Source organism: Callospermophilus lateralis, chromosome 7 (assembly GCF_048772815.1).
Source record: "Callospermophilus lateralis isolate mCalLat2 chromosome 7, mCalLat2.hap1, whole genome shotgun sequence".
Lineage (NCBI taxonomy): Eukaryota > Metazoa > Chordata > Mammalia > Rodentia > Sciuridae > Callospermophilus > Callospermophilus lateralis.
This window is the reverse complement of record NC_135311.1, coordinates 2,588,836-2,697,985: the sequence shown is the minus strand read 5'-3', so window position 1 is coordinate 2,697,985 and position 109,150 is coordinate 2,588,836. Positions and strand designations below refer to the sequence as shown.

General features: G+C 36.1%; 3 protein-coding genes and 1 non-coding gene across 9 annotated transcripts; 3 read left to right on the top strand and 1 right to left on the bottom strand.

Moving 5' to 3' along the window:
• The first annotated feature begins 5,772 nt into the window (after window positions 1-5,772).
• Ctss (cathepsin S) lies at window positions 5,773-33,828 on the top strand. 2 transcript variants are annotated; one of them, XM_076861215.1, is made up of 10 exons: window positions 5,773-5,871; window positions 7,781-7,907; window positions 8,683-8,722; window positions 10,368-10,468; window positions 16,642-16,764; window positions 18,323-18,472; window positions 20,529-20,756; window positions 22,247-22,412; window positions 26,519-26,621; window positions 33,387-33,828. In XM_076861215.1, exons 1-10 carry the CDS (start codon window positions 5,846-5,848, stop codon window positions 33,484-33,486), a joined length of 1,164 nt encoding a protein of 387 aa, XP_076717330.1. In that variant the 5' UTR covers window positions 5,773-5,845; the 3' UTR covers window positions 33,487-33,828. The 2 variants fall into 2 exon arrangements, with proteins under 2 accessions (XP_076717330.1, XP_076717331.1); XM_076861216.1 differs by lacking the exons at window positions 8,683-8,722; window positions 10,368-10,468.
• A 679-nt stretch (window positions 33,829-34,507) lies between these two features.
• Window positions 34,508-34,580, bottom strand: Trnai-uau (transfer RNA isoleucine (anticodon UAU)). The gene has a single exon. It is a non-coding gene; the product is annotated as a tRNA-Ile (tRNA).
• A 4,915-nt stretch (window positions 34,581-39,495) lies between these two features.
• Hormad1 (HORMA domain containing 1) lies at window positions 39,496-61,951 on the top strand. Of its 3 annotated transcripts, XM_076861742.1 has the most exons (15): window positions 39,496-39,574; window positions 40,775-40,835; window positions 41,987-42,131; window positions 43,857-43,920; window positions 45,233-45,269; window positions 47,762-47,782; window positions 48,057-48,083; window positions 50,709-50,776; window positions 51,225-51,376; window positions 53,532-53,791; window positions 55,700-55,766; window positions 55,841-55,917; window positions 56,798-56,881; window positions 59,191-59,262; window positions 61,720-61,951. In XM_076861742.1, the coding sequence occupies exons 2-15, from the start codon at window positions 40,803-40,805 to the stop codon at window positions 61,798-61,800; spliced, it is 1,188 nt and encodes a 395-aa protein (XP_076717857.1). In that variant the 5' UTR covers window positions 39,496-39,574; window positions 40,775-40,802; the 3' UTR covers window positions 61,801-61,951. The 3 variants fall into 3 exon arrangements, with proteins under 3 accessions (XP_076717857.1, XP_076717859.1, XP_076717858.1); XM_076861744.1 differs by lacking the exon at window positions 48,057-48,083; XM_076861743.1 differs by lacking the exon at window positions 39,496-39,574 and having other exon boundaries at window positions 40,756-40,835.
• Window positions 61,952-63,259: 1,308 nt separating this feature from the next.
• Golph3l (golgi phosphoprotein 3 like) lies at window positions 63,260-106,194 on the top strand. Of its 3 annotated transcripts, XM_076862052.1 has the most exons (6): window positions 63,260-63,423; window positions 63,863-63,999; window positions 65,268-65,462; window positions 89,892-90,023; window positions 92,275-92,389; window positions 103,871-106,194. In XM_076862052.1, exons 3-6 carry the CDS (start codon window positions 65,280-65,282, stop codon window positions 104,296-104,298), a joined length of 858 nt encoding a protein of 285 aa, XP_076718167.1. In that variant the 5' UTR covers window positions 63,260-63,423; window positions 63,863-63,999; window positions 65,268-65,279; the 3' UTR covers window positions 104,299-106,194. The 3 variants fall into 3 exon arrangements, with proteins under 3 accessions (XP_076718167.1, XP_076718166.1, XP_076718168.1); XM_076862051.1 differs by lacking the exon at window positions 63,863-63,999; XM_076862053.1 differs by lacking the exons at window positions 63,863-63,999; window positions 89,892-90,023.
• Window positions 106,195-109,150: the final 2,956 nt, after the last annotated feature.

Sequence of the window (109,150 nt, the reverse complement as noted above, 5' to 3'; positions counted from 1 at the left end):
AAATCTCCATACTGCTTTCCAAATTGGCCGCACCAATTTGCAGTCCCACCAGCAATGTACAAGAGTACCCTTTTCCCCACATCCTCGCCAGCACTTGTTGTTGTTTGACTTCCTAATGGCTGCCAATCTTACTGGAGTGAGATGGTATCTTAGGGTGGTTTTGATTTGCATTTCTCTGACTGCTAGAGATGGTGAGCATTTTTTCATATACTTGTTGATTGATTGTATGTCCTCCTCTGAGAAATTTCTGTTCAGGTCCTTGGCCCATTTGTTGATTGGGTTATTTGTTATCTCATTGTCTAATTTTTTTAGTTCTTTGTATATCCTGGATATTAGGGCTCTGTCTGAATTGTGAGGAGTAAAGATTTGTTCCCAGGACGTAGGCTCCCTATTTACCTCTCTTATTGTTTCTTTTGCTGAGAAAAAACTTTTTAGTTTGAATAAGTCCCATTTGTTGATTCTAGTTATTAACTGTTGTGCTATGGGTGTCCTATTGAGGAATTTGGAGCCCGACCCCACAGTATGTAGATCATAGCCAACTTTTTCTTCTATCAGACGCCATGTCTCTGATTTGATATCAAGTTCCTTGATCCACTTTGAGTTAACTTTTGTGCATGGCGAGAGAAAGGGATTCAGTTTCATTTTGTTGCATATGGATTTCCAGTTTTCCCAACACCATTTGTTGAAGATGCTATCCTTCTTCCATTGCATGCTTTTAGCCCCTTTATCGAATATAAGATAGTTGTAGTTTTGTGGATTGGTTTCTGTGTCCTCTATTCTGTACCATTGGTCCACCCGCCTGTTTTGGTACCAGTACCATGCTGTTTTTGTTACTATTGCTCTGTAGTATAGTTTGAAGTCTGGTATAGCTATACCGCCTGATTCACACTTCCTGCTTAGCATTGTTTTTGCTATTCTGGGTCTTTTATTTTTCCATATGAATTTCATGATTGCTTTCTCTATTTCTACAAGAAATGCCGTTGGGATTTTGATTGGCATTGCATTAAACCTATAGAGAACTTTTGGTAATATCGCCATTTTGATGATGTTAGTTCTACCTATCCATGAACATCTATTCCATCTTCTAGGATCTTCTTCTATTTCTCTCTTTAGGGTTCTGTAGTTTTCATTGTATAAGTCTTTCACCTCTTTTGTTAGGTTGATTCCCAAGTATTTTATTTTTTTTGAGGATATTGTGAATGGGGTGGTTGTCCTCATTTCCATTTCAGAGGATTTGTCGCTGATATACAGGAATGCCTTTGATTTATGCGTGTTGATTTTATATCCTGCCACTTTGCTGAATTCATTTATTAGCTCTAATAGTTTCTTTGTAGACCCTTTTGGGTCTGCTAGGTATAGAATCATGTCATCTGCAAATAGTGATAATTTGAGTTCTTCTTTTCCTATTTTTATGCCTTTAATTTCTTTCGTCTGTCTAATTGCTCTGGCCAGTGATTCGAGAACTATGTTGAACAGAAGTGGTGAGAGAGGGCATCCCTGTCTTGTTCCAGATTTTAGAGGGAATGCCTTCAGTTTTTCTCCATTCAGAATGATGCTAGCCTGAGGCTTAGCATAGATTGCTTTTACAATATTGAGGTATGTTCCTGTTATCCCTAGTTTTTCTAGAGTTTTGAACATAAAGGGATGCTGTACTTTGTCGAATGCTTTTTCCGCATCTATCGAGATGATCATATGGTTCTTATTTTTAAGCCTATTGATGTGGTGAATAACATTTATTGATTTCCGTATATTGAACCAACCTTGCATGCCAGGGATAAATCCGACCTGATCATGGTGCACAATTTTTTTGATATGGTTTTGTATCCGGTTCGCCAGAAGTTTATTGAGGATTTTTGCATCTAGGTTCATTAGAGATATTGGTCTGTAGTTTTCTTTCTTTGAAGTGTCTTTGTCTGGTTTAGGAATCAGGGTGATGTTGGCCTCATAGAATGAATTTGGAAGTTCTCCCTCTTTTTCTATTTCCTGAAATAGCTTGAAAAGTATTGGTATTAGTTCCTCTTTAAAGGTTTTGTAAAACTCTACTGTATACCCATCCGGTCCTGGGCTTTTCTTAGTTGGTAGTCTTTTGATGGTTTCTTCTATTTCCTCAATTGATATTGGTCTGTTTAGGTTGTCAATATCCTCCTGACTCAATCTGGGCAAATCATATGACTTAAGAAATTTATTGATGCCTTCACTATCTTCTATTTTATTGGAGTATAAGGATTCAAAATAATTTCTGATAATCTTCTGTATTTCTGAAGTGTCTGTTGTGATATTGCCTTTTTCATCCCGTATGCTAGTAATTTGAGTTCTCTCTCTTCTTCTCTTCGTTAGCATGGCTAAGGGTCTGTCGATTTTATTTATTTTTTCAAAGAACCAACTTTTAGTTTTGTCAATTATTTCAATTGTTTCTTTTGTTTCGATTTCATTAATTTCAGCTCTGATTTTAATTATTTCTTGTCTTCTACTTCTTTTGCTGTTGTTTTGCTCTTCTTTTTCTAGGATTTTGAGTTGAAGTATTAGATCATTTATTTGTTGGTTTTTTCTTTTTTTAAGGAATGAACTCCAAGCAATGAATTTTCCTCTTAGAACTGCTTTCAATGTGTCCCATAGATTCCGATATGTTGTGTCTGTGTTTTCATTTATCTCTAAGAATTTTTTAATTTCCTCCTTGATGTCTTCTATAACCCATTGATCATTCAGTAATCTATTGTTCATTCTCCAAGTGATGCATGATTTTTCCTTACTTCTTTTATCATTGATTTTCAATTTCATTCCATTATGATCAGATAAGATGCATGGTATTATCTCTACTCCTTTGGTTTCTTTTAAACACTATACATGAATTGGGTTTAATTCACAGGTATATAAATGACATTAATTCACATGAATATCAAAATGAAATAAATGTCCCTTCTTCTTCTTCTTCTTCTCCTCCTCCTCCTCCTCCTCCTCCTTCTTGAAACAGGTCTCTCTCTATGTCGCTCAGGTTGGCCTCCAGCTGTTAGACTCAAGTGATCCTCCCACCTCTTCCTCTTAAGAGGCTGGGATCATAGGTCTGTGTGATCACACCCATATTTTTCTATTGTAAGGGTCCGGCGAAAGACGGAGGAAGAGACCACCAAGAGACCATCTCATGCAATAGCAAAAGGGATTTTTGAAGTTCCAGCTAGCTGGGGCTCCGTGCTCACTCAACAAGGGAGAGCGGCCAAGAGCCCTGAGCAGGGGTTGAGCAGTGCTTAAGTACACTTTTTGGGGAGGGCGGAGGCTTTGCATACATCAGAGCAAATCATCATGAGGCGTGGGAAAGTCAAACAACAACTCTCAAACATGATTAGCACATTCGTTGGTGGGAACAGGTCGGGTCGGGGTGATAGGTCAGTCATAAAGCGGGGTGCACATTCAAACTGATTGGTTTAGGCCCTGAGATGCCTACGTGCTAAGCTGCACAGGGTCCCAGGTTGTTAAACAACTAGGTGGTCAGGGGAGATTATCTAATGGGCAGTCCCGGGAATTGTCCTAACAGCTACAGGAATTTTAGGCTTTGGGTGTAGCATAGGAACTTAACAATACCTGGTCCTTTATTAAAAATAAAATAATAAAATAAAGTTACAAACATGTAAAAGAATCCCTAAAAATCAGAAATAAAAAGGAAACAAATAAATCTGTGTATAGAGGTGTGGCATAAATGTACAATAAACTATTCTGAGTGACTTTAAAGCATAATTATTGACTTACATCCTTAATAGGATATGGCCTAAGTGAGGTTAAATATGTCTCCATTAGAATCTGAAAATTGTTCTCAGTAATAATGTTATTGGTGGCAGGTTTGTTGTTATTCTGAAATATAGGATAAATTGGGTGTTTTGTTGGTATTTTAGAGAACTGAAATTTTTACCACGTTTCAAAAGAGAGATAGCTGGGTGTGGTGGCTCACATCTGTAAGCCAATCAATTTGAGAGGTGGAGGCAGGAAGATCATAAATTCCAAATCAGTTTCAGCAATTTAGCAAGGCCCTGTGTAACTTAGTAAGAACCTATCTCAAAATAAAAAATAAAATGGGCTGGGAATGTAGCTCAGTAGCTAGCTGCCCTGGGTTCAATCCCCAGTTCTGAAACAAAGAAAGAGGGGGGAGGGGGGAGAGAGGGGGGAGAGAGAGAGAGAGAGAGGAAGAAAAGAATTTGTTGTCATCTATTTTAGATCTAATAACACTATTGTGATTAAATTTAATGGTCTTGGGCTGGGGATGTGGCTCAAGCGTTAGCGTGCTCGCCTGGCATGCCTGGCATGCATGCATGCATGCGAACCGGTTTGATCCTCAGCACCACATACAAAGATCTTGTGTCCGCTGGAAAATAAATAAATAAATAAATACTAAAAATTCTCTCTCTCTCTCTCTCTAAAAAAAAACTGATAGTCTTGGGGCTGGGGATGTGGCTCAAGCAGTAGCGCGCTCGCCTGGCATGCATGCGGCCCGGGTTCCATCCTCAGCACCACATACAAACAAAGATATTGCGTCTGCCGATAACTATAAAATAAATATTAAAATTCTCATTCTCTCTCTCTCTCTCTTTAAAAAAAAATTGATAGTCTTTATCTTTTAGAGGCTCTGGGATAAAGCTCAGTTATAGAGCACATACCTATCATGTTTGAGGTTCTTATAAAAGAAAGTCAACCTTTAGAGATGCATTCAAGAACATTCACATATGAAATGATATGGTGTCTAGGATTTATTTCAAAATAATTTGAATAAATAAATGAGAGTATAAATAAATAAAAATATAAAAAGTGAGAATATAAATAAAGATTGGTCATTTATTTATAATTATTGAAATAAAATAATGGTTTCATTGAGGTTCATTATGCTATTATCTCTACTTTTACATATGCTTACATTTTTCCATAATAAAATGTCTTTAAAAGAAAAATCTAGATGGCCACAAACATGAAAATGTCTACTACAAATGAGAAGATCCAACATTGTGTTGTTAGTTGAGGAGCAGACTGAACGAATGGTAGCAGCAGGGTAGCCTGGACACTCGACCCTCACCCATCTGGTTCCTTATGGATTGTTTGCCTCAAGGCTGAACCCTCAGCCCCACTCAAGGGTGCAATGGAAACCCACATCTGGCCCCACCCGGTCTGCATGAAGGCAGAAGGTGACACCCTTAGCAACTGAACGCCAACAAGGCAGCCTGCAGACCCAGAGACCTCCTTAGATTTTGACTATAAAAACTGTCCTGCCTGGCCCCCCTGTCTTACTCGGGCTCTCTCTTGCTTTGCCCTCCCTCCCTCTCTCTCACCCTCTGTCTCTCCCTCTCTCTCACTTTCTCTCTCTCTCTCTCTCTCTCTCTCTCTCTCTCTCTCTCTCTCGTTCTTTGTCTTTTCTCTTTCTCACTGCTGCAGTAAAGATCTCTGTCGCTCTGAGTGTTGTGGTCACTTTGAGTGATTATGTTCAGACTCCCCAAACATGTAACTTGACAGAATTTGCCAGGGAAATTGATAACTGACTCAAAATTTCATGAGGAAGAGTTGACATAAACAAAATTAAAGGGTGAATTTGTACTGCTTTTCTTACTTTACTGAGTTTGTTTTATTGATCTCTTCTATTTGGGAGCTCTTCTGGATGGCTTTCTGTCCCACTCTGTCCCTAAGACAATAGGGAGCAGGCTAGAGGTAGTTGATCTTACAATATTTTAAATGAAACTGAAATCAAAGTTTACTTCCTCATTGTGGATACCTCATGTGACAAGTTCCAATTTCTTTTTAAAGTCAGTTAACTAAAGTCTCCTTGCTACTCTGAAATCTCGGAAGCGATCACATCAATTCAGGAATTCTTTCTATGGGAACACCTGCTGGTTCTATCACGTATGTAGTCTGTTCTTTCCCCACATTTGGTCTTTGAACACTCCCATTTATGATTTTAGCTTGCTCTACCTGCCAGATTTTAAATCTTTGGTTTCAGGAAGTAGACCAAAAACATGTTTCTCAGTCTCTGGTGTTTCTGATTTAAAAGAATCTATTTTTGAAAAGTTAATATTTGCTTGAACATCTAAGCTTGAGGCTAAACCCTAGCTTTCTCTGGGATATATTTGAAGGTTCGTGTGTTTAAAACTCCAACTGTTTTGAATTAAAAAAGAAATGAGAAAGAAAGTAGAATCCAGATTGAGGCAATTAGTCACTGAACTTCTGTTGAAGTTCTTTGAATTAAATATAGTAATGGTGTTTTAAAGAGTACATAATTACTTTCTTTGAAATATAAATTTGATTGTTGAAAAAGTTAAAAAAGGAAAATGCCCTGAGGATTTGAAACCAATAGATGGCAGTTACCTTTTAACTATCTCCAAAGGTTTGGGGCATTTTGTTTATTTACTTATTTAGCTACTGGGGATTGAACCTAGGGGTGCTCAATCACTGAGCCACATTCTCAGTCTTTTTGGGGGGAAGGGATTGAACTCAGGTGCACTTAGCCACTGAGCCACATTCTCAGCCCTATTTTGTATTTTATTTAGAGACAGGGTCTCACTGAGTTGCTTAGCGCCTCGCTATTGGTGAGGCTGGCTTTGAACTCTCGATCCTCCTGCCTCAGTCTCACAAACTGCTGGGATTACAGGGGTGCACCACCGCACCCAGCCACGCCCAGCCTTTTTAATATTTTCTTGAGAGACAGGGTCTCATTAAGTTGCTGAGGTTGGCTTTGAACTCACAATCCTCCTGCCTGACCACTGCACCTGACTTATTTTTTAATTAAATGCATTTTTAACTGTTACATAAAAACATACAATTTTGGGCTGGGATTGTGGCTCAGCAGTAGAGAGATCGCCTAGCATGGGCAGAACCCCGGTTCGATCCTCAGCACCACATAAAAATAAAGGCATTGTGTTGTGTCCATCTACTCCTAAAAAATAAATATTAAAAAATTATTAAAAAACCAAACCATACAATTTGTACATATTAATGGGATATCATCTGATGTTTTGATACATATACACATTGGATTGTGGATATTTAAAGAGAAGTTAAGATGAGCTCAGGTATTCAAAAATTCAGAAGATGAATTGATTTTTTGGAAGGATTTCCCCCACCCTGCTTTCTGGTGCTGGGAATCAAACCAGGGCCTTACACATGCTAGGCAGCTAGGCAGGCACTCCACCACTGAGCTACACACAGAACCCTCAGCCTCTTCTTTTTGTTTTATTTAGGTTTGATTTGGTTCTTTTGTTTTGGGTTCAGGGAATTGAACCCAGGGGTGCTTAAAAGAGCCACATCTTCAGCCCTTTATATTTTATTTAGACAGGGTCTTGCTGAATTGCTTAGGGCCTCACGGGTTGCTGAGTCTGGCTTTGAACTTGTGATCCGCCTACTCAGCCTCCCAAGCTGCTGGGATTACAGGTGTGTGCCATCGCACCCAGCCCTTATCCTCCTCGTTAGCATGATTTTCTGTTTTGGAAAGTAAGAGGAAATTTTCCCTTAGAAAATTAGATTAGATTATTGGCAAATCCTAAAAAGTCCCTTCTTTTTAACCCCTAAGTGGTTTGGTTTACCAGATACTGAGGAATTTCTGAAAATCATTTCTTAAAGTGCTACTAAGTATTGGAAATAATATTTTAGACATAATTCTACACATATTCCTCCTGATTGTGTACTTCAGGAAGTTGCCTGTAGAATTCTGATTTGTAGGAGTGTGTTCCTTTGGTAGACTCTGCATTGCTACTTTCTGTTTTGAAAATACATCATCACAACATATGTAGCTAACAGTGAGGCTTCCCTTAAACAGAATGAAGTGGCTGCTTTATGTGTCCTTGGTGTGCTTCTCTGCAATGGCACAGCTGCATAAAGACCCTGCCCTGGATCACCACTGGCAGCTCTGGAAAAAAACCTACGGCAAACAATACAGACAAAAGGTAGACGGGGTTCTTACTGGAGCAAAATGCTTCCTTTTGAAATTATGTTCTTTACAAACTGTGTTTTCCACAAATATTATGCAATTACTTCTTGCCAGATGCCAGCAGGAGACAAAATGAACTTCCAGTTATTATGGAGTTTATGTTATAGTGGGAGAGATGAGAAATAAGTAAATAAATAAGCAAATGTATGGTATGCTAGATGGTGAGACGTGCAATAGAGAAAAATAAAGCAAGGCATGAGGGATTGGAAGGGCCCTGGGTGGTGGCTGCACTGAGGGGTCTGTGTGTGTTAGGATGGTGAGGGAAGTCCTCATCAATAATGTGATATTTGAGCAGAGAATTGATAGAAGTCAGGAAGCAAGCAAAATAGATAATGTAGTAAAGCTTTCAAGTCAATGGAAAATGAATGCAAAGCTCTAAGGAAGAAGCACATTTGGTACGTTTGAGGAACAAAAAGTCGTAAAAACTGCAATTACCCCATTCCTGGAACTTAGAATTACTAATAACTGTTGTTTCCTAACTCTCACTTCCCACTTTGTACTTTTTGTTTATATTTCAAAGTATACTTGTTGATTGTTTTTAAAATTTTAGCTGCGTTGTTTAGAATAACTAATAACATTTCTAAGTTAGGATAATGTTTATTTGATGTATAGGTTTGTATAATAATCATATTCTTAGTAAGTCATGCATTCTAAGTTCTCTCTTTTTTAAAAAAAAAATTTTGTTTTTTAGTTGTGGTTGGACACAATACCTTTATTTTATTTATTTTTAGGTGGTGCTGAGGAATGAACCCAAGGCCTCACACGTGCTAGGCAAGTGCTCTACCTCTGAGCCACAGCCCAAGCCCTCTAAGTTCTCTATTTATTCATTTATGAAAAGGAACTTCTGTGCGGGGAGATCTGTGAAGGAGACACACAAAGGACAGACACAGACACACAGGGAAGCTGCAGACAGACAGAAGGATGGTAAACAAAAGGGTGTCTATTCCTCTCTGCTGTCGTTTTTTAATAACCCCAAAAATGACTACACTGTAACCGGTATTCCTTTAACCCTGAGTGCTAGCTGGTTGAGAAGGTCCAGGTTAACGCAAACACAGAGCCTCTCTCCTTCGAAGGATGTCACTATGGAAATCAGGTAGTGCACCAGCGGAGTTGTCTTACTAGCTCAGAGGGAGGAGCGGGACACCCCAGGTCTGGGAAGCGGGGTAAACCTGTGCTGTGGCAGCCAGGCGTCCTGTGCCTTTGCAAGGAGCTTCCCAGTCACCAGGTTTTACCTAGCAGCCAGGCACCTGTGACTCTGCACAGAAACTTCCTAGTCACCAAGCATGTAACAGGGACGAAGTTTGTAGATCCCAATCCCAAATACAGAATTCCTACAGCTCCCCTCTTTTGTTTTTTAAAGCCTTTTGGACGAATAATGTCAGTTTCCTTCTTAATGCTGGTGGGGGCAAAAAAATAGCAAAGGTATTGATAACAGCAAGTGCAGCATAACAATTCCAATAGCAATAGACATCCACCTATGAATATTTATTTGACCCAGGTGAAATTGGGCAGCCATGCAGTTAGCCAATCCTACAAGTCTAAACCTCCATCATTTTGTCGGACCTTATTAACAATGTCCCTAAGGGGGTCTAGCTCCTTTGAAATGGAATTAACTGTTATCACTCAAATTAAAGCAACATATATTATTAGACTCCTGACATCCTTTATGATATAACAACAACAGATAATCAATAGCAGCCTGATTGTCAAGAATGGCTTGACAGTGCTGTTTTTGTTCTCATTAAGCATATTAATGGCCAGATAAGTAGGATTAATACTTTTTACCACAGCACAGGCCAGCTTCATAGTGGCTTTATAAGTTCCGACAGTTAGTCCAGGGATACCCACTAAGGAAAATGCCAAAGCATCAAATTCTGCCTTAGAGAGAAGATGTACGGAATCATCACAGTTCTCATTAAGGGGAACAGAACTCTTATGAATATGTTGTGCAGGATGGTGGCCCATTAAATCCTGCAAGGATGGTGAGAACACAGTTAATTTGTTGAGACAACAATGAGTACCATGCGACATTCTTGCAGGTATATAACAATTTTAGCCAAGCAAACCCAGATATTATAATAGGTTCTAGAAGTCCAGAAGTCTGACTATACTAAATTTCCCACAGCTGGGGTACAACAGCAGAAAAACATTATAATAAGGATCAAAACATTTACAGAGTTTTGTGTGAGTTTAGCAAACAAAGCAGTAATTAAGTTTTCCAGAGTACATTTTAACCCCCTTTGAGCCAACAGCTGTTGAGCTGAGGCTGTTAATGATTTTATATCCCCCCAAGTCAGTGAAAGTCTAGCAGCTTGGGATTCTCTTTTGTGTTCCGAATCTGTCCTCCTTTAATGTTTCTTCTCTATCGAGGAGAGTAATCATTGCCCTCTTGTTTGGTGGGACTCTCCTCATCCAGGATCAAACGAAACTTGGGAATCGGGTTGTGAAGTTCCTGCTGTCCATTCACAATCAATAGATCTCATACATGGAGCTGGAGTCCAAGCAGGACCTGTTGGTGTAAGCACAGCAGTCTATCCTTTTCCTGTGTGATCAGAGGCATAGGTCTTGTCATCCTGGGTCTGGAACCCTATATTTTACATAAATTTTTAGTAATGGCTGTTTGGGAATAAAATGTCTATCCAAAGCAGACAACTAATTGTGAGTGTTAACTTTGCATTGCATATTGAGCATATTAACTGTAAATAAAAGAATATTTAAAGCATTATTAATATGAGAGATGCTAGATTGCCCCTTTTTTGTTTTAGTTTTAAAAGGCAAGTTTTAAGAGTACAATGTGCTCATTTAACCAAAGTTTGTCCAGTAGGATTATGAGGAATTTTATGATTTAAAATTATATTACATTGATTACAAAATTGTGCAAAAGCAAAAGATGTGTATGCAGGGGCATTATCCATCTTTAAATGAATAGGCTTGCCCATGGTGGCAAAACAAAGCAATAAATGAGAAATACAAGCAGATACCTAGCTCAAATAAACCCAGAATGGGGATTAATAAAAAGATGAAGAAAGGAGTAAGGATGAAAAGGAGGAAAATGAGTAACATCCATTTGCCAAAGTGCATTAGAATGGAGGCTCTGTGGATTCATAATTTTTTACATAGGGGCCCATAAGAGTACACAGTCAGAACAATTGTTCACTATAGCATGAGCCTGTTGAGAAGAGATGGAAAACATTTTTATTAGTGATCGAACATTTTGATGAAAAAAAATCCATGGGATCTCACAGCACCTGAAAACAAAGGATAAAGGGATTTTATAGCTTCATCTGTGTGAGCGTCACTCTCCATCAAAGGTCTAGAAATCTTGGTGTGGCTGTGTACATAAGTAAGGAAGATGGGAGACATCCGATGCTGTAAAAGAGTTTAAAGGGTTTTAGAGACAGTAAATTGGAATCCAAATGAGGGCATAACACAGCCATGGAAATATGAGGCACAAGCTTAGCTATACATTGAGAATTTGTAATAACATTTAACATAGTAGAAAACAGTTTTAACATCAGGATAATGGTAGCTAACTCAGCTCACTGTGGAGAAATTTGAGGTTGGGTGTAATAGTCAGCCCATTCTCCATTAATAAAAACAGATCTTACTCCTCTATGTTTACTTCCATCTGTATACACCATTATTTCATCTACAAGTGGAACAGCAGAAATTAAGGAAAAGGGATATAATGAAGGAACCTGATATAACAGAGAGAACTGTCCATTATGAAGCATGTGAAAATCAATAGGTGCTAAAAAATCTGTTAATATAACTTGATAATAGTATGAACTGTAAATATTAGAGATATATAAAGTTTTTTTTCATAAGCAAGGTATAAAACATGAATGTCCATGCCTGTTAAGGATAAAATTTTAGTATAATCATCAGCAATTAATTGAGCATACATATCAGTAAAAGACAAAATATTGGGGCTGGGGTTGTGGCTCAGTGGTAGAACTCTCATCTAGCACACATGAGGCACTGGGTTCAATACTCGGCACCACATAAAAATAAAATAAAGGTTATTATGTCCACCTACAACTAAAATATAAAAACATTAACAACAAAAAAAGACAAGGACTGTGGTTTTGGCTCAGTGGTAGCATGCTTGCCTAGCATGCATGAGGCACTGGGTTCAATCCTCAGCGCCACATAAATGTAAAATAAAGATATTGTGTCCACCTACAACTAAAAAAAAAAAAAGATAAAGTATTACAGATAAAATATTTTCAGACAAAATATCTGAAAAATTAGAAAAAATGTAACCATTTTATTATATATAATTTCTTATTAAGAATAGCAAATACTCCTGCAAAAGCATAAGGCTTTCCAACAAGAACTATCAATGATAATGGCACATTAGATACCGGAAGTCAATCCACCATCACTGTCGATAACTTTTCATTAATTCTCTGAAAAGCCTGTTATAAAGAAGGAGTCAAATAAAGGAAGGAGGCAGCATCCTGTTTCTTTAACAACTGGAAACAAAAGGAGAGATCAGCTTGGCACCAACTATAATTTTTAATTTATTTATTTAAGAAACCATACATATGAAGACTAATTCCATTTATGTTAAATTTAATTTACTCATTTTAATTATAATGTAAAAACACAAGAAAAACATGATTAATCGTATTAATCATCCTTTTTCTGTTGAAGAAAAGTTTTTGAAGTAATGGATATTACATTATATCTCAGATATTTTTTGAAATTAAGACTTTATTATTTGGCCACCTAGAAAAACCCATGAGCCATAACCTTAAAGACATCTATATATTTATTTAATTATTTGATTTGAATTATGTTATCTGGATCCATTTAATTCTTTAAATTTAATAGATGAGTACTCATTTGTCTAAGTGTCAATTCAATACCAAGTATATAATATATAGAAATAAGACAGGCCTGTGTAATTGGAAATGTCAGGTATAAAATCCAATAACCATGATGGACATTGAAATCAATGGTTTCATATAGCTAGAATTTTTGTCCCTGATGGTTATCAGACTCATTCCCAACATAACCATGTTTATATCTTCCTAAGATTTAAAGAAATTAAAAAGAAAAGAAATCCTTTGAATGAATTTAAGAGTTAACACCAGAGAAATTGGCCTTTGCATAAAGACAGAATGTTAAAACTTTTATAGTTAGATAAAATAAGACTAATCAGAAAAATCCCATCAGCTTACATAGAATATTTTAAAACTTACATTGTAGTAATATCAACTTTTTAAAATCAGGTCAGAGCATAACTTTAACTCAGACAAGAATCAGTTGGAAGCCTGTGAAATTCTTAAAAAAAAAACAAAAAAAAAAAAACAACTTTTTTTTTGAAAAAAGAAAACTTGCACATTTGAAATTTTTCTGCCTTTTAAAAAATTTTTATTATTGGTTGTTCAAAACATTACATAGTTCTTGACATATCATATTTCATACATTTGATTCAAGTGGGTTATGAACTCTCATTTTTACCCCATATACAGATTGCAGTTTTTCTGCTTTTTTTAATTTTTTTTTTTATTTCTATATGTGCTGCAGCATTAGGGAGGGGGAGGAGCTGGCTAAGAACGCTGGCTAAAAACAGATAAGATAGCCAGCCAAACAGTGTGGATTTAAAAAAAAACACTTTTTTTTTTCTTCTTTTGTATAAAACAGTTTTTTACAATCCTATTAAATCATACAGGGGCTGTAATTCACATTTAAATACAAGGCTAGGAAAGTTAGAAATCCAGCAGAAGTTAAAAAGTAAGGAAAACTGTTGTAACCATTCTTTCTTTTATAAGATTATTTCCTTAGAGCATGATGTTGCAGTTTATAATTTTTCTCGAGAGTTGTTCTTTTCTTTTTTCTTTTAGTTTTAAACCTTGCAAATCTTGTAGTAGTTTCCAAAGATGGTTGAACATAAGCAATGATTTGTTGTGGATTGGAAGGAGCAGAGCATGGTAGCCACAGGGAGATTTTGGATACTTGTTTATTGTTGTTTTCTTTTCCCCAAACTTTCGAGGCCCCATGAGGCCATGAATGAATGGACATTTGTTTATTTTTATTTTCTTTTCCCCAAACCAGGGTGGCCTCTTTTTAAAATTCCAACACGAATACGTACAAATATTCCCCCCTTATCATCATTCTCAGAATAACACAGTAAAACAATTATTTATGTAGCATTTACATTTTTTTAATATTTGTTTTTTTAGTTGTAGTTGGACACAATACCTTTATTTTATGTTTTTATTTTTATGTGGTACTGAGGGTTGAACCCAGGGCCTCGCACATACTAGGCAAGTGCTCTACCTCTGAGACACAACCCCAGCTCCTTTATGAGGCATTATAAGTAATCTAAAGGTGATTTAAGCTGGGTGTGGTTGTGGACACCTGTAATCCCAGCAGCTCAGGAGGCTGAGGCAGGAGGACTGCAAGTTTGAGGCCAACCTCAGCAATTTAGTGAGGCTCTGAGCAATTTAGCGAGACACTGTCTAAAAATCAAAAATCAAAGGACTGGGGATGTAGCCCAGTGGTAAAGTGCCTGGGCTCAATCCTAGACACCAAAAAGAAAGGAAGAAAGAAGGAAGGAAGAAAAGATGAAAGGAAGGGAAAGAGGAAGGAAACAACAAAAAACATGTTCCCAATGAGAGGGGGTTGCATAGACTTGCTGCCTAAAATCAGGTTTTGCCCTGGGGCTTACCCTACTCAATGAAATGAGGCAGAACAGGTGTTGTTGACAGATTACTAGACCTAAGGCTTATTCTGGTTTTGGTTGTCAGTTATTCTAGGAAGTACATTGTATATTATATTTAATTCTATGTAAATGAATCTCCTGGAGGGCAAGTAAACCAACAGTCAGCTTAATCAATTCACTCTGGATGAAATTAAAATAATAGAAGAGTGGTAGGGTACTAGCCTAACATGCACGAAGGTGTTCAATCCCTAGCACTACCAACAAAAACAAAAACAGAAAATTTAAATAATAGAACCAAAACTCTATGACTATATGTAAAAGAAAAAAAACAACCACACTATGGAACATTAAATCATGAACTAAAAGAGAAGTCTTAGAAATGGAAAATAAAAGTTATTTCAATGAAAATTCAATCAAAAGAATAAACTCCAGAATGGAAACAGTTGGATAGAGTCAATAATCTGAAAGACAGGAGCTGGGGCTGGGGCTCAAGTGGTAGAGCACTTGCCTAGCAGGCGTGAGACACTGGGTTTGATTCTCAGCACCACATTAAAAAAATAAAATAAGGATATTGTGTCCACCTAAAACCAAAAAATAAATATTTTAAAAAATAATAATCTGAAAGACAATACTGAGGCATTCACCCAGAAACAGCTCACAGAAATAAAAAGAAAATTCTATGAAAATGCAAGGAAGAGAGATGAAAGAGATTTTGAGGCTCCAAAATACATTTGAGAGGTTATTTTGAAGACAAGAACTGAATGGAATGTTGGAGAAAAAAAATATATGAAAAGATATTGGTTGAGGATTTCCAGATATGGTAAAACGTCCCAAGATATCCAATCAAGAATACCCAACAGAAGGTAAATAAAGAAGCCCACAACCAGACCCAGGAGAAAGAAAAATCACAAAAACTACCAGAGTTAACAACAGAGGTTATAAAAATATATTAAAGAGAAATGAAAATAAATAGAAATGTAAACAACAACAACAAAAAAATAGACGTTGGGGCTGGACTGTACCTCAGTGGTATAGTGCTTGCCTAGCACATGTGAGGCACTAGGTTCGATCCTCAGCACCACATAAAAATAATTAAATAAAATAAATACATTGTGTCCATCTACAAAAAAAAAAAAAAAAAACACAAAACAAAATCAGAGGTATGATTATTACAATGAGCTTTTATTTGCAACAATAGGTACCAGAAGACATTGAAGACATATCTTCAAATAGCTGGAGATAAGTAGCTGGAAATTTATAATCAGCTAAATTTATTTTCAAGAATGAGAGTAAACAAATATTTTATAAAGATATATAAAGATTAAGGGGTGGGCTGGGTTTGTGACTCAGTGGTAGAGTGCGTGCCTAGCATGTGTGAGGCATTGGTTCAATTCTCAGCACTGCATATAAATAAATAAAATAAAGGTCCATCAACATCAACAACTAAATCATATATATATATATATATATATATATATATGACTAAGTGAATTTACCACTGAAGGATGTTTCCAGTTAAGGATATTTGCCACTTAGGATAAAAACATCTTATAAAAGATACTTTTCAGGCTGAGGTTGTGGCTCAGTGGTAGAGTACTTGCCTAGCATGTACGAGGCCCTGGGTTCGGCGATTCTCAGCACCACATTAAAAAAAAAGTAAGTAAAACAAAGATATTGTGTCCATCTACAACTAAAAATAAATAAATAAATAAATAAATAAAAAATAAAAGAAACTTTTCAATAAACAACAGTTTCCAGAAAGAAACTTTTTAGCATGTTAAGGAGAAATTCATAATTTATACCACAAGATAATATTAATAATCATCAAAGCACTTAAAAGCAAAAATTATGATTAATAAGTAATTTTAGCAGTTATATTGAATATATTCATTCATTTTTGTGCTTCTAGACAGATCCATATTTCGTATAATGACTTGTAAAATGCTATTTTCATTATTGAACAGTTATTTGTCCAGGATGCAGTATAATTGTGTTCTCTTTCCTTGTATTTTAGAATGAAGAGGCAGCACGGCGACTCATCTGGGAAAAGAATCTCAAGTTTGTTACGCTTCACAATCTGGAGCATTCAATGGGAATGCATTCATATGATCTAGGCATGAACCACTTGGGAGATATGGTAAGTAAATTACAAATAACCCTACTTTCATGTCCAGGTAAGCAGAATTTCTATCTCTCCAAAAGCAATTTGAAGGTAAACAGCCACAAAGGTGAGTGTAGCCAGTGCTGCAGGTGCAGTTCGGTGGGAGAGCTCTTGCCCAGCATTCATGAGTCCTTGCTTCCATCTCTAACCCTGCAAGTAAAAAAAAAAAAAAAAAAAGGCAAGAGAATATAGCTACATCCATTCCAAGTGTGAAAACAGTAGAATTTACTGTAACCACATCCTTGTTTAGAGGAATTTTAAACTTACAGTCTTCAATGGATTTTTTTTTTCTAAGAATTTAACCTTTATTTTTTATTTATTTGTATTTCATGTGATGCTGAGGATGGAACCCAGTGCCTCACACATGCTAGGCAAGCGCTCTATCCTAGCCCCACTATTTTTTTTTTTTTTAATGGATTCTAGAAAGCATTTTCTAAAGATTATTCAGTCTTTTATAGTAACTTAACATATTTATGAAAGTCTAAATTGGCTAATATGATCCCTTGCTTTCTTTTTAAAAAAATTTTTTTTTTATAATATTTGTTTTTTAGTTTTTGGCGGACACAACATTTTTATTTGTATGTGGTGCTGAGGATCGAACCTGGGCCGCACGCATTCGAACCTGGGCAAGCGCTCTACCGCTTGAGCCACATCCCCAGCCCCCTGATCCCTTGCTTTCTTAGTGGGAGCATGTGAGAACTTAGTGTCATAAATAATCTCTTGTTAGGCTTTTATTTTTTAGATTTTGTAGGGCTGTGGACTAAACCCAGGGTCCTGTGCATACTAAGCAGGCACTCGACTACTGAGCCACCTCCATAGCCCTCCCTTAGTTTATTTTTTCTTTTCTTTCTTTCTTTTTTTTTTTTTTTGTACCAGGGATTGAATTCAGGGGAATTTAACCACTGAGGCACATCCACAGCCCTCTTTTGTATTTTTTATTTAGAGACAGGGTCTCACTGAGTTGCTTAGTGCCTTGCTGTGCTGAGGCTGGCTGTGAACTTGCAATCCTCCTGTCTCAGCCTGCCCAGCGGCTAGGATGACAGGCGCGTGCTTTTGCACCCAGCTCTCCACTAGTTTTTATCTCCTTTTTTACCCTAGGAAACTACCATTTGGGTCAGAATTAAGAATCGCAATACTTTTTGGAAGGAATCCCCCTTGTAGACCAAATTCCTACTTAACTGCAGGAATTTCCTTTGTAATTTTCCTTTCTCACAAGGAAAACCAAATTTGGCCTGCTTTTTAAACAGCATTTTTATAAAATTATGTCTTAGTTTGAACCAAACATCTGACTCCGTGTAACTTCTAGTTTTTACCATTTTCTTTCTCTTCTTCCCAATGCAAGTGCTTAGCTAACTGGGATGCTAATGTAAAGAGCAAGACCAAAAACCCAGATAATTCACTCTACTAGCCAACAGTACCTAAGTTGGTCACTACCATTATGATCTTTCCTCAGTTTGAGAATATATTCACATTTACAGTTTATAGGGTATTAAAAAGAAGAATTAAGTAAAGGGGACATATGTTTGCTTTGTAGACCAGTGAAGAAGTGATGTCTTTAATGAGTTCCCTGAAGATTCCCAGTAATTGGCACAGAAATGGCACTTACAAGTCAAACCCTAATCAGAAATTGCCAGAGTCTTTCGACTGGAGAGAGAAGGGGTGTGTTACTGAAGTCAAATCCCAGGTGAGTTTTACTATCCCAGCCTCTGCCCCTCAAGAGAGCTCTCTCTTTCTGTCTAGCTGCACAATCTGGCAGTGACTCTCCAAAGTCTCTTATGTGTCTTTCCAATTGTTTCTGTACTTGTTTCCCCAACTAAATTTTAAGCCCCCGAAGGCAAGGGTCACTTACTGTACTCTATTTGTTGTCCCCACAGCTCTTCGAACACAGTGGTAATATAGCTACCTTAGACAAAAACTATGAACTATGTCATTAGATTTATCAAACAAACTTTTAGTGCTCATGACATTCATTGATTGCACTAGACCCACCATCAAGCCATTTGCTTGAGAGTCACCAGGAGTGTGAGAAAACCCTGACCAAGAAGTTTCACTCTCCACCTAACTTCTGAGTTTCAGGGTTGAAGGTGAGGAAAGAACTAGAGTTAGACTGACCTACAGATTGTACAGTCAAGTTAATTCAAAGCTAGGTTTGCATTGTTAAAATAAGACATCTGTGTTTTATTAAATTGATGTTCCTATGTTGTATTTTCCATGAGTTTTTTTTTTTTTTTTTAAACCTACAAAAATCCTAAGTTAGTCATAGGTAACTACGGGTAGAACACGTGTTCACCTTAGAAGTTAGGGTAAAGGAGAAGAAACAGCATTCTAAGCAGCTGCCTGAGCTTGTAACAAATAAAGAAAGTAAAAGGTACTACTCGTATTCTTTCCCACTCATATATTTTTCTTTCAACTAGTTTTGGGTTTCTTACTCAAATTTCTCTAAAAACAGAAGTTTGGGAAAACCCATGACCTACATTTTTAGGTATTAACTCTGACTATGAGCTGCTTTCCCTGGGTGCTTGCATTTTAATGACCAAATTTTCTTTAACCCAAAGCAATTTCAATCTGTTCTATTGCATAGACATCAAGGAGGGAGGGGAGAAGAAAAGAGAGAGGGAAAGAGGAGAGGGAGAGAGAGAGAGAGAAACACAAGCAATTGTGATGGAACTCTGTATCCTCTATACCTTCTGTTAACTAAAGCAGATTTGTGGTTTTCTGTTCATACCTCCCTAAAAAATAGCTCCTGAAAACATTTCTAAGGATAATAATGTAAAATGTTTACCTAGTATTAAACGTCTTGCTTTCAGGAATTATTTGGCAGGAGGGAGGGTACCCTAAGGCAAAAAAATCATTAAGTCTCTCAAAATCACTTAACTGGGCTGGGCTTATAGCTCAGTGGTGTAGAGCCCTTTCCTGGGATGGGTGAGGCTGTGGTTCGATCCTCAGCACCACATAAAAACAACAAACAAATAAATAAAATAATGGTTAAATTCTTTTTAAAAAATCACTTTATTATGGACCTCTAACCCCCTTCTTCATAGGTAAAGACAGGTGAGATCTGGCACATGCTCAGTGAATATTAATTCTTAATAATTTGATTATGCCCATTATGTTCTTAGCTCAGCCATTTGTAAGTCTCCATCAAGGTTGGATCTTATCTAGAGGACAATCAAATATTTTGCTTTCATTTCCATTGTCTAAGAGAGAAGGAAAGTAAAGTAGGGGATTCCTTCTTGGGAACTATTGACAGAGCTAACCTAACTTGGAGTTGCCCAATTTTTGTTATGGAGGCCATCTATCAGGAGCCGCTCTGGAAATACTCGCCCTTAAGTCCTGAGCGAGAGATACTGAACAGTGCCCTGCAATAACTTGGGCTTTCCCTCCACTGGGATAATGAGGCGTGGCTCCAGAGTAGGTGTCACCCAGTGGGGATGAGTCACACTCACCTGCTCCTTTGTAATCCTACCCCTTTGCCCTTTTGGGGATAGGGCACCTCCCCTTGTGCGTCCCTATATAAGAATAAAGAATTCCAGTAGCTCTTTTTCCATGGACCCCTAAGGTCGGAGAGCTGTCCCAGATTTTGAAAAGGCACTTCTGTGTGTTTGCGTGCTTTCTTCACCATTTTCTTAAATAATTGGAATAGTCAGATCTGTGAACCCAGCACAGGTTGCCGGCTAGGATAGATGGCAATAGCCATCCTTACTGTCTATTAATGCGGTGTGTCATTGTCTCTGTTTTAGGGTTCCTGTGGTGCTTGCTGGGCTTTCAGTGCTGTGGGAGCCCTAGAAGCACAAGTGAAGATGAAAACAGGAAATCTGGTCTCTCTCAGTGCCCAGAATCTGGTGGATTGTTCAACTGAAAAATACGAGAATAAAGGCTGCAATGGTGGCTTCATGACGAGGGCTTTCCAATACATCATTGATAACAACGGCATTGAATCAGAAGCTTCCTATCCCTACAAGGCCATGGTGTGTCACAGGCAAACTCTGATTGCTGCCCCATGGCCTCATATTATTTGTGTACTGGCTACACCACCAAGCCAACTGATGGAGAAGCAGTGTGGGTGTAAAAGAAAGAGAACTCCAATCGGGAACCCTCCAGTTCTCAAGACTTCTCTTTCTTATGCAATAACCTTTTTTTTGTTGTTTGTTTTTTTAAAGAGGCACTGGGAATCAAACCCAGGACCTTGTACTATATCCCCATCCTTTATGCAGCAGTCTTTTAAATTTATTAGTTGCATAATGTTTATTAAACAAACAAGTAGCATTCATACTTAAACACAGACTTTAAGCATACCATCCTTAAAATTCTTTGTGTATCTGCCTAATATTTAAACTTTCTTGTTCTGCAGCCTACCATATTCAACCTTATTCTCTCAAACCATAACCAGATCATTCTTCTACCTACTAAGAAACTCAATAATGTTCTGTTTTCTTGCAAGTTTGTTACATATATTGTTAAATAAGTCATGTGCTTATTGCAGAACATTTAAAAAAGAGAAATATCACTCAAAAACCTCCCTATCTTAACTACTATTATTTTGGTTTATTTCTCTCAAGCTCTTTTCCTGTGAAGCACCTAAAATATAGTTGCATGTACCACAACCATGAATTCATAATCTCCATTTTCCTACTTAAAATATACTGTTTTCCATATTATATGATCTTCTAAACCATCATTTTAACTGCAAATCATTTTGCACATATTATATCATCAAAAAGACTTTAAGGTTTCAATCTAAAGTTTATGATATGGTATTACCCTACAATACACCTCAGAGTATGAGGAGACATTGCCTGGCAAGTTTTGCATGTATGAAGATGTTCACAATTTAAAACCATAGAATAATTCTATATTACCTCTGTCACAGGTGAAATCTGGAACCATTAGGACTCAGACAATTTATATTTTCTTTCTTTAAAAATTAGAGGGTGTCTTAGACACTTGAAAAGGTTAAAGTGAGGGGCTGGGGATGTGGCTCAAGTGGTAGCATGCTTGCCTAGCATGCGTGAGGCACTGGGTTCGATTCTCTGCATCACATAAAAATAAAATAAAGATATTGTGTCCACCAAAAAAGTAAAAAAATAAATATTTTTTTAAAAAAGGTTAAATTGAGCAAAGAAAACATATTTCACAGGACATAGGTGGATTACTGTAATTCTAGCAACTTGGGAGGCTGAGGCAGGAAGATCTCAAGTTCAAAGCCAGCCTCAGCAATTTAGCAAGGTCTTAAGCAACTTAGCCAGATCCTGTCTCAAAATTAAAAAACAAAAAGGGCTAGGAACATAACTCTGCAGTATAGTTCCATGGGTTCAGTGCTACAGATTGCGGGGAGGGGGGGAGAAAGAAAGGCAAAGAAAATATTTGAAAACCAGACTTAGAATATTAGTGATTTATAAAGAAAGTCAAAATATACTATTTATTTGAATTATCCTTTTTTTTTTTTTTTTTTTTGCAGGATGGAAAGTGCCAATATGACTCAAAAAATCGTGCGGCCACGTGTTCAAGGTACACGGAACTTCCCTTTGGTGATGAAGATGTCCTGAAAGAAGCTGTGGCCAGTAAAGGACCTGTGTCTGTTGCTATAGATGCAAGTCATCCTTCTTTCTTCCTCTACAAAAGTGGTAAAAACAGATATTTTATCCTCTTGTTTTATGCTGCCCTGTACTATAAGATTATTCTTCCCCATCTCTCCCCCTCTGAGTATTTAGATAGCTTAAACAAAATCTTCATTTCATATAACCTTCTTGTATCTACTTCTAATATACTTATTAAAGCTTATTAACACTATAAGACAGGTACTATACTAAATCATTTAGATATATTATTTTATTTAAATCTTCAAAATAACTCAAACTTACAGATGAAAAAAAATCACTCTAGAGGGGTTAATTTGCTTAAAGTCACATAACTTGAAAGTGATTGAACTAGGACTAAAAATTATGCAACAAATTCAGCAAAGTTGCAGGAAACAAAGTCAACATACAAAAATCAGTTGCTCTTTTATATATCAAATAGCCAATTATCTGAACTAGAAATCAAGAAAGCAATCCCATTTACAATAATTACCAAAAAAAACCCTATGAATAAGTTTAGCTTAAGAAGGGAAAGATCTCTATAATGAAAATAAAACTGATGAAATAAATGGAAGAGAACACACACACACACACACACACAGGAAGGCTATCCCGTGTTCCCAGGTTCACTGGAGAAATCAATATAGCTAAAATGTCCATACTACCCAAAATGAGCTATAATTTAATGCAATTTCTATCAAAATACCAAAGCCATTTTTCTTTTCTTTTTTTTAAAGAGAGAGTGAGAGAGGCGAGAGAGAGAGAGAGAGAATTTTTAATATTTATTTTTTAGTTATGGGCGGATACAATATCTTTGTTTGTACGTGGTGCTGAGGATCAAACCTGGGCCACACGCATGCCAGGCGAGTGCACTACCGCTTGAGCCACATCCCCAGCCCCCAAAAAGCCATTTTTCAATAACTAGAAAAAAAAATCCTAAAATTTGTATGGAACCATGAAATACTCAGAATAGCCAAAGCCGTCTTAAGCAAAAAGAACAAAGCAGGAGGCATTATACAACCTGGCTTCAAAATAAACTACAAAACTATAATAAACAAAACAGCATGGTATTGGCTTAAAAACAGACACATTGACCACTGGAACAGAATAGAGATCCTACAGTAAACCCACACATCCACAGTCAACTGATTCTTGACAAAGGTGCTAAGAACAAACAGAGAAAAGACAGTCTTCTCAATAATGGTGTTGGGAAACTGGATATATATGCAGAGGATATCCTATGAAATGAGACCCCTACCTCTAATGGGTTACAAAAGTCAACTTAAAATGAACTAAAGACTTAAGCAGCTTGAGACCTGAAACTACTAGAAGAAAGCATAGGAAGAATGCCTGTGGACACTGGAATTGGCCAATAGTTTTTGGACAAGACTTCACAAGCACAAGGGTAAAAAAAAAAGCTAAAGTAGACAAGTAGGGTTTCATCAAACTAAAAAGTTTCTGCTCAGCAAAGCTGAGTGAAATCAACAGAGTGGGAAGATGACCTACAAAATGGGAAAAAAAATATATGAAAACTTTAAACTGATAAGGGGTTAATATTCAGAATATGTAAGGACCTTAAACAACTCAATAGTATATAAACAACCTGATTTCAAAATGGGCAATCCAAGCTGGGCCCAGGGGTGCATTCTCATCACCCCAGCTATTTGGGAGGCTGAAGATTGCTTGAACCTACAAGTTTAAGACCAAGATAGACAAAGGAATATCTCAAAGGAATGGGGGGTTGAGGGTTGGAACCACAGACCTAAATAGACAAATAGCCAACCAGTATGTGAAAAAAAAAAAAAAAGTTCAACATCACTAATCATCAAGGAAATGCAAATCAAAACTGCATGAAATACCTCCTTGCTCCTGTAAGAAAGGTTATTACCAAAAAGACAAAATATAACAAGTGCTGATGAAGATATGGAGAAATGGAAATCCTGTATACTCTTTGGTGGGAATATAAATTAATACAGTTGCTAGGTATGGTGGCACAAGCCTGTAATCCCAGTGGCTCAGGAGGCTGAGGGCAGGAGAATCCAGCCAACCTCAGCAATTCAGGGAGGCCCTAAGTAACTCAGTAAGACACTGTCTCTAAATAAAATATTTAAAAAGGACTGGGATATGGCTCAGTGGTTAAGTGCCCCTGGGTTCAATACTTGGTACTGGAAAAAAAATTAATACAGTCATTATTGAAAACAGTATGGTAGTTCCTTAAAATCAAAACTACCATATAACATATGATCCAGCAATACCATTACTGGATATATATTCAAAGGAAATGAGATCAGTATGTTGAAGAGATATCGGCACTCCCATGTTTATTGCAGCACTATTCACAATAGACAAGAAATGGAAACAACCTAGGTGTCCATCAACTGATGAATGGATTAAGAAAATGTGGTACATATATATAACATGGAATGCTATTCAGCCATAAAAAAAGAATGAAATCTGGACATTTACAACAACATGAATGGAACTGAATATCATTATGCTAAGTGAAATAAATCACACACAGAAAGACAGGTACCACTTGACCCCACTCATGTGGAATATAAAAAAGTTGATCTCATATCAGTTGAGAATAGAATGGTGGTTATCAGGGACTAGAAAGAGCTGGAAGTGAGAGGGATGGTGATAAGTTGATCCAAGGGTACTAAGTTATAGTTAAAAGGAGTGTGCTATTGCACATAAGTAACACGTTAAGATAATGATAATGTTTATTTGATTATTATTACAAAAGCACGTGTTTCTCATTCTGGGATTTTTCATAAGTACAATATTTAAATAAACAAGTGATTTTTCTCAAAAAAAAGATAATGATGTTTAAAAAAAGGTAATGATAATGTAGTGTATATTTCAAAAACATAGAAGAAAAGAATTGGAATGTTTTCACCATAAAGAAATGATAAATGGGGCTGGGGTTGTGGCTCAGTGGTAGAGAGATAGCCTAGCACATGTGAGGCCCTGGGTTTGATCCTCAGCACCACATAAAAATAAATAAACAAATAAAATGAAAGTATTGTGTCCAACTACAACTAAAAAATAAATATTTTTTAAAAACTTCTTTAAAAAAGAAATGATAAATGTTTGAGGAGACAGATATGTTAACTATCACATGGTTGCCCATAAATATGTACTATTTTGTTTTATGTATCAGTTAAAAACAAATCTAAATTTTAAAAAATAAAGGATTTCAGGGCTGAGGTTGTGGCTCAGTGGTAAAGTGCTCGCCTAGCATGGGTGAAGCCCTGGGTTCCATCCTTAGCACCACATAAAAATGAATAAATAAAATAAAGGTATTGTGTCCAACTACAACTAAAAAATAAATAAATATTTTTTTAAAAATAAAGGATTTCAACAACAACAACAAGTACTCAACTTCATTCCTAAGCCTGTGCATTTAACCCCTGTAGAGACTTTGCAATGTAGGTATAGCACAGCAGTGTATAAGGAGGGCACCTAACACTATTTTTTAAGTTAATACTTAAAAAAATACACAATTATACAAAACTGAATAACATATTTTCTGAGTATCCACTAAAGGTAGAACATTGTATAATGTTCATTATATATAACATTGTATAATGTTCTGAAATCCATCCAAATATATAAATATATATTTTTTAAAAAATATATAATTATATAAATAAAATATATGATATTGAGATATATATATAATTTTGTGTGTGTGTGGTGCTGGGGATTGAACCCAGGGCCTTATGCATGTGAGGCAAGCACTCTACCAACTGAGTAAATATATTTTAAATCTCACTTTGAAGAACATAAAAAATCAGAACATCACATTTAATAAAGAATGAAAATGTATGAAGCAATTTAGGCATATACATACAAAGAAATACAATAACCATATATAAGTTTTAAATAATTAGACAAAGGTGCTGGCTTATCAGAGGTTTCTGAGGGAAATATGGATTGGTGCCAAACTTGGCAAGAACTCTGACAAATACAGCACTGATGGCAAAGAGTGGTGAGCTCTACGTAGCTGAAGCATGAGAATATATATTCCTGATATCTTAATGAATCCTGCCATATATCCAGAGGAGTCTAATAAAAATAATAGAATTTTCAAATGCACTTTATTATCATATATCATTCACTATCTTTCCCTACCCATACTTTATTTGCAGGTGTCTACTATGACTCATCCTGTACTCAGAATGTGAATCATGGTGTACTAGTGGTTGGCTATGGTAACCTTAATGGGAAAGACTATTGGCTTGTGAAAAACAGGTAATGTATTTCACATTAATATATTTAATTAAATCAGGAATTCAAGGGAGCCTCAATAAATGTGCTCTTACGATTATGATGATAATCATGATACTTATAATGATGAATATTTATAGCTTCTTACAAAGTGACATTCTGAATTACTCAGTGCCCCTATTTCTCCACTTACTGTCTTGCCTTCATCTCTGTTTTCATCATTTACCTTCTACAATGCTAGAGCTCCACCATCTGCCCATTACTCTTCTTATTCTACATTTTTCTACGTCATTGCGACCTTAAACATAATCTATAAGCTGATGGCTTCTCTGTCTCTAGCTCTAGCTCTGACATCCACCCAGAACTTCAGACTTATCTAGTTATATACACTTTTCCTATATTTTAGTCTCTCCAAACTCAACCTGCCTAAGAACTCAGTACCTTCTCCACCATACTATTCTCTCCAGAATTTCCCATATCAGTAAATGGCAACATCACACAATACAGTCACTTAATAAGATGCTATGGAACCATCCTAGAGCCTTCCAGTTCCAATCAAGCAACAAGTCAAACTGATTTTACCTGGCACCTATCCTTGGTTCTGTCTCCTCTCTTCTTCTATTACTCCTCTAGTTCAGACATCTCCTACCTGGACTACTGCTGCAGCCTTCTAACTCACCTCCTTTACTTGTAAACCTGTCTTTCTTACTGCTGCCAAACTGATTTTAGGTAGGAGTCTGCACTTATAGTGCTTCTACTTAGTACTATTCAATGTAAAATTAATGTTTCCTGCATAATGAAAAGTCTTCCATGTTGTAATCCTTACCTGTCTCGCCAGTCTCAAATCCTGGCATTTATTGTCCCATACTTTCCACTCCAGTTACATTGAACGATTTACAGTTATAATCTCCATTCTACCATTTTATCCTTCACATCTTCATGTCTTCTTCTTTATTCTTTCTTTGCCTTCAAAAGCAGCTCAGGCATTATCTGTTCCAGAAAATCTTTGAATCTTTGTGCCGAGTAAAATGTCTTTCTTCTATGCTGACCAAATGTCCTATGACTAGTGAGTCACAGCATGCGGTACATTATGTGTACACTTCCTGTCATTCCGGTATTCTGTATATGCCTTTGGGGTAGAGATTATGTCTTGTCTTTTATCCTCCGTACAGTATGAGCAGCACCTAATGGCCCCTCAATACACATATTAAAATTACATCTATATAATTCATAAACAAAAGGAATATGACTTTTAGAAGGGTAAAATGGGAGGAATATGAAGAGTTAAGACTCACACATACTCAAAGCATCTTCTTAAATTATATTCCTACGGTTGCCATAACAAAGTACCACAAATTGAGTGACTTTTTAAAAATTTTTTTTAAGTTGTTGTTGGGACACATGCCTTTATTTTATTTATTTTTATGTGGTGCTGAGGATCGAACTCAGTGCCTCGCATATGCTAGGCGGGTGCTCTATCTCTGAGCCACAACCCCAGCCCCAAATTGAGTGTCTTAAAAAACAAAAGTTTAGGCCAGTCACAGTGGCATACACCTGTAATACCACCATCTTGGGAGGCTGAGGCAGGAAGATTGCAAGTTCAAAGCCAGCCTCAGCAATTTAGTGAGACCCTAAGCAACTCAGTGAGACCCTGTCTCTAAATAAAATACAAAAAAGGGCTAAGAATGGTCTCAGTGGTTTAGTGTCCCTGGATTCAATCCCTGGTACCCAAAACAAAACAAAATAAAAAACAAACCCACAAGAATTTATGTCTTCCAGTTCTAAAGGACAGATGTCAGAGATAAAGATATCATCAGGGTTAGGTTTATGATCATAAGGTTTATGAGGAAGAAAATGTTCACAGGCACAAAAAGAATACTATATAATTGTAGTTATATGTGAGATCTAAAAAAGTCAAACTCATAGAAATAGAGGGCAGGACAGTGGTTGCCAGGAGATAGGGATGGGGAATATGAGGAGATGTTGACCAAAAGGTACAGACTTTCAGTTATAACATGAAAAAGTTCTGGGGATCTAATGTACAGCATAGGTGGAAATAGATGTGTTGCTTAATTTGATTATGATAATCATTGCACAAGGTATACATACATCAAATCATCACATTGTACATCCTGAATATATAATATTTGTTAATTAAATATATTTTTGCGGGGGATGGGGGATTGAACTCAGGGGCACTCGACCCCTGAGCCACACACATCCCCAGACCTTTTTTGTATTTTATTTAGAGACAGGTCTCTGAGTTGCTTAGCACCTCGCCATTGGTGAGGCTGGCTTTGAACTTGCTATCCTCCTGTCTCAGCCTCCTGAGCTGCTGGGATTACAGGTGTGCACCACTGTGCCTCATTATATATTTTAATTTTTAAAAGAATGCTTGGGGCTGGGGTTGTGGCTCAGCGGCAGAGTGCTCACCTAGCACTTGTGAGACCCTGGGTTCGATCCTCAGCACCACATATAAATAAATAAATTAAATAAAGGTAGTGTGTCCAACTACAACTAAAAAATAAATATTTTTTAAAAATGCTCCACACCTTTCCTCTAGCTTCTGAAGGTTTGCTGGTTTTGGTTTTCCTTGGCCTACAGAAGCATCAGTCTGATTTCTGCCTCCAATTTCACATGACATTCCCCCTGTTTGCTATGTCTAATATTCCCTTTTTATTTTATTTATTTTCCATTTTTATTACTATTGTTATTATTATTATGGCCTCAAACTTGAAATCCTACTGCATCAGCCTCCTGAGCTGCTGAATCCAGCAGGAACCACTGAATCCAGCTCAATTTTCCCTTTTCAGAAGACATCAGTTGGACAGGGATAACCTAATAACCTCCTCTTAATTTAACTAATGGCATCTATAAAGAAGGCCACATTTTGAGGTACTAACATGAATTTTCAGGGAACACGATTCTATCCATCACACTTCTCTACTCTTTCCTGGAAGTACATAGTCTACAACTTCCAAACAAACAAACAACAAGATGTTTTCTTACCTTTTTCATGCTGTGGCACACCCAGAAGCCCTGATCGCTGCTCAGCTTGAGTGTACACCAGTAAGACCTTTCCCCCCCAAGTAGTAGGGGTGCTTTACCACTGAGCTGCATCCCTAGTCCTTTAAATTTTTTTTCAAATGTTTTTTTTAGTTGTTGATAGGCCTTTATTTTATTTATTTATATGTGGTGCTGAGAATCGAATCTAGTGCCTCACACATAGTAGGGAGCACACTATCACTGAGCTATAACCCCAGCCCCTGAATTTTTTTTTTTTTTTTAAATTTTGAGACAGGGTCTCCCTAACTTGAAGAGGCTGCCTCAAACTCTCAATCCTCCTACCTCACTCCACCCTACCTCACAGTAGCTGGGATACAGGCATGAGCCACCAGTCCTGGCCATATTGATAACTTTGTTAAATGAAACAATATTTTCTCACATTCTTGTGGACTCCCTAAGTAAATGTTATAAATTCCCTTCTCTCTTGAAGCTGTTCTTCTTGAAGTTTATCTATATCTTTTAGTATTGAAATTTGTAACCTGTTCCCTGCCCTCATCCATTCAACAAGTGTTTATTAAGCATCTATGCGGGGCACATGCCTGTAATCACAAGGGCGCGGGAGGCTGAGGCAAGAGGATCATGAGTTCAAAGCCAGCCTCAGTAAAACGAGGTACTAAGCAACCATAATCTATTAAGAGTCAAAAAATAGGTGCATGTATAAACCACTGCAATAGAATGTAGCAAATGTTAAAACAGGGGTGTGCATAGGTTGCTAAGGAAGCATAAAAGAAGAGTAGTTAGACTAGCCTAGATAATCAGGCAAGGCCTTGTACCTAGGTTATTTGAGTACATATTGAGGGACAGAAGGAGTTGAACAAGTGCAAAATGGCAATCAGAGCAGAGAAAGCTAAATGTGCAAGAGAAGAGCAGAGAGGAAAAAGTACATGAGTGAGGGCAGCTGCATGTACTATTCTAAAGGCTGTAATATTAGGTGCCTGTTAGAGAGATGCAATATACACAGGGACCAAAAAATGAAAAGTCCACAGCTCTTGCTCGCAATATGTCCCAGAAAAGATTGAATGTACACAAGAATTCTAGGCTCCCTAAAGGATGTGCTTGAACTAATCCTCTTAGATCATCAAAATTGTTCTTATTCATCTCTTAAAAGATTGAATTTTGTTCATTCCCAATTAATAAAATAACTGGTAAGGACTGAAATGAACATTTGGAGCACACCTTGTATAGTCTTAAAGGTAAGAATCTGTCCTCAGGCTTGACACAGTGGCACATACCTATCATTCCAGCCATCGTAGAGGATGAGGCAGGAGGATTGCCCAATTCAAAGCTAGCCTCAGCTACTTAGTGAGACCCTACACAACTTAGTGAGACCCTGTCTCAAAGAGTAAAAAGTGCTGTGGATGTGACTCAGTGGTACAGCAGCCCTGGGTTCAATCCCCAGTGCAGCCCCCAAAAGTCTAGTAGACACATAAACCAGTAATATAGTTGTTTGCTATCATCACAATTGTATGTGCTATATAATTTGTGTTTGTGGAGGGGGTGACGGGTTTGCTGGTGATCAATCCCAGGGCTTCATACATGCTAGGTAAATGCTCTACCACTGAGCTAAATTCCCAGTCCTGTGCTATGTTTTCATACAAGTGGCAGTATAGCAGAATTGTTTACACCAGCATCACCACACACACACATAATGCCTAGTGCTATAACATTATGACAGCTACAACATCACTGGTGATGGAATTTTGCAGCTCCATTATAATCTTATTTGACACTTTGTATACGTGATCCATTGCTCACTAAAATGTTTTTATGCAGCATATGACTGAAACAATATCTGTAACTTCAGTTTTCACTACCAGAATTCAGGTTCAAACTCAGCTCAGAAAAAGTGATTTATTTGACCTAGTTTTTAAGGCAGCAAATACTAACAAAAAATATGAATTATAAGAGATCCTGAATGTTCTGGTCTCAATTTCCTTCCCTGTACTACTTCACTTGCAGGGATAACACAGGGATAGGGATGGTACAGTTAGAGTTGCCTTTACAATAAAACAACTCTAGATCTGAACCTCGGCTTCATAATTAACCATCTGTGTTACTTTTGACAAGTGATAATACCTCACAGGATGATGACTGAGTGCTGTAACTAGGGCACAGATAAAAACATAAAATAGAGAAAATACCTATGTATTGGGGAAGCAGCAAGAAATTTAGTTGAAAGGAAAATTGGATATCTTCAGTGAAAGAGTGGAGGGAAAGAAAAGGCCAAAAAGTTGGTTTGGGGCCAAGTTGTGAATAGCAGAGGATAGCAAAATGAGAAACTTCAATTTCGTAGGCAAAGGGAAGCTATTGCAAACTTTTTGCGCAGGGATTCAGAAGAAGATTGTGATTTTTACACGTGGCGGAGAGAAGAAGTGCTGCTTTATTGCTGGAAATCAAGCAGCATAATTTAAAGGGACTGTGCTTTCAGAGGTTTTAAATATTCTTTGTGTCAGTCCTCACTGGACACTTTTCGGGTCTTATTTCTATCTCTGCATCATATGATACAGTAGCCTACTCCACTTCACTTCTCTCTTGGCTTTAAGACATCATTATGTCCTGATTTTTTGGTCTCTTGGTCATTCCTTCTCAACTACTTTCATAGGCTTCTTTTTTCCCTTCTTGTTCTTCCTTTTACTTATTCGTTATGCTCTCCTTAAAAACCTCTAATGATTTTGCACAAAAAACCTTTTACACTAAAATTCAAACCCCATTTTCACTGCTTATAAAGGAATGTATTGTTCAGTATCTATCTGATAAGCAAAAGCAATAACAATAAGCTCTTGCCAAGATATTATTAATATTAATAACCATTTATTGACTGCTTACTCTGTGCCAGACAGGTTAGAATATATTTTTGTTCACACATGACAATTTTTAAATTGGTATCTTTATGTCAAGCTGCAAAAAAAAAAAAAAAGTTTAAATCCTCTACATCCATGTAACCAAAAAGTGAGTGAACCATTGGTTTTCTCTAACCATTAGCTGGCTTATGAATTCTCTCTGTAAATCTTTAACTTAGGCAACAAAATTCTGATTAAACAAGCGTCAGGGAGCTCACCTTCTCACAGGGTAACATATCATTTTTTATAGCTTTACCTATGATAAAGTCTTATCTCACATCCGCTTCCAGATCAAAAAGCTCTTTCAGAACTGCACTGTTTATCATTTACTTTAGAATCCCCTGACCTGACATTTTCACAGTAGTTACTCAAAAGTATTTCTTAAAAAGCTATTCTCCAGGGGCTGAGGCTGAGCTCAGTGGTAAAGTGCCTGCCTCGCGTGTGTGAGGCTCTGGGTTCAACCCTCAGCTCCACATAAAAATAAATAAAGATATTGTGTGTTCATCTACAACTAAATAAATATTTTTTAAAAAGATATTCTCCAGATGAATTTTAATTTGTTAGAAAATCATCATCCATGATCCTACTATGCAAATTTAGAGATTGGTTATAAAGGATAATACCACTTTTTCCCTATAGAAGGTAAACGTCCATTTTTTCCTTAAGTATTAAGTCTATTCAACACTATAGAACTAAAGCCTTCCAAACTGTCATTTGAAAATTGCCTGCATCTCTGGGGAAATTATTATGTTATTTCATTCAAATTGTCTTATAGCTTTTCACATATAATTATTTTAGAATAAAAACAACCCAAAAGATAAAAAGTTGATATATGATTTTGATTTTTTTCATTTGTAATTTTGTGTCGTTTCTTTTTCTAAAGCTGGGGCCTCCACTTTGGTGAACAAGGATATATTCGGATGGCAAGAAATAGTAAAAATCATTGTGGGATTGCCAGTTATTGCTCTTACCCAGAAATTTAGAGGATCTCTTCATTTTATAACAAGTCAAGAAGATGAAATACTTTCTCTTAATTTTACCTGCTGTAGAAATAAAGATGAAATATATCAACATCAATATATATTTACCATTACTAATTAGAAAATATAGTTTTGCTTTCACTTTATAAAGCTTTGCCTATTTCTGAAAAAAGCTTGCAAAGTAAATGAATAATGTACCATAGATGTCACTGTATTAGAATTGGTCCACCAAGGACAATCTGAGAAGTTTGTCCTTGTTTTATTTTGCACTCTTTATTTTTTTCTTTCAATAGCCTTTTGTAACTTGGTGGTCTAAAAGAGCTTAATAAATCTATTTCAAATTTCTATGACTGCATCATTTTATTTATTTATTTTATTTTTTAACACGAGATCTCAATATGTTGCCTAGGCTGTCTTCAAACTCATGGGTTCAAGTGATCTTCCTAAGTAGTTGCTACTATAGGCATGTGCCACTGTGCCTGGCTTCACTATATATCATACTTTTAAAGTGATTCTTAGCTAACTATAATATTCTATCATGGAAATGTTAGTTGTGGTATGCTGGTGATGGGCTATAATAACTTCCATAGAAGAGAATATTAGGTTACAAATATCCTGAGGGCTCAAATTATTATCTCTGTACATAACAGGATTCAATAATTTTTTTAAAATAAAATGATATTAAAGACAAATACTTAAAAGATAGTCTGTTTTTAAGCACTTCAGATGATCAACAATTTAATTTACTAATTCAAATTATTTTTACCTAGTCATCAATAAGCCGACCAAGACCATCTTTTGGCAAATAATTGAGTCAATGTGAAAAAAAATAACTAAATTGCATTTCCTTAAAATTATTCCATCATTTGTATTTTTTTTTAATATTTATTTTTCAGTTATCCGCGGACATAACATCTCTGTTTGTATGTGGTGCTGAGGATCGAACCCGGGCCGCACACATGCCAGGCGAGCGCGCTACCACTTGAGCCACATCCCCAGCCCAAATTTTTTAATTTTATTTTTTTGGTGGTGCTGGGGATTGAACCCAGGGCCTTGTGAATATAAGGCAAGCACTCTACCAACTGAGCTACAACCCCAGCCCCCTCATTTGTATTTTTTAAAAAATAATTTTGGCTATAGATGAACACAGTATCTTTATTTATTTTTTATGTGGTGCTGAGAATCAAACCCAGTGCCTCACACATGCTAGGCAAGCGCTCTACCACTGAGCCACAACCCCAGCCCCTCCATCATTTGTATTTTTATCTAAGTTGATGAATCTTCTTCACAACTGCTCTAGATTAATAGGTGGGTTCTGAACAGGCAGCAGAGTCTGGCTAAGTTTCTTATGGCCCCGAAAAGCTGCAGAGGCTGGCCTTGAACTTGCAATTTTCCTTCCTCGGCCTCCCCAGTCACTGATTTACAGGCATGTACTACGTACTCAGTTCTTCCTTTAAATTTTTGAAACACTTCCACTTTAGGCACATTGAAAGTATCATTCTCTTTGTCCAAAATACTCCTGCCACTATCTCTCTAACTTTCTCCATCTTCCTTAATAACTCCTTCTCATCCTCTAGCTGTAACTCAAGTGGAATTTCCTTAGAGAAGTCTTTCATGACTCACCTTCCCATCTAAAGTTAGTTTTTCTACCTCTGACTTTCTCAATGAATCAGTGCTTTATTTTTTTCCATACACCTATCGGGTTTAACTACTTATGTATTTATGTCTTATTTATATAACATTGATCCCCTTCAATGTAAACCCAATGGGAACAGATTGTAAACCCAATGGGAACAAAAACCATGAGTCTTTTTTTTACCACCTTGTACCTAGAACACAGCATAGTGCCTGCTTTAAAGTATTCACTTGCTGTGGAGGGGATACAGTTCAGTGGTAGAGTGCTTGCCTTTGTTAGAGCCCCAACATCACACACATAAAAAAAGTAGTCAACCACTATTAATTCAAACAATGCAAATCAATGACCAGTATATTATGAGTGTTAGAAGTCAAAATATGTCCTAATAATTCTTCATAATAATGAAAAAATCTAAATATTAGATACCATTTTAAAATTCCTTTTAAAATTTAAAGGAAAGCATTATGCAAAACTTTTTTCTTGGGCTGGGCATGTAGCTCAGTAGTAAAGTGCTCACACCTCAAGTATGCACAGTGCTCTGGGTTTGCTTAGCATAGTGAAAAATAAATAAATGATATAAAATAAAAATTTGTCTCTCCTTGTGCTTCTCTCTTCCCGGTCCCTAGGAAGCCTGTACTTTGATCTGGATTCTTTACCTTTCCTTTCTGCTTCACTAAGATAAAGATAACTAATGAGGTTGCTTAAATAAAATAGTAAGTGAAAATTATATAATAGTCAAGTCACTATCAGTTCTTGAATGTTTTTAAAATTTAACTACTTTTTAGTATAGCTACTATATTCACATGGCTCAAAAATTAAAAGTATATAATAGTTAATTCTCATTATTTGCACTAGTCATGTTCTAGAAAATCACCATGAACACTGAATTAACAAATACTGAATTATTACTTCAAGGAATAACACAGGGCTAGGTTCTTATGAGTCTCTAGTCACCATATTTTCACCAACTGTATCAATATCCAAATTTATTTTGTGTGTTTCTCTTTAAAACAATTATTTAATATATATTGTTGATTCATTAACATTGAATTCACACTCAAATGCTCTGTAACTCATGCCTAAAGGAAACTTATTTAACACATATAATTTCTCTGTAAGGCACATCACAACCTTACAGTTAGGAAAACTACACAGCACAAAATGATCTCTTTTTTTTTTGGTACTGGGGACTGAACTCAGAGGCATTCAACCAGTGAGCCACATCCTCAGCCCTATTTTGTATTTTATTTAGAGACAGGGTCTCACTGAGTTGCTTAGCCCTCGCCATTGCTGAGGCTGGCTTTGAACTCTTGATCCTCCTGCCTCAGCCTTACACAGCAAAATCACACACGTATGAAGCATGAAACACAAAGAAGCAAAAGGTGTGGCACTAACTAGCACTCAGAAAAGATGCTTGTTTACAATGAGAGCTAAAACAAGAAGGGCAGAGTGTAACCAGGCTCAACCTCATGTTTTTGCTATTCTGAACATGTCTGCAAGCTGAAAAAGCCCTATTGAACTTATCACTAATTTGGGGTTTACAAATAAATTTAGTAAGTGGGTAAATTCACAAATATGAGATTTGTGAATAATAAGGATTGTTGTGTGTGTGTTGTGTGTGTGCATGCATGTGTACATAAAAGAAAGTGAAAAATCTCTATCCCACTAATTTCCCTTATAGGCTCAGATGCCTAATCCTTAGAAGTAACCACTGCTATTAGTATTTGTATATATTTCTACAATTTTTTATGTATATACAAGCAAATTTTAAAATGTTAAACACTAATTTCAAATAGCAAATGAGAAGTTGAGTTGACTCATAGTTTACAGATGCATGTGTATCTTGGCAGTACTTGCATAAAACAACTAAGAATTTACTGATTTCTATACAACAAAAATGTTATGTTCAATGTTTCTCCTTTGCCAGCAAAGCAAATCTTTTTGCTTTTTCTCAAAAAAAGAAACGCTATGTTGGATACAGTGCCTAGAAGCCTTTATTAAAAAACTCAAGAAGCACATTGAACATGTACTATGATTAATACTATGTATAATGGACAGTTGTTTACTGCATGATGTAAGCTTATTATAAGTTTTTTGCATGATGTCACAATCTATTAACCAATATTTTAAAAATCAGTAACATTTTTGAATGAACAATAATTGTTTTGTCTGTTTCTTCTGGAATTCATCTTCAGGTTTCCAATATATACACATTGCCATTTTTTGACTCTTGATTTTATATGGTACCTATAGACTTATTCTATAATTGAAGGTTCAGATCTCTTGCACTAATACCACTCAGTTTTCCACTCTCATCTTCAAAAGTACAGTTAATGATATAGAAATCAGTAGATAGTGATTGCATTGTTATGATTCTATGAATGATGGCTGAACTGTTTTTCCTTTTTCTATAGTTATTAATGAAAACTATAAATAAATTTAATATGCAGCACTATATCTTAAATTTTATATGACATCTTTAGATGGTGTAGTGGCCCCCTCTGCTAACACTGAAGTTTGTGGTGATCTTGGGAAAACAAATTTTCCTAAATCTGTTTTATTATTTTTAAAGTAAAAGTTTGATCCCTATCTTGGAGGGTTGTATAGAACAAAAGAGTAAAGGAAGGAAGGAAGAAAGAAAGGGGAGAGGGAGGGAGGAAAAAGGAATGAAGGAAAGAGGAAAATAAGTTAGGGGCAATACTGTTGTAGGGACAAACAAGGCAAAGCACCAAAGACAGCAGGAAACAGTTTTATTTGGCTGCAGCCAGGTTCAGAGGGCACAGCTTTTGCTGTAATCAATCAATCCCCTGAACCCCGAGTTCAGGGAGTTTCAGAATTTAATACCCAGTGTGTAATGGAGGGGCTCAGAAATTCAGTCTGCAGAAGTTCACATAAAAGCAGCCTTCTCTTTCACTGTTCTGGGCAAGTTAACTCTTCAAGGACAACACCTGAGAAGGGGAGAGCTTCATCTCCCCTTTCTTTCTTCCACTGCCAACTGTTACCATGGAGCCCATTTGTAACTTATCTTAAAAATGTAGACATCTTGTGACTGGGGATGTGGCTCAAATAGTAGCGCATTCGCCTGGCATGCGTGCGGCCCAGGTTCAATCCTCAGCACCACATACAAACAAAGATGTTGTGTCTGCCGAAAACTAAAAAATAAATATTAAAAAAAATTCCAAAAAAAAAGAAAAATGTAGACATCTCTGTGAATCCCAGCTGAAGACCAGAGGCCTTGTTTGCACATTTCTACAAACTAACTATACAGGATAGTTTGTGAAAAACTAGTAAGGGGTGTCCAGCACCTGGAGTGCTGGTATCTTCCAGGCCAGTGGCCCAAGTAAACAGGGCGACAGGAAGTTTATCTCCATTGAACTTTTTTGCAGAGACTCTTTTGCTGACCTAAAGTCAGCCATGGTGAAGAGGGCTTTTCTGTGGAGAAGGGGGTGCCACTTCAATACCAGTGTCTTCCTCACAAAGTTGTGGTAACAGGGCAAGCCAAGAATAGGACAGTAAATGAGAAAACCTTTTGTAAACTTTGAACATGAAAAAAATACGGGGCACGGTGGTGCATGCCTGGCTGGGGAGGCTGAGGTAGGTAGGAGGATTCCGAGGCCCTAAGCAACTCAGGGAGACCCTGTCTCAAACTAAAAGTAAAAATGGACCGGGGATGTAGCTCCGTGGTTCAGTACCCCTGGGTTCAATCCCTGTTGCCAAATAAATGTGAGAGAAATGTAAGGCAAAATAATTATTTGATCAAGGTCTTCACTACTTTTAATCCTGGAAACAGGATTCTAGTCTCTTTTGCGTAAATGATCACGTACAAATATATTCATATTGGGGTGATCACTTCCTTCATAACGAAGACATCAAAATCTATGTCGTTTATACCAGCAACACCGCTTATTTGGATATGTAAGAATGTGTAAAGTAAGGATCTTGTGCTCCTGGAAAGACTGCAACTATCTTCCCCGTCTGATTTTGTTTGTAAATGAGACGTAGATGACGCCAGGAGCTGTCCACAATTACAACTCGGTGGAAACTATAAGTAGGGAACTGTTGGGGAACTGCCTTCCTGAAGACACGAGAAGCTGGGAAGTCGAGGCGCCATCGAAAACAACCAGAGACGGAGGGGTGAATTACACGGTGGCTGGCGTCATTTGGGCCATGGCAGCGCCACTAACATGCAGAGAAAGCTCGCCACGTGCCTCTGCTTAACCCCATCCCACTGGCTACCCGCCCAGAGCCGCCGGAGGCCGCGACTACCGCGGCGGACTTCCGGCTCACAGAGTTCCCAGAGCGCCTTGCGCAGCCCTGGCGGGAAAGGCGACGTTCTGGAGTCCAAGCGCCGCTGTAGCGCCACGGCGACCGTTGAAGGAGAGCGCATGCGCCTGTGTCAGAGCGCGTGCCGGGCAGTGAGGTTCTGGTCGCCGGCGTACTACCCTCAGACGTTACGTAATATATATGTGTGTTTGTTCTTGGTTTTGTGTTTTTACCTTTTAATCTTTTTTCTGTCGCCGCCGGCCTACTTTTAAGTTTCTTGAGGTCTTCATGGCGAAACACGGGGGAAGTGTGCCCCTGCTCCTTTCGCGAGAGGCCCCTGAGGGCGTGCGAACGCGGGCGCCTCGGGTCGCGCTCGAGGAGCCTGAAGGCCAGCCCCGCCGTGACCAGACCCCGCGAAGCCCGGCGATTCTGGCCGCTCTGTCTGCAGGAAAGACAGAACTGCTGCCAAACGACATCCACGTCCCCGGCCCTGGGCCGCTGTAACTGAGAAACCGACTGGGTCATGCCGCCTAGGGCCTTCCCGCTGCCCTCCTGGGGCGTCCGCAGGGGCGGCCACACGCCTTTCTAAAGCCATTGAAAGAAACCTGATGCGAATATTTTGAAGCTAGATATACTTTTTTTTTTTTTTGTACCGGGGATTGAACCCAGGGGCACTGACCACTGACCACATCCCAGCCCTGTTTAGAATTTCATTTAGAGGCAGGTCTCACTGAGTTGCTTAGCGCCTCGCTTTTGCTGAGCTGGATCCTCCTGCCTCAGCCTCCTGAGCTGCTGGGATGACAGGCGCGCGACACCACATGTTTTAATTTTAAAAAGGGCTTCCCAGAGATAGTTTTTCATGACTGGTAAACCTGACCAACATCGTTAATGCTTGAATACTATATCGTGAAGAAAAATCAGAATTTTTGTTCCTTCTTAAAATTCTAGTTGGGTCGCGGTGGTGACCACCTGTCATTCCAGGCACCTGAAAGGCTGAAGCAGGAACATCAAAAGCTTGAGGGAAGGTCTCGGCAACTTAGTGCGACTGAGTCTCAAAAATAAAAAGTAAAAAGAGCTAAATTTATTTTTTTCTTCTATTTGCTGGTCATGATGGTGCTTGCCTGTAATCCCAGTTACTTGGGATGCTTGAGGCAGAAGTATCATTTCATCCCAGGAGTTCAGAACCATCCTAGGCAACATAGGGAGATGCACCTAAACACACACACACACCAAAAAAAAAAAAAAAAGAAAGAAAGAAAAAGAAAAAACCTAGTTTCTTGGGGTAGAGTATAACCTGGTAGAGCAAGTGCTTAGCAATCAACAGACTATGGGAATTTTTATGTTTCTTTTTAATAAATTTAATAAATTCTGAAATTAATATTTGTGTCACAGGATTGAATTTAAAGTATTTTGTTAGAAGATGGCCACTGCACAATTGCAGAGGACTTCCATGGTATGAATTCTTTTATTTCTGTGTGTGTGTGTGTGTGTGTGTGTGTGTAGATATGCATATGCATATAAGTACACATATATGGATTTTATTGTTTCTTAAAGCCTTAGGTACTTTATTTTTGAAGGTTTAATAATACCTGTTTTAAGAATAGAAGAAATTTGCTGGTGCGGTGGTGCACACGTGTAATCCCAGCAGTTTGGGAGGCTGAGACAGGAGGATCAAGAGTTAAAAGCTGGGCAGCAGAATAGAATAGACATTATGATTGCTGTATGTACAGATTATGGGTTCAATCTTCAGCACTAAATAAACAAATTACTTTAATAATCCATTTATGTGAGATTTGCTATCAAATGGCTCAAAATGAGAACCTTGCTCAAAATGTGATTCTGCAATCTGTACAATCAGAAAAATGAGAAATTATGCCCCAATTGATTCAAATGTATGAATTGCCAAGATCGTTGTAATGTCATGTGTAGCTAATACAAAAAAAAAAAAAAGAGTTAAAAGCCAGCCTCAGCAATGGCAAGGGACAAAGCAACTCAGTGAGGCTCTAAATAAAATACAAAATAGGGCTAGGGATGTGGCTCAGTGATCAAGTGCCCTTGGGTTCAATCCCTGGTACCAAAAAAAGAAATTTGCTAAAATTTTCAACTAATGTAGAATTCTGTGATATATTTGGTATATTACTTTACATTATAGGCTCAAGTTTAATTTACAGTAGGTATTAATGAATGCTGTTCAATTGTTTTGATGAAATTATTGTTCATACCAGTCTACTACTAGAAAATATTCATGACTCAAAAGAAAAATATAAAATTGTCATTTGGGGGATGATGCATTATAGTTAGCTTATATTAAATTAGTCAACGACTAAAGAGAAAATCTTATCTATCCCTGTATTATGCATTTACAGTTAATTTGCAAGGAGATTATTAAGTACTTTTTGCATGTACCTTTATGCGGTTACTCTAGTACATCCTTACATTTTATATAACCTATTCCAATATTCCCAGGATTTCTAAACACTATGGGGAGGAATTCATAGGGAGAACATCATCAAGTTTATGCAAAATTAGATCTGTTCTTAAGTGCAAGGAAACTTTATTTTCAATAAATGTAAATAAGGTGTTTTAATTTCCTTTGAATTGTAGAGTGCTTTGGTATTTCCCAGTAAGATATCAACTGAGCAGCAGTCTTTGGTATTAGTGAAGAGACTGTTAGCAGTTTCAGTATCCTGCATCACGTATTTGAGAGGAATATTTCCCGAGTGTGCTTATGGAACAAGATATCTAGATGGTAATGTAATATTAAGACTTTCTTTTAAACATGTTGTTGGCTGGGCCTGTAGTCCCAGCATCTTGGGAGGCTGAAGCAAGAGGATTGGAAGTTTGAGGCCCCCATTAGCAATTTAGTGAGACCCTTTCTCAAACAAAGTTAAAAAATAAATAAAAACTGGGGATGTAGTACAGTAGTAAAGCACCCCTGGATACAATCCCCAGTACAAAAAAGAAAAAGATTTTATTTTGGCTTGCCTTTTTTAAAAAAAAAATATTTTAGTTGTCAGTGGACCTTTGTTTATTTATTTATATGCAGTGTTGAGAACCAAACCCAGTACCTCACACATGCTAGACAAACACTCTACCACTGAGTTACAACCCTAGACTCCTTGGTTTGCTCTTAAACTATCTTTTTTTTTCCTTGGTCCTGGGTATTAATCCCAGGACTTCACACATTCTAAGCAAGCATTCAACCACTGAGCTTCATCCCCAGCCCTTACAACTGTAACTTTTGATTTAGAGATTGTGATTTTAGTAGAAATTTTATTAACATAATTCATATATCCAATAATTCACAAATTTAGAGTGTACAATTTATTTAGTATGTTCACCAAATTGTGCAACTGTCACCACAGTCAATGTTAGAATATCTTCATCACCCCCAAAAGAAACTCCATACCCATTAAGTCACTATTGTCTTTCCCCCTGCCTTCCCAGTCATAGGCAACCACCAATCTGCTTTCTGATCTATGCATTTACCTATTCTAGACACTTCACATGAAAGGAATCCTATAATATGTGGTCCTTCATGACTGGTTTCTTTTACTTAGCCTAATGTTTATGATGTCCATATATGCTTTTTAAAAATATATATTTATTTTTTAGCTATAGTTGGACACAATACCTTTATTTCATTTATTTATTTTTATGTGGTGCTGAGGATCAAACCCAGGGCCTCGAATGTACTAGGCTAGCGCTCTACCGCTGAGCCAGCCACAGCCCAGCCCCCCACCATACATGCTTATTTTGGCTTGCCTTTCTTTTTAATATTTTTTTTAGTGTGATTTGTCAGTGGACCTTTGTTTATTTATTTATATGCAGTGCTGAGAACCAAACCCAGTACCCTCACACATGCTAAACTAGCACTCTACCACTGAGTTACAACCCCAGTAGCATATGTTAGTACTTTATTCCTCAAGCATTATTCAGTGACTATATAAGTGGCTGTAACAGTTGAACATGTGGGTTGTTTTCTCTCTTTGGCTGTCATATATGACACCACATTCATGTTCAAGTTTTTTGTTTGGGCAACTAAATGGTTTTTGTTTTGTTTTGTTTTATTTTGTTTTTGAAGTGCAGAGATCAAAGCCAGGACCTCACACATACTAGGCAATTGCACTGCCATTGAGCTACACCCCCAGCCCTCTAAGTGGGTTTTAAAGAAGTATATTCAATACTTTTGAAAAAACTTACTTTTAAAAATTTTTTTCAGTTTCTCTAGTGTAATTTCACCTGACATTACATTTACAATGATGAAGTAAATAGATAAAAAACATTTTGGCCAGGCACAGTGACACAAGTCTGTAATCCCATCAACTTGGAAGGCTGAGGCAGGAGGATCACAAGTTAAAGGTTAGCCTTGAAAACTTTGTGGTAGTGTATGTTCTTGTGCTATTTTAAGGCAATAAAAATAACATGCCAGTTTATACTATAACTCTTGAGTTTATTTGTTTTTTGGATTTAGATCTTTGTGTCAAAATTCTGAGAGAAGATAAAAATTGTCCAGGATCAACACAGTTAGTGAAGTGGTAAGTAAAAAAAAAAAAATTCCTAAAGATAAATAATGATTTTTCAAAATCACATTTTTATGTACATTAAATACCTTTCAGTGTTTAACCAGATTTTTGTGATTAACCCATTAACACTGGGTAACATTTTTAAAAAAATTTTTTATTAATGTATTTTGTAGGTGTAGATGGACAGAATGCCTTTGTTTCTTTTATGTGATGCTAAGGATTGAACCCATTGTCTTACACATGCTAGGCAAGTGCTCTGCTACTGAGCTGTAGCCCCGGCCCCAACACTGGGTATGGTTTTTGCAGATCTTTGGATTTATGCATTTAATTTTTCTTTTATTTCATGCCTGAAATGAGGAGCTTCATTTTCTTATTGTCGCTCCTGTAAATAGCTGTCACATATGTTATAGTTGCCTTCCATCCCCATCATCATTTTATATTTCTGCCATATTGTTTCTTATGTTTTATCTTGGTTTTTGTTTTGTTTTTCTTTTTGGTACCAGTGATTGAATTCAGGGCCCCCTTAACAACTGAGTCACATCCTCAGCCCTTTATATTTTTTATTTATTTTTTTAATCTTATTTATATATATATATATATAAATATATGGACACAATACCTTTATTCATTTATATTTTTTAACGTGGTGCTGAGAATCGAACCCAGGGCCTTGCACGTGCTAGGCCGAGTGCTCTACTACTGAGCCACAACCCCAGCCCTATATTTTTTATTTTGAAACAGGGTCTGCTAAATTGCTGAGGCTAGCTTTGAACTTGTAGACTTCCTGCCTCATCCTCCTGAGTTACTGGGATTACAGATGTGTACCAACCTATTCATCTTCTTGTTTTGTTTTAAGCTCTTTGATAAGAAGATTGCTTTGCTGGGCACAGTGGCACACACCTCTGATCTCAGCAACTCTAGAGGAACTTCAAAGCCTGCCTCAGCAATTTAGTAAGAACCTGTCTAAAATTAAAAAAAAAAAAAAAAGTAAAGGCCTAGAAACAGTTTAATGACAAAGAGCCCCTGGATTCAATCCTCAATATCAAAACAAAAAAAAAAACAAAAACAAAAAACATAGCAGAGTGCTTTAATAAGAAATTTGGAGGCTGGAGCTGGGGCTCTGGTAGTGTGCTTGCCTTGCATCAGTGAAGCACTGGATTCGATCCTCAGCACTATATAAAAATAAAGATATTGTGTATCCACCTACAACTAAAAAAATAAAGAAATTTGGGTATTATTTAGTAATGAGCTAGTATAGAGATTTATGAAAATATCTATTTTCTAGAAATGTATTTAATCTAAAATCAATTTTTGGTTTTTTTAGGATGCTAGGATGCTATGATGCTTTACAGAAAAAATATGTAAGTCTTTCAGTACAAATTTACTTCTTTATTTTATATTCTATAAATTTAATAGGAATTGACATGTAGTAAAACATTAAATTAACTTGGGCATAGGCCGGTTTGAGTTACTGAAAAGTTTGAACATTTGAATATTTTAAAACCTAATCTTCAACTCATTTTAAGCCTAATGTAATTAATACTAAAGAAACTTTGCCAAGCTGGTTTTGGTTAATTAATATTCATTGGTACTAGTAGCACATATTAACTTAAAGAATTAATGAACTTATAGTCCATTTATTAGTTTCACATGCATTTTACAATAATCTTGTTTACACTAATAATTTAATAAGTTATTTCTTAATTAGGGTTCAGAAACAAATTTCCTTGGCCTCAAGATGTAATTCAGTGATAGGGTGCTTATCTCATATGCCCTGGTTTATCTCAAAAATGAAGTAGTTCGTTTTTCTAGTTCAATCCCCAGTACTACAAATAAATAATTTATTTTTTAAAAAAAGATATTTATGAGGCTGGGGTTGTGGCTCAGTGGTAGAGTGCTCACCTACCGTAAACGAGGCACTGGGTTCAATCCTCAGCACCACATAAATGTAAAATAAAGATGTTATGTCCATATAAAACTTAAGAATAAATACTTTTTAAAAGATATTTATTTTTTAGTTGTAGTTGGACACAATACCTATGTTTTATTTATTTATGTGGTGCTAAGGATCGAACCCAGGGCCTCACACATGCTAGGCAAGCGCTCTACCACTGAGCCACAACCCCAGCCCAACAAATTCTGAATTAGTGAAATTTTAATGAAGTTTTTTTAAATAGACTAAGCCTTTTTACATACTTAATGTAATTTTATACTACATCTAAAAAGAGATCCAGTTCTAGCAAAATTGTGAGGGTGAATTTTTATCCATAGTCCCTAACCTTTCTCATGAAGGCATAGTAAATATTTAGTGCCTACTATATGCAAGATACATATTCTAGGTAGGACCAGGGTAAGGTAATAGTGGTCAACAAAACAAAGAGGGTCCCTTTTATAGTAGGAAAATAGTCAATAGATACTTTCCAATAGTGTTAGATGCCATTAATTTTTTTAGGAAAAGTATGTGATAAATGTAGAGAACATACTTTAGATGGGATAATCAGAGGAACTTCTCTGAGGAGATGACTTTTGAACTGAGACCTGAATGAGAAGAAATCAGCCAGACATTGATTTGGAGAGAGAATATTCCTGGATGATCAGCAAAGAATTATAGAGCAATTTGAGTTACAGGAAAAAAATGAGGGTCGTAATGACTGGAGAGCAATTGTGCCATGGGAGAGAATGGCATGAGATGAGCCTTAGAAAATAATTTTGAGTCTGAGCATTCAATGTTATATAGGTAAAGAGTTTGCATTTCAGAGGCAAAGAAAAGTCATTGAAGATTTTAAATAGAAACATAACATCATTTGATTTATGTTCTATCTACTGTTTAGAGAATATGTATAGAAGGAGAATAATGTTGGGAGTAGGAGGAATAGCACTTAGGATATTACTATAGTAATGATGAGAACTAATGATGACTTAGGATGACAGAAGAGGAGATTCAGAATAGATAAGGGAGTAGAACTGATTGGATTGGTTGAAGAATTGGTTGTGAAATATAAGGAAAAAAATAGAATCAATGATGATTCTAGATTTTTTGGTAGATCAGTTAGGTGAATAATTTCTATGATTTTTTGTTGTTCTTTTTTTTAAAAAAAGAGAGAGAGATAGAGGAGAGAAAGAGAGAAATTTTTTTAATATTTATTTTTTAGTTTTCCTCAGACACAACATCTTTTTTGTTTTTGTATATGATGTTGAGGATCGAACCTCGGCCGCACGCATGCCAGGCGAGCACGCTACCACTTGAGCCACATCCCCAGCCCTTTTGTTGTTCTTGTTCCTATGGTCTCCAAAGCCTCTCCCCTTTATTAAATGCAGAGGACCCTGAGCTCTCTACTTTTGCTCTTTTCACAATCAGTACTTAGGGACTGTGGTTATAACTCAATGGTAGAGTGCTTGCCTAGCATTCGTGAGGCCTTGAGTTTGAGCCCCAGAATCCCCTCATGTTGCTAACTTTTAACATGTTGTTTCACAATACATATTTTTCTTCTAACTGGCAGTAATGTCCTGTTTTTCTTAAAACAATTAAATAATATGCTGACATGAATTTCAGCCATCAGTAAATCTAGCAGAAATAGATATTTGGGGGAATAGAGAAGCATAGGTAAAGTGTTGTCTCAGATAATGATATAAAGTGTATCTTTAATAAATAAGACAAAGTTTTTTTGTATTTATTTGTTTTAGATATTTTGATGCTAGAGATTGAACCCAGGGCCACTCACATATTAAGCTTTTGCTCTATAACCAAGCTACTTTTCCAGCTCCTGAATTAGTTCACAGAATTTTTGTGCTCCATCATGAAAAACTATTTTATAGGATACAAATAAGGTTTTTGTTCTTTGTTGTATTTCAGCTAAGGATGGTCGTTCTAGCTGTAAGTATTTTTAAGTTGTATGTTATTTTTTTAAAAACTGGCAATTTAGTCTGGCTTTATTAATGACACTAAAACTATTAATTGTTTATGTCACTTTATTCAAACAACTGATCTATTCAATGGGAAAAAAGTAATAAACTAATATTTTGGGTGGTCATTTTTGGTTTTGTTTTGCTTTGCTGAGTTCACTTAATACTTTTACTTTAAATGTCCAATTTACTTTTTCTTGAATACTTAACCTCAGATAACTCAACTATAAATTATTTTTAAATAGGTATACACCAATCCAGAAGACCCTCAGGTGCGTGTTCTTGAGTTAGTAAAGAAACATAATGCTTCTAATATCAAAAATAACTCAAAACTACAATATATTTATATTTTATGCTTTTAATTGTGCTTTAATCAACATGTTTTGTATGTATTTTCATGTTTAAACCTTGTAAAGGTCTTCTGAAGTGAGTCAGGGCCTGTATCATTCTGTTTAAACAGATAAATACAGTTACTATGTGAAATTATGTAACTTGATCCTAGCCCACAAAGCTTACAAACTGTTAGATATGACCTAAATTGCCTGACTCTTATTTAATTACAATATTCCTTATCTGCAATTATCAAAAGACATGAGTTTTGAAAAAAAATGAACTCATCCTTAAACTTTGACTATTCATCTCAATTGAGGCACATCTACTACAGTTAAAGGAGAGAGGCAGAACAAGAAATGAAAGGGAAAATGAGAAGATAAAAAACAAGAGGGAACGACTGAATGTATATTTTATAATAGTGCCTGTTCTTAGACTTTGTGAGCACTTTCATTTATTCATCATAGCCTTCATATGGTAATTACCATTATCATCTCCACTGTATAGATTAGGAAATCTAGGTACAAGGTTTCTTGTCCATGGTCTCTAAGTGCTTAACCATTACATTACAGGTGTTAAAATATAATGTTTCACACAGTCATGGAAAAGCAGATTTAAACTTATTAAAAAAACAAAGATGGGGGGGCTGGTTTTTTGTGGTCAGTGGTAGAATACTCTCACACATAAGGCACTGGGTTTGATCCTCAGCACCACATAAAAATAAATAAATAAATAAATAAATAAAATTATTTTTTTTAAAAAAGAGAACTGTTTCCTTTCTTTATGTGAGCGCTGACATGTAAAGAAAGAAAAGTATTCCAAGCTTCAGGAGGATTAGGAATATATCTTCTCTGATATTCATGCTGGCTATCAATGCTTAATATACGCCCATAGTGACAAAGCACATGATTTGGGCAAAGGATATAAATTAGTTGATTGTTCAGAAAACTAATTAATTGTTCTGAAAATGTTTATTACCATATGTTTTATAGTTGTGTACTTTTCTATCAGTAAATAAACAACTTTACTGATGTACTAATAATATTATGGAATATTTAATGTATGTCAGGAACTTTATTTTAAGGGCTTTGTATAAATTATCCCATTTGATAAAATTTACCATTACCAATTAGCTAGGTACTGTCTCCAACTGTTTTTTAGATTGGAAAACAAAGTTTAAATGGCTTGCATATGGTTACAGTATGGTAAAGATTTAAACCCTGTGCTTAGTGTATATCTTAGTTCATTTTCTGTTTTTGTAACTAAATAGCAAAAATGGGATACTTGTAAAAGAATAAAGGCCTAGTCAGTTTATAGTTCTGGAGACTTGGATCTAAGATTGAGGGGCCACATCAGATGAGGGCCTTCTTGCTGTTGGGGACTCTATGTTGAATCCTAAGGTGGCACACTCATCAAATAATGAAAAGAGACAGTCTCATGCAAGAGACAGAGTCAAACTCTCTTTTATAACAGACCAGCTCTGGAGATAATCTGTTAACCCATTAATCCATTAACCCATGAATGGACCAATCTATTCATGAGGGCGGAGGCCTCGTAATCGAATCCCTTTTTAAAGGATCTTCCTGGTCCCACCTCTTAATACCTCAGGTTGAGGATTAAATTTCAGTTTGAGTTCTGAGTTCTAATAGTGACTTTCAAACCATAATAATTTTTTTTTCATCTGATACTGGGGATTGGACCTGGGGCCACTCTTAAGTCCACCACCCTTTTTTATTTTTTATTTTAAGACAGGGTCTCACTAAATTGCTGAGGCTGGCCTTGAACATGTGATCATCCTGCCTCAGTGTCCTGAGTTACTGGGATTACAGGCATATGCTACCACACCTGGCTATGGCAGTGTCTTAATGTTTTATGCTGCTATAGCAGAATACTTGAAATTGGAAAATTTATAAGAAAAGAGAGATTAATTTTTTGCAATTCTGGAGACTGCAAGTCCAAGATCTAGGTGCCACTGGCATTTGGTAAAGGCTTTCTTGCTGCATTATCTTATGGTGGAAGATGGAAGGACAAGAAAGCATGGGTCAAAGAGACAAAGAAAGGGAAGAAAAAGCCCAAAGAGACAGAAAGATAGGGGAAAAAAAAAAAGCTCAAACTCTCATCCTTTTATCAGGAACCTACTACCACAATAGATGAAACTTTTTTACTACGATGAAGGTATTATTTGCAATATATCCTGAGATAACAGCATTAATCCATTAATAAAGGCCCTCTGGACCTAAGTCTCTTAAAAATCTCACCTCTCAGCAGGGATTAAGTGTTTAATACAAGAACTTTGGGGAACACATTCTGTTGAAGTATTATCTCTCTCTTACCTGCTTACTAAAGAGTTCTTAACACTTGATACACATAACACATTGCAGTGACTGGGAGAATTAGACTAAAACTCAAAATCCAGATCATAGGAATTGACTATGAAGACTTGAGAGTGTCAATGGACCAATAGGGGTCAACATGTTGGAAAAAACTGTTAACTAAATGTTAAGAGTCATAAAAAAGCAGTATATAACTATTTGGCAGTTACATAATGGCAATGTTTTCTATTTAAGACAATTTCAGAATGTTACCAGTTTAAGTTCAAGTACACAAAAAATGGACCAATCATGGACTTTATAAGGTACTGTTCTGTAGTTTTATTTTTAATTTTACAGATTATTTGTTCATTAATACCATAAAACTAAATTTCAGTATTAATCCTAAAATTTGTCAAACCCCTAATTAGCCACCAAGATTTGACTATACAAATGGAGTAGTGACTTGGAGTAGCTACAAAGAAAATTATATAGCTAATTATATTCTATTTTCAATTGTGAAGAAGAACTTGAGTGATTAGAAATATAATCACCTTACATAAAATGCATATTACATAAAATTAACTGTGGGATTATAATAATGAGATTAATAGTGATTTAAAAATTTTATAATAGTGACATTAAAACACATTTTATAGTAACTTTCTGCTTAACATGGTGCTATAATAAGAGTCTCAATTAGTTAAAATGTGAAGTTATGATATTAGAAGCCACAAGTTTTATGAAAGAAATTAATATCTGATTCTCTTCTAGTAAAAATCAAAGCAGTGAATCTAACATGTCATCTGCCGATACCAAGAAAGCAAGTATTCTCCTCATTCGCAAGATTTATATTCTAATGCAAAATCTGGGACCTTTACCTAATGATGTTTGTTTGACCATGAAACTTTTTTACTACGATGAAGGTATTATTTGCAATATGTCCTGTTTTAGTCAGTACCTGTGTGCTATACCATTATTAAAACAGTTTGAGTGCCATTCCAAATGTTTTTAGCACCTAAATTTTTATATATTTTTTGAAATTATAAATTTTGCATACAACAGCATTATTTGAAAAGGAAAGATTTGAAAAAAATAGTCTTTTGTTTTCATTTTTTTGTTTCGTTGTACTGGGGATTGAACTCAGAGCCCTCTACCACTGAGCCACAACCCTTGCCCCTTTTTATTTTTATTGTGAGAAAGAATCTCACAAAGTTGGCCAGGCTGGCCTTGAACTTGTGATCCTCCTGTCTCAGTCTCCCAAGTTGCCAGAATTACACTTCTTTAAATATATAAAAATATACTTTTCTAGTGATAGGAACATGTTAATGTATAACTTGCCTCATAATTAAGGAAATAAAACAGTGATATGCCAATTTTCACTTATCAAATTGGTAAAATTTGTAAATCCTTTATTGACAAAGGTGTGGGAAAGCAGGTACTTTTATACATTCTTGAGGGAATGCATATAAGTGCAACATTTTCAGAAGACAATTTGGCAGTATCAAAATTTTAAATTAAAAGATCTATAGTTAAAAATTTGAGAATATACTTGTATATGTAACACTATATATTTATAAGAATTTTCATTATAGCTTTGACTAAAAGAGGAACAAACTGGAATCAACTTGAGTGTCCTTTCTTGGGTATGAATAAATAAATAATGATACATCTATAGAATAGAATACTGTACAAGTGGTAACAAAGGATGTTCTGGTAAATTGTCTTAAGATTATTAAATGAAGAAGGTGTGGTGGCACATGCCTATAATCCCAGTGACTTGGGAAACTGAGGCAGGAAGATCAAAGCCAGCCTTAGCAATTTAGTGAGGCCCTAAGCAACTCAATGAGACCCTGTCTTTATTAAATAAAGTATTTAAAAAGGCTGGGGATGTGGCTCAGTGGTTAAGTGCCCCTAGGTTCAATCCCTAGTACCAAACAATAAAAAATAAGAACTAGGTACAGAATGATATGTCTCATTTTGTTTTTTAAAGACATGCAATTCCTAAAACCTGTGTAAATATGAAACATTCTTTTATTACATTCATAATGTTTTGTAGAACATAAGGTAACTATAATAACAACATTTAGAAAATACTAACTCTGCCAGTTCTCTTCTGAACATTTTACAATGCTTTAATTTGTTTTATAAACAGTGAATCTATGAGGGTAGGTAACTTATTTTCCTCATTTGACAGATAAAGAAACCAAATCAGTGATGAAAAATAATTTGCTAAAAGTTACACAGGCATGGTGGCCCATTCCTTTGATCCCAGAGTCTCAAAAGACTGAGACAGGATTGGAGCTGTAGCTCAGTGGAAGAATGCTCAAGCATGTGTGAGGCACTGGGTTCAATCCTCAGCACCATAAAAAAAATAAACAAAAAAAACCCCATTCTGTCCATTTACAACTACAACTGCAAAAAAAAAAAAAAAAAAAAAAAAAGACTGAAGCCGAAGGATCACAAGTTTAAGGTCAGCCTCAGCAACTTTAGTGAGAACCTGTCTCAAAATAAAAATAAAAAGAACAAGGGCTAAGATTGTGGCTCAGTGGTAGAATGTGTGTCTGGCATGCATAAGGCTCTGGGTTTGATTCCCAGCACAACAAACAAACAAATAAATAAATAAATAAATAAATAGAACCAAGGATGTAGCTCACTGGTAGAGTGTCCCTACCTTCAGTCCTAGGAAGGAAGGAAAGGAAGGAAAAGTTACCTTTAGGAAATGAAATGTGCACAGGCTTGTGCAGTGGTGCATACCTGTAATCCCAGAAGCTTGGGAGGCTGAGGTAGGAAGATTGCAAGTTCAAAGCCGGCCTCAGCAAAAGTGAGGCAGTAAGCAACTCAGTGAGATCCTGTCTCTAAATAAAATATAAAATAGGACTGGGGTTGTGGCTCAGTGGCCAGGTGCCCCTGAGTTCAATCCCTGGTACCAAAAAATGTGAATAGTAGGAGGATGACTTTGTATTTTTCAGTTTATGTCCTTATGTCCTTTTTGCTCTTTGACGTTTAATCTGTATGTGTATTTTAATAATAAAATTTTTTCAATCTTAACAGGACAGTTTATACTTAACTTTTTTTCAGTTACACCCCCAGACTACCAGCCTCCTGGTTTTAAGGATGGTGATTGTGAAGGAGTAATATTTGAAGGGGAGCCTATGTACTTAAATGTGGGAGAAGTCCCAACACCTTTTCACACCTTCAAAGTAAAAGTGACCACTGAGAAAGAACGAATGGAAAATATTGATTCAGCTATACTGTCACCAAAACAATTGAAAACACCACTTCAAAAAATCCTAATGGACAAAGATGATTTAGAAGATGACCAAGAACATTATATAAGTGTGAGTGTTTAAAAAGTTACAAAGTACAATAGTAACAGATGTTTGACTTAATTCTGAGAAAGGAATTTAATAGCTTTCATTAATATTTGTATGAGTACTGTATTATCATCATAAACTCAAGGTTTGAAGGGACCTTAAAGTCTAGGTCTGTAGTTTTAAAATTTTTTACCTTGGTCCAAACATTATTCTTAGAATTTAAAAACACTATTCTGATTAAAGTCCTGGAAGCCCAGCCACTCATCACCTCACCTGCTCTGGAAATGAACTCTGAGGAAACCCCAAGGATTATAGGGCATAATTTGAAAACCATTGTACTATCCAGTTCCCCAACTAATGATAGAATCCTTTCTACAATATCCCTACTAAGTACTTGTATAGCCAGTACTTTAATTTTTCCAGAGCCTGTAAAGTCACGATCCTGAAGCATCTTAGAATTCCTGCAAGGCAGGAAAAGTGTCTTGTACATTTTATAATCCTTTAGTGTCTAGCATTTAGATTGTATTCTCAGTATTGGTTGAGTGAATGGGAAAAATATAAAAGAGCCTTTTTGGTTGCCTCATTCCCAGCAAAAGTGAAAGTCATGGGCTGGGGATGTGGCTCAAGTGGTAGCGCGCTCGCCTGGCATGCGTGCGGCCCAGGTTCGATCCTCAGCACCACGTACAAACAAAGATGTTGTGTCCGCCAAGTACTAAAAAATAAATATTAAAAAAAAAATTCTCTCTCTCTCTCCCTCTCTCCCTCTCTCTCTCACTCTTTCTTAAAAAAAAAGTGAAAGTCATTACTTTATTCTTTTCATTCAAAATGATGACTGTAGTACTTATGTACAGAGGATCACTATTCTGAACTAGGCTCTGTGGCCACATCTGTACAAATAGAAAATTAAATTTTCAACCAATTCAAAGAAGAAAACTTTTTCCTAAAGCCTAAATCCTAGTCTTGCTTTAAACACAAATATGGCTGGGATTTTTGTAGCATTCTTTAAAATATTTGTATCTCTTTCACATATGTCACAAAGGGAACAATAATTATAATTTGGACTTTAAACCTGTTGATATATCTATCATACCATGACTGAGCTTATCCTTCATTAATAACTTCCTGAGGAAAGTTGAGGCATACTCAGAGTATATCCTAACATTGTATGAAAATTCTAGAGGGCTGGGGATGTGGCTCAAGTGGTAGCGCGCTCGCCTGGCATGCGTGCGGTCTGGGTTCGATCCTCAGCACCACATACAGACAAAGATGTTGTGTCCACCAAATACTAAAAAATAAATATTAAAAAAAAATTCTCTCTCTCCCTCTCTCTCATTCTTTCTTTTAAAAAAAAATTCTCTCTCTCAAAAAAAAAAGAAAATTCTAGATGTACAGAAGTGATAGCATATTGTACAACATGTCTCATTCAGTGCTTTCAAGTAATACATATAATAAAATTTAAAGGTTCTTGGAATCATCATGCATTTTAGTGAAAGTTGTATATTTTTATCATTTGTCCTTAAAGCAATCTTTCAAAGTGAAGAAAAATAGTAGTACAAAGTAAAGAAAAATATATTGGGCTGGGGATGTGGCTCAAGTGGTAGCGCACTTGCCTGGCATGCGTGCAGCCCGGGTTCAATCCTCAGCACCATATACAAACAAAGATGTTGTGTCTGCCGAAAACTAAAAAATAAATATTAAAAAAATTCTCTTTCTCTCTCTCTCGAAATATATACATATTATATATATATATTTTTTTTTTTGATCAATAACTTGCCTTGTGATATAAATTCTAGGATTACTTTTATTTCTAGTGAGCAAAGTAATAGTTTTATATGTAGGCTTCACATAAAATAAATTTGTTCATAAATACTTCACAATTTTTTAAATTTTTTTTTGAAATGTGTTCTTTTTTTTCTTCACATAATTATGTAGGATGATTTTGACTTTGAAACTAAAATGGAAGAGCGGAAAAAAAACTCTGGAGTTTCTGAAGTTGGAGGTAAGAAGTTAACAAAAATGTAGATTAACTATTAATTTAATTTTATACTATTTTAACATTTTTTTCTCTTACAGAACCAAATTTGGTTTGTGAGGAAGATGAAATTATGAGGTGTAGAGAAAGTCCAGATCTTTCAATTTCTCATTCTCAGGTATAAACTTAAGTTTCATCTAACTTTTAATTTGTTTGTTTTTTAAAGATGGTTGCTTATGGGGCTGGGGTTGTGGCTCAGCCATAGAGCATTCACCTAGCACATGCAAGGCACTGGATTCAATTCCCAGCCCACATAAAAATAATAAATAAAGGTATTGTGTCCAGCTACAACTAAAAATATATATATTAAAAAGAGATTGTTGTTTATAAGACTATTTGATTTTTCATTATTTTTCAGATATTCTATTTTCTGGGTCTTTTAGAAAATAAGTATTTAGAACTTGTTATTGTTAACAAAAACTGTCTGTTACATGTTGAAAATTTTTGAGTTTATTACATGATTTTGTTTAAATAAACCTTAAACTATTCATAGAATTTAAGAGCTAGATAGAATCTTATGCAATTATTAATTCCACCCTCCTTTGTATTATATATGAACTGTAAAATATATTTTTTGTTGCCTTGGAGCAGAACATGTTTAATTTTGTTTTCCATGTAAAATACAGTGAAATTCTGAAATAACAGATTTAGATAATATGAACTTGGAAATAATGGATTGATGATTAATTACCTACCTTCCTTTATCTAGCTCCTTTCTCAAATTGGAGTGAGCTAAAGTTCATATCTTCTGAAAGGGTAGTGCTTCGTGATCATTTGAGCGGTCTCAGTTCAGTACATTGTCAGTTATGCACAGTGTCAGCTTACTAACTTTACTTTGGTGCCGTTTGTAACAGTATAAGCCAAGTCAAAATTATTGATTTTCATTAACTTAATATAATAAGCCCCTAAATTTTATGTGATTGAATTTTAGACTCCATTTTATTATGATATGAAAGTGTTTTGTTATGTTATATAATTTTATGTAACTTATTTTCTAGGTTGAGCAGTTAGTTAGTAAAACATCTGAACTTGATGTGTCTGAAAGCAAAACAAGAAGTGGAAAAGTCTTTCAGAATAAAATGGTAAATGCCTTTTTAGGTTTTAGGTTTGTTTTCCATTCTAACCTTGTAATTTCCCCCCACATATGAGTTTATTTTACTATTTTATTTATTGGAATATATTTAATATGTACCTATTATATGGCAGGTACTTTACTAGATGCAGAGGATATAACCTAGTTAACAGATAGTTCTTAATTTTAGCTGAAAGTTTGGTAATTGGAAGCAAACAAGAAATGATATAGGACTATCATAGAAATATTAATAGAATACATAGAAGCACAAAGGAAAGAATAATTAATTTTACTGAACGTACATTAGAGAGGAGAATCCAAGAAAAACTTTGAGAGTGATACTCTTGTTCAGAATCTCCCAAGGGAATTTGGTAAACTATCAGAACATTCCCATGTTCTATCTTATAAATTGATTGTATTTTTAATGACATACAAATTAATATTTTACATACATAAAAGATTAACATATATATATGTGTCTTATACTAAATGAATGTCATGTTCTTAAGCAAAAACAAAATCAGTTTTAGTTTTGTGTATGAATTATACTAAATAGGAATTTACATTTGAACTGGGTACTATGGTACATTTTTAAACCCTTTTACTCAGGAGGCTGAGGCAGTTGTGAGTTTGAGATCAGCCTAGGCAACTTAGTAAGACCCTCATCTTGAAATGCATATGTGAATGTATATACCTTTAAGATACTCTCAAGATTAAGGGTAAAGAAAAAGCATTTGTAAAATATGAAATAATATATCCAAAGTTAGGGTACTCTATCAATGGTGTGCTAGAACATTTGTTCCCAACCCCTCATCTGGTAATATCATGTTGGTAGCTTGATATTGGACATGGACAGAGTATTGACTGGTTGGAAATCAACAAATGTCTCAGGGTTTGTTTCTGGCACATAGTTGGTGGTTAAATCTTTACCAGAACACCACTGATTATGGTGCCCTTTTGGGGGGTCTTTTTTCCCCACATTCTCAATAGGAATAAAGGAATAGGAAATTCTCAATAGGAAATAAAGAAATGCCAAGAATTTCTACTTCCAGCAGCAAAATGTTCTTCCCAGCCAACTTCCATTTAGGATGAGTATCCTTTACTAGGATATAAGAAGCGAGGCAAACATTTTACAAAATTAGTAGGCAAGATTTCCTTGTAATATAACGTTAAGATACTTTAATGATGGGGCTGGGGTTGTGGCTCAGTGGTAGAGCACTTGCCTAGCATGCATGAAGCACTGGGTTTGATCCCCGGCACCACAAAAAAATAAACAAATAGGGCTGGGGTTGTGGCTCAGTGGTAGAGCGCAAGCCTAACATATGGAGGCCCTAGGTTCCATCCTCAGCACCACATAAAAATAAATGAATAAAGGTATTGTGTCCAACTTCAACTAAAAATTAAATATTAAAAATATAAATGAGTGAAATAAAAAACTAGCTTCTCTCCTTTAAAAATAAAAATAAATAAAGGTATTCTGTCCATCTATAACTAAAAAAATGCTAAAAAAAAGATACTTTAAGGACATAAATTCATTTCTTCAATTTCACATGTTTTGGGAGATGAAGTCTTAGGATACTTGTAATTTTGAGAATCATGGCTGAATTGGGGCTAGGAAATGTCAAGAAATTAAAATATTTGATAATATATAAAGGAGGTTATCATTGGGAAGGATTATTCAAGCATGAGGAAAGAAATATGTCCTTTTAAAGAATAGTATTATGTCAGTTAATAATTTGCCATCTTCCAGTATTAATTTTAATAACTGTATGTACAGCATTTTCACAATAGCTGAAAGATAGGAAAAATCTAAGTGTCCAGTAGCAGATGAATGGATAAAATGAATTGTCTTAAATCCTACAAAGAAATATTCAGCCATAAAAAGGAATGGAATTAACCGTACAATGCAATAACTTGGATGAACCTTGAAAATATGTCAATTGAAAGAAGCCATTCACAAAAGTTCACATATCATCTGATTCCATTCATGTTAAAGTCACTATTGGGAAAGCTGTTGAGAAAGAAAAGCCTTAGGGCTGGTGGGAGGATAGAGGAATAACAGTATTAACTGAAGGATATTAGGGCTTCTTTTGAGGATGATGAAAATATTCTAAAATTGAGATACTTTTGTACAACTCTGGATATACTTAAAATCATTTAGTTGTATCCTTTTAAATAAGTTAATTGTATAATATCTGAATTAATCTAAATAAGGCTGTTTTTTTAAAGAAATGCATGTAGTCATTCATTTAAAGAAAAATCAACTGTTGGTTGCTCTTTGAGAAATAACCAATTAGTAATTACTCTATCTTTGTGGAGGCAAATGGAAATCCACCAGTAAAATCTTCTAAAGAAAATCGGAAGAGAAGTCAACCTGAATCTGGGAAAACAGTAAGTCTTATGATAATGTTCATACCTGTTGTGAATAAAATTCAACCTATGTTAAAAAGCCAAGTATCAGAATATCACTACTATAGATTAACATAATAAATTTGATCATGGGGCTGGACTTGTGGCTCAGTGGTAGAGCGCACCTTGCACGTGCAAGGCCCTGTGTTCAATTCTCGGCACCACATAAAAATAAATAAATAAAGATATTGTGTCCAACTACAACTAAAAAATATTTAAAAAATTTTGACCATATCCCTGAATAGACCTCAGAGCTCTGATATTCAGATCTTGTTCAAAAATATTTTGTTCTAAAAATGAGGTGATTTTAAAATAAGATACAAGCCAGTCATGGTGGCACACACCTGTAATCTCAGTGATTTGGAGGCAGAGGCAGAGGATCACAAGTTCAAAGCCAGCCTTAGCAACTTAGTGAGGCCCTAAGTAAGGTAAAGAGACCTGTCTCAATATTAAAAGGGATGGGGATACAGCTCAGTGGTAAAGTGCATCTGGGTTTAAAAAAATGTATATTTTTGTATATACACACCCACACATACATACACACACCTCCACTCCCCCCCCCACACACATATAATCAAATAAGATGCAGTATTTCAGTGTATTGATATTTTCCACGTAAATAGCTGTTGACTCATTCCATGAATGATTTAAAGTTATTAGAGAAATTTATAGGATAAATAAAAATTGGTGTCAGGAAAATTTGAATAGAATGAAAAAAAAAAGACATAATATCCAAATCATGTTGTTTATATGGAACTGAAATTGGATCACAAATTCGTCTGAGCTTTCTACAGATCAAAACTAAACTAGAAACTTTAGAAAGTTACCAAAAAATATAGCATTTTCTAGTATCTCAGGAGAATGAAAACTTTTCTTGACCTAAATTGTATATAGTTGCTGCATAATCAGAACTTTATTATACCAAATCAGATAATGTATTTGTCTTTTTTGGGATACTTGCTCATATTTTTTCAACTAAAAATTTTCATACCATTAGTAGGTTTGAATTAGACAACTAAAAACTTAAAAAGACTATTTTTTAAAAATCAAATATTAAAATTAGGGTAATATTAAAAGCTGGGTACAGTAGCACATGCCTGTCATCCCAGCAACTCAGGAGGCTGAGGCAGGAAGATCACAAGTTAGATACCAATCTTAGTAACCTAGTAACACCCTCAGCAACTTAGTGAAAACATATCTCAAAATAAAAAGTAGAGGGCTGGGGTTGTGGCTCTAGCATGTGTGAGGCAATGGGTTCGATTCTCAGCACTACATACAAATAATAAAGTAAAGGTCCATCAACAATTTAAAAAAATGTTTTAAAATATAAAAAAATAGAAAGGACTGGGCATGTGACTCAGTTGTAAAAAGCACCCCTGGGTTCAATCCTCAGTACTACACATAAAAAAAGGTAATATCAAATATACTTGATTAATGCTATTTTCAATTTACATAACTTAAGAATGAAATGGAATAACCTGACAATCAATACATTTGGTTCTTCAATTTTTCCAAATGTATTAAGCCTCATTTTTTTGGCAAAATCATAATTAAATTTGTTATGCATAGTAAGTCCAACTTTTCCCATCAAAATCAAACTTCAATAACTCAGGGGCTCTTATTAGTAATTTCCTAATTCATCTTTCCATGTACACTTAAAAGGAGTACACCAGGGCCAGATATGTATGTAGCTCAATGGTAGAGTGTTTGCTTGGCATTCACGAGGTCCTGGGTTCCATTTTAAATACCACACGCACAAAATGTGTGTGTGTGTGTGTGTGTGTGTGTGTGTGTCTAATTTCTAGCAGGCACTGCTAAGTACCAGAAGTACAAAATCAAGACATGATTTAAATCTTACAGAAGTGCCAAGGTAGAAGGTTTTTGTATTTGTAAATTAAAATATTTTCCCTTCTCATCACCCCAAAATGTTTGACTGTTTTGAAGATACCATGTATATCTATCTTCTAACACTATGACAACCTTAATGTAGATCTTATACTTTGAAAGTATTTACTTTTCAGCAGCCATCAGATATGTACTTATAAGCTGGGTACAGTGACAATTGCCTGTAATCCCAGCAACCTGAGAGGCTAAGACAGTAGGATCCCAGATTTGAGGACAGCCTCACTAAGGCCCTAAGTAACTTAGTGAGACCTGGTCTTAAAAAATGAAAAAAGTCTGAAGATGTAGCTCAGTGGTAAAGCACTTCTGGGTTCAATCCCTATTGGCCACATACACCCCACAAAAAAAGATGTATATATGTTCAGTAATAAATTTTACCTTACTTTTAAATACCCTAGATATCCTTACCATAGTTGAAAATAGTTATGGTTGATATGCTAGGTATTTTTTTTAAAGAAACCTTAGAGACATGACAAAAGATAAAGACATTTACACTTACACTGGAAAGTATTCTAAGTAGTTTTCTTCTTTTGACAGGTTCTCCATCACTTTGATTCTTCTAGTCAAGAGTCAGTGCCAAAAAGGAGAAAATTTAGTGAACCAAAGGAACATATGTAAAAATTACTTTTTCTACTACACATTTGCAAAGTTCTTCTCAACATTTAAATTAAAAGACGCTATACTAGTATTTTAAGGTGTATTTTTTCCTACCTCTGAACATTTATATGTAGTTTTAAGAAGTTCATTCACTAAAATGAAGTTTCTAGCTAACTATTGTATTGTTGTCTTTAATCTTAGTAAACCTGAGATAAATTCAAGAGGACTTTTGAATAAAACCAAAAGTACAAATACCAAAATTATTCTGTTTATTATCTACGTATTGATCTACCTTCCATTTTAGTGAACAAAAATAAATATTAACTGTTAAGCCCGCTAAAGCCATTTTTGAAGCAAATAATGTTTATTTTCATATTAAAATTTTATAGGGATTCACTTTTTACCTATGTTAAAACTACCATTTAACTGGATATTTGTCATTGTGTTGTTATTTAAACAATGTTTTTCAATACTTTGAAATAGTGTATTAACATGGTAATATATAATGTACAATTTAAATTCGGTACTTTACCTATTTTTTTTTTACATTTTTTTACTATAGGACAAAAAAGATGACTGGTTTTTAAAGACTGATATTTTTACCAGCATAAATAAAATGTTGTTCAGTATGTAGGCTCTTTCATGGCTCCAATTTTTATTTAATTAGAAAGTGTTTATGTATTAATTTTGAGATCATTTCGGTAGATATTATTTTGCAACAGTTGAGCACACTTCATAGAACTTTTGAGTGGTAGTGTGAAAGACTGCTTTTAATGAGAAACCTGGGACCTAGTTCCAGTCTTGCGATTTCCTTTCCCTTAGAAAAGGAAGAGTTAAGTCTGTTAGCCTCTTGTAATTTCAGCGGCCATATTCCAAAAACATTCATTGGCTATGGGCTTGTCAGTAACAAGCGCTGAATAGGGAATTTTGGTATATAAGCCATGCTAGGAATGTGCCCAACCTGTTAAATGTAAACCAAATAAACGTCTACAAACCGATTCAGATCAGGTTTTTCTGGGAACAGTCAGGTTAGGGTTAAGCTATCAGAAAACAACCCAATTTTAAAATGTTTTACTCGGTCTTAGCTTTATTGCTTGGATACCAATGCTTTTCATCCAATTGTCCCAGTATACGCTACTACTCTTAACACACCTGCTACATTGAAAATGCCCAACAGAAACCTTTTACGATTGGCAGCTCTAGTTAGCTCACTGGACGCTTTGATTGGCCACTTTAGTGGGTGTGGGGAGCGCAGCTCTCTTTCCTCTCTTCTACCAAGGTTCCTTCATTGGATTGACCAGCTGTCAGGTTGAACCCAAACCGGCCTCCTTCTGGTGATGTTTGTCTGGATCGCAACAATAGCCCGGGGAGAGCCTCCCCTCATAAGCTCCGATTGGCTGGAATCAACCTTGGGGGTTTCTGATTGGTCCAATGAAGAAACACCAAGGTAGGTTGCCTAGTGATCCTGAGGAAGCTGATGTGTTATTCCTTTTCTGCATCGAAGGATCAGGAAGTTTGTGCTCTCTGCGTGGCTGAGAAGTTTTTCACCTACTAGGACAGGGGTGGGGTGGGGAAAACAGGTGTCCTCCTGAAATAGAGCACAAGCTGCAGCCAGAGTCCAACTGTAACCCAGGGTAACATCAGGTAAGCAACGGGAAAATTATATTTCCTAACGTCAATATTTTTTTTTAATTTTATGGGGACAGGGTGGTTTAAAATATTTATTCATTTATTTATTCTTGGCCATTTGTTTTTTCATGTAGGATTTTTAACTAGTAAATGTTCAAGGGAAATTGATTCCTCAAAGAAAATTCCCCTTTATTTTTCATCCCTGAAGGTTTAAAGTTTCTTGGATTGGGTTAGGAACTAATCCCAATTCAGTGCCAGAAAGAGTTAGTGCCCTAAAGCACTTATTTTATGGTTCTGTTCCTCCTTTACTCTTCTCATCTCCCATCAAAGATTATATTTGAAATATACTTTTGCACAAAGAATCTTTTGTAACTCACTTCATTTGTATTTCTATTTTAAATGTTCTCATGCATTTCTGCGTATTCGTTTTAATCAGTATATATTTATTGAGCAGTTACAACGTTAAAGACATTGTGCTAGTTGCTATGGAGAATATAAAAACCCAAGAAGACATTATTCCTGCCCTCAAGAAGTTTACAGTTGAGAGACAGCCATACCAAAAGAGAAACTATATTAAATACTTTAAAGGAAGTAAGTATAAATAAAGTTCTGTGAAAGTACAGCTGAGGGAACGAACAATTCTGGCCATGGGGCATATGGGTAATAGAGATAGATTCACTTAAGGCTTCCTGGTGGGGCAGTAGGTCATTGAAGAATGGGTAAATATAGAGAGGAAAAGAAAAGGGTTAGAATCCCAGCAAGACAAAGGAGCAGAGGCAGAAAAAAAGCATGAGATATATTTGAGAAAAGATTTGACAGCAGTACATGTTAAGAGTATTGGGAAGTATTGCTAGAAGGTAGAACCAGATCTAGTCATTAACAATTCTTAAATACTATTTTTTCTTTTGATCTGAAAGATACCTTAGTATAATGCCTGATTTTAAATATTTATTGTATATCATCTTCAAAACTGACACCTAGATTTGTATAAAGTAAATAGGCTAACTTGTAAACTTTACCACAGATGATTTAAAATTTTTAAACAACTGTAATGCATGGTATTAAAAAAAAAAGACATGTGCTTTGATTTTTTTTCCCCAATGCTGGGGATTGAGTCTAGAGTCATGAACTCGCTAACTTAGTACATTCTCTAACACTGAGAGCTATATCCCAACACCCCTTTTTTTGTAAATGAGAAAGAATTCGCTAATGTTTTAAACATTTTTGCTAGTGTTTTTTGGTAGCAGTTATTTGTGTACTCCCAAGATGGCTAACTAGGGCTATGTGAAATTATTGCACATGATTTTCTGAATGTTATTCTCTAGCCTAGTGGTCTCCAAAGTAAGTGCATGAAATAAGTCATTAGGGTATAGGAAGAAAATATTAAAACACATATTTCTATTTATTTTTTCTCGTTTTTTTATTTTCGGTTTATTTGTGTTTTATGATATAGTACCATTGAATGTTTTCAGAAATTAGATAAATTATTGTGTTCATTTTGATGCTGAATGCTAATCTTTTTTTGCTATTTTGTCTTATTTAACATGGGGATCCACCTTGTGGAAGAAGAGTATGACTGGACATTTCCTCCTGAGTTACAGTTTTTATGCATGAAAAATAAGCACATTTAAACGGTGATCATTTCTATAGGACTTTAGAATTGATTTGATTTCTTATCATTGCCATCTGGTAAAACAGTTGGAAAAGATATTGTGTCTCACACCTAATTTTTCTAGTCATTACTTTCTTCTATAAGTTTATAAATATTTCCTATTCACATACATTTTAGTATGTATGTATGAATATCTGTATTTATTTGTATAAGCACATATATGGATGTTTTTCATTATTCCCTCCAGAAACAAGTGAGAATGACCACATTAACTCACCGAACCCGTCGCACTGAAATAAGCAAGAACTCTGAAAAGAAGGTAGAAAGTGAGGAAGATACTAATCAAGAGAGGAGTCCAGAAAACGAAGATTCTGGAGACTCTAAGGATATTCGCCTCACCCTTATGGAAGAAGTATTGCTCCTGGGACTAAAAGATAAAGAGGTAATGCAGTTACATTTGCTAGGCTGTCTCAAAGATTGAAATATTAAAATGTACTAGGAAGTAATCTGATGAAATATTTTTATTAATGTTTTTGACTAAATTGGCCTTAAGAATGAATTCAAATCATCTTGGAAATAGAGGAATTTAAGTTGGTGTCTGATATACTTGGAGAGTAAAATCGAGAAGTATGATTACTTGAAGTATAATTTAATTACAAAATTGTAGAGGATATAAGAGAGGATAATGCAGTGTTAAGTTTTGCACTTGTACTTCCAAAGTCAGTTTCATGGTGAAATAGTAACCTCTTATTAAAATAAGAAAGAGAACCCACACATTCTTCTTTTGTTGGGGTTGACCTCCCTGACCCTCCTTTTTTCTTGATGGGGCAGTTTACCACTGTAGCCTTCCAGGTGGCTGGGATTACTGGTGTGTGCCACCATGCCCTGACTCAAATCTTCTTGAACTTTGGGGGCAAAAATTCTTAAAAGACAAAAAATGTGTGTTAATTAACCTATCTTACAGAAAAATAGGTGATGAGTTGGCTTTTTTTTTTTTCTTTTTTAGTACCAGGGATTGAACTTAGGAGCACTCTACCACTGAGCCATATCCTCTGCCCTATTTTGTATTTTATTTAGAGACAGGGTCTCACTGAGTTGCTAAGTGCCTCACTTTTGCTGAGCTGGTTTTGAACTCAAAATCCTCTTGCCTTAGCCCCACAAGCCGCTAGAATTACATGTTGCACCACCACACTGGCTACCAGTAGGTTTTTTGTAGCAAAAATAGTTTATATTCTCTTCTGTGGATTGTTAGAATTTAAATCAATAGTTGAAGGTTATTTTAATTTTAGAAATTAAAAAAAAAATTTTCTGGCTTTTTTTTCTAGTAGTGTACATTATCCTCTATTTGTGATTTAACTTTTTACTATGTTTTCCCATCACTCTTCCCACATAAAGAAGCATATAGATGGGACTAGGGTTGTGGCTCAGTGGTAGCACGCTTGCCTAGCATGCATGAAGCAGTAGGTTCGATTCTCAGCACCACATACAAATAAACAAAATAAAGGTCCATCAACAACTAAAAAATAATTTTTTAAAAATTAAAATATTAAAAATATTTTTTAAAAAGCATATAGATGTAATATTTTAAATATTTTTCCTTTGCAAGAAAATTTTGATAAAATATCATGAAAGTGTCTTTTTATAACTGACCTCACTTTTGAAAATTTATAAAAAAGTAAAATGTTATTTTACATAGAAAAATATTAAATTTGGCTTCGATAATTGTTCTTAACTAGAAAACGCTACACATATCTAGTAAAATCTCTTCTTTTTTATATTTCTTTTTTATTTTATTTGTTCTTTTTATATATACATGACAGTAGAGTATATTTTGACACATTTACATTTATTTCATGACTTGGGAGTACACCTGTTTCTTGGACTTTATGGTTTTTATTATTTATCATAGTGATTATTTAGCATATGGATGATTTATTGTACAAAATGGGTGGATAATAATTAACCACCATTTAAATTGTTCTAATTTTACTTTTGTAGACAGTTGAAAAAATTATAGCTTCCATTTGGCTCAGCAAGCATAAGAGATGACAAATTCTTTTTTTTTTATTTCGAGACAGGATCTCACTAAGTTGTTTAGGGCCTCATTAATTTCCTGAGGCTGGTCTCGAACTTGTGATCATCCTTTCTCAGTCTTGTGAGTTACTGTGATTATAGGCATACATCACCACATCTGACAAAGGTGATAAATACTTATACTTAGATGAATAAGAGAGGTCAGACCTTCTGATTTATTTAAGTACTACTAGTTACAAAATGCTGGTTGCATAACTATACCTTTAGATATATTAAATTGATTTCCAATTCTAGTTATTTTCTACTCAACTCCTAAACTATTAGCCTATTTGCTTAGTTAATACTTAATGTAATTGAGGATACCCATTATGTGCTTATCGTTATTTAAAATACTAAAGTAAATCTGGGGGTGGTAGCACACACCTGTAATCCCAGTGGCTTGGGAGGTTGAGGCAGAAGGATTGAAAGTTTGAGGTCCTAAGTAACTAAGCAAGACCCTGTCTTAAAATAAAAAACAAAAAGGGCCGGGCTCAGTGGTGCATACCTGTGATCCTAGTGATTCAGGAGGCTAGGGCAGGAGGATCACAAGTTCAAAGCCAGCCTCAGCAATGGTGAGGTACTAAACATCTCAGTGAGACCCTTTCTCTAAATAAGAAACAAGAAAAACAAGGGGCGGGGGCGCTGGGGATGTGGCTTAGTGCTCAAGTGCCCCTGTACTTAAAAAAAAAAAAAAAGGCTGAGGATATAGTTCAGTGATAAAACACCCCTGAGTTCAATCCCTGGTACCAAAATAAATTTTAAAAATATATAATAGGCTGGGTTATAGCTCAGCAGTAGAGTACCTGCCTGGCATGTATGAGGCACTGGGTTTGATCCTCAGTAGCATGTAAAAAAAAAAAAAAAGTAAAGTAAATAAACAAAATAAAGGTGTTGTGTTCATCTACAACTAAAAAAAAAAAAATTAAAAATTTTAATATAAGGTCCTTGCCCACAAGAAACTTGCTTCTAGCTAAAAAGACAAAAGATACATACTTTTTAAAAATAGTTAACTGGGGCTGGGGATGTGGCTCAAGCGGTAGCGTGTTCGCCTGGCATGCGTGCGGCCCGGGTTCGATCCTCAGCACCACATACAAACAAAGATGTTGTATCCGCCGAAAACTAAAAAAAATAAATAAATATTAAAAATTCTCTCTCTCTGTCTCTCTCTCTCTCTCTCTCGCTCGCTCTCTCCTCTCTCACTCTCTCTTTTAAAAAAAATAATAATAAAAATAGTTAACTTAAATGTCCATCAATAGCAGAATAGATAGAAATAAGCAATACTAGGATTTGAACCCAGAGCCTCATACATGCTGGGCATGCACTCTACCACTGAGCTACATTCTCATCCCTTTTTAATTCTCATTTTTGACACACTGGGTTGCTGAGGCTGGCCTTGCACTTGTGATTCTCCTGCCTCAGCCTCCAAAGTGGTTGGAAATACAGATGTGCACCATTGTGCCTGACCTATAAATATGTTTTAAATAGTGAATGAAAATGAACATTGTTACACAACATCTATTTCTCACACAATGTTCAGTAAAGGAAACCGGACATAAGAGAATACATAGTGAATAATTCCATTTATATGAAATTCAAAATATTGTAATTTTTTGGCATTGTGTGTTTAGGTGGTAAAACTACAAAGAAAAGCAAGGAAAGGATGAATGTAGTTATTAAGATGTTATTTTTGTGTGGGGAATGGGAGAAGGAAAAGGTTGTTAGAGATTAGAAAGGAGCATGAAGGGAATTTCTAGATACTAATAGTTTTTTGTTTCTGCACCTAGAGTTAGTTTCATAGGCCTCCATTTAAATATAACTTTGAAGACTCTAACCTTTCCAGCATATTTAAAATTAGATATTATCTTGGTTTAATAACTGACCTCAGTTTAATAGATGAGAAAATATAATAGTATCCTGACTAAAATAAAATAGATTTATTCCCATTGAAACCAGGAACCTATTTATTTATCCTTGTTATTTTTGGTAAGAGTTTTTTTGTTTTGGTTTGGTTTGTTTTTTTTGGTTTTTTTTTTTTTTTGGTACTAGGGATTGAACTCAGGGGCACACAACCACTGAGTCACATCCCCAGCCCTATTTTGTATTTTATTTAGAGACAGGTTCTCACTAAGTTGCTTAGCACCTTGCTTTTTGCTGAGGCTGGCTTTGAACTCATAATGCTCCTGTCTCAGCCTCCCGAGCCACTGGGATTAGAGATGTGTGCCACTGTACCTGGCTTTTTTTTTTTTTTTTTTTTATTAGTTGCTCAAGACAATACAATGATCTTGACATATCATATATTTGATTCAAATGGGGTATGAATTATTATTTTTCCATGTGTACAGATTGCAGGATCACATTGGTTATACAGCCACATTTATACATACAGCCATACTAGTGTCTATTGTATTCTACTGCCCTTCCTATCCCCCCCTCCCCTCCCCTCACCTCTCTCTACCCAATCTACTGTGACACATTTCTCTCTCTTTTTTTTTCTTCCCCCTCACACCATCTTATATGTAATTTTGTATAACAATGAGGGTCTCCTTCCATCTTCTGTGTAATTCCCCTTCTCCCTCCCATTCCCTCCCAACTCTGGTCCTTATTTAGTGGTAATCTTCTCTCATGCTCTTCCTCCCTACTCTGTTTTGAGTCACCCCCCACCCCTTATATCAAAGAAGACATTCGGCATTTGTTTTTTAGGGATTGGCTAACTTCACTTAGCATAATCTGCTCTAATGCCATCCATTTCTCTGCAAATGCCATGATTTTGTTATTTTTTAGTGCTGAGTAATATTCCATTGTATATAAATGCCACATTTTTTTTATCCATTCATCTATTGAAGGGCATCTAGGTTGGTTCCACAGTCTCACTATTGTGAATTTGCACCTGGCTTTTTTTTTTTGTACCAAGGATTAAACCCAGAGGCGCTTTACTACTGAGCCACACAGGCCCAGTCTTTTATTTATTTATTTTAATTTTGAGACAGGGTATTGCTTAGTTTTGGTAAGAGTTTTAATATAAATATTATTGCCTCACAAGCAATAAATGCTTTAAATGATGTAACTTATGTAACTACTAGTAGAAATCCAATCCCCCCCCAAAAAAAAACAGGGCTGGGGTTGTGGCTCAGTGGTACAGCGCTTGCCTCAAATGTGTGAGGCACTGGATTTATTCTTAGCACCACATGTAGACAAATAAATAAAGATCCATCAATAACTATAAAATATCTTAAAAAAAAAAAAAAAAAAAAAAACCTGGCAGCAGAACAATATCAGTAACCAATGTCTCCTCTTATGCCCTTCCCTAATCACATGTTGCCCACCTTCTTATAGTTTGTATTTTATTTATTTATTTATTTACTTAAGTTACAGAGAGACACAATATCTTTTTGTATTTATTTATTTTTATATGGTGCTCAGGATAGAACACAGTGCCTCACCTGTGCTAGGCAAGTGCTATACCACTGAGCTACAGCCCCAGCCCCTCCCTGTAGTTTTTTTTTTTCTAATTTTTTTTACCTATCATTGAATTTTTTATTTACTTATACGTGATGTTGAGGATCAAACCCAGGGCCTCACACATGCCAAGCAAGTGCTCTACCACGAGCCTCCTCCACCTCTGTAGTTTTAATGTATGTGTGTGTGTCTGTGTGTGTAAGAATATATTTAGTTTTGCCTATTTTTAAACTTATATTATTATTGTGTTAATAATGTTATATATTCCTTTGGTCAATGGTGAGACTCACCCATATTGTAGTATATAATTTAATTTAATCTGTTTCATTGGGATACAGTGTTTCATTATATTAATATAATGCTATTCATTTATTCCATGGGTTAATGGACACTCAGGAATCCATTATGAACACTACTGTTAATAATATCCTTGTACCTGTCAGTCACATTTTTTAAACAATGCCATTATTCATATATAGAAAAAAATGATAAATCAGACTGAGTAAAACTTTTATGTTTAATTATAAATTGTGTTAATGCTATGCTTTTTCAAGCTACTGACAATCCTCTATCAGCTATAGTTCATCATCATTTATTAGCAATGGGAGATTAGAAGTAACAACTTTTAAACTGGTAAAAAAATTTCAGTGAACTAACCAAAAAATTCTAAAAGTTACAATAAGTCAATATAGTTTTCACTTATTGCCTATAGATGAAGAAATTGCTCCTCTTAGGTTGACTCAGTCCTAATGCATTTTATTAAAATTAAAGGATTAAAAGTCTAATTTAGGTCACTACCTGGTTTTACCTTTTAGTTTCCTTGATTGCACAATATGAATAATAAATCTTATGAGTAGTTATTTTCATTGTAACTGGGCAAATGTACCAGAAGGACTTGTTTGTCAGGTTTTTTAATTTAATATTTTGTGTTTAACAAACTATTGAAAAACAAAAAGAACGTTTGTTTTGTTCTTTGTTTTATCCAGCCATATAACTCCAAAGAATTATTTACTATTATATAAAAGGAAATAAACTGGGAGAGTTAAATCTTATTTTGACAGTAGAAAAACATAATTTAAGCTATATAATTAAGAACCTCTCCCTGTTCTTCCCAACTCCAAGATACATACTGTTCTAAAATATCTGATACTAATATTAAGACAAAGCCACCCACTTAAATTTGGGCTTTGACTGTAACCACTGAGCCTTTAAACTTACTGAGCCTTTTCATCTCTCTTGTCTCCTTATTCATATTTTATGTTTCTGTAACTTAGAGTTTTGAAAAGATTTTGCATCATTTTGTGCTTAATCCTAGAAGGCAAGTATCATCCTCTCTTTATGGGAGTCAAAATAATATGATTCATTGAGCAATAATTTGTAAAATTTACATTAAAACTCACTGAGATTAACAAAGGACATGCTTGCAAAAGAGGTATTATGTATTTTTCTGTATTTCTTCCTGAGAGAGTTGTTTAGGGTTGTTAATTGTTTAGTGTGATCCCAAGAATTTCAACTCTTTGGGTAACTTCATATGGATTTTAAATTATGCCTCCTATTAACATAAAAGATTGTGCTCCACAGTACTGTTTGTCACAAGTTATTTTAAGTCTCAGTCATGTGTTTCTTGTTCAGATGTTTTAATACCCTAGCAAAGCTCACTCTTGGAAAGAGATTTGGGGATTCCATAAGATTTTAAGTGGCCATCAATAATGTGAAAAGGGGCTGGGGCTGTAGTTCAGTGGTAGAGTGCTTGCCTAGCATGCATGAGGCACTTGGTTCCATCCTCAGCTCCACATAAAAATAAACAAATAAAACAAAAGCATCTATCCATCTACAACTACAAAAAAAAATAAATACATACATACATACATACATACATACATAATAAATAACGTGAGTAAAAGGAAAAGAGCTGGGCATGGTGGCACATGCCTGTAATCCCACAACTAAGGAAGCTGAGTCAGGAGGATTACGAGTTCAAGACCAGCCTCAGCAATTTAGTGAGAACTTGTCTCAAAAAATAAAAAGGTAACTGAGATTATATTTCAGTGGTAGAGTGTTTGCCTCGTATTCATGAGCCTCTGAGTTTGATCCACAGCACTGCCAAGTAAATAAATAAGACTGGGAATATAGCTCATTGGTAAAACACTCCTCCATTCAACCCCCAGTGCAAAAGAAAGAAAGGGAAAGTAAAAGAAAGTACATAGGAAAGAAGGGAGGGAAGGAGAAAGTATTACAAACAATTCTGAAAGATTTTTTTTTTTTAGTTTTATTTTTACATATAATATTCCATACTGTTACTTTGGATATTAAGAAGGTAGTAATATGAAATTTCTGTACATTATTTTCTCCTTTCTTCAGATTAGGTATTTTGATCATAAAGGGCAACAGGACCAAGTAAGTAAGAAGTTTAAATAATCCAATTTAAAAAATGAAAAATGTTTAGAGGCAGTAAATAATTTAAATTATAACTACATCTTCAGAAGGATTAGTATAGAAATAAGTCATTTTTTAAATAATTTTATTTTACTTGCTGAGGATGGAACCCAGGCCACACGCATGCCAGGTTAGCACGCTGCCGCTTAAACTACATACCCAGCCCTATTCATTTTTATTTTCAGTTCACTTTAGCCATAAATTAGAACTCATGGCATATATTCTCTTTTTGGAATGAGGAAGAAACTAAAAAGAGATAATATGGGTAGATAGGTATCTCTCTCTTTCTCTCTCTCTCTCTTTTTTTTTTTTTTTTAATGATGCTGAGGATTAAACCCAGGGCCAAAGGCTTCAAACATCCTAGGCAAATGCTGTACCACTGAGCTACATCCCCAACCCTTTTTTCTTAAGACCAAATGAGGGCCTGGATTTGTGACTCAGTGGTAGAGCACTTGCCTGGCCATGAAGGCACTGGGTTCGATCCTCAGTACCACATAAAGATAAAAAAAAAAAGTATTGTGTCCACCTATAATACACACACACACGCGCACGCGTTTTTAAAAAATCCTCTTTACCAAAAAAAAAAAAGAGAGAGAGAGACCAAATGAATAAATAGTCCTCTTCTAGATTTTTCTGTTAGAGTATGATTATAATAACTGGTTAGATCTGAATACCACAGGTGGGTGGCTTAAACAACAGTTCTTGAAGTTAGAAATCCAAGATCAAAGATGACAGTTTGGTTCTTCTAAGGTCTCTTTCCTTGCCTTATAGACTTTTAGCGCTGTGTGCCTGCATCCCTAATCTTTCTATGTGTTCAAATTTCTGCCCCCGTGAGGACACCAGTCCTATTGGATTAAGGCCCACTTTAATAACTCATTTTAATTTAAACATTTTTTTAAAGTACCAGGGTTTGAATGGGGCTTTACAACTGAGCCACCTCCCTAACTCTGTTTATATATTTTTTAATTTTTTTATTTTGAAGACAGGGTCCTACAAAGTTACTTAGGACCTCACTAAATTGCTGAGGCTGGCTTTGAACTTGAAATTCTCCTGTCTCAGCTTTCCAAGGTGCTGGGATTATAGGCGTGTGAATGGCACCTGGCCTTAATCACCCTTTCTCAGGCCCTGTCTCCAGATAGTCATATTCTGAGGTACTGGAGGTTACAGCTTCAACAAATGAAATTTGAGGAGATATAGTTCATCCTATAACAGAGATTTATAAAGATTTTGGAAATAATTATATAATAACTTATAGCCATCTGGAGTGCAGTTCACCCTCAGAAAATGTCATTAAAATTGTTTAATGATACCAGGCGTGGTAGTGCACACTTGTAATCCCAGCTACTCAGGAGGCTGAGGCAGGAGGATCACAAGTTTGAGGCCAATCTGGGGAACTAAGCAAGACCATCTCAAAATAAAAAATAGTGAAGGTGGAGTTGTAGCTCAGTGGTAGAGCCCTTGCTTAGCATGGGTGAGGCATTGGGTTCCATCCTCAGCACCACATAAAATAAATAAATAAAATAAAGATATTGTGTTCATCTATAACTTAAAAAAAAATAATAACTTAAAAAAGTGCTATAAGAACACAGGAGAGGAAGAAATTCCTCAATAGTTGTCCAAAAGGTTTAAGGTGAGAATGGCGGCTGGGGATGTGGCTCAAGCGGTAGAGCGCTCACCTGGCATGCGTGCGGCCCGGGTTCGATCCTCAGCACCACATACAAACAAAGATGTTGTGTCCACCAAAAACTAAAAAATAAATATTAAAAATTCAAAAAAAAAAAAAAGGTGAGAATGGCAAATAGAAAAAAATAATGAATCATAGGGTTTGAGGTTACAAGGTATTAATTAATTGGTAGACTATCCTCTCCCTTTTGGGAGTTGCATTTTTACTTATTTTTAAAATTTTGCCTAAGAGTATCTTTGCTACTTTTTATTATTTTTAAAGTAGAATATGTTTAAGAAATGCAGACAGATCTATATACATGAACATTTACTGGAGTGATAGAAATGTCCTGATAAGAGAGGTATAAATAACATGAATATCTGCATTTGTCAAAATGGATTGAATTTAACAACTGTGCATTTCACTCTGTAAATTATATATACCTGTTTTGTAAAAAAAAAAAAAAAAAAGATGTAAAGAATAAAATAAAAATTACCCATAATCTTATGACTCAAAGAAAGCTACTGTTAAAATTGTAGTATATATCCTTAGAAATTTTTTTGTTTATAAATTAATAATTACAAAACAATCGATCATACCAGGCAAATTATTTTGCAGTCCGTTTTTCATTTAAGGTAATGTGGAGGCCAGGCACAGACCTGTATTCTTAGCAGCTTGGGAGGCTGAGGCAGAAGGATCATGAGTTCAAAGCCATCCTCAGCAACTTAGCAAGGCACTAAGCAATTTAGCAAGGCCCTATCTCAAAATAAAAAGGGCTGGGAATATAGCACCCCTGCATTCAATCCCTGGTACCCCAAAAGTAAAAATAGATAGATAATGTAGATATCTTTCATATCAATAATATACCCCATCCTTTTTTAATGGTTTCACAGGATTCTGTTAAATAAATTTTTGTTGTTGTTGTTTTTTGGGGGTACTAGAGATTGAACTCAGGGGCACTCTGAGCTACATCCCCAGACCTTTTTATTTTTTATAAATAAATAGCTCAGGCTATCCTCAAACTTGAGATATTCCTGCTTTAGTCTCCTGAGTAGCTGGGATTAGAGATATGAGTCACTGCACCCAGCCCATTACTTTTTTTTTTTTTTTAATATTTTTAGTTGTAGATGGACACAATACCTTTATTTTGTTTATTTAGTTTTATGTGGTTCTGGGGATTGAGCCCAGGGCCTTACACATGCTAGGCAAGTGCTCCACCACTGAGCCCCAGCCCCAGCCCCAACCCCAGGCAGTTACTTTTAAGGCCAAACTACAGCCTCCTTGAAGGCAGGACAATGTTTTCCTGGCTCTCTAGCCCCACCTTATTTATCTGTCCTTATCTTTTATATTCCTGCCATATTACCTACCCCCCTGGTTTGTTTTACTTTAAATTATGCATTTCTTTACAAAGTTCATCACAAATCCAGTACTTTCTTAGAATTCCCTTTCATTTATCATGCCACTAGATGATACTTGGTTACCACCTTTTATTTTCTAGTTTTCTTTATTGGTCTATCATAATTATGCACAAAAATGGGACTCATTGTTCCATATTTATACATGCACACAGTATAATGGTATATTTATTTTGGTGGTGGGATTGTAAATTAGTAATCCCACCAACAGTCTAATTATACTGTTTTATTGGTTAGTTTCATTTCCTAGCACCTCTTCTCTCCTACTCTTCTCCACTCCACCTGACTCACTTCTACTTTCATTAGCCTTTTTTTCTCTCTAGCTTTCACATGTGAGAGAAAACATACAACCTTTGACTTCTAGCATGATGTTCTTCAGTTTTTTCCTTTTACCAGCAATTGACATAATTTCATCTTTATGGATAAATAAAAATCTTAGTATAAATACTACATTTGCTCTATCTATTCATCTGTTGATGGACATCTAGGCCAGTTCCATAATTTGGCAATAGTGAATTGTGCTGCTATAAACATGTAGTATTCCTATATTATGCTGACTAATTCTTTAGGATGAATACTGGGGAATATTATATAGCTGGGTCATATGGTGGTGTTGTGGAACCTCCTTACCGATTTTCATAGTGGTTGTACTAATTCACAATCCCACCAACAATGTAAAAAATGTTCCTTTTTCCCTGCATCCTCTACAGGTTTTATTATATTTGTTTTCTTGATGGCTGTCATTCTAATGGGAGTGAGATGAAATCTCAGTGTAGTTTTGATTTGCATTTCCCTAATTGCTAAAGACATTGGAATTTTTAAATGTATCTGCCTGTCATTTATATTTGTTCTTTTGAGAAGTGTCTGTTTAGTTAATTTGCTCATCTATAGATTGGATTACTTCCTTTTTTGGGTAGTAAATTTTTTGAGTTCTTTATATATTCTGGACGTTAATCCTCTCTCAGAAGAGAAGCTAACAAAGATATTCTCCCATTCTATAGATTCTCCACATTCTTGTTTCTTTTGCTGTGCAGAAGCTTTTTTATTTAATGCCATACTTTGTATTAATTCTTGGTATTATTTCCTAAGTTTTAGTAGTTCTATTGAAAAAGTCATTGCCTGCACCTATATGTTGGAGTGTTGGCCCTATGTTTTCTTGAGGCAATGGCCAAGTTTCTGGTCTAATTCCAAAGTCTTTGATCCATTTTGAGTTGACTTTTGTGCAGAGTGAGAGATAGAGATCTAGTTTCATTCGTCTACATATAGATATTCAATTTTCCCATCACAAGTTGTTAAAAAAGTCTTTCTTGTCTCCAAGATATTTTGTGTGTGTGTGTGTACTGGGGATTGAACTCAGGTGCATTCAACCACCAGTGCCATATCTGCAGCCCTGTTTTGTATTTTATTTAGAGACAGGGTCTCACTAAGTTGCTTAGCATGTCACTAATTTTTGAGGCTGGCTTTGAACTCGCAATCCTCCTGCCTCAGTCTCCTGAGCTACTGGGATAACAGGTGTCCACCACCATACCCAGTTCCAACATATGTTTTTTAGCAAGGATCAGATGACCGTATATCTCTGGGTTTGTCTCTGTGTCTTCTATTACATTGGTTTATGTGTCTGTTTTTAATGCCAATACCATGCAGGTTTTTATTGTTGTTCTTGTTTTTGTCTTGTTTTGTTACTGGGTATTGGACCCAGGGGCACTTAACCACTGAGCCACATCCACAGCCCTTTTTGTTTTTTATTTTGAGACAGGATCTCACTAAGTTGCTTAGGTCCACACTAAGTTGATGAGGCTAGCTTTGAACTTCTGATCATCTTGTCTCAGCCTCCTGAGCCACGGGGATCTCAGGCATGTGCCACTGCTCCTGGCACCATGCAGTTTTTTTTTTTTTTTTTTTTTTACTCTAGGTCAGTAATTAATTTGAAGCCAAGAATTATGATGCCTCTGACATTGCTTTTTTGCCTTAGAATTGCTTTGGCTATCTTCCAAATGAATTTTAGGACTTTTTTTCCTTCTTTTTTTTTTTTTTTTTTGTAGTTCTATAAAAAATATCTTTAGTATATTGATAGGGATTGTACCAAATCTGTATATTGTTTTTTTAAATATGTTTTAGTTGTTGATAGACCTTTATTTTATTTACTTATTTATATAAGTGGTGCTGAGAATTGAACCCAGTGCCCCACATGTGGTAGGCAAGCACTCTACCCCTGAGCCACAACTCCAGCCCTGAAAATGTATATTGTTTTTGTTAATATGGCTCTTTTTAATAATATTAATTCTGCCTATCCATGAACATGGGAGGTCTTTCCATCTTCTAATGTCTTTTATTTCTTTCTTCAGTGTTCTATAATTTCTTTTTATTTTATTTTATTTTTTTAATTGTAGATGGACACAATAACTTCATTTAATTAATTAATTTTAATTTTTATGACTTTCTTTTGTTTATTTTTTATGTGGGGCTGAGGGCTGAGTGCACATCAAACCCAGTGCCTCACACATGTAAGACAAGTACTCTACCACTGAGCCACCACCCCAGTGCTGGGATAGAACCCAGTGCCTTATTCCGGGCAAGTGCTCTACCACTAAGCTACAACCCCAGGCCCAATGTTCTCTAATTTCATAGTAGAGGTCTTTTACCTCCATGGTTAGATTTAGTCCTCTGCTTTTATTTTTTTCACTTATTTCTTTTTCAGCAAATTCATTATAGGTAGATAAGAAAGCTATTGATTTTTGTATGTTGGTTTCATATCCTATAAAACATTATTCCTATTTAATAGAGATAATATGGATTTTATAATACTGTTATTAAGAATTAAATTAACTAATTATATAAAATTTTAAGCTCAGAACCTGTAAATATAAATGGTCAATATATAGTAACTACTATTATTATTTTGTAGTTGTTAAAACTCTGTCAGTCTTGGCTCTCAAATGGCAATTTTCTTGTGCTCAAAGAGACCTTAATTAGGGGGCTATGGTTGTAGCTTAATGGCAGAGAGCTTGCCTAGCATGTGTGAGGCACTGGGTTTGATCCTCAGCACCACATAAAAATAAATAAATAAAAAGAGATTTTTATTTTAAAAAGAGAGAGAGATGTTATTTGGATGTTCAGCATAAAACCCTCTTCTGTTCTTTAGAATAAACATCTAGGGCTGGGGTTGGGGCTCAGTGGTAGAGCGCTCGTCTAGCATGTGCAAGGAATCCTCACACCACATAAAAATAAATAAACAAAATAAAGGTGTTGTGTGCAACTAATAAATAAATAAAGTAAACATCTATAAGGTAGCCTTAAGTCTTTAAAACACTGGTTTCCAATTTGCTAGACTTAAAAAATGATCACTTGAATTAGCTCTTAAAATTGAGCAACAAGTGGACTAATATTACTATCAGAACACAAGTGTCCTAAAAAATCTATTTTCTGGAAGAGAGCTCATAATTTACTATTCTTATTATTCTTTGATTTTTATGTTTACATAGAATGAAACAAAAAGGGTAAATAAGATGATTCACAGTTTTCTTACATGGATTGCATACTGTACCTCAAAAGAATGCTTAATTTACTTGATGATATAATCTGGGAATAGAAATCCCATATCTGAATTAGTTGTACATGACTGTTAGAAAATTCAGGGGCTGGGGATATAGGTCAGTTGGTAGAGTGCTTGCCTCACGTGCCCTGGGTTCAATTCCCAGCACCACAAAAAAACAAAACAAAACAAAATTCAGATTAATTACTGAGGTATAAAGGAAGGGGAACTAGTTGATATATATATATATATATATATATATATATATATATATCATTCATTCATATATATATGACTTTTCTTTCATATTGAAAGAAAGGAAGAAGAAAACACAAAAATAAATCAATTAAAAACTTTTCCTCAAGAAAAATGTATTTTGCTCTTTGGATTCTGGTGACATTTCCAGATTTTGAGGTATATAACAGGATTCTTGCAGTCTTAGTTTTGCACTCTTTTTCATTTGATGCTTCCTTTCCATTTCGACTTTTGCTTTTTTAATTTAGTTAACTTTAACTTGTTGCAGAAGTATCTTATTGAAACTCTCTATTTTCTCCAGATTTTTCTTCCCTCTGCCTTTGCAAATAGATTATTACTGTGGAGTTGCTTAGGTTAAAGGAAAAAAAAAAAATTCTTTTTTCTAGTGCTGGGGAACTAATCAAGGGCCTTGTACTACTGAGCTATGTCCTTAACCAATTTAATTTATTTTGAGACAAGGTCTTGCTCGTTTGCCCAGACTGGCCTTGAACTGGCAATTCTCCTGCTTCAATGCCTTGCGTATCTGGAAGTACAAGTGTGTGATACCACACCAACAAGAAATCATTTTTTTTTTAATATAGTAAAACTTATTTTTCAGGGTGGGGTTGTGGCTCAGTGACAAAGCTCTTGCCTAATGTGTATGGGGCACTGGGTTCAATCTTTAGCACCAAATAAAAATGAACAGATAAAATAAAGGCGTTCTGTCCATCTGCAACTACAAAAAATTTAAAAAAACAAAAAGCTAATTTTTTTTAATAGTACTGGTGATTGAACCCAGGGATACTTAACCACTGAACCACATCCCCAGCAATTTTTATTTTTAATTTTGAGACAGGGTCTCACTAAATTGTTTAGATCCTTGCTAAGTTGCTAAGGCTGGCCTGGAACTTGTGATCCTCCTGTCTCAGCCTCCCTAACCACTAGGATTATAGGTATGGTATGCACCAATGCACCTGGATTTTTTTCCTCTTTTTACCCCAAGCAACCAACTTTATGATCGTCAGTGTTCAAAGTTGTTTTAAGGTGTGTCTTCAAGGAAGTTCAAATAAGGAAGAACACTTTGAATGCTTAACTGAGCAAGAATTCAGTATAAAGTGTTGACTGACTGTATTCATAGAATTTGCATTGCCCAACATTTTACAAGAGAAAAATGACATTATTACACATAAAATATGTATAATCTTTTTTTTTTGAATTTTTTAATATTTATTTTTTTAGTTTTTGGCGGACACAACATCTTTGTATGTGGTACTGAGGATTGAACCCGGGCCGCACGCATGCCAGGCGAGCGCGCTACCGCTTGAGCCACATCCCCAGCCCAAAACATGTATAATCTTTGACCCAAAAATTTCTTTTAGGAATTTATTCAATAGAAGTAAACATACAAATGAGTATTTTTTATAGAATTTTTTATAATAACAAAAAATTATTATTAACTGAAATATACATAAACAGAATGTTAGATAGATAAATTATAGTGCATCTGTATTTACTGATGTGGAAATATATGTAAAATAGTACAGCTATAATGCACTGATGAAAAAATGTGGAAAAATATGAAGTGAAAAAAAAAGAAAGATATGCAAAATAATGGGTAAGTGAAAAATGTTGTCATTCAGTATAATCTCATTTCTCTTTTGGTACTGGGTACTGGGGATTGAATCAGGGGCATTTTACCACTGAGCTACATCCCAGTTTGCTTTTTGTTTTAAGTTTGTTTTGTTGTTTTGTTTTTGGAGTAACTCATGAGATAGGGAATAACTAAATTTCTGAGTCTGGTCTTAATTTGAGATCTTTCTGCCTCAGCCTCCCGAGCTGCTGGGATTAGCTGCTGGGATTAGCTGCTAGGAATGTGCCACCAAACCCAACATGTGTAATTTCATTTCTAAATATAATCTGAATGAATATAAATATAAATATAATAAAAATCTAGGAAAAATACCCACAAAGCTGTTTATAGTAGTCATCTGGAGGGCATAGGATTCCAGGAGTTTTTCACTGTATAAATTATACATTCTCTAATGTGATCTTTTTTTTTCTTTTTTATATAGTCATATTTTTAAAATCAGGCAGAACAAAATCCACTATCCAAAGATGTCATTCTACCAATCTTCCAAGATTGTTGCTCATGAGATAATGTGAAAGTCTGTTTTTAGTAGGCCCGAAAATATACTTTTCCTCATATATATAACCTCTGATAATGAAATTTAGTGACTGAATGATAAATATTTCTCTATTTGTGCTAGGACTTCTTCCTCAGATATACCAAACTATTGGCCCTTTAACAGACTCCTTAATTTTAAATTTTAAATAAATAAATTTTAATTCAATTAAGTAGTTGTAAGGAGATAGCCCTGGACAGTTATAACAATGAAAATTCCTTTTTCTCCTAAGTAACAGATTGTAAGAAAAAAAAAATGATAAAAACTACTACTGTTTGGAGTGCCTGAGAATAGTTTGAGAATCCACAAGCTAGACATATCGAAAAAGAAACTTAGAAAATTAAAAACTCTTTATCTTCCCTTGCCCGCAGGCTATTCTATACCTGGATTCATTAATCTGTTCTAAGATACTACCCTAGATGACAGCATCAAGCCTCTATTGGTCATCTGTAGCCATAGTGCACGGGAAACATTACTATTATGTACTGTCATCTCTTTCTTAGTGATTATCTTTTTCTAAATTCTGCCTCTTTTCTTTTTTTATTTTTTATTTATTTAATTTTTTGTTGTTGTTGCTGTTGAACACAATGCCTTCATTTTATTTATTTATTTTTATGTGGTGCTGAGGATCGAACCCAGCACCCTGTACGTGCCAAGCGAGTGCTCCACCACTGAGCCTCAACCCCAGCCCTCCTGTCTCTTTCTTAAAGTTGTAAAGGTATTTATTTTATAATTATTTTTTTAAGTTCTACATGTTTTTAATATATATGTGTGTATATATATGTATATATGTATGTATATATACATATATGTATATAATTTTTAGATGGACACAATACCTTTCTTTTATTTATTTTTCTGTGGTATTGAGGATCAAGCCCAGTGCCTCACATGTTGTAGGCAAGCAATCCCAGCCCTCTACATGTGTTGTTATACTTCTTCCTATTATTGGATATTACTCAAAAAAAAAAAAAAAAAAAAAGTTTGAAAACTCATTTGTAGAGTTTTACTTGTTTTAAGATGCTGTGATGGGAAAGGGTAATATTCAAAATCATAGTTTCTACATCCTGGTCTTCATTGCTTCTTTATTTACAGTGCTTCTCATTTACAGTTCTGTTGACAATCTGACATCACTGAAACAGAAGTTTTATGTCAGGAAGAAAGGAAATTTTCCTCCAAATGTTTTAATGCTGGCTGAAATGTTTGCACACCTGTGGAAATTTATAGTTACCCGGAATATGTATGTTATATGCCTGAATAAATTGTATGTTCTGAAGTAAGTTATAGTTTAACCTTAATTGGGCAGCTGAATTGTACGAAATCAAATATTAAACCAAAAAAAAAAAAATCTATCTCCTCCTTAAAGAGGAGTCACAAATATGACTCTTCAAGCAGCCCATGAGTCAGAGAGGGGAGGAAACTAATCCTAGTGTTATGTTCAGGCCCTCAGGAAATTTGGAGATGTTTAAGGGATGTTTATGGCTCAAGCTGAGCTTTTGCCAGGTTAACTTATTTCACTTCTTTCTCTCTCTCTCTTTCTCTTTCTCTTTCTCCTTCTCTTCTCTTGTCTTCTTCCTCTCCCCTTCTCTCCTCCTCCTCCTCCTCCTCCTCCTCCTTCTTCTTCTTCTTCTTCTTCTTCTTCTTCTTCTCTCTCTCTCTCTAGTTCTCGGCGGACACAACATTTTTGTTTGTATGTGGTGCTGAGGATCGAACCTGGGCCGCACACACGCCAGGCAAGCGCTCTACCGCTTGAGCCACATCCCCAGCCCCATCCCCAGCCCTTTTGATTTTTTTGTTTTGAGACAACTTCTCACCAATTACTGCCTCTAAGTTGCTGAGGCTGGCCTCAAATTTGCAAGCCTCCTTCCTCAGCCTCTCGAGTTTCTGGGATTAATGTGTGGCCCCATGCCTGTCACTTACTTTCACTTACACATTTATGAGTTCAAGAAATACTTTTTGAGCAACAGCATGGTGGTGCATGCCTGTGTCATCTCAGGAGGCTGAGGCAGGAAGATTTCAAGTTCAAGGCCAACCTTGACAACTTAGTGAGACCCCATCTCAAAAAATAAAGGGCTGGATATGTGGCTTAGTATTAGAGTGCATGAGGCGAGAGCTCAATCCCCATCACCTCAAATAAGTAAATAAATAAATAGAACTGGGAATGTAGCTCAGTGGTAAAATACTCCTGGTCTCAATTCCTAGTACCAAAGAGAGAGACAGAAACAGAGAGAAGAGAAATTTATTGAGCAGATACTATGAGTCTTCATAAGGGATACTCTCTCCTTAATGGAATTTATAGTCTAATGAGAACAGTTGATTGCAAGGTGATACAATAGATGATATAAGAGAAAAGTATATATAGGCATACCCAGAGGGTGAAGTGGAGCTAGAAACAATGGTTACATGGAAGATGTGACCTCTGTACATAATCCTTAATCACAAGAAGGAGGATTGATTACCAGGTCTAGAAGAAAGTGTGTGCAAAGGCCAATAGCAAAATAATACATTAAAAGCACTTAAAATAATTCAGGATATCTAAGCATAGTGTTCTGGAGGAAAGATGAGAGTTGAATACTATACTATGCCACTTAGACTCAATCCTGAAGATTGGGAGGAACATCAGAAAGATAAAGAATTATACTTGATCTGAAAGACCATCTTGGCTATAGTGGGAACACTGGAATTAGAGGTATGGTGGTCAGACCTTAAATCCTGAACAACCTTAATTTGTAATATATTCTTGAACCTTGGAAAGTAGAAGGTAATTTCCAAGGGCTCCCAAACAAAACACCAAAATTGAAATCTAATAGGTGAGCCAGAAGCAGTGGCACACATCTGAATTCCAGTACCAAAAAACAAACAAACAAACAAACAAACAAATACCCCAAAAACAAAAAGAGGAATGATAGTAGTGAAATAAGGACATTTCAGATAAAGTAGAATTTGCTTCCAGCAGACTTTCACTTAATGAAATTCAAGTTTAGGGCTAGAGTTGTGGCTCAGAGGTAGAGCACTCGCCTAGCATGTGTGAGGCACTGGGTTCGATCCTCAGCACCACATAAAGTAAAATAGAGACATTTTTGATTGTGTGGGAAATCATTGCAGTTTTTGTTTTCTGTACTCCTGATTCCTCTATTAAAGTCTGTTAAAAAGAAAGAAAAAAAATAGAGACATTGTGTCCACCTATAACTAAAAACAAAAAATAAATATTTTTTAAAAGTTCAAATTTAGATAAAAGGAAAGTAGTATGAGAAAGGAGGTCTGATATACAAGAAGGAATGGTGAGCAGAGAAAATGGTAATTGGGGCTGGGGATGTGGCTCAAGCAGTAGCACGCTCGCCTGGCATGCATGCGGCCCGGGTTTGATCCTCAGCACCACATAAAAACAAAGATGTTATGTCCGCCGAAAACTAAAAAATAAATATTAAAATTATCTCTCTCTCTTAAAAAAAAAAAGTTAATAAAAGGACATTTTTTAAAAAAAGAAAAAATGGTAATCATCTGAGTAAATCTAAACAATTACTACCCATATAAAATAATAATGATGATCATTAATATCTAATTTGTGAGGTAAAGAAAGATAAAGTAGGACTGGGGATGTGGCTCAAGTGGTAGCGCGCTCGCCTAGCATGCATGAGGCACTGGGTTCGATTCTTAGCACCATGTTAAAAAAAAAAAACAAAGTTGTTGTGTCTACCTAAAACTAAAAAATAAATATTTTTTTTAAAAAAAGATAAAGTATTGGACAACTAGGAGAGTGGTAAATATATTAGTTTTTCATATTTAGATTTTATGTTAATTTCATTTATTTTTAAGTTTTTTGTACTGGAGGTTGAACTCCGAGGCACTTAACCACTGAGCCACATTTCCAGCTTTTTTATTTATTTATTTTTATAGTGAGACAGGGTGTCAATAAGTGGCTTAGGGCCTTGCTAAATTGATGAGACTAACTTTGAACTTGCGATCTTCTTGCCTCAGCTTCCTGAGTTGCTGGGATTACAGGTGTGAGCCACCATGCCTGGCTAGATTTTATGTTAATTTTAAATTAATTGCCATGCATAATAAAATGTCACCAGGTAACTTCTGAAAGAAACAAATGCACCAGGCATGGTGGTGCACACCTGTAATCCTACCTACCCAGCAGCTTCGGAGGCTGAGGCAGGAGGTTCTTGAATTCAAAGCCAGCCTCAGCAATTTAGCAAGGCCCTAAGTAACTCAGTGAGACCCTGTCTCTAAATAAATACAGAAGATGGCTGGGAATGTGGCTCAGTAGTTAAGCACCCCTGTTTTCACTCCCCAGTATCAGTAAATAAATCAATGGGAAACAAATGCAGGGGTAGGGGTGTAGCTCAATGGTAGAGCACTTGCCTAGCACATGTGAGGCACTGGGTTCCATCCTTAGCACCACATGAAAAAAATAATAAAAGGTATTTTTAAAAAATAAACAAATGCATAACTTCTAAGCCAATAAAAAGGGAAAACAGAATTTTAAAAGATTTTGAAATCTGTGCCACTTTGGTTTTTATTTACCTCTGTTTTGCTAAATAACCTGTGTAAGCTTTAGTTTCCTCATTTTTAAGTTGTGGGTTAGTAGTAGTTACTACTACCTTTCTTAAAGGGTTGTTATGAAGATATAATCAGGTAAGGGATTAAGAAAGCTTAGCACAATCTCACATGTAAAAATTGTTCAGTGAGGCTGCTGCTTTTGCCATGACCCGCTACCAGAAGAATATAAAAAGCAGAGTGATTCATATAAGGTGCCCAGAGCTCTTCGCGACTGTCTTCAAGCAGAGAAACTTGGAGATCATTAAGAAGCAGAAAAGGCAAACAAGAAGAAGGAACCCAAATAGCTTTGTGGCTGCATATCTTACCCTCTTGCTCTTTGTCTGTGTGCCTGGAACCAGTTCCACCAGGCTCATATTTCCTCCGGTAGTGCTCACAGGTCCCATCATCCATGACATTCCCTTTCCCCTGAATCTGCAGCTGATCCCTTTTATGCTTCCTGTCTCTAAGGTAGCCTCTTTCCCCCTGAGCCACTCCTGGGGATGAGGCTTATCCCTTCAGAGTATTGTTTTGTTTGTTTTTTTAATTTTGGGGGGGGGTGATTGTTGATAGACCTTTATTTTATTCATTTCTTTATATATGGTACTGAGAAATGAACCCAGTACCTCACACATGCAAGGCAAGTGCTCTACCACTGAACCACAACCCCAGCCCCCTTCACAGTGGTTTTTATTCCTGTGGGGCACAACCCAAAGTATTAAAGTTAGCTTTGTAATTCAATAAATAAATAAATGCTCAATAAATATTAGACATGACTGCTATTGATAAAAGATTATTTTAGGACAACTCTTGTTAATGTGTGAAATCATGCTAGACCCTACCTGCTAACCTTTCACCCAGCTTCTCTCCAAGGACAAAGCTATAGCCAAATACAGCTAAAGAGTATTGAAAAGTTGAGTCAGTTACAGTGGTGCATGCCTGAGGGCTGAGGCAGGAAAGTTGCAAGTTCAAGACCTGCCTCAGCAACTTAGCAAGACCCTGTCTCAAAATTAAAAAAATAAAGCCGAGCGTTGTAGTACACACCTGTAATCCCAGCAACTCAGGAGGCTGGGGCAGGGGGATTGCAAGTTCAAAGCCAGCCTCAGCAATTTAGTGAGACCCTAACCAACTTAGCAAGACTATGTCTCAAAAAAAATAAATAAATAAAAATAAAAAGGGCTGGGAATGTGGCTCCATGGCTAAGCGCCCCTGAGTTTAATCCCTGGTACTAAAATAATAACAACAACATGAAGAAGAAAAACATAGATAGATAGAGAGAGAGAGAGAGAGATAGTAAGTTAATTAGTTCTGGGGATGTAGCTCAGTGGTAGAGCCCCCTGGGCTCAATCCCCAGTACCAGAAAATATTGAACAGCTCTGATAACTCTGATAGATCTTCCTTATGTTAATCATAACCCTTTCCTTATAATCTTCAGAATTCACTATCTGCCTTTCATTTAAAAGTTCAGAACATCAAAGCTTTTCACACTTGATCTGATAATTTTTCTTTAAACTTTTGAGTTAAAGTCTATAAACATATTTGTGATCTCCCTTCTTGACATTTTGCTTAGGATACCATCTTGAAAAATAAGTAGAATTTGGATGACTTCTTCCACCTGGAAAACCATCCCTCTCTGCCAGGTTCAACCTATTTATTCTTCAGTCCTCCCAGTAAAAGTCCTGTAAGAGTTCCCAACTACTCTAAAAGTGATTTATGCCTCTCTTCTACTGCTTTTTCAAATGAATTTTTATTTGCTTTATATTGTAACAATTTTCATCAAGCTTACATGGTTTTCCAGCTAGACTTTTAGCTTCTTAAGACAATAACTTCTGGTTTTTTTAAAATATTTATTTATTTTTTAAATGATAGTTATACAAAATACTTTTATTTTATCTATTATATGTTGTGCTGAGGATCAAACCCAGGGCCCTGCACGTGCTAGCGGGCAGTCTACCGCTGAGCCACAACCCAACCCTTCTTATGTTTTTATATATTCCCTGTAGTTTCTAAGAAAGAGGAACTAGCATTTAAACACCTCCAATATTCTAGGCACTATGCTAAATGCTTTCTCATATATTTCATCTCATTTAATCCTCACAGCAAGCATGAAAATGGATACTAGTGTCCCCATTTTTCAGATGAGGATATTGTACTTGAGAAAGGTTAAGTAACAAAAAATAAAATAAAATAAAACCACACTTACCAAACTCAAAAAGAAAGAAAGAAAGGTTAAATAACATATCCAAGACACCTTAACTAGTCAGTGGGTTTCTGTAGCTTCCCATCAGATTAACCTGCTTGGTTAGAAATGTAATTCCAAGGTAGAGAGCTTGCCTAGCATGTGCAAGGTTCTAAGTTCCATTCCCAGCCCTGAAAAACAACAACAACAAAAAATTGTATATAAAGCATATTTCGGGGAAGTAAAAGACCTAAATGGTTTAACTTTTTTTCTTTATGTCATATTTTTACCCCAGTCTGAAATTTAGTGTATCATGGAAACACTTCTAGAAAGCCAAAATTCTCTGGATGCAGTGGTGCATGCCTATAATCCCAGTGGTTTGGGAGGCTGAGGCAGTAGTTTTGCAAGTTCAAAGCCAGCCTCAGCGAGACCTTGTCTCTAAATAAAATACTTTTTTTTAAAAAGGGCTGGGGATGTGACTCAGTGGTAAAGGTCCACTGGGTTCAATTACTGATACCAAAAAAAGAAAAAAAGCTGGGTGTGGTGGTACACACCTATAATCCCAGTGGTTTGGGAGGCTGAGATAAATTGGACAAAGAGTTCAAAGCCAGCCTCAGCAACTTAGCAAGGCCCTAAGAACTCAGTGAGACCCTATCTCTAAGTAAAATATAAAAAGGGCTAGGGAAGTAGCTCAGTACCAAAAACAAAATATATTAAAAAAAAATAAAATAAAGCCAGGGCTGGGGATGTGGCTCAAGCGGTAGCACGCTCGCCTGGTATGCGTGCGGCCCGGGTTTGATCCTCAGCACCACATACAAACAAAGATGTTGTGTCCGCCAAAAACTAAAAATAAATGTTAAAAAAAAAATTTTTCTAAAAAAAAAAAAAAATCAAAGTTCTTTTCAAAAATTAAAATTTAGCATGCCAGTTAATTAGCAGCCAAGCTATAGGAATTCACTAAAGAGCTTGAAGTTAGACAGAAAATAATGTTTGGGGAAGTTTAGATTAAGGAGATTAAAGAAATATTCCATTGTCTACTTTGCTTTAAGTTCAAGTGATATGAAATGATTCACAAAAACCACATCTTATACTTAGGATACTGGCTGGAAGTCAGTACCCATTTCAGAACACTGTTTCTGTTCTTTTCCTCTTTCCTAGGGTTATACATCTTTCTGGAATGACTGTATATCATCTGGCCTGCGAGGGGGCATCCTGATAGAACTAGCCATGCGGGGTCGAATCTCTCTGGAACCCCCCACCATGCGTAAGAAGCGACTACTAGACAGAAAGGTACAGCATCTTCTGTGAACATCCTCTAAACTTATGGAAAGGCAAATACCAACAGTACATTTTGGAAGAATAAGAAGATTTGAATAGTAAGACATGATAAATATCTCTGACTCAGCTGTCCCATGAATAAACAGGTTTAATTTTCCTGTAGCAGAGGGAGTAGCCTAACTAACCTTAGTCTAAAGAGTCATAGGGGGTTGGGGGTATTGCTCAATGGTAGAGTGCTTGTCCAGCGCATGGGAGGCCCTGGGTTTGATTCTCAGCACCACATAAAATTAATACATAAGGGTACTGTGTCCATCTACAACTAAAAATATTTTTTTAAAAAAAGAGTCATAGAAAGCTCATGAGTTTTGTCTTTTTTATACAGAAAATTACATTTAGAATGGTGTTATTTCTCCCTCTATTTCTGTAGTTATAACATTATGAAATATTATATAGCAGAGGGAATCATCTGAGTGGGTCAGTTTTTTGCTTAACTTGGTTATTTTGTGTTCAGTTCTTCCATCTACTACAAGTCTATTCCAACATAAAAACTATATTCCTTTTTTTCTTCCTGAATTATATTTCTGTATTCATTTTCTTACTAATTTTTTCTGCTTACAACTTCTAAGCTCTCTTCTGAAACTACATCCTTAGGTAGAACCAGCTTCCTTTCTTTATTTTTCTCCTTTAACCTGTGTGTGGCATTTGACATTTTTGAGCACCCCCTCCTACTTAAAACTTTCGCCATTATTGGTCTTTCTTTATATTGTACTATACCCCATTTCCTTTACTTCTCCATTCCTTAGCATAAAAGTCTCAGTTTGTATTCTGTTACGTGATTTTCTATCCTTTTGAAAATACCACTTAACTTCGCAGCTGTATCTATCACCTATGTGAAATTAACTCCCAAATTTCTAGGCATCCTCCAGGAAAATCCTCCTCCTCTTCCTCTTCTTCCTTCTTGTCCTCCACTGCTTTTTTTACCTCCTCCTCATCATCCCCCACCTTTTCTTTCTTTTTGTTTTACTATTAGGTGTTGAATCCAGGGGTGCTCTAAACTTCCACTGAACTACCTCCTGAGCCACCTTTTTTTTTTTTTTTTTTGTAGTTGTGTATGGACAACATGCATTTTTTTTACTTGTTTATTTTATGCAGGGCTGAGGATTGACTCCAGTACCTCACACATGCTAGGCAAGTACTCTGCCATTGAACCACAGCCCCAGTCCTTCAGCCATTTTTAAAATTTTTATTTTGAGACACCCTTGCTAAGGTGCTGAGAGTAGCCTCATACTTGCAATACTCGTGCCTCAGCTTCCCAAGTAGCTGGGGTTGTAGATATGTGCTGCCATGCCTGGTTTGTCTGGACAATTCCACTTGGCTGTCCAATATCAGTTAAAACCGTGCTTATTGAGCCTGGTGTGGTGGTGCATGCCTATAATTCCAACAACTTGGGAGTCTGAGGCAGAAGGATCAAAATTCAAAGCCAGCCTCACTTAACTAACTTGTTAGTGAGGTTCTAAGTAACTTACCAAGACTATCTCAAAAAATAAAAAGAGCTTGAAGAGGTAGCTCAGTGGTTAAGGGTCTGTCTCTAGGTTCAGTCACTGGTACTAAAAAAAGAAAACCAGATTTATTGGTCCAGGGCTATAGATCAGTGGTAAAGTACTTGCCTACCATGAGCAAGTCCCTGGGTTCAATCTCTAGCACTGTAAAAATTAAAAATAAAATTTTTTTTAAAATCAGCTTTTCTCCAAAAGTGGCTTTCTTTCCTGCCTTTTTCCTACCTTTGTTAACAGTTTCACAGGTGGTTGTTCAGACTCAAGGAAATTATTAAATCTTCCCTTTGTTATTATTTATATCTCTTTTGTCTCTAGGGTCCACTTCAAATGTTATTTTTCTCTTCTCCCTAACACATCATATTATATTTTAAACTTTCTTCAGGCTGGGCACAGAGGCACAAGCCTATAATCCCAGTGGCTATGGAGGCTGAGGGAGGAGGATTACAAGTTCAAAGCCAGCCTCCGCAATTTAGCAAGGCCCTAAGCAACTTAGCAAGACCCTGTCTCAAAATAAAAAAAATAAAAAGGGCTGGGGATGTGGCTCAGTGGTTAAGCACCCCTAGGTTCATCCCTGGTACCCCAAAAAAACCAAAACCACCTTTTTTCAGGACAGGGAAAAGTGTATTATGAAACTATAGTACTGAAAGAATTTAATTTAAATGAAGTAAACTACTCAAGAAGGTTTTTTGTTTCTTCTTTTCTCAAAGGTGCTGCTAAAGTCAGACAGCCCAACAGGTGATGTTTTACTGGATGAAACTCTCAAACACATCAAAGCAACTGAACCCACAGAAACTGTCCAAACATGGATAGAGCTTCTCACTGGTAAAATTACTCAAAATGATCACAATTCCACACTTGATTATCTTTGTCCTTCTCTTAAGGTTGAGATAAGAAGTACAGAAATTCAACGTGCTGGGTAAGATACATACAAAGCTTCATCTTATGTTCTGCCACCCTCCTCTGAAAAGCTCTTTTAACAGTGTTCTTCACAAGAAATTTTTCTAACATCTTTATTAAGATGATAACCAGAGGGCTGGGGATTTAGCTCAGCTGGTAGAGTACTTCCCTCACACACACAAAGCCCTGGGTTAAATCCCCAGAACCACAAAAAAAAAAAAAAAAAGAAGAAGAAGAAAAAGAAATGATAATCAGAATATTGACATTGATACATTCCACCAAAATTGAATTTTTCCCAGTTTTTTTTTTTTTTTTTTTTGGTACTAGAGATTGAACCCAGGATGCTTAACCACTAAGTTACATCCGCAGCCCTTTTTGTATTTTATTTAGAGACAGGGTCTCACTAAGTTGCTTCTCACCTCACTAAATTGCTGAGGCTGGCTTTGAGCTCATAATCCTCTTGCCTCAGCCTCCTGAGCCACTGGGATTACAGGTATGCATCACCATGGCCAGGGAATTTTTCCCAGTTTTAACTTGACTCTCTTTATTGCCAAATAGTATTTCATTGTATGAATATACCACATTTGTTTATTAGTTCACCAGTTGATGGACAGTTGAGGTATTTTCACTTTTTAGCTATTGTGAATAATGCTGCTGTGAACATACAATACTTAGGGCAAGAGGATGTATATTATATGACCAGCAGTTGTACTGCTAGGTATATATCCAAAAGTGCTGAAAGCAGGGACCTGATAGGTATTTGAACCCCAATGTTCAAAGTAGCATTGTTCATAGTAGTCAAAAGGTGAGAACAACACAAATGTGCATCAGCTGATGAATGAATAAACAAAAATGAATGAATACATACCAAGGAATATTAATCAGTCTTAAAAAGGAATGAGTATGTTTAACCTTTGGGAAACCACCAAACTCTACCATTTTAGATTTCCACCAGCAACGTACCAAGGTTCTAATTTCTCCATATCCTGGTCAATACTAGTTCTTTTCTGTTTTTTATTCCCCCCCCCCTTTATTATAGCCATTCCATTGGTTTAAAATAATATCTCATTATGATTTTGATTTGCATTTGACAAATGACTGGTGATATGGAGCATCTTTTCATGTGCTTATTGGATGTGTCCAACTTCTTTAGAAAAACATCTATTCAAGCCCTTTTTTTTAAGTTGTAGATGGACACAATACCTTAATTTTTATGGTGCTGGGGATCGAACCCAGTGCCTCACACATGCAAGCAATTGCACTATCATAGAGCTACAACCCCCGTCCCCTTTTTCCATTTTTAAATTGTCTTTTTTTGTTGTTGTTATTGTTGTTATTGGGTTTTAAAGGCTCTTTACATTTTTTTTTTTAATGGTGCTGGGTATTGAACCCAGGGGCACTCTACCACTAAGCTATATCCCCAGCTCTTATTACTTATTACATTACTATATTATAATTATTTTTATTGTTTTTATTTTGGTATTGGAGATTGAATCTAAGGATGCTTTTAACACTGAGCTACATTCCCATCTCTTTTTATTTATTTATTTTGAGACAGGATCTCACTAACTTGCTTAGGGCCTCACTAATATGCTAAGGCTGGCCTCGAACTTTTGATCTTCCCATCTCAGCTCCCTAGACACTGGGATTACAAGCATGTGCCACCCACTGCACCCAGCATTTTTTTTTTCTCTCTTTTTTTGAGATAAGTCTCACTAAGTTGCTTAGGGCCTTCTAATTTGCTAAGGTTGCCTTTGAACTTGTGATCCTCCTGCCTCAGCTGGGATTATAGGCGTGCACCATCATACCCAGTTTAGAAGTTCTTTTATCAATCCTTTGTCAAATGTATAATTTGCAGATATTTTCATGGATGACAATATTCTTATTTTCTTGATCATACCCTTTAATGTACAAAAGTTCTTGATTTTGATAAAGATCAATCATTTTTGCTCTTATTGCTTGTGTGAAATCATTGCTAAATTCAGCTTAAAGAATATTTTTCCTGTTTTCTTCTAAGAGTATTAAATTTTAGTCCTTGAGATCTTTTTTTGTTTGTTTGTTTTGGTGCCGAGGAATTGAATCCAGTACCTCATGTGTGCTAGGCAAAAAGCACTGTATCACTGAGCTCCATCGCCAGATTCACTGATTTCATTTTAAGTTAATAAAAATTACCATATATGGTGCAAAATAAAGGTGTATCTTCATTCTTGTGCATGTGGATATCAGCTGCGTTCTGATTTCTCAGCACTTTTTATTGAGAAAAAAAACAAAAACTGTACTTTTCTTGTTGAATGGTCTTGGCAGCATTGTTAAAAACCAAGTGATCAAGGGCTGGGGCTGTAGCTAAGTAGCTGAGTGCTCTCCTACCAGGTGTGAGGCAAATCCTTAGCACTGCATAAAAATAAACAAAAAAAAAGTGATCAGCTAGGTGTGATGGTGCATGCCTATGATCCCAGTGACTCAGGAGGCTGAGTCAGGAGGATTGCAAGTTTGAGGCCAGACTCGGCAATTCAGGGGGTCCTAAGCAATTTAGTAAGACCCTGTCTCAAAATAAAAACTAAAAAAAAAAGGGCTGGGGATGTGGCTCAAGCAGTAGCGTGCTCGCCTGGCATGCGCAGGGCGCTGGGTTCCATCCTCAGCACCACATTTAAAAAAAAAAATAGGATAAAATAAAGATGTTGTGTCCATCTTAAATATTAAAAATAATAATAATAAAAAATAAAAGATCTGTGGATGTGGCTCAGTAGTTAAATGCCCCTACTACCCAAAAAGGAAAAAAATAAAATAAAAATTGACCAAGCCAAGTGTGGTGTCAGACATCTCTAGTCCCAGCTGTTCAGGAGACTGAAGCAGAGGGATACTTGAGTCTAAAAGTTCAAGGCCAGTTTGGGCAACATAGCAAGACCCCAGCTTTAAAAATAAATAAATAAATAAAAAGTAAATCAATCATATATGTGAAGGTTTATTTCTGGGCTCTGTATTATATTGCTTTGGTCTATATGTCTGTCTGAATGTTGTATCATCCTGTTTTAATTACTATAGCTTTTTAGTAAGTTTGTAAGGCAGGAAGTGTGATTCCACCAACTTCATTTTTTTTGAAGATTGTTTGGGCCACTCTGGGCCCTTTGCAATTCTAAATGAATTTGAGGAATGGCTCTTCCATTTCTTCAGAAAAGACTCTTAGAATCTGATGGGAACTGTGTTGAACTTGTAGATCACTTTGAATAGTATTGATATCTTAATAATGTTAATGTTAATATTCATTAATATGGGATATCTTCCCATTTTTTCTGTCTTCTTTAATTTCTTTTTTTTTTAAGAGAGAGAATTTTAATATTTATTTTTTAGTTTTTGGTGGACACAACATCTTTGTTTGTATGTGGTGCTGAGGATCGAACCCAGGCTGCACGCATGCCAGGCAAGCACACTACTGCTTGAGCCTCATCCCCAGCCCAAATTTCTTTTTTTTTAATATTTATTTTTTTAGTTGCAGTTGGACACAATACCTTCATTTTATTTATTTATTTTTATGTGGTACTGAGGAATGAATCCAGGGCCTCACATGTGCTAGGCTAGTGCTCTACCTCTGAGCCTCAAACCCAGCCCTTCTTTAATTTCTTTTAGCAATGTTTTGTGGTTTTCAGTGTACAATTTTTTTTTTTTAGTTGTAAATGGACACAATACTTTTATTTATTTTTATGGATGCTGAGGATTAAACCCAGTACCTCGAACATGCTAGGCAAGTGCTCCACCACTGAGCTACAACCGTGCCCTCAGTGTACAAATCTTTTATCCCTGTGGTTCAACTTATTCCTAAGCATTTTTTTTTTTTTTTGAGATGCTATTGGAAATGGAATTGCTTTCTTTTTTCTTTTTAATATTTGTCTTTTAGTTGTAGTTGGACACAATATCTTTATTTTATTTATTTATTTTTTTTATGTTGTGCTGAGGATCGAACTCAGGGGCTCATATGTACTAGGCGAGCCTCTACCGCTGAGCCACAATCCCAGCTCTGGAATTGCTTTCTTAATTTCCTTTTCAGATTGTTCAAATCTCATGTTTAGAAATTCAATTGATGTTTGTGTGTTGATCTTGTACCCTGCAAACATAGCTGAATTTATTAGCTTTGGTACTTTTTCATCCATGTTTCTTTTGGATTTTCTATATATAGAATTAGGTCAACTTAAATAGAATTAGTTTGACCTTTTCCTTTCCAAATTGGATGCATTTATTTATTTACTTAATTATTTATTGACTGATCTTCTAATACCTCTGGCTAAAACTTCTACTGCATTATTGAGTAGTAATCATAAAAGCAAGCATCCTTGTATTTTTTCTGACCTTTGGAAAAAGCTTTCTGTCACCGTTGAATATGCTATCAGGTGTGGGTTCTTCATAAATAAATATAATTTTTCCTAATTTTCTGAGAATTTTTATCAAGAAAGGGTGTTTTATGTATGTATGTGTTTTTTTCCTTTTGCTAATTAATGTGATATATTACTTTCTTTCATTTTCTTATGCGAATTCCTATGATAAATTTTATTTGATTTAAAAAAAAATTTTAAATTGTAGATGGGAACAATACCTTTATTTATTTTATGTGATACAGAGAATTGAGCCAGTGCCTCACACATGCTTAGGCAAGTGCTCTGCCACTGAGCCACAACCCCAGCCCTGTTGTTAATTCTTTATATGGTTTGTATATAAGGTGTTCCCCAAAAGCTCCTGTGTTAATGCAGGAATGTTCAAAGGTGAAATGATCTAATCAGTCTGTTCTAGTTTGAATGGGCTAACCGGGTAGTAACTGTAGGCAGATGGGGTATGGCTGAAATAGGTGGGTCACTGGAGGGGGGGCCTTTCCTAGAAGGGTTCATCTATCCTGTGGTGCTCCCAAACTCTACCCTACCTGCTTCTTATCTGCCATGAGATAAGCAGTGCTTCTCCCATACACCCTTCTACCATGAAGTTCTGCCTCACCTTGGGCCCAGAGCAATGGAGTCAGCTGACCATGGACTGAACCACTGAAACACTATAAGAAAAATAAACTTTTCCTCCTCTAAATTGTTCTTGTCAGGTATTTTGGTCCCAGCAACAAAAAAACAGACTAACACACTGTTAGGTAAAATTCACAGGTAAACCCATCTGGTCCTCTATGTCAGGAGGTTTTTGGTTACTAATTCAGTCTCTTGTCATCCATCTGTTGAGATTTTTTTTATTCTTCACTCAGTTTAGGTGATTTGTGTTTTTTTATCCATTTCTTTGTTTTGATGTTTTTTGTTTTTATATTTTGGGGGCTTTTAGAAGTATGGGGATTGAATCCAGGGACACTGTATCACTGAGCTATATCACCAGCCCTTTTCAGTTTTTTATTTTGAGACAAGGTCGTGCTGAGTTACTGAACATGTGGTGTGTTTCTCTTAATGTGGGCTACAAATGTGGTTTAGTGGTAGAGCATTTGCCTGGCATGTGTGAGAGCCTGCATTTGATCACCAGCACCATGAGGAAAAAAAAAAAAATCTTGTACTCATTCATTGTGATCATTTAAAGGTAATACAGTGCCCACCTGATGAGATGAATTGAGTGAATGACATTGGCATTATGACATAGCATGAAGCTTCTATTAAGCTTGAACACATGCACTGTGATACAGTCAGTCTGACAACTAAAATGGCTATTAAGTGACTAATGGGTGGGTGGTATTACAGTATAGATATGCTAGACAAAGACCTGAAACATGGAATGGGATGGCACAGGAAGGTTATGCTCAGAATGTTATACAATTTAAGACTTATTTCTTATTGGAGGTAGAATGTTGTAAAGATGTCTTGTTAGAGGGCTAGGGGTATAACTCAGTGGTGTAGCGCTTGCCTGACATGTGTGAGGCCCCAAGTTTGATACCCATGATCATATACACCCACACACAAAAAAAAGATGTCTCATTAGATTTTATTGGCTTATACTTTTGTTCGAGTCTTCTGTTTCCTTGTTGATCTTCTACCTAGTTGTATGGAAAATAGCATATCAAAGTCTCTGTTTAGTATTGAATCGTCTCTTGTGAGTTCTCACCATTTTTGCTTCATATATTTTAAGATGGACTGTCATTAGTTACATATGCATTTATAATCTTTATGTCTTTTTGAGAAATTGACCTTTGAATTATTAAGATAATATTCCTCCAATTTAGTAGTGCTTCTTTTTTTTTAATGTTTATTTTTTAGTTTTTGGTGGACATAGTATCTTTATTTTTATGTGGTGCTGAGGATTGAACCCAGATCCTCATGCATGCTAAGCAAGCACTCTACCACTGAGCCACAACCGCAGCTCCTCTAGTAGCACTTTTTAAAGCCTATCTAGTCACTCCAGCTCTCTTATAGTTACTGTTTACACAACACTTTTTTTTTTCATCCTTTTAGTGTCATCCTATTTATATTTGAATATAAAGTATAGAAAGTTGGGCTAGGGTTGTGGCTCGGTGGCAGAGCACTTGACTAGCATGTGTGAGGCACTGGATTCAATTCTCTACACTGCATATAAATAAATAAAATAAAGGTCCATAGACAACTAAAAAATATTTTTTAAAAAATTGTAGAAAGTAGCTAGCGCACAATTGTATCTTGTTTTATCATTCAATCTAACAGTTTCTATCTTTGCTTAGATTGTTGTTGTTATTTTTATTGTTTCTTGGTTTGGTTTGATTTGGGTTTTTTTAGTACTGAACCCAGGGGCAGTTTGTCACTGAGCTACGTCTCAGCCATTTTTATTTTGAGACACAGGGTCTTATAAGTTTTTTAGGGCCGGCCCAAGTTGCTGAGATTACAAGCATATTCTACTGCCCCAGGCTGCTTAGAGTATTTTGATTTATTCATATCTAATATTACTGAGATGATTCAATTTACATCTTATATTTTCCTTCAATAGGTCTATCTCCTTTACTATCTTTCCAAATCTCCACAGTAAATTGAATGTTATAATAAAAGAAGTCCATAGGGGCTGGGGTTGTGGCTCAGTGGTAGAGTGTTTGCCTTGCATGGGTGAGGCACTGGGTTCCATCCTCAGCACCACATATAAATAAATAAAGGTATTGTGCCCATCTACAGCTGAAGTTGGGGTAGCTGTAGCAATTTCTTAAAATAAATAAAAAAATTTTTAGTTGTAGATTTTATTTAAAAAATTAAATTAAAAAAGTCACACAAAAGTTTGCACTATGCTATAGTCTAATAAGTTTTCAGTGCCAGGCATAATGGCACATGCCTGTAATCATAGCAACTCAGGAGGCTGAAACAGGATTAAGGTCTGAGGATCTAGCTCAGTTGGTACAGGGCTTGCCTCACGTGTACAAGGCCATGGGTTCAATCCCCAGCATCACAAAAAAAAAAAAAAAAAAAAAAAAGACAGGAGGATCAAAAGTTCAAGAACAGCTTCGGCAACCTAGTTAAGTCCTAAACAATTAAGCAAGAACCTGTCTCAAATTTTTTTTAATGTCTGGTGCTGAGGATCGAACCCAGGGCCTCGCACGTGCTAGGCAAGCGCTCTACCACTGAGCCCCAGTCCCAGCCCCCCTATCTCAAAATTTAAAAATAAATCAAAAGGTCTGGGGATGTACCTCAGAGGAGAGCACCCTGGGTTCAATCCCTAGTACCAAAAAAAAAAAAAAAAGTTTGCAATAGAATTATGACTATTTGTTGTTATTTTGTAGTGCTGGGGATCAAACTCAGGGAAATGCAGAGGGATTAAACCCAGGGACATCCCAGGAAGAGGCTCTACCACTGAGTGACACCAGCACTTAACATCATGTCTAAAAAAAAAAAATTACATACCTTATTTTAAAAATACTTTATGGGCTAGACATGGACGTACATGCCTCTAATCCCAGTGACTGGAAAGGCTGAGAAGAACTACAAGTCAAAGTCAGCCTCAGCAGTTTAGTGAGGCTGTAAGCAATTTAGCAAGACCCTGTCTCAAAATAAAAGATAAAAGGGCTGGGGATGTGGCTTAGGGGTTAAATGTCCCTGGGTTAATCCCTGGTACCAAAAAAGAATTTATGAGTGAATACTTGCCAAGCATGTGCAAGACACAGGGCTCAATTCCCAGCCTGGCCAAAATATATATATATATATATCACGCACAAACACACACACACTCGCAAACACATCACTATGACTAAAAATCACTAATGATGCTAATGATAATCTGAGACTTAATCTTTTGTTGATAGTCTTGCCTCGGTATTGATGACTGCTGACAAGGGTGATGGTTGCTGAAGTTGGGGTAGCTGTAGCAATTTCTTAAAATAATAAAGTTTGCTTCATTGATTAATTAATTATTCTTTTCATGAAAAGATTTCTCTGTTAGTGTGTAATACTGTTTGATAACATTTTATCAACAGTACAACCTCTTACAAAATTGGAGTCAGTTCTCTCAAACTCTGATGCTGCTTTCTCAACCAAATTAATGTCATATTGTTTTAGATCCTTTGTTGTCATTTCAACAAGTTCACAGCATATTTACCAGGAACAGATTCAATTTCAAGAAACCACTCTCTGCTGGGCACAGTGGCATATTGCATATTAGTCCCAACTACTTGGGAGGGGGAGACAGGAAGGAAGATAACTTGAGCACAGAAGTTCAAGGCCAGCCTGGGAAACTTAGCAACATCCCATGTAAGAGAGAGAGACATTAACAGCAGATGCAGTAGCATGTGGTGGCACACCCCTGTCATCCCAGCACCTTGGGAGGCTGAGGCAGGAGTATCACAAGTTTGAGGCATGCCTCAGCAAATTAGTAAGGCCCTAAGCAACTTAGTGAGAACCTGTCTCAAAAAGGGTTGGGAATGTGTCTCAGTGCTAAAGTACCCCTTGGCCCAATCCCCAGTACCAAGATAGAGAAAAGCAATGAGGGAAGTTGAGAGAGAGGAAAAGAAAGGAGACAGAGAAAGATGAAAACAGAAAAAGAGGGCTGGGAGTTTAGCTTAGTAGTAGAACACTTACTTAGCATGTGTGAGGTCATAGGTTCAATCCTCAGCACCACAAAATAAAGGAGAGCTGAGGAAGAAACTACTTTATTTGCTCATTCACAAGAAGGAACTCTTCATCCATTAAAGTTTTATCATAAAATTATAGCAATTCAGTTACATCTTTAGGCTCCACTTATAATTCTAGTTCTCTTGCTATTCTTACTGCATCTGCGGTTAACTTCCTTTATTTTATTTTTTTTTTAAGAGAGAGAGAGAGAATTTCAATATTTATTTTTTAGTTTTCAACGTACACAGCATCTTTGTATGTGGTGCTGAGGTTCGAACCCAGGCCGCATGCACGCCGCTTGAGCCACATCCCCACCCCCCAACTTCCTTTACTGAAGTCTTGATCCTCTCAAAGTCATTCATTAGAAATCAACTTTTTCCAAACTCTGTTTATATTGACATTTTTATCTCTTCCCATGAGTTTGTTTTCTCTTGCTGTTGTTTTTGTTTTGTTTATTTTGTGGTACTGGATATTTAACCCAGGGGCACTTTACTACTGAAATATATCCCCAGCCTCCCCCACTTTTTTTATTTTTTTAATTTTGAAACAGGGTCTCACTAAGTTGCTAAGGCTGACCTCAAACTTACAATTCTCCTACTTCAGACTCCCAAATTGCTACATTTACAGGTGTGTACCACCAGGCCCATCTATCACAAATGTTCTTTCTTTTCTTTTTTTTTTTTTTTTTTAACAATATCTTTATTTAACATTTATGTGGTTCTGAGAATTGAACCCAGTGCCTCATGCATGCTCGGCGAGCACTCTACCACTGAGCCCCAGCCCCACAAATGTTCTTAATGGCATATAGAATAGTGAATTCTTCCCTGAACATTTTCAATTTAAATTGCCCGGATCATCAGAGGAATCACTATCAGTAGCAGCTATAGTCTTATGGAATATATTTCCTAGTAGGGCAAATTGGCACATGCCTATAATCCCAGCCACTCAGAAGGCTGAAACAGGAGGATTGCAAGTTCAAGACCAGCCTCAGAAACTTAGTGAGGGCCTAAGCAATTTTTCAAGACTGTGTCTCAAATTTAATAATAAAAAGGGCTGGGGGTGTAGCTCAGTGGTAAAGTGCCCCCCCCCTTTTTTTGACAGCACTAGGAATCAAACCCAAGACCTCACACATGATAAGCAAGCACCCTACTGTTGAGGTATACACCCAGCCACATAATTATGATTCTTAAATAATAAGTCTTGAAAGTCAGAGTTACTCTTTGATCCATAGGCTTTCAGAATGAATATTGTATTAGCCAGCATGAAAGCAACATTAATCTCATTGTACATCTCCATGAGAGCTCTTGGGTAACCAGGTACTATTCTTGGATGAACAGTAGTATTTTGAAAAGGATCTTGCTAAGTTGCCCAGGCTGACCTTAAATTTATGATCCTCATGCCTCAGCCTCCCATAGTTTCATCATTTTTTATTCCTTCTTTTGGGTCAGACTCATTATTTGGGGGGAGCAATTTTAGGGTTTCTCCATGTGCCTTGACCATTATAAGCAGGTGTTATTTCTCCCTAAACTTTCACTCCATAGATGAATAAACTGGGTGAGCCCACACACACCCAATAAATATGGGTGTCACTGGGATTCTAGGCAAGCACCCCTGCACCCAGCCTAGAAGGATTTCAAAAATACATGAATAATTAACAGTGTCACAGAGAAGTCATATAAGAATAGAAATAAAACCAGGTATGGTAGCACATACTATAATCCTGCAACTTGGGAGGCTGAGGCAGGAAGATTGCTGGCCTCAGAAACTTACCAAGGCCCTAAGCAACTTAGCCATATCCTTCCCCCCCCCCCAAAAAAAAAAATTAGGACTGGGATTGTGGCTTAGTGGTACAGAGTACTTGCCTAGCACTGCATATAAATAAATAAAGGTCCATTGACAACTAAAAAATATTTTTAAATAAATAAAAAGGGCTAGGGATGTAACTCAATGGTAAAGCTCCCCTGAGTTCAATCCTCAGTACAAAAAAAATAAAATAAAAAAGAATAGAAATAAAGTTCATAAACACTAGCAATATGGAAGTCCTTGATGACATTTTTAAATTTATCTATTTTTATATGGTGCTGAGAATCAAACCCAAGGTCTTGCATGTGCTAAGCAAGTACTCTGCCACTGAGCCACAACCCCAGCCCCCTTGATGACATTTTTAAAAGGTGGTTTAATGGGAAATACAGTTGGAGTTAAAAAAAAAAAAATAGTATAAAGGACAAATGATAAAATAGATTGAGGAAGGAAGATTATTCCTTCATGAATAAGTGAAAATTATACTTTCAAATTTTTAACCATTCAGGGTTCCAAATAACGAATTTGCTTTTTTCATTTTATTTTCCTCTTTCTGGTCATTATGTCCTATTTCTTTTCCCCATAGGTGAGACCTGGAACCCCTTCAAATTACAGTACCAGCTGAGAAACGTACGAGAGCGAATTGCAAAGAACCTAGTAGAGAAGGGTATTTTAACCACTGAGAAGCAGAATTTCCTGCTATTTGACATGACTACTCATCCTGTGACCAATACAACAGAGAAACAGCGACTAGTGAAAAAACTTCAAGATAGTGTACTAGAGCGGTGGGTAAATGACCCTCAGCGTATGGACAGACGAACGCTAGCACTCCTGGTGCTAGCCCACTCCTCTGATGTGCTAGAGAATGTCTTCTCCTCTCTGACAGATGACAAATATGATGTGGCAATGAATAGAGCCAAGGACCTAGTAGAACTGGACCCTGAAGTGGAGGGGACAAAGCACAATGCTACAGAGATGATCTGGGCTGTGCTGGCTGCCTTCAATAAATCCTAGAGCCAGCCAATGGGTTTTTTCATTTTACCTGCAGGCTGGTGACTTTCAGAGACCCCATCACTGAGTTTGGTGTCCAGAAATGTTTTCATCATTTTTTACTCGTTCTTTTGGTCAGATTCATGATTTGGGGAGAGCAATTTTAGGGCTTCTCCATATGCCTTGACCATTATAAGCAGATGTTATTTCTCCCTAAATTTTCACTCCATAGATGAATACACTGGGTGAGCCCACACACACCCAATAAACATTTTTCTCCCATTTCTTGGTTTAATTTCATCCATTGTACTTTTGGATAAATAGGGTTATGAATATCTAAGTGGGGTTTCATGTTCTTCTACAGCAGAATGTGAATGAGATGAAGAGCAAACCATTTATTATATTTTTCTAAGTTTGTTTTCTATCTTAAATACATGTTACATAGTCTTTTATCTCTCAGATTCAGCTAAATAATATAGCTTATTGAATTAATTGTCTTTGAATGAGTAGCAGTGGAAACCAAACTAATTTTTAAGCAGATGGTTTCTGAGATTGTATGTCCTGCCATTGATTTTTTTTATCATCCTTTTTCTAACCTAATGAAAATGTCCCACATTTGATTACCTGGGTCCTACACTCTTATAGCCAGAAATATATCCTATACACCCTTTTAGAAATGATGCTCCTTCACTCATTAAGACAAAGGTTTAAATAAAAACGAAAAAATGTATCACAACCACCACCTTCATGGAATCAGCATTATAATTTGAAGAGGATAGAGGTGGCCTAAGAATTTTCATCCTTTAGCACAGGACTGTCCTATTTCCTCTTAGTCTGCTATAAGCCTGACATGGTGGCACAAACCTGTAATCCCAGACACTGGGGAGATTGAGGTAAAAGAATGGCAAGTTCAAGGCCAGCCTAGTCAACTTAGATCCTGTCTCAAAGTAGTGGTCTGAGGATAAAGTTTAGTAGTAGAGTGCTTGCCTCACAAGGCCCTAGGTTCAATCCCCAGTACCACAAATAAATGAATGTATATATGTCTCTGCTTTGATTGAACTGAGAAGTTGTTTCAGTTACCAAATAGCAGCACTCTGAATCCAGGCTGTATATCCAAACTCCACATGCTCTTGTTCCCATTTTTGAATTTCTACACAAATTGAAAAGTTCTACCTATGTAAGACTTCTTTGAATAGTTTTGTCTATATTTGATGTACAGGTACCCCTCTTGTCAATGTAGCCAACTCTCTAAAATGCTTTTCACTTCAGTATTGAGGTAAAGAGAAGCTAGATTATAATAAATATTTTATGTAAAGGGGCAATTTGGTGTTAGGATTACACTGCTCTGCTGTAAGGTATTGTATGAAGAGGACAGACATTGAATTGTACTAATGTCAAGCATTTATTATACTTTAATTGGCTCCTGCCTGTTGACCACTGTGGAGAAACAGGCTATCAAAGGGTTAAACCCAGACCTGTCATCACATTCTCTTGATCAGAAGTAATTAAATGATTAACTTTATCTCCTCCCCCAAATGTAAAATTCCTAATAATTCCTCAACTCAACACTTTGTTTTCACTTCTGGTTTTTCTTAGGTGCATAAAGATTTAATTGTAATGTGAAACAAATTTTAAATGAGAGGCTAAGTAGAGTTTCAGTCTGTCTCTCCAAAATTACAAAAGCTAGTCATGTACCACCTGACGTAACTTTTCTTTCTCTAATTAACAATTCGGCATGAATTGAAACCAGGTTTTCCTGTGGAAAGTTTCAGTGTGATTGTGGGGTAGAAGTTGAGTTCTTTCTTTGCGACTCTTAGTGTTTATTTTTATCTTGTATCTCAATAAATTGAGGATGTCTTCAGTTCAAATCTGCATAATGTTCATTGCCAAACACCTTCCTATTTAATTCATATGACCTTCACATTTCTATATAATAAAGATCAATTATTATCTCTCTCGTCTTTCTGTGCATAATATAATAGCAGTATTCATTTGTTTTAGTTAGAAAAAATAACTTTTCACACAAAGCTAATAATGCCTCTCCCTTTATATACCATGCCAGTCCCTGTTTTACACATATAATCCCATATACTTGGGAGGCTGAAGCGGGAGAATCACAAATTTGAGGCCAGCCTGAGCAACTTAAGTGACACCCTCATTCAAAGTAAATTTTCTGAAAAAGGGCTAGAGATGTAGTTCAGTGGTAGAGCATCCCCAGGTTCAGAAACCACTACCAGAAAAAGAAAGAAAAAAAAAGTGAGAAAGGAAACTTTTTCTAACAGCTCAGCTTTGTTGATTTTCCTTTACATCTAGATTGTAATATATATATATATATATAGATTCACCTTGAGGGAGGAGGGAGCAAATACTCTCTAAAAGCTCTTCAAATAGATATATTTTATGTAGGATTTTTTCCTTTGAATATAATTAGTCTGGCCACCATTTTTTTCTTAACCTAATTGAACCTCCATAAGTATAATAGCATATGTTATCTAATTTTTTTTTAGAAACAGTTGAAATCTTGGGATTTCTACCCCTTCATAAGGGCTCCCTGAATGAATTCACATGTTCACCACATAGAGCCAGGCCAACAATGATGTACATAATTTTACTGATTTTTACCGGGAGGTGGAATTAAAGCCACAGTTTTTCTTGGATTTCAGAGATTTTAAGTTTTTCCTCCTGAACTGAAGACAACTATTTTTTTGAAGATTTATGGATATTTAAATTAATAATACCCCAAAATATTTGTGGGTTAGCCTTAATAACTGTTTTTTCCAGCTCTATTACCTCAACATGTCTCTTGAACTCCCAGTTTATAAAGGCCAAAAAGTTAGCTTAAACCAATTTATATAATACAAATTAGATTTCTTTGCATAAGGAAGAAGGGAAGAAGAGGTAGTTATGATAGTGGAAGGGAAACTGGTAAAGAACATAATAAAATAGTTGACTAAGAAAATCGTGAACTTTTTTTTTTCTTTTCAGGAACATTATGAACATTTAAAACAGTGAGCAAACACTTTATTGTTTGTGGCTCTAGGGATTGAATTCAAAATTACTCCAAGTACAGTAATCCAAAAGTACTGAGCTGCATCCCCATCCTATTTATATTTTTATTTTGAGACAGGGTCTCACTAAATTGCCCAGGCTGACCTGGAACGTGGGATCCTCCAGCCTCGCCTCCCGAGCCGCAGGGATTACAGATGTGTGGCTTTGCTAGGTGATGCCTTCTGTTTATGTTGTTTTGCTTTTTGAGATACTGGGGTTTAATACCAGGGGTGCTCTACCACTGAGCTACGTTATCAGTCTTATTTATTTATTTTGGTGGAGAGTATTGAGGATTTAACCCAGATGCACTTTACCACTAAGCTAGACCTCCAACCCCCTTTTTTTAATTTTGAGACAGGGTCTTACTAAGTTGTTTAGGGACTGGATAAATTGCTGAGGCTGGCCTCAAATTTGCAATCCTTTTGCACTGGCCTCTTAAAGTTTCTGAGATACAAACATGCTATAATACCTGGCACTAGCTATTTTATACTGGCTTTATTGAGATAAAATTCAGCCAAGCAATATGTCCATTTATTTATTTATTAATATTTATTTTTTAGTACTTGGCGGACACATCTTTGTTTGTACGTGGTGCTGAGGATTGAACCAGGGCCGCACACATGCCAGGCGAGCGCGCTACCACTTGAGCCACATCCCCAGCCCCATGTCCATTTATTTAATGGGAGGTTTACTGGAGATTTAACCCAGGGGCAGTTTAACACTGAGCTACATCTTCATCCCTTTGTAACAAAAATATACTTTTTTTTTTTTTGAGATGGGGTCTGACAGTTGCTGAGGCTGGCTTTGAACTTGTTATCCTCCTGCCTCAGCTTCTTCTTTTTTTTATTTTTAAATATTGTTTTAGTTGTCAATGGACCTTTATTTTATTAATTTATATGCAGTGCTGAGAATTGAACCCAGTGCTTCACACATGCTAGGTACAGTACCACTGAGCCACAACCCCAGCCCCATTCCTTAGCTTGAGCTGCTGGCATTCCAGGTGTGTGCCACTACACCCAACAAGAATAATTAAATGACTTTTAGTATATTCATAGCACTATGTTGTTACATAATCACTATAAATGTTTCATCAACTCAGAAAGAAACCCCATACATGTTCTCTGTCATTCCTCATTTTCTCCAGCTGTAGGCAAACACAAACATTTTCTTTATAGATTTGACTATTTTGGACATATAAATGGAGTCATACAATATGTGGTCTTTATGACTGTTGGCATGTTTTCAAAGTTTATCCATGTTGTATGGATGAACATACATCAGTACTTCATTTATCTTTATTACCAAAAAATATTCCATTGTATAGGTATACTACATTTTATTTATGAGTTTGTGGACTTGGTATTTTAAATGAATTCTATACAGAATATATGTGTCCAAAACAAAATATTCTCCATCTTCATACTACTATCAGTAGTAAATGATGCCATCATTCCTCCAAGTTGTTCAGGCCAAAAGCTGAAATCATCCTCAATTCTCACTACAGCAAATTCACACCCCAGCCCTATTTTGTATTCTATTTAGAGACAGGGTCTCACTGAGTTGCTTTGTGCGCCATTGCTGAGGCTGGCTTTGAACTTGTGATTCTCCTATCAGCCTCCCAAGCCACTGAGATTACAGGCGTGAGCCACTGTGCCCAGTGATTTTGCATTCATTTTCAACCTTCTCCATACATATTACATCCTGGTCCAAGCCACTATCATCTATCTCCTGAACTATTGCAAAGGACTACTTGGTTTTCTGCAACAGCCAAAGTGATTGTTTTAATACCTAATTCATCTTGTGTCACTACCCTCCTCAGCACCCTCTC

Coding starts and splice junctions, on each gene's coding strand:
- Ctss (XM_076861215.1), top strand. CDS start 5,846: ATGGGAACACCTGCTGGTTCTATCAC. Junction 18,473..20,528: donor TTACTGAAGTCAAATCCCAG/GTGAGTTTTACT, acceptor TCTCTGTTTTAG/GGTTCCTGTGGTGCTTGCTG. Junction 20,757..22,246: donor CCTATCCCTACAAGGCCATG/GTGTGTCACAGG, acceptor TTTTTTTTGCAG/GATGGAAAGTGCCAATATGA.
- Hormad1 (XM_076861742.1), top strand. CDS start 40,803: ATGGCCACTGCACAATTGCAGAGGACTTCCATG. Junction 51,377..53,531: donor ACTTTTTTACTACGATGAAG/GTATTATTTGCA, acceptor ACTTTTTTTCAG/TTACACCCCCAGACTACCAG. Junction 56,882..59,190: donor AAGTCTTTCAGAATAAAATG/GTAAATGCCTTT, acceptor ATCTTTGTGGAG/GCAAATGGAAATCCACCAGT.
- Golph3l (XM_076862051.1), top strand. CDS start 65,280: ATGACCACATTAACTCACCGAACCCGTCGCACTGAAATAAGCAAGAAC. Junction 90,024..92,274: donor AGCGACTACTAGACAGAAAG/GTACAGCATCTT, acceptor CTTTTCTCAAAG/GTGCTGCTAAAGTCAGACAG. Junction 92,390..103,870: donor ATGGATAGAGCTTCTCACTG/GTAAAATTACTC, acceptor TTTTCCCCATAG/GTGAGACCTGGAACCCCTTC.